Here is a 133,952-nt window from a genome sequence, read left to right as displayed (position 1 = left end):
CCCTGTCATAAGTAGGGATTTATCCCCTCGCAATTGAGTTTGGAATTAAAAAAAAGCAGGATATTGTCAAATGGTTAGAAGTGTTCTTACAAGGCAAGAGCCACATTGCGGGGGAAGTTATCGGCAGTTACAGAAGAAAAATAATTGATGCTTTCAATTCGTCCAAACAAATAGCAATGAAAGACATTTGAGACATTACTTGAACATAATGTTATATCCAAAGTAAACATTTGTGTCTAATTGAGAAGACAACTTTTTGATAGTCTTGCTCGGATAAAAGTTTGTTTTGAACGAACTTTTATTGAGGATGAGAACTTTCCCGTAATATATGCTTGCAAATTCATCAATTCATCGGATCTAGTGTTGCAATTTTTTTATTAATTTCTTTCAATGATATCACTTCTTAGTGGAACTTCCAAGCTCTAACGATGTCAATTCTTCAGCAACACAGTACTTCAAGAATATCTAAAAGTCCCTCGAAATATATGTGACGTATCCTGATCAATGATGAGCGATGAGTTTTAACGAAGTATTGTTTTGGCTTAGTCTATTTTTACGCGGATGGTCTCAAACGGTACAATAAACTAAAATGCCCTTTTATGGCCTAAAACGCGGAAGTCATATCGGGGGCAAAGTTGAAATTTTGTTGTTCCTCTGCATTTGTTCTCTTTATTTTAGGGGCGATTGAAATGTGTGGATCCCACAGAAGATTGAACAAATACCACCTTAATCTTTTCTCAATCTCTTAAAAAAAAAAACCAAACTGTGATCCATTTTGTTCCGTTAGAATTAGGGGTGAGCATAATTTCAAGGTAGAATCTAGAACTTGGAACCGGATCGATGGGAACCTATCTGATTTCAGATTTCACAGTATGCTGGGTAGGTTCCAGGTTTCAAAAAATTGAAAAACATGTTTTGACAGGAACTTGAAATGAAATTTTGTGTTTTTTTTTTCTATGTTTTCGCGTGATCTTGTGATATTCCATCCACTAGTATGAGCTTCCATTTTATGACTGAGACTTTTATTTGTTAATGTTTCGAATTATTCATGTCTAAATATAAATTGTTGTCAGTAGATTGTAGCAGCAAATAGTAGTCATTAAAGCTGATGATTCACTGTAATCATTCAATTAATAATACAAGTGAAACCTAGATAGACCTTAGAACCGACGTTGGCCAAATCCCAAGGTATGCATGGTAGGTTTTAGGTTCCAAAAAATGAGAAACCTATTTCAATGAGTAGGTTCTATGTTCTAGGTGGAACCTATACAGAACCTAGAACCGCTCACCCCTGATTAAAATGAATCAAATAACTATTTTTTATTACCTTTTTGCCTTCGTAGCCTTAACCATTTACAATATTGCCATTAAAGTTTTATTTTCTAGAAAAAAACTTAATTTGTCATTTTTTTTTGTGTTTTTGCCATCCATTATATACTTCTTAGGAGTTATCATCCATAAAGGAATTAATTACAACAGTCATAAACAAACAAAAATCGCATTGGTCTCGTCGTGTCTGATTATTACCCAAGTCACGTAACCCATAAAAGTCCCTATAGAATCAAAAGTTTTATTAGGACAGAGAAAGGGTATAAATCGTTCACTAATACCGGATAATATATTACATGACTTACAAACATACTTAATGGCGGGAAAATTTAATTGGACATGTTTTGGTTCTTGGAAAGATATAATGAATAGGCAGAATTAGTTTAAGAATTCCGAGAAAATAATGATAAATGATTTTGGGAAAAGTTTAGAAAATTGGAATGTACCACGTATAGATGGACACCATGTTTACAAGAAAAGAGAAACCTCTGAAATAGACCTGTTAAACGAGTAGGTCGAGTGAGGTTTGAGTACGGGTGATAAATGGTCTGAACCAAATCGACCCATTAACCCATTTATGACATATTTATTTGTAATGTGAATTTCTTGACCTATACCTAATCCATACCCGACTCGACCCAACTCATATTGCTCAAACACTTCCATATTTAACCAAATATAGGAAAACTTATTTCTTATAATTTTTTTGCAATACAAATCTAGTGGACAATTTTTATAATTTTTTGTAAAAATTGAATCTCTATTTGTTTCGCCGGAAATGTGACATTTTTAGAAAATGTTTTCCATGAAATTATTTTCCAAGAAAATAATAATATTTTTCAGTGTTTGGCTAAAACCTAAAAATGAACTAGAAAATTTTTATTTTATTTTTCTATTTTTTCTTCATTTTCAACCGATGACCGGCAACTGGCCACAGGCGAGGAATGAGCTCACTGGAGGCCAGTGAAGCTTGAGCCTTGCCAGCCTCGGGCGAGGCTCCACCTCACCAAATCCGGCGACATCGAGCTCGCCCGAGGCTGGTGAGCTCGTTCCAAAGGTGGTATGGTATCGGCATTCAGCAGCCAAAAAAACCATCGAGCCACTTGTTTGGTTGAGCAAAATGCATCACCTCAAGTAATTCTCCAAACACTGATTGAGTCTCTCAACTTGCCCATCTAACTGGTGTTTTATGCTGTCGATAGATGCAATCGTGTTGCCATTAGCTTGAAGGTTTCTTGCCAAACCGAACTATTAAAATATCTTGTCCCTATCACTCACCATGCTTAGGGGTAGACCATGCAACTAATAAAAGTTGTAGAGGAACAACTTGGCCACTTCTAGTGCTGTGAAAGATGAGACATGGCCATAAAAGGAGCATAGTTGGTGAGTCGATCCACCATCACAAACACAGTATTCTTCCCATCAGATTTAGGCAAGGTGAAATCCATAGTGACATGAGTCCAGGCCTGAGAAGGAATGTTCAGTGGTTTGCAAGAGTCCCCTGGGTCATGAGTGTGCTACCCCTCATTCCTTTGCCACACATTACAGGCTTTAACCTGTTTCACCACATCCTGTGTCATCCTTGGCCTATACAACAGATACTTGCCTTTGATCAGTGCCCCTCACACCAGAATGACCTCCTAATGCTGAAACATGTAAGGCAGTTAACAGCATCTAACGTACCTATATGTATTTCACTGATAGAGCACTGATGTTCATTGCACAAATACCCAAACAAAGGGAATGCCGTGAAAATTTCATTGACAGAGAAAAAACACAAGTAGAAAAGGAATGCTAATAAAACTAGGGTGGCAATTCGTGTCCGTGGGTCGTGTTCGTGTCGTCACTAAAATATTGTGACATGAAATCAACCCACCAATACAAACTTGACATAAAATATCCTCGATTTTTCATAATATTATTGACAAATTGCAATAATCCGTCAACAAAATATCATCAAATCAAATTAAAAAAACATGGTCTAGTCAATAAAATATCGTCAATTTAAAATCTTAATAGTGAAGAGCATGAAAATAATAATCTTGTAATTATTCGTATCTAAATGGATCACATACAAATTGTGTCAATATTAACCCATTAATTTAAACGGGTTATACGGACAAATTTCGTATCTGGCCGGCTGAACACGAACACGAGAAAATTATCAATCGTGCTCACATGTTGATACGAGATTGATCTGGACCGACGAACCTCAATCGAAACTCCGCAACTCGGCGTCCCGTTCGAGGTACATTATAATCTCGCGCTACAGACTGTCGATCCTAAGTAGAGCTTGTCAGATCGAGGCATAGTAACTCATTTGGCTTTTAGTGTGCAGGGTGCCAACCAAAAAGTGTGAATGATACATGCCTTTTTCCTGTGAACCTGAAATGGACCACCACCACTCCTGGTTTTTCCTCCTTAACTTCGCGGGGAAGTTCTCTCCTTGTCCTTTCCCTTCTGAATTTCCTTCGTTACCCCCTGCTTCTATTAAAGCCAGAGACATCCAACATTCCATCGCCTTGAAGTAGAAGAGACAACAACGTTCGACACAAGTACTCGGTTAGAGTGTCGGCCAAGACGAAGCATACGTGTTGTTTGCGAAAGTTGATCTTGCAGAATCAGCAGCCCAATAAAAAGAAAGAAATGGATGCCCAAAACGATGTTAACCGGGGAGAATTCACGTGGAAAATTAGCTACTTCAGTGAGCAGGATGCGAACAAGCTTTACTCTGAAGCATTCACAGTGTCTGGTTGTAAATGGTACTTCAAAATTGTTTACTTCTGTTCTCCAAGTTTTGCGGTTGTTTCTTGATGATCGCATGATCATCGTGTTGCCAAGTGATTCTTGTGTCTGTCCGATCCTTTTTGAGCAGGAGGATTCTGGTATTCCCCAAGGGGAATAACACGGACCATCTGTCGCTGTACCTCGATGTCCCCGATTCTGCGATGTTGCCCAACGGGTGGACCAGAAAAGCCAAGTTCAGCTTGAGTGTGATCGATCAAATCAATAATGGTCGCTCTATTAGAAAGGGTTTGTTCTTGAATTGGATTGATTTTTATTGGAATCTCTTCTTTTTAATGTAAGTGTATGATGGGTTTCTCTCTGATCGGTTGTGGATCTTGATTTCGAGAGATCGGTGTCTTGAAGAAGAAGAAGAACGGTCTAGATGAGCAAAGAGTAGGTCAAAAGAAGTAGAAAGAGAGATGTTGAGCTAAGGGAGAGAATATGGTTACTGTATTTTCCATTCGTTAGACCTCTCAAAGGCGGGTGAGCTTCTAACATGCCCACGCAACAATCCCGAGGTTACTGATTAAGGAATTTAACTAAGTTGAGTTTGTTAGCAACTGGTCCAGTGGATGGAGGAGTTGGGCCTCGACTGCACACCTATACGATCTAAATGTTGATCCAGATAAAGGAGAGGAGTGGCAGTTTAAGTTTGAGATAGTTACGTCTGGTGGTGTCAAAATGTTGTGCATTATCAGTTTATTGACTTATGGATGAATTTCGTGACTTAAGCCAATCATATGGAGGTGTTTGCTTCTTCTGTTGCTAATACTTCGCTTGATGCACAATACAACATTCTAGTTCTTGATGGTCTCCAATGTTTCCTCCACATTTATGCTCTGGTGTTTTAGTAAAGGAGTTTTTGAATTCGCCACCCTGTCTCCTGATTCTGCAGGGACGCAACATGTTTTCACTGCAACACAGATTGACCGGGGTTATCCGAGTTTCATTCCATTGACTGATCTTCATAATCGTACTGGGGGATACCTAGTAAACGATACTTTGGTGATTAAAGCCGAAGTTTGCATCTTAAGAGTTACTCCTCCGGTAAATATTCAGCCAGCTAGACCAACCGATGGCTTTGACTTCTATTTTACTGGTCTGGAGGAACTCATCAATGCTGCTGAGACTAATGGTGTTAATGTAGGATCAAGTTGGGGCCACCAAAAGGGTGCTTTGACGGCTAAAATTCCTAGCTTAGAAGAAGTTAGGAAGGCTAAGCAGTCTTTGAAGGAATGCCTTTCGGATCTCTTTAAATTGAATATGAAAGAGAGGCTATGGGATGCACTATCAACTTTAAGCTCAGCCAGAACTGGATTATCGTCGGAGCAACACATAGCAATTGAGAAATTTCGGGAAAATTTCAATGATTTCACTTCCGACTTCTTAACATTTGAGCAGGACAACGCTGAGTTTGAGCTGGAAAAGTTGCAAAGGGATCAATGGTTCTCTGCTATGACGAAGTGCCATGAGGCTCACATCTTTTGTAAGAAGTTGATGGGTGACCTCGTCAAGGAAGAGGAAGAACTCAAGAGAAAATTGGAGGGAGTGAAGTCCAGGAGCGACAAGCTCCTCTCAGACTGGGAGATCGTGCGGGTCAAGTCCGAAGAGGCGAAGTTGGGCTATGAAGATAAGCAGAAGAAAGTAGCTGAGGCTGAGGAAAAGAAGAGAATAGCCGAGGAAAGAATGTCTAGATCAACTACTGCTTGGTCAAATTTGAAGACTCAATTCTGTTAAAACACTAAGGTTTGAAATAGGCCATGAGGCAATTGTTCACTTAAGTATGAAAACTGTGTGTTAGCTTGACTGCTTTTGGTCAATTTTCGCAAGAACGATTGCAAGGGGCTTATGTGGTAGATCCTACATTGTGTTAGTTTAGTCAGCATGTGGGTGAAATCTATACATACTTATGTATGTCTAAATAGTCTGTTTTTGATGTCTTCATATGAATAGCATGGTCGTCGTGCTTTTTGCTCTCGGAGCTTGAAAATTCTTACGATTCTGATGCGCTTTCCTGACTATTGTTCTGTCAATGTGTGATCATCGAGTTGTTCCTTCATGTAAAACCTTCTTGATATGACTCTGTATTGGGTGCCTGGCTCTGGTGCTAAGGGTGTCCCTGTATCCACACTCTGGGAAATTTGTATGAGGAGAGTTTGCCCTGTCCTAAGTAAGGGATTTGTCTCCTTGCAATAGAGTTAGGGATTGAAAAAACAAGAAAACTCTCTAATAATCAGGAGTATCATTACAAGAAGAGAGCCACAAACAAGTGGCTCTAGTGTTGGGGAGGTTATCGGTGACTACAGAAGAAAAGCAATTGATGCTTTCAAGCCAGCAAGACCCTCGTTTTGGTTGTGCGAACTAGAACACAATGTTGTGTCCGAGTCTTCAAGCCAGCAAGACCCTCGTCCCCTCCAACTCGATCAATATCAACCACATTCAATTTCTTCTGGAAGCAGATGATTTGGCGTAGTTAGCACCTAGCAAGACCCTCGGCCCAGTCTTAGATGAAATTCTTTTGACTAAACAGATACAAGTGTTAGCTATATCTAAGTCTTGCTAATAAAAAATATACATAAATTTTCACCACCAACTGTTGAGTAGCGAACTTTGGAGTTTAGAACTACATAATCAAATGCAATCCAGTTCTCTTATCTACAACAGAATCTTATTCTATGGGGCCTTTTATCCCAGAGTTTTTGTCCAAAGTAAACTTTTGGTAATTGCTGGATGTAAACTCGAGTCATACATTCATACCCAATGTAAAATCATAATACACATAACATTGTCATTTGACAAGCGCCGTAAAATCATAGTACACATAGCATGGAAGAACTTTCCTTAACAGCCATGGCTCGGCTCTCTCTAAGAGATCAAATCCTTTATTTCATATTAAGAGGATTTAAAAGCAGGAAATAAGACTTCATAAACAATAAATAATCTATATTTAAGGTCAAATATCTTCGTGACTTCGTTTATATTTCTATACAAAGATGAAATATAAAAAAAAAGCAGAAAATTATTATTTAGCACTGGATGGATTTTTTTTGAAGGATCGAATGCGTTGTTCAAACGAAGGAGAAAGAGAAAAATGAAGAAAAGAAAGATTGTTTACGAGTTCCAAAACGATGACAGTACGAAGAAATCTTGAAAAGAACAATTTCAACCAAGTGTATCAATAAGTGAAATGAATGGAATGGTGTTCACGACACTTAATGGTTGTGCATATGCAGGGGAACGTGATGAAATCGGCCTAATGGCAAGTTTGGTTCAAGTTGTAATACCACAAAAAATTATAAACCGGTACACCGTGATCAAATGGAGGGTAAAACTAAACCGGTACACCCATCAACTGTCACATGTCATCCAATTTAGTAATTTGACGGTAAAATTTAACGGTAATTAACGGATGGTAAATTTGTGACGGTTGTACCAGTTTGGGATTTTTTGTGGTCAAAAAATTAGTTTGGGGTAAATTTGTCATAGGTATACCGGTTTGGGATAAATTTGTCACAAGTGTACCAGTTTGAGATTTTTCGTTGTATTAATCCTTATTTTTTCCCCATATTAATTCCTGTCCCGGTCAGTGCGGTCACTTTTACATTGTCTAGTACTTACAGATCGCTTCCTGTGTTGTTTTCGTCCTTGAGAAAGATAGTGTAAAACTTAGAGCCCGAAGCCCAAGTCCAAATGTCTCTACCTCAGCCCATCTCCACACCTTCAGAACCTGATTTTTATTTTTTTTTTTGGTCGGACGTTCAGAACCTGATGAAAAGGAGATTAAAACAACAGTAGCAGGAGTAGAGAGAGAGAGCAAAAAAACAAAAGAAAGAAAAACGGAGAAACCGAGGAAAAGAGAAAGAAGAAGGGAAAGGGGAGATTTCGTCGCGTTTGCTCTCCGAAAGTTCCGATAAGCCATATTAGCTCAGTTTAGTAGCACTCGGTAAGGATTTAAACCATTTATTCATTTAATCGGAAGAAATTTCATAGTTCAGCTGTAAATTCGGATTTATTTGACACATGAATTGTTGGATTCAATTTAGGAGTTATATAGCTGCAAAATCATGCACTAATGAAATTTTGGGGTGTTCGTGGATTTAGAGTTACGGTGTGATCAAAATGAATTTTCGGAACCACCGCCCTCAGCGGCTGTGCTGGCTTCGGGCTCCCCTCCCCCCACGAAGGGTAGGAGTTCAAATCCCAGTGCTGGCGTTAGGGATTCTTAAGCGTGACGTCGTGGTGGTGGGTCCTGCGCTAGCGTCACCCCGGGTTTACCTCCTCGGCTGTCGGCCGTGCGGGGGGTTCCCGGGTTACCAAAAAAAAAAAAAATGAATTTTCGAAGTTTCGCGCGATTGCTAGTACCAGTTTATGAGTTATTGTGTTTTGGCGTCGCAACTGGCCTATCTTCCACCATCTTTTGAGTCAGCAAAGTATCATTTGGCACTTCGAAAAGAGCTTTTTGTTTATAGTAAACACGCTTGAATCGGAGTTCGCTGGAATGATATGACGAGACCAAAATTCGGTGCATGAGTTGCTTGGTACAACAAACATCGCATATGAGTCGTTTTGTCGCTCGGTGAGTTTAGTTTAGTCAAGGTATTCATTTAGTTGATTTTTCATATAGTTTTCTCACTTAATTGATAAGATTTCAAATTCGTCAACTTAAGTAGCTTTTGTTGTTTGGCTTTACAACCCTAGATAAAATGGTGCTTATCTCTTCTATGAATTTTAAACTAAAGTCTTAAAAGTGGTATTGATTATGTATAATATGAGTTATGAAAGGCATTGCACCGTATAATTTTGTTAAAACGAAAAAGTGATGTTTAGAGCATATTCAATTATCTGGAATGGTGTACTCAAACTTTTCCTAAAATAGTTTTTGACTTGATTTGTGGGAAAATTATAAATAAAAAAAAAACGTCATAAACTTATTGCATTTGTGTCAATTTAGTCATATATCTTTTAATTGTGTCAATTGAGTCCTAAACATTTTGACAATTCGTCAATATAGTCCATCTGACCAATTTTTTTGGCTAAAAATAGCTGACATGGGTACTGGCCATCTTACGTAGCATGCCAGTGCTGACGTGAACAATTTTTTTTTTCTTTTCTAATTTTTTTTATGTTTTTTTTCTTTTCTTTTTTCTTTGTTTTTCTTTCTTCTTTTTTTTCCCAAATGTGGGCCGGCAAGGTCATGGTAGACCCTCGCTAGCCACAGGCAAGGTAATCGGAGAAATGGAGCAGCAAACACCCAATAATAATTATAATTATAATGATAATCCAGATGAAGGTTGGATCATCCAATTGACTCTGCATTTCAGGTCAACTGAAAAAGTGGTCTTAGCCATGTATATTGGTGTATTCTCATAATTAGTGGTTTATGATTTTGTGAGGCAATCTTTCTTATTCTGAGATGCCCACGACTCACTGAGTGCAAGAAGAGGTTGCTTTTCTCGCTGTGGCTTCTCTTCTCGTCCTCACCGAAACCCAACCCGAGTTTAACCCGCTGTAGTACCACTCTCTTTCTGTTTCAAGTCCATGCTCTTGAATCTTTCCCTGTCTAATGCAATTTCAATCGATCCTTTAAGGTTGAAGATCATGCTTTTTTTTTTGTTTCCTTCTTGACACGTTGAAAATAAGGCGTGTCTTCGTTTGGTTTTGGTGTTAAAGAGCGATGATGGCTGCGATGTTTTCATTTGAATCTTTGGGAAACATTGTGTATTCTTCATTCTAAAGACTGATGATGACTCTTTTTTCGTTTCAACTGATTGGATGGATTATGGCGAAGCTGGTGATGGGAGAGCAAAATCACACTTCATTGAAATACACATGGAAGATTACCAACTTCACTAGCTTGACTCAAAAGAAGTACTACTCCAAAGTGTTCAAACTCGGCACAACGCCTGGTAATCGTTGAATTATATACTTTCAAGCGTAACGATTGATTCTCGCCTTTTTTGTTTCCTCCACTTGTTGAACTCCAAGAATTTTTGGTTCTCTTGTATGATACGGTTGATGTGAGCAGCCAAATACTCTTCTTCCCCAAAGGGAACAAATTGTCCGTATACTTGGACGTAGCTGATTTCCCGAGGCTACCACAAGGGTGGAGCAGATATGCCCATTTCAAATTGATTCTGGTTGATCAGAACAATTATGGCAATTCTAGAATAAAGGGCACGTGGATTGCGACTCTGATTATGTCTGGTTTTTTTGGTCTGATGTTGAAATATTATACGGATGTTAATTTAGTCATAAAGTTTTTAATTTGCCAAATCAGTTGTAAACCCTTGCGTGAAATTCCTATGTAGTCCTTTCGGTTAATTTTTGCCGGAAATTACTAACGTCGTTCTATGTGGCACACTGCCACATCATCGATTTCTACGGAGATCAGCTGGAAGAATTGCATTAGAATTTTGCGCAAAGGTTTAGAATTAAATAGCAAAATTTGAAAGTTTATGATTAAATCGACATCCGTACAATAGGTTTATGATTGATTGGACAATTTTTCAATAGAGAAGCTCCTTTAATATCAGGAATATTTTGCATAGAAGGTGTGGAAGCTCTTTTTTTCTTCTAGGGTCAAACCAATAGCATTCGTTTAGTCTTCACTAGTTCTACCTATAAATCAAAGTAGCCAAAGAAACGGACATAGTTACTTGGAATGATACGACTCCTAGAAAATAGAGAGGGTAGCTTGGGACTTACCAAGACAAAATACATAGATTTGGTCCTCCTCGCTAAACTTAGATGGACCATTAGTCAAGAGTGCAAATTTTACAAACCTACGTCCATTTGCTTTTATCAACAAGTCTTCGTTGACGCATCGAGTTTTGAATCTTTTGATATCCTTGTAAACTAAGACTTCTTGAAGTTTGACCAGATTTGACCTCAAATAAAAATTTGTTTGGTCGAATGGTATAACTGGGTAGTTCTTAGCAATAGGTTTCCTATAATTCCCAATTTGCCCGTGAAGGAATACTGGGTGTCGGGATGGCACGTCTTTTATCCACAATTGTTCAATCTTGAAGGTGTCAAAATATTTGTGATTACTAATATCAAGTGACACATTCATATCGATCTTGTCATAAGCTTGTATACGCCTCGAGAATCGTATCATTCGGAGTTTTAACTAAGAAAATATCTTAACTTTTCATCACAATCGTCCGTCCAACCGATTCGTAGAAATATCCTATCCCAATACTTGTTTAATAATCAAACCACATTTTCAAAAATATCAAGTCACAAGATTCCCATGGGCACAAAATCAGGTTTATCGAATATGGGCAAGTTATGCATGGTCAAAGTGTGGTCAATTATGTTAAAGCAATAATAAACTGTGTTAGAATATTAAAATATTAAAGTACGCTAAGTTAGCAATACTCCCACAAAATCTTATTTGGCATAAGAAGCAAGCAGTTTTGAATTTAAATCTTTCCAGACTCTTATTTACCTCTGCAATTACATATGTCCACACTAGAGGGTCAAGTTAAAGTCTAGCCTACGTGTGAGAGGAAGTGTTTAATATTTAAGGGTCAATATCATAAAAAATCACAAACTAAAACACTTGTGATAAATTTACCCAAAACTAATTTGTTGATCACCAAAAATTCCAAACGGGTACACCTGTGATAAATTTATCCTCCATTAGTTTCCATTAAATTTTATTGCTAAATTGCTGAGTTGGTTGACACGTAGCAGTTGACATATGTATCAGTTTAGGGCTTTACCCCTCTATTTGTCACAGAATTACCCGTTTGTAATTTTTCGTGGTATTGATCCAATTTAACGGAGGGTAAATGTGTCACAAGTGTACCAATTTGGGGTTTTTGATAGTCAAAAAATTAATTTGGGGTAAATCTATCACAAGTGTGCCGGTTTGGGGTTTTTTGTGGTCAAAAAATTAGTTTTTGGTAAATCTATCATAGGTGTACCAGTTTAGGGTTTTTCACAATATTAACGCAATATTTAAATATTAAATCACACAATCATCTAAAAGTTTAAGTTTTTAGAATGGCAGCGATCCCACAAAATCTCACAAACTGATTCAACAATTGGCACCAGGTGTTGGAAACATTGTACGGGTCAATTGGATCAGAAATTTGACAATTTTTAGCTTGACGTTAATATTTTTTGGAAATATTTTGAAAATGAAATGTTGTTTATTGATGAAATACATATCCACCAGCATGATGTATTGTGGTTTGGATTAGATGCTTGTTATCAACCTATGTGTACATGTGTATAATCAGGTTTTGTTTGGGGCCTTAACCACAACCAATGTGATTTTCGGGATTTAATCACAATTGATATGATTTTCGGGGCTTAAGCACATCCAGTATGATTGTCAGGTCTTGTCATCTGACGAAGCATGACCATAGGGTTTTGCTTGACATGAGCAATCGAGTTTGATATAGACATTAGATTTTGTTGCATAACTTTTGATTTGTTGATTATGAGAATATACACATTATGCTTGTTATATGGGGAAACTGTGATGAATGCTATAGTTTTGATACATATATATGGATGCATATTTGATTTTAAAATTAACATTGTTGATTACTTGATTCGATGGATAGTAGGGATCGACATTGCTAAGCCGTGGTTTTGCTCACCCCTTTTACAAGCTTTGCATGTCTCGAGACATAAATAGAAGTAGGCGACTTCACACGAAGATAGTGTAATTGGGGTGGCTAAATATTTCATTATCTTATTCGTATAAAGTTTAGGGTTAATATCGCGAAAAAGCCCAAACTGGTATGCCTGTGACAATTTTATCCCAAACTAATTTTTTGACCGCCAAGAACCCCAAATTGGTACACTTGTGATAAATTTACGCTCAATTTATTTCCGATAAATTTTACTATCAAATTGCTTTGTTAAATGACACGTGGCAATTGACGGATGTACCAATTTTATATTTTACCCTCTATTTATCACAGGCATACCAGTTTATGATATTTTGTGGTATTAATTCAATTTAATGAAAACTAATGGAGGGTAAATTTGTCACAAATGTACCAGTTTAGGGTTTTTGGTGGTCAAAAAATTAGTTTGGAGTAAATTTGTCACAGATGTACTAATTTGGGATTTTTCGTGGTCAAAAAATTAGTTTGGGATAAAATTATTACAGGTATACCAGTTTGGGGTTTTTCATGGTATTAACCCTAAAGTTTATTAGACCGAGCGTTAAGAATTTCCAGTTTGGAAAAATTATGGTATTTCGGACCATAAAATTCATTTATGAAATGTTTTATTTAGTCAATATATTTGTACAATAAATTATTTTGGTTAAATGCTCCGTCCTTTATTTCATAAAGGATCCTTGAATTCAGTATGGATTTAGCGTGACACCTTAGATGTGACCAAGGTGGTGGTAAGAGTTTTGGTTTTTACATGCAAATGAAGTTTTGACCTGGTTTTTATGAAAATCCCATCAGCTTTAATACCATGTTGGTAAACACAACCGATGGAGAAATATTAAGTTTTCCCATTTGTCTTGACTTAATAAAAACAAAGGGTCCTCTTTTAATTTTTCGTAAAAAATAAATAATTATTCAAATTTCAAAAAAATTATATTTAAATTTATGTATCGATGTTTGCATATTGTGAAGAATTTTGTAAACAAGCGCCCCTTCGCATTTTTGAAAACACCCAAGTGAAGAATAATTGTTTATTTTCTATGCATCGTCTCTCTCCAGTTATGTGTTGTTGGTATATTGAAAATCGAAAATATTTCGTGGTCACTCTTTAACGAGATCCTTTAGTGAAAATTTCATGTGTCTCTCTCCTGTTATGTGTTCTGGCAAGTTTTATTCAGCTTAAAGATACTTGAATAAAGCAATCCACAAGTTTCGATCAACGATTTCATTTCAGACCTTTTAGCCTTCGAGCAGGCCAATGCCGAATCCGAGCTGGAGAGACTAAGGAAGGACGACGTTCTCTGCAAAATGAAGAGCCTCGAGACTCATATCTCACATAAGTGAATGTTGGATGACCTCGCCGAGAAAGAGGAAGCGCTCAACATGAAATTGTAGGAAGTGAAGTTTAGGAGAGAAAAGCTCATCCCGTAATTGGAAGATTTTGATGGTCGAGTAGGAGGAAGCGAAATCCAGGAACAAAGCTCATGAGGACAAAGAAGTGAAGAAGAGAATTGCCGAGGAAAGAATGTCGAGATATCGACCACTGCTTGGTCGAATCTGAAGGCTCAGTTTTGCTAAATCCTTGTTGCTGGTAACTGTGGCAATTGGTTGCTTGGCTTATGTATGCAAGTGTTCAGGCGAAACCATTGTTGAAACGGTCTTGTTTCTTGTATCCCATGTTTTCCAAACGTGGTCAGTCTATTTTTGGACCAAAAAAAACAGAGAGAGTCGGCTGGTGATGATTTTTTATGCGGATTGTGCGGTCATTAGGGTTTTCGCTCTCGGAACTTGGAAGTTTGCTCTGATAAATGTGCTTTCCTTGCTGTTGTTCCATCGATGCATGAGGATCGAGTAGTTCTGTGACTTCTGTCTCGTAGGACCTATCGCTGGTCAGTACTTTGCCTGTCTCCAAACTACCATATTCAATTTATGTTTTGGTTGTGAGTAGTGAGGATGTGCAACATCGAATCCGTATCTATGAAACGCATGTTCATCTTCTCAAACTATTTGCTGTTTTCAGAGCAAGAAGTCTTCCCCTTTCTGTTCCTGATGTTTTTGCTTGCATTTCTGGGAAGGACTTATTCCAATTACTGAAGTAAAGGCCCTGCCATGAAAGAGACTTGATCATCCGACAACGACTTCGAATTTGAACTCGTCGAAGCAGCCAAACCGCCCCGAAGCCATTCTGGAAAGTGTATGAAAATGTTCCTGCCGGTCAACTGTCATCAGGAGAGAGAGATTATGATGATAAAACATGGAATGAATTTGTTGGGTGAATTACCAAGCTATAAAAATATGTCAAGGTGTGAAACTTCACCAGACAATTTGGTTCATCAAACTATTCATGGAGTTTCGATGTCAACGATGTTACCAATTGCTTTGGAAAAACTAGGATGTGGGTCGCAATTGACGATGAATAAAACATATATTAGTGCAATTTCTAGAGAGTTCGCATCGCATATATCTAGAGCGATAATGACAAAATAAAGGCATTGCTTTCACATCAGGAATTAGAAAACCAGAAGAGGCCAACAGAAAAAGGTTTGGAAAGAAGCTTTGGGAATGTTTTCATAATGGGTTCGCGAATTCCTACCGAAGAAATAATGCATTAACTACATATTCTAATGTCTAAGACATTGAATACTAGGGTGAGTATGGTCTGGGTGGGCAGTTCCCACTATGAAACCGAGAACCGCCCACTAAGGACCGGTTTCGAAAATCGAGAACCGTCCATTGATTCCATGGATCCACCCGAGAACCGGACTGCTGGTCCGGTCCAATTCCCGGGTGGGTCCATGAAACCGGTCCCATTAAGCTTCGCGCAAATGGAGGTGACCGAAAGCGAGAGAGAGAGAGGCAATGAACGGCTGGAGGCGCGACCATGAATTGATAGGACTTGAGAATCGAGGCTATAAGTCAATGAGTGATGAGCTTAAGAGTCAAGACCATGAATGAAATATAGAGAGACGACTCAAATAAAGTGAAAGTGAGATGAAACGAACACTTAATTGATCAGCGTTAAGTTTTAGATTAAGGATTTTAGGGTTTTCATTTTTCTTAAATATTTTCATTTTTTTTTTGGTTGAAAATTTTTCTTAAAAATTAGATATGTATTGCCGGTCTTGTCCGGGTGGGCGGATAGGCAGTTCCACGCCTAGAATCGGAAATCGGACCGGTACTCACCGGTTCTAGTAAATTGGAACCAGAAACCGGACTAGTCCGACGAGAACCGCCGGTTCCAGTCCGGTCCGGTCTGGTTTCGGGCGGTCCAGGCGGTTTCCGATTCTTTTGCACACCCTTATTATTGAATACTGCCATTGATTGGCCATTTTAATGAAAAGAAAATCCATAAGAAGACTTATTCCATTACCAATATGACAAAAGCAACAAGAAATCTGTACCTTGTTTTTATCTATTTTGTTTGTTTATTTTGGCGATTATTGATGAGCTCTAGTCTAATTAGTGATTGATGGTTTTGTGAGGCAATCTTTCTTGTTCTCAGATGCCCACGACTCAATGAGTGCAAGACGAGGTTGCTTTTTTCGTTGGGGCTTCTCTTCTCTGCCTCCCCGAAACACTACCCAAGTTCAACATGTAGTTGTCCCACCACTCTCTTCTGTGTCGGAGCTCGTTCCTCGTTTCGAGGGAGAGGTTGATGTTCATTTCTTTTTTCGCTGTTTCAAGTCCCATGTTCTTGAATCTTGCCCTGTCTAAATGCAATTTCAATCGATTCTTTAACGTTGAAGATCGTGCACTTTTTGTGTTCTCTTCTTGACCCATCAGAAATGGAGCGTGTGTTTGTTTTGGTTTTGCTGTTAAAGAACGATGATATATGCGATTTTTTCATTCGAATTTTTGGGAACCATTGAGTTTTTCTTCATTCTAAAGACTGATTTTTCCAACTGATTGGATTATGGCGAAGCTGGCGATGGGAGAGCAAAATCCCACTTCATGGAAATACACATGGAAGATCACCAACTTCACTAGCTTGACTCAAAAGAAGTACTACTCTGAAGTGTTCATGCTCGGTGACAATACCTGGTAATCGTTGAATTCCGTTTTCGACGAGCGTAATGATCGAATTGTGGCTTGTTCTTGTCTTTTTTGTTTCCTAGTTGAATTTCCTAAGAATTCTGAGTTCTCTTGTATGGTATGGTTGAGCAGGCGAATACTCATCTTCCCCAAGGGGAACAATACGGAGCATCTGTCGATATACTTGGACGTTGCGGACTCCACGAGGCTACCATATGGGTGGAGCAGAAACGCCCATTTCAAATTGATTCTGGTCAATCAGAACGATTATGGCAATTCTTGTATTAAGGGTATGTTGATTGCAACTCTGAGTATGTCTGGTTCTTTCAGTCTGCTGTTGGAATCTGATTTTGAGATACGGCATTTGAGGAGGGATGAGAAACCTTCTTTATTTGCTGCTGAAGTCCTCTTTCATGTCTGGGATGAATTTAGGCACATATATGTCCCCAATTGATGGTATTCATATTGATAAAGTCTGCACTCATGATGGCAAATTTGATTCATAACCGGAGACATCCGCTTGTGCTAATATCTTACGAAATTGTGATTCATGTGCAATATATCCACCATCATTCATCAATTGAAGTATTCGATTGTGTTTGTGGTGTACACTGGCAAAGACCATAGTTGGGTTAGCTATGCAGTACTTTGTCAATTCTATCAATAAGTCTTTTTCAGAAAGAACATTGAAGGATGGTTTGACTTCACTTGTTGTGCTAAGTATGAGGGAATTAAAGTGAGAAATTAGTCCATAGGTCATGGCATATCTGTTTGTGGAGGTTCCCACTTTATAGATGCGATGAAGTTTCTTCTGTGTACATAATTTTGTGCCAATCCCAATTGAACGTGTGCTGTTACGCACTTCAAAGCATCTGAAATGACAATGTGAATACTTGGCTACCGAAGAGTAGAAGGAACGCGTGAACATTTGGACATTCAGAAGTATTGGAAGGAGTGGAGATTCACCACCTCAATACTGTTTGTGGAACAAATTGCAGGATTTTAGGTACTATATGAAATGGACACAGAAGCGTTGCCGTAATTTGGATTTTTTTCATTTCAGCAGACCAGACCGAGTTTCTGATGAAGCAAACTAAGAGAGGATGTTTAGGCCTTGTTGTTGCAATGCTTTCTAAATATATGCTTTAACTTCGTTCTTGTGGCTCTGGTGTTCCATGTTACTGACCCGAAACGCAATAATCTTTTCATCATTGAACCTAATGCAGTGAAACAGGGGATAATTTTAAATAAGGGCCGAAAGTGCCCTCATTTTTTCAAATAAGGGTCTGAAGTGGATCCTATCTCAAATAAGGGCATAAAGTGGCTATGTCTGTTTTAAATAATGGTCTGACTTTCCGAATAGTAAGAGCATTTTCATCCTATTACATTTTTTGAATTTTTTTTCCTTTTTCTGGTTTTTTCTTTTTCGCCGGTGGCTGGTTCCAACAGCCGGCCATCGGCAAAGCCCAAAAAGGGCTAGGCAAGGGTTGCCTTCGACTGGTCGAGAAGTGGCTGGCAAGAACCTTGCCTGTTGCTGACTAGGGTGGCCCTCGCCAGATCGTTGAGGGCAATCCTCGCCCAGCCCTTTTCGGGCTTCACTGTTCGCTAGCCACCGACCAGCATAGTAGAAAGAGAAAACCATAGAAAGGAAAAAGAAAAAATAATTTAAAATTAAAATTATCTTTGGACGAAAATGCCCTTGATCGGCCGGTGACCGGCGAGGTCAAACCCTTATTTGAAACTACCATGGCCACTGTAGGCCTTTATTTGAGACTGACATGCTATTTCAAGCCCTTATTTGATACAAAGTCTACTTTAGTCTCTTATTTGAGAAAATGATAGTATTTCATACCCTTATTTGGAATTTTCCCAGTGAAACATGAGATCTTTTCACCTGTTACCCCATTTTACTGAAGTCCCATCTTAACAAAATGCAGAGACGGAACATATTTTCACCTCAAGAGAGAGTGACTGGGGCTTCACATCCTTCATTCCATTGTGCCAAGTCCATGACAGCTGTTGCGGGTATTTAGTGAACAACACTTTGATGGTTGTAGCTGAGATTTTGGCCCCCCAACCCTCAGCTGAAATTACTCAGTTGGCTGAACCTCCTGCAAATGTTCCTCGGGCGACACCAACAGACACATTCGACACGTATTTCACAAATCTTGAGGAAACTATTAACGCTGCTCAGAGTTATCCTGCCAGAGGAGTGTTGAACACGAGCAATCAAGAAGGTGCTCTTTCGACTTCTGAGGCTCCAACCTTGGAAGAAGTAGAGAAGGCTAAGCTGTCTTTGAAGGAGTGCCTTTCTGATAACTTCAAGCTAAATGTAAAAGACAGATTGGCTGAAGCAATGTCGACGTTAAGCATAGCCAGAAGCGGGTTATCACTGGACCAGCAAAAATCAGTCAAAGCCTTTTGGGCCAACTTCGATGAGTTCACTTCCGACTTTTTGACCTTTGAGCAGGACAATGCCGAATTCGAGTTGCAGAAATTGCTTAAGGATCAAATGTTGGCGACAATGAAGAAGAATCACAACACTCACATCTTGTATAAGCATTTTTTGGGTGACCTGACCAAAGAGGAGGAAGAGTTCAATAAAAAACTCGACGAAGTGAAGTCCAGAAGAGAAAAGCTCATTTCGGACTGGGAGATTTTGATGGTCGATTCGGAAGAAGCGAAATCTGGGTACAAGGATCAAGAGAAGAAAGTAGTGCAGGCCGAGGAAAAGAAGAGAATAGCTGAGGAAAGAATGTCTAGATCGACCACTGCTTGGTCAAATCTGAAGACGCAATTTTGTTGAAGCTTTTTGGCTTGGATCAGAACTGGCTATGAGGACACTCTACAAATGGGTCGCATATGTAAATATAACTGTGTTTGTGTCAAATCTCTTGCTAATAAGTGCTTTTGAGTGGTGAAATCCTGTGCCTTTGAGATTCAGTCACCTTCTGATAATTTTTGTAGGAGTTACCCCATCTGCTGTGCTTTTATACACTTCGAACTTCAAATTTTCTGTATTTTTCTTTCGGTTATCTCATCAGAGTTTTGAAATTAGAATCATTTCCCTCTGGGAAGCCTATTGATGCTTCGCGTTGGTCGGCTTAATTGTCCTTAAATGATAATCTATGTCTCATTGTGACTGAAGTTGTATATCTTCACTTTGAAGTGGAGACGCAGGATGTTCTTTTATCCATTTACCTGTATCGCAGAGAGATTTCAAGAGGATGATTTTGGACATTAACACTCTCTCTAACCACAATCATTTCACACTAGTGTCCTTATGAGGCAATTCACTTATATCACTTTGGTTGGGCAAAAAAGGGAAAAAATTTTGGTGTTGGTAATTCTGTAATGTTGTTGGTAATGTTCAACAGATACGTCGATGTTATTCACTAACAATGTCATTAACTTCTGTACATCACATGAAATGGTAAGTTACCGATAATTTTAGAAATTCACCACTCAAAACAAAAGTTTAGCAATAAAAACAGTAATAACCTGTAAAAATTAATTTCTTTCTACTATAGGTCCACTTAAAAGGTAGAAAGTTATAAGCAGTATAATAACCATACCACGTTTAAGTAGAATGAAACTAATCTATTCTTTTCTATAGAAATTTACTTTTGAAAACAAAAACTTACCAGTCTGATTAGTAACTTACAATGAAATTATTGACTTTCCAATGTAAGATCAATTATAGGTGCGTGCATGATAACCATTCTGTTTTTCTGTTTTTCTATTTTTCTGTTCCCAGGAACAAGTTTGAAACAGAAATCCGCAGAGTAACGCAATTTCATTTTTCTATTTTTGGAACAAATTTCTACTACAGAAATGGGTTTGGAACATAAATTAGAAGTAAAAATTTTCTACTTTTATTTCTGAAATAGAAATGGGTTGTACACTTATTGAGATTCGTCTCATAGTTGTATAATCCACAATTTCAGACCCCCAGCCGTAAACCCGGGAAGTTCGCCTCTTCTTTTTGGAAGTTCGAGGAACCGCTTTTGGTGCCCGGTGGAATTGCAGGCGATGCCTAAGAGGTCTTCCGAAGAATCGAACCAAGCGAAGTGGGAATATGAAGGAAGGAGGCGACCCTTAGGTTTTTCCCTAGGGTATTTTAGGGGTTGTGTAAATCGGGTTGACCCATAGGGAAGTTAAGATAACCAAACCCTGAACTCTTGCTATAACGGTGATTTCGGATGCTAGTTTTTTAATTATGTCTGTAATATAATGTTTGTTTGTTTGGTGCTGTATGAAGATGTTGTTGTTTGATTGTTGTGGTGTTCTACCCCGTTGTCGTCATCTTTTTGTCCGGGGTTTTTATATCCGCTTCCGCATGTGGCTCTGATGTTTGGGTTGGATCGGCGACGTTCTTAGGACGTCGCAACTATTCGGCCGGAGTAGGGGATGTCGCGGGCTCGATGGGGTTCGGGGCATGACATCCCCGTTTTGAATTGGTATCAGAGCAAGGTTTGCTCGATATCGGTAAGGTCGAGACCTGGAGTGATAACGAGCGACGACTTCAGGGTAGCCAGTTAGGGAGCCCTTTGTAGATGCGTGTTTATGTTGTTTGTGCATGCTCTATGAGTACGCGCCTGTGATTGCTGAGTGGGTTGTTGTGGTTGTAATGATGGTTGAGACGAAGGTGCGGCGGGACTTGAGGTGAGTACGAGAATCCCGTTGAGTGCTTGGTAGTGTTGATTTGATGTTGGGTGATCGGTTTGATGGTGGTTTGTTGGTTGTTGAATGCTAGTTGTCGAGTTCTGTGCTTAGGGCTTGGACTAGTGTAGTTGGTCTAGACCTCTGATACCCGTGTGGACTTATAGCAGGAAGGAGAATAGTAGGAAGCTGATTCAATGAGCAGCGAAGGAAGAGGAGTAGGAAGGGTCCCAAGAAGGGGTGTAGGAAGAGGAACAAGAGGTAGAGGTCGTGCTCGAGCTAGAGCCGTAGAGGACATTGATATGGGTGCTAGAGTGGTAGAAAACTCGGGAGTCGATGTTGGAGTTGCAGTGGACCCCAGAGCTGATGTTAGACTTGCGGAAGATCCACGTATGGAAAGAGTCCTCAGAGTGTTAGAGAGGATTGGAAATATGATGAATAAGATATGCATGTTGGAATGTTCAGATTGTGAAGTGGTGTTTGGTGGTGTAGAAAGCGGAATAGATTTGGCTTTGTTAGTTATGTGTGATTTCGGTTTGATTGTAGGCTTGAATTGGTTAGTTAAACAGAATGCTGTAATGGATTGCAGCAGTAGGGTGATTCAGTTTAGTCTGGTTGGACACCTTAGATTTGAGATTGTAAGGAGTCGAGAAGGAATCTCGATAGTTGCGCTGTTGACAGGATTTAAGTAAGAGATTTTATTGGATGGCCAGTTTGGAAGGATTTTACGGACCGTAAGAGAATATATTGGGAATATGTATATTGGATTTTAGGGGCAAATGGGAAGGAACGGGTTTTAAGGTATAAGACGGTCCCATTGGTCAAAGATATTTGAGATTCTTACGGGACAGAAGATACCATTTGGGAGAAAAGAATAATGAGACGTCATCACCCCCACCTGTTTGGATAGCCGGTATAGTTGTAAATTTCGAGGACGAAATTTTTATTAGGGGGGAAGAATTGTAACAGTCTGAATTTTCGATCCTTTTTCCCGGGATTTAAGAAATGAATATTTTGGCCAATGCACTTATAGTGAGATCTCACCCGGGACCCGCGCATTTTCGGGATGCTAACCTTAGGGGTAAGGCCATTACGGGATTGAGTTCGCACGACCAAAGAACTCGACCTGGGTTCGATCTACAACCATATGGATTGACGAGGGAATGTTTTGAGCCAACCGAGACCGGTCTATTTGATTGATCGTGTCCGAAGGGCACTAGTGACAGACCCTCGCAATTATATGACAACCGAGGTCGTCCCGGGTAGAGTGAACTTAAACGTGATTTGACTTAGTGTCGATCACGGGTCGAGAGCGCGTAATCCCAATGAGCCACCCGTTAGCCAGAGATAAGCTAAAGTCGCGATTGTTCGATCTTAGTCATTTCTTGGAATTCGGGCCCGGGAATCGAGAATTTTGAAAGTGACAATTTTGAGCAGCCGATGACGTTTTTGGCTTGGCCAACCTTGGGGCTACCCATTTCTGCAAAAAAATGGATTTCGGTCTGGAGCCGGAAAAATTACGGTTTTGCCCCTGTGGACACCGATGTTGGATTTTGAGGTCGTTTGAGGTTATTTTTCGAGGCTAGTGTCATTTTGGGGTGGCCACATGCATTTAGAGTTGTTTCGGTCAAAAATTTGAATTTTGGCTCGGAAGTGAAAAATAATAATATTTTATTCCCACGACTTTGCAGTCGATTTTCGAGGGCTTAAGAAGCTATTTTCACGATTCCGACGCCATATTATGTTGGCCACACCCATATGGAACCCGTATGTGTGAAAATTGGAATTTCGCCCCGGGACCGGAAAAATGACCATTTTGCCCCTGGGCCCGTTTCAGTTCCGAATTTTGGGAAATTATTTGGGATTATTATTATTGGTTTTTTCAGCTGCATTATTGGGCCTTGGACAATTTTGCCCCTCAATTATTGGATTGGGTTAAACCTAGACCGTCGGATCAAAGGTAAAATGGTCAAAGTGCGTAGGATCGCGACACGTGGCACTTGGGGCTGTCATATTTGACCAGCTGACTCTCTCTCTCTCTCTCTCTCTCTCTCTCTCTCTCCTCCCAGCCCCATTCGGCCAGACCACCCACAGCAGCCCCTTCCCCACGTTTTCCTCCTCCTCCTTTCTTCCTTCATTCTCTTCCTTAGCCATTTCCTCCCATTGCTGCTGCTGCTGTTCCACCCATCCAGCCCGTTCGTCTCGCCTTTCTTAGGTAAGTGACCTCCCCAAATGTCGCCTAGGACCTCGGGTATTGTTAGGCTTGTTTAGGGCTCGGTTTATGGTGAGTTTAGTGGCTGGTTTGCTCGGTGGTGTGTGTTGGTTGATTTCCAGTTAGGTTGCTGCTGCATCGCTGGTTTTTATTATTTTTACTGTGACTTGTGTGGACCGAATTTCAGGAAGGTTTCTTCATGAAAGTTGTTCCCAACATCTTGAAGTATAACATATTTTAATTTGGAAATTTTTGGAAATCATTTGATTCCATTCGGAAGTCCATCTTTGGACCGAAATAAAACTGCCCCGATTTACTGTTCACCCGACCTTCGGGTCTGTTCGAATTTTTATAAATTTTTCCAGGCCTATTTTCAAAATACTTCCTTCACGGAAATTGTTGGGGACATTTGTGGATATAACATATAAAAATTTCAAGATTTTCCAAAATGATTTGGGTACCGAATGAGTTGTATTTTGATGGCCTGAGGGGCTGTCTGAGCGAACCGGATTTCATCTGACTTTGAGTGTTAAAACGAGGTGTTTACGGTTAGAACTGGGTTTCGAGTTCTTCACGGAAAATGTTCATTGAGATGTTTTGTACAATATATTCAAATTTCATAATTTTTGAAGTTGGTTTACTATTTATTTCAAATAGATTTCTGTCACTGCACAACTGCCCAGTTTGGACCCGGTTTAGGCGATTTTGTGACTGTTTTAGGGGCTGTTCGGGACTGATTTGAGTGACTGATTATTTGGTGGTTGCGGACTGATTAGGCGAAGAATTTTGAGGTTTAGGGAGCTTGGATTAGGGCTGTGATGTTGAGGTTTGATTGGAATTAATTTGTGCGATTAATTATTGGGATTGTGCCTTGAATGGAAATTTGTGCGTGATTGTGCGATTTGTGGTAGTTGGCTGATTTGGGATTGTGTTTCGGGTTGTGTACGTGTGGTCGTATATGTCATGTGTGTGGTCGTGAGGTGTGATGGTGTGGCAGTGCGATTGCGCAATATGTTCGCGTGCCAAGAATGTGTGATTGTGCTTTGGGATCGCGTGTTATATGTGTATGATTGTGTGGTGTGCTTGCGTGGTGAGAATGTATATTTGCGAAGTGTATGTGACTTGTGAATTGTGCGTGCAATGTGGAATTGTGTTGGGTCATGTGGTTGCTGGTCGTGCGTAAGTGTGGTTTGAGTGGAACGAGGATATGGAAATGTGGTTTGGTTGAAAAGGTCCGTCCTGAGGCGCGTACGTTACGCGGGACGATGCCGTCCCTGACAAGGTGACGATGCCCGGCCTGACGAGGTGTCGATGCCTGACGTGGTCAGAAGACCGTTGGCCTAATGCGTTTTACGCTGGCGCGGTAGAAGGAAAGTGTGTGTAGGATTCCGTCCTGAGGCGTGTACGTTTACGCGGGACGATGCCGTCCCTGACGAGGTGACGATGCCCGGCCCGACGGGGTGACGATGCCTGACGAGGTCAGAAGACCATTGGCCTGATGCGTTTTACGCGGGCGCGGTAGTGGTGGAAAAGTTGAGAATGAACGGGAATTGGCTTGAGGTGCGAGGTTTGAGAAAGTGACGCGTGGTGTGAGTTGGTGTGCGAGCGTGTTTGTATCGCGTGGTGTGATGCTCGATTATGGGGTAAAAACTGCTAGGCATGGTATGGGACGTGCCCAAGTGGGTTTTGCTCTATAATCGGGGCACACGCGCGGCTGTGATGTATTTTTGTGGCATACTGGCTGTGTGGTTGACTAACGTGCAGGGACGTGCATGAGGAATTCCAGGTAGGTTCATGTGTGATTGTTAGATTGATTGATCGTTGTGTGAGATGCGTGATCTGTCTGGCGGTACGTGAGTGCCTACGTGGGGTTTGGGGTTGTACACTTATTGAGATTCGTCTCATAGTTGTATAATCCACAATTTCAGACCCCCAGCCGTAAACCCGGGAAGTTCGCCTCTTCTTTTTGGAAGTTCGAGGAACTGCTTTTGGTGCCTGGTGGAATTGCAGGCGATGCCTAAGAGGTCTTCCGAAGGATCGAACCAAGCGAAGTGGGAATATGAAGGAAGGAGGCGACCCTTAGGTTTTTCCCTAGGGTATTTTAGGGGTTGTGTAAATCGGATTGACCTATAGGGAAGTTAAGTTAACCAGACCCTGATCTTTTTGTTATAACGGTGATTTCGGATGCTAGTTTTTTAATTATGTCCGTAATATAATGTTTGTTTGTTTGGTGCTGTATGAAGATGTTGTTGTTTGATTGTTGTGGTGTTCTACCCCGTTATCGTCATCTTTTTGTCCGGGGTTTTTATATCCGCTTCCGCATGTGGCTCTGATGTTTGGGTTGGGTCGGCGACGTTCCTGGGACGTCGCAACTATTCGACTGGAGTAGGGGATGTCGCAGGCTCGATGGGGTTCGGGGCGTGACACTTATTGTGATTCAGGTGAATACATCCACCATCATTCATCATATGATAAGAAATCCCGTTGTCTTTGTGGTGTACATTGTCAAAGACCATAGTTGGGTTAGCAATGCAACACTTTCGTCAATTCTATCAAATAAGTCTCTCTCGGAAAGAATACTGAAGGATTATTTGACTTCTCTTGATGATCTAAGTATGATTTTAGGGAATCAAAGTGATAGAAATTACTCTATGGGTCATAACACCTGTTCATGAAGATGCCGCTTTATAGATGAGATGAAGTTTCTTCTGTGTACATAATTTTGTGCCAATTCCAATCGCACGTGCACTTATATGCACTTTAAGGCATCTGAGGTGACGCTATGAATACTTGGCATCAGTAAGTTTAGGAGGAATGCGTGAACAATTGGACATTTAAAAGTAATTGGAAGGAATGGAGATTCACCATGTCAATACTGTTTGTGGGACAAATTGCAGGATTTTAGGTACTATATCGAATGAACATAGAGGTGCTGTCGTAATTTGGATTTTTTTTTGTTTCAGCAAACTGGACTGAGTTTCTGATGAAGCAAACTGAGAGAGCATGTTTAGGCCTTGTTATTGCAATGCTTTCTCGAAACATGCTTTAACTTCGTTCTGTGGTTCTGGTGTCCCGTGTTTCTGATCTGAAGCACAGTAATCTGTTCATTTATTGAACCTAATGCAGTGAAACAAGGTACCTTTTGACCTATTACCCCTTTTTACTGAAGTCCCATTTGAATAAAATGCAGAGACGGAACAGAATTTCACTGCAAGAGAGAGTGACTGGGGCTTCGAATCCTTCATTCCATTGAGTGAAGTCCGTGACAGCAATAACGGGTATCTAGTTAACAACACTTTGACGGTTGAGGCTGAGATTTTGGTCCCCCAACCGCTGGTTGAAAATACTCAGTTGGCTGAACCTCCTGCAAAAGTTCCTCAGGCAACACCAACAGATACGTTCGACACATATTTCACAATTCTTGAGGAAATTATTAACGCTGCTCAGAGTTCGCCCGCCAGAGGAGGGTCGAACGCGAGCAATCAAAAAGGTGCTCTTTTGACATCTGAGGCTCCAACCATGGAAGAAGTAGAGAGGGCTAAGCTGTCTTTGAAGGAGTGCCTTTCTGATATCTTCAAGCTAAACGTAAAAGACAGATTGGCTGAAGCAATGTCGACGTTAAGCATAGCCAAAAGCGGGTTATCACAGGACCAACAGAAGTCAATCACGGCCTTTTGGACCAACTTTGATGAGTTCACTTCCGACTTTTTGACCTTCGAGCAGGACAATGCCGAATTCGAGCTGCAGAAATTGCTGAAGGATCAAATGTTTGCGACAATGAAGAAGAATCACGAGACTCACATCTTGTATAAGCAGTTGTTGGGTGACCTGACCAAAGAGGAGGAAGAGTTCAATAAAAAACTCGAGGAAGTGAAGTCTAGGAGAGAAAAGCTCATTTCGGACTGAGAGATTTTGATGGTCGAGTCGGAAGAAGCGAAATCTGGGTACAAGGATCAAGAGAAGCAAGTAGTGCAGGCAGAGGAAAAGAAGAGAGTAGCTGAGGAAAGAATGTCTAGATCGACCACTGCTTGGTCAAATCTGAAGACGCAATTTTGTTGAAGCCTTTCGGCTTGGATCAGAACTGGGTATGAGGACACTCTACAAATGGGTCGCATATGTTAAAATAACTGTGTTCGTGTCAAATCTCTTGCTAATAAGTGCTTTTGAGTGGTGAAATCCTGTGCCTTTGAGATACAGTCACCTTCTGATAATTTTTGTACCGAGTTACCACATCTGCTGTTCTTTTATACACTAAGAACTTCAAATTTTTTGTATTTTTCTTTCGGTTATCTCATCAGAGGTTTAATTGTAAACCTATTGATGCATTGATGCTTCGTGTTGGTCCGCTTAATTGTCCTTAAATGATAACCTATGTCTCATTGTGACTGAAGTTGTATATCATCTACACTTTGAAGTTGAGACTGAGGATTTTCTTATATTTATATTTACCTGTCCTGCAGAAAGATTTCAAGTGGATGATTTTGAACATTAACACTCTTATCTCCTACCACGATCATTTCACACTCATGTCCTTATAAGGCAATTCACTTGTATCCCTTTAATTGATCAGAAAGGGAAAATATTTTGGTGTTGGTAAAAATCTTGTTAAATAGATAGTGTAAATGGCAATATGTTCGATACGTCGATGGTTATTCACATGAAATGGTAGGTTACCAATTATTTTGGAAATTTACCACTCAAAACAAAAATTTAGCAATAAAAACAGTAAATAACCGGTAAACATTAATATCTTTCTACTACAGAGGTCCACTTACAAGGTAGAAAGTTATGAGCAGAGTAATAAACTATAAAAAGTTTAAGTAGAATGAAACTAATCTTTTATATATAGAAATTTACTGTTGAAAACAAAAACTTACCGGGGTAATTAGTAACTTATAGGGGTGAGTGGTTCCCGGTCCGGTTCGGTACAACCCAAGAACCGGGAACCGGACTGGGAGGGCCGGTTCCCAGTTTCTAGGACCGAGGACCGGACCGGCTAGTCTTGAGACCGTAGACCGATTCCAATGGGACCAATATTAAATATTATTTGTGAACCGGGAAAAAATTATTTCGTTCTTTCCTTTGTAGTTCTGATTTGATCCCATAAGGCCATGGAAAAAATTGAAAAAATATATAATATATGAAAAAATTGAACAATCGATTCCAATAGGACCAATATTAAATATTTTTCATATATATATTAAATATTATATTAATGAAAAAATTAGAAAAATATGAAAAATATATATTTATCGGTTCGGTCCTGTCCAATTCCCACCCTAGAACCGGGAACCGGACCTATATTCCCGAGAACCGGACCAAACCGATTGGTCCGGTCCCGATTTGGACAGTCCATCTTACTCACCCCTAGTAACTTAGCAATTTTCAAACTCAGAGCTATTTACAAATGATCACCAACGTGAACAGAGAAGCTTCCTGTAATATCAGGAACATCTTGCATAGAAGGTCCGAAATATCTTCTAGATTAGCAATTTCTCTTCTTCTTTTTTGGGTTAAAACCACGAAAAACCCTAAACCGATATACCTGTGATAAATTTATCCCAAATCAATAATTTTTTACCATAAAAAAACTCCAAACCGGTACACCTATGACAAATTTACCCTCCATTAAATTGAACGAATACATAAAAAATCACAAACTAGTACAACTAGGACAAACGGGGGGTAAAACCCCAAAACTGGTACATTCGTCAACTGCAGTGTGTCATTTAACTAAACAATTTGACAATAAAATTTAACGGAAACTAACGGAGGGTAAATTTATCACAGGTGTACCGGTTTTGAGTTTTTAGTGGTCAAAAGATTAGTTTGGGGTAAATTTATCGTAAGTATACCGTTTGGGAATTTTCACGGTGATAACCTTTTTTTCTTCTAGGGTCAAACCATAGCATTTGGTTAGCATGACCTAGTTCTACGTATAAACCAAAGTAGCCAGAGAAATGGACATAGTTCCTTGGAACGATATCAATCCTAGAAAATGGAGAGGGTGGACTGGGACTTACCAAGACAAATTGCATAGATTTGGCCCCCCCTTCCTAAGGTTACATGGACACTTAGTCAAGAGTGCAAAACATACAAACCTTTGTCCACTTGTTTTTATCAACAATTCTTTGTTGACACATCAAGTTCTGAATCTTTTGATCCCTTTGCGACCTAAGACTTTTTTTAAGTTTGACTGAACTTGACACCAGATAAAAATTTGCTAATAGTTTGATCGAATGCTATAACTGGGCAGTTCCTATCAAGAGGTTTCTACAATTCCCAATTTGCCCGTAGACTTTTTACCATGATCATCCATCCTACCCGATTCTCAGAAATGTCGTATCAGAATACTGTTTCAATAACCAAAACTTCAGTCATAGATATATATATTTTTTTTTGGTAACCCAGGGAACCCCCGCACGGCCGACAGCCGGGGAGTAAACCCTGGGGGCGACACGTGTTAGCCACCACACACGTGCCATCGGTTAAGTCACCCTGCGGCGCCCGGGATTCGAACACTCAACCTTTTGTGAGAGGAAGAGTGCGCGCTCCAGCAGCGCCACCCAGGTGGGTGGTTCAGTCATAGATATTCATGTGCACAAAAATCAAGTTTGTCGAACATTGGACGGAAAAGTTATGCATGATCGAAGTTTGGTCAATTTTGTTTAAAGAATAATTAATTGATTCAAAGAAAGATGGCGACAGGTGGCAGCAGAGCTAGACAAGAAAATTGGATCAAACAATATATACTTTTCAGCCTCAAGTTTATATTGTCCAAAATATTTTGTAATGAAATGTTGTTTATATTGATGAAATACTTATTCACCAGCATGTTGTAATTTGGTTTGGATTAGATGCTCATTGTCAACCTATGTATTGAGACGGGGTTAATACCACGAAAAACCCCAAACTGATACATCTGTGATAAATTTATCCCAAACTAATTTTTTATCACAAAAAATCCCTAACCAATACACCTGTGACAATTTACCCCAAAATAATTTTTTGACCATTAATCCCAAATCGATATGCCTGTGACAAATTTACCCTCTGTTAATTTCAATTAAATTTTACCATTAAATTCCTGAGTTGGATGACACGTGGCAGTTGACGAGTGTACTGGTTTGGGGTTTTACCTTTCGTTTATGACAAATGTATCGGTCTGTGATTTTTTATGGTATTAATTCAATTTAACGGAAACTAACGGTGGATAAATTTGTCATAAATGTACCATTTTAAAGTTTTTTTGTGGTTTAAAAATTAGTTTTGGGTAAATTTGTCATAGATGTACCAGTTTAGGGTTTTTAATGATCAAAAAATTAAGTTGGGATAAATTTACCATAAATGTACCAGTTTATGATTTGTCATGATATTAACCCCATTGAGACATGATATACATGTGTACAGCCTCATTTTGTTTGGGGAACTAACCGCAGTCAATGTGATTTTCGAGGCTTAAGCACACCCGACGTGGTTTTTCAGACTTTGTCAACCTGCGAAGCGTCACCATAGGCTTTTGTGTGACATGGGCAATTGAGTTTGATATTCACATTACGGATTTGTTGCATAATTTTTAATCTGTTAATTATGAGCATATACACATTATGCTTGTTACTTGGGGAAAATGTGATGAATGCTTTTAGTTTTGAAGATGCATATTGGATTGTGAAGCTACATTATTGATTACTCAATTCCAAAGAAGTAGTGATTTGTCGTTGCTAAGCTGTGGTTTTGCTCACCACTTTACTACCCTTGCATGTTTCGAGACATAAAGAGTAGTAGACGACGATTGCACAAGAAGAGAGCGCGACTGGGGGTTACAATCATGAACATCACTCATATTTATTCATGTAAGTGACATCGCAACGTATAACCCACCAATCAAAAGGGTGATCGGAGGAAAAATTTCATCCTCGAAAGCATTGGAGGATAATATCGGCTGTATATGTAGCAAGCGATCCTGTTTTCACACGGAGAGTACTTGCTCGAGCCTATTCGTCTCCTTCTTGAGTTGTGTAAGTTGCGGGCGATTTTCGCCTTCAAATTTCCTTATCGAACAGGAAAAGAGAAAGAGTCGGTGTGTGACAATCTTCCATGCGAACTGTGCGGTCACGATGTTTTTCGCTCTCGAAGCTTAGAAGTTTGCTCTGATAAGATGCGCATTCATCGCCGTTGCTCCATCGATGCATGAGATTCGAGTAGTTCCGTCTTGTAAAACCTATCGCCGGTCTGTACTTTTACATGGCTCCGAACAAACATATGCTGATTTATGTGTCGGTTGTGAGTTGTGGGAATGTACTACCTTTATTCCGTGTTCGCGAAATGCATGTTTTCATCTGTTTCGAACTGTTAAATGTTTTCGGAACAAGAGCTCTTTCCTTTGTGTTCCTGATTTTCACTTTGCTCGCATTGCTGCGATGGATTGATCAATGGAATCAGAATTCCTTCTTCTTCTATGCTCCATTCGTTTCGCGAAATGTGATATTTATGAAAAATGTTTTTTAGGATAATGACACAATTTTTTTTCGGTGTTCGGCTGAATTCTGAAAAAGACGTGGAAAATATTTTCCACCGTTTGGTATGGAAAATTCAATTTGATTTTCCTCCGTGCACTACTTTTAATATTTTTTATTTTTATTTTTATTTTTAAGAAATCAATTATTTAATTATTTTTTAATTTTCTTTTCTTTTTTCTTTTTCTTTCTTATTTTTTTTGACCTTCTTGTCCAGCCGCCAACCACAGCAAAGGTCGGCAACCGACCACAGGCGAGCTCAAGCCTCGCCACAGGTTGGCACAGGTTGGTGAGGCTCAAGCTCGCCAGATTTTGACGAGCCGAGCAGAGCCAGCCTAGGGCAAGGCTCTAACTCACCAGATTCAGCGAGGTCGAGCTTGCTTGAGTCTGGCGAGCTCACTCGCCAAATTTGACGAAGCTCGAGGCCTCGCGAGCTCGCCAACCTCTTGCAAGGTCTCGAGCCTCACTGATCTGACGAGTGAGCTCACCGGCCACGAGTGACGCTTGAGCATCACCGATCTGCAAGGCTCGAGCCTCACCGCCCTCTTCGGTGAAGAAGAAAAAATAAAATTAAAAATTAAAAAATAAAAAATTAGAATTTTAAAAAAAGAAAGAAGAAAAAGATAATTAAAATAAAAATAATTAAAATGGATGATGCAAGGAGGAGGAGGGAAAGAAAATCATTTTCCACACCATCCAAGGAAAGCGTTTTCCTTGATTTGTTTATTTTTCGTGAACTAAAGGCCGGAAAATCTAGAAATATTTTCCTGGAAGTTATTTTCTACGGAACGACCGGACCCTAAGTTCCGAATTTTCATCCCCTTTACAAGCAGGAGATCCTCAATATGACTGATCCCAATAAAACGAGAAAAACTGCCGTGAAAGAGACTACATCTTGCAGAAAACGACTCCGAATTTGAACTCGTCAAAGCGGCTAAACCCCGTCGAAGTCAATCCGGAAATTGTGCGAAAATGTTCCCTTCAGTCGACCATCATTCAGGAGAGACATTTTACAGATTCGACGACCAAAAAGATGGAATGAACTTGTCGGGTGAATCGCAACTACGTCGAGGCGTGCAAACTGGCCATTTCACAAGCCAATTTGGCACACGAAAAGTATGCGTGGAATGTCAAGGTCAACGATGCTACCAAATTGCTCCGAAATAGTAAGGCGCGGGTTGCCGTCGACGATGGGTAAACTATAATCTAGTGCAATTTCTGGAGAGTTTTGCATCACATATATCTAATAAGGCATTGATTTCACATTAGGAATTGGGAAATCAGAAGAGGTCAATAGGAAAAGGTTAGGAAAGAAGCTTTGGGAATGTTTCAATAATGGGTTTACGAATTCCTACCACAAAAAAAAATAATAATAATGCATTACCTAACATTCTAATGTTCAAGACACTAAACACCGCCATTGATCGGCTAAATCCATGAAAAAAAAATCCATAAGTAGACTTATTCCATTACTAATATGACAAAAGCAACAACAAATCTTACGACTGTGATTTATAACTTTGGAATGAGTATTTTTCAATGATAATTTAAGAGCACGAACGCAAAGGCAATATCCATTGAATAATTTATAAGCAGATTAAAGCTACTTCAGCACCTAAATTTTTCGTTTGCGAAAAACTTTTCTAGTCGATTGGCAAGACTAGATCCTTGGATATGGTGGATTCGTGTAAAACTCACACGCACAGGCACGAATTGAGGTTCTGCCCCCGCGTGCGAGCTTTACTCAATAACTTAGTTTTCTAGGTCATTTTAGAGAGATTAATAATGTAGGAAAAACCATCATCATAAAAAGCCAATAAAAGGAAAGAAAATTATATAATTAAAGGTTTATTACATGACTGCGTATATTTCAAAGAAAATGATATTAGGTATGTGCTTTGATTATGCATTGGACAAATTAGCATCCCACGACACCCTTTCAATATTAAAACAATATTTATGGTTAAGTCTTAAATTACTCATCAATTAATTTCCTAAGTATGCATGCTATTCTAAAATTTGTAATATTGCCAATACACTTATTTGGTGCGGTTATTAATTAAAAATTCAAACTTTACTTTATGTGACAATTCTGATCCGAACTTTTTTTGTCTCATAAAAAATCATCAATTTTCACTTAAATCTTAAATATGGCTCGAACAATTTGAAAATTTCACATCACGGGGATTAGATTTGGGACTCAAGTTAAAGTTGATGCTTTTTATTGAGACAAAAAAATGTTCGGGCCAGGAATGTCAATCAAGGTAAAGTTAGTATTTTTTTTAATTATCCCTTGATTAAAGGCACCAATTTCGTGTGTGTGCAAAATTAATCATGACGTGTAATTCGAACGCAAGATGCAAAGTTGGATTCAAACATAATATCGACAGCGACATGCCACAGCGATATCCACAAGCAACCCATCATGACCCATTTTACTAGATCTTGTTTATTCGTTATTTCGCTTTCCTTTGTTGCTCGACGGGATTATCCACTCCGCGTGGGGCCCATTAAACACGAGCTGGAAGATGAGCTTGTGACCAATATTAAATATATATAAGGGAATGAAACTCAGTGTACGCGGAACAAATTCAATGTAGATGTCAACGGAAAGGACATCGAACTTAAAACAAAGGAAACTAACCAGAAGAACGCGAAGGGAGACGTTTCCAACGTCAATTTGACACGGCTCAAGAAACCGGAGAGATGGAGCAGCAAACAAGCAACTACCCAATAATACTAACAACAATAACACAAAATTTGATATGAAGGTTGGTACTTGGTTCCTCCAAGTTACTCTGCATTTTCTGGTCAACTGAGAAGAGTTGGATCAGCCGTGTCCATCGGTGGATTTTCGAGATCTCTGTGGCTTATGAATTGGTGAGGGGCAGTCTTTCGGTTTTTATTCTGAGATGCCCACGACTCGATGAGTGGAAGAAGAGGTGGTTGCTGCTTCTCTCGTTGCGGCTTTCCTTCTCGTCCTCCCCGAAACACAACCCAGGTTCGACCTGTTGCTGTCCCACCTCAACCTGTTGTCGTCCCGCTCTCCTCTGAGTCGGAGCTCGTTCCTTGTTTCGAGGGAGAGGTTGGTGTTCGTTTCTTCATTTTGCTCTCTGTTTCAAGTCCGCGTTCTTTGAATCTCGCCCTGTCTGATGCAATCTCAATCGATTCTTTAACGTTCTTGATCACGCTCTCTTTGTGCTCCTTTCCTGACCCATCAGAAATGGGGCGTGTGTTTGCTTGGTTTTGATGTGAAAGAACGATGATGTCTGCGAATTTTTTCGTTTGAGTTTTGTGGGAATCGTTGTCTGCTCTCGACTCTAAAGACTGATGGTGACTCTTTTTTGTTTCAATTGATTGGATCATGGGGAAGCAGCAGGCGATGGGTGAGCAAAATCCCACTTCATGGAAATACACATGGAAGATTACCAACTTCACTAGCTTGACTCAAAAGAAGTACTACTCCGAAGTGTTCACGCTTCGCGACAATGCCTGGTAATCATTGAATTCGATTTTTGGCGAGCGTAATGATCGAATTGCGGCTTGTTCATCTTTTTGTTTCCTTTACTTGTTGAATTCCCTAAAAATTATCCATTCTCTTGTATGGCACGGTTGATGTAAGCAGGCGAATACTCATTTTCCCCAAGGGGAACAATATAGACCATTTGTCGATATACTTGGACGTCGCTGATTCCGTGGAGCTACCATACGGGTGGAACAGAAGCGCCCATTTCAGAATGATTCTGGTCGATCAGAACAATTACGGCTATTCTAGGATTAAGGGTACGCTGATTGCAACTGGTTTTTTCAGTCTGCTGTTGGAATCTGATTTTGAGATATGGTGGAATGAGAAACCTTCTTTCATTTTTGCAGCTTCAGTCCTCTTTCATGTCTAGGATGAATTTAGGCGCATATATGTCCTCGCAATTGATGGTATTCGTGTTAATAAAGTTTGCACTTACAAATTTGGAGTAATGGCAAATGTGATTCATAACCTCAGAAATCTTGCTTATGCTTATTGTGATTCAGGTGAAATATATCCACCATCATTCATCGTATGTGAACTATCCCATTGTCTTCGTGGTGTACATTGTTAAAGACCATAGTTGGGTTAGCAATGCAGCACAGTCGTCAATTCTATTTATAAGTCTCTTTCCCAAAGAACATGGAAACATTATTTGACTTCTCTTGTTGAACTAAGTGTGACTTTAGGGAATCAAAGTGAGAAATTACTCGATGATCATAGCATCTGTTTATGGAGATGCCCGCTTTATAGATGAGATGAAGTTTCTTCTGTGATACATAATTTTGTGCCAATTGCAATTGCAATTGTACTTATATGCACTTTAAAGCATCTGAGGTGATGATATGAAGACTTGGCAACAGAAAGTTTAGAAGGAATGCGTGAACATTTGGACATTTAGATGTATTGGAAGGAATTCCGACCAAAAAAAAGTATTGGAAGGAATGGAGATTCACCATGTCAATACTGTTTGCGGGACAAATTGCAAGATTTTAGGTATTATATCAAATGAACAGAGAAGTGTTGTCGTAATTTGGATTTTTTTCGGTTCAGCAAACTGGACTGGGTTTCTGATGAAGCAAACTGCTAGAGCATATTTAGGCCTTGTTGTTGCAATGCTTTCTCGAAACATGCTTTTAACTTCGTTCTTGTGGTTCTGGTGTCCCATGTTTCTGATCTGAAGCGCAGTAATCTGTTCATTTATTGAACCTAATGCAGTGAAACAAGGTACCTTTAATCTGTTACCCTTTTTACTGAAGTCCCATTTGAACAAAATGCAGAGACGGAACATAATTTCAATGCAAGGGAGAGTGACTGGGGCTTCACATCCTTCATTCCATTGAGTGAAGTCCGTGACAGCTGTAACGGGTATTTAGTTAACAACACTTTGACGATTGAGGCTGAGATTTTTGGCCCCCAACCGCTGGCTGAAAATACTCAGTTGGCTGAACCTCCTGCAAATGTTCCTCAGGCAACACCAACAGATACGTTCGACGCGTATTTCACAAATCTCGAGGAAATTATTAACGCTGCTCAGAGTTCTCCCACCAGAGGAGGGTTGAACGCGAGCAATCAAAAAGGTGCTCTTTTGACTTCTGAGGCTCCAACCTTGGAAGAAGTAGAGAAGGCTAAGCTGTCTTTGAAAGAGTGCCTTTCCGATATCTTCAAGCTAAATGTAAAAGACAGATTGGCTGAAGCAATGTCAACATTATGCGTAGCCAAAAGTGGGTTATCACTGGACCAGCAAAAATCAGTCAAGGCCTTCTGGGCCAACTTTGATGAGTTCACTTCCGACTTTTTGACCTTTGAGCAGGACAATGCCGAATTCGAGCTGCAGAAATTGCTTAAGGATCAAATGTATGCGACAATGAAGAAGAATCACAACACTCACATCTTGTATAAGCAATTTTTGGGTGACCTGACCAAAGAGGAGGAAGAGCTCAACAAAAAACTTGAGGAAGTGAAGTCCAGAAGAGAAAAGCTCATTTCGGACTGGGAGATTTTGATGGTCGAGTCGGAGGAAGCGAAATCTGGGCACAAGGATCAAGAGAAGAAAGTATCAGAGGCTGAGGAAAAGAAGAGAATTGCCGAGGAAAGAATGTCTAGATCAACCACTGCTTGGTCAAATCTGAAAACGCTATTTGGTTGAAACCTTTTTGGCTTGGATCATAACTGGCTATGAGGACACTATTCAAATGGATCGCGTATGTGAATACTACTGTGTTTGTATGAATTCTCTTGCTAATAAGTGCTTTCGAGTGGTGAAAACCCGTGCCTTTGTGTTACAGTCACCTTCTGATATTTTTATAGAGTTACCACATCTGCTGTGCTCTTGTACACTTCGAATTTCACATTCTGTGTGTGTTTCTTTCTGTTATTCCATCAAAGGTTTGAAGGTAGAACCATTCCTGCTTGTAAGCCTATAGATGCTTGGCGTTGGTCTGCTTAATTTTCCGCAAAATGATAACCTGCGACTGAAGTTGTACTTCTTTCACTTTGAAGTTGAGACACAGGATGTTTTTCTGATCCATGTACATGTACCGCAGTAAGATTTCAAGAGGACGATTTTGGACACACACTCTTCTGCCACAATCATTTTACTCATGTCCTTATGATGCAGTTCACTGATATCACTTTGATTCAGAGAACAATGTTCCGTTGGGGCAAAAAGGGAACAACTTTCGGGGATGGTAATCCTGTAACGTTGTTAGTAACACACAACTGGTTCGACAGATTTGTCGATGGTTGTTTACTAACAATGTTAACAACTTACGAACATCACATGAAATAAAAATTTATCAATTTCTTATAAACTTACCGCTCAAAACAAAAGTTTAGCCGTGAGAATAGTAATTTACCGGATAAATTAAGATCTTACTACTGTAGGTCCACTTATAAGTTAGTAAGTTATAAACAGAGTTGAAAAGGTACAAAGTTCAAGTAACATTGAACTTATCTGCTTTTATAGAAAATAACCGTTGAAAACCAAAACTTACAGGTGCAATGAGTTGCTTACAGAAAAATTATTAATTTACCAATGTAAGATTATCCACAAGTTAGTAAGTTACCAACAAAGTAAGAAATTTTCCTCTTTCAAATCAATATCGAAACTTAAAACGTGAATGATAACCATTCTGTTTCTGGAATAGAATTCTAGCAACTTAGACGAGTTTTCTAAATATAAACATGCCTTTAATAATGACAAAATTTTTCTTCTCGGAACAGAAATTTATTTAATAACGACAAAATATTTCTCCCTCCTGCGCTCTTTTTCATTCATCAATGGGCGCAGCCGACCAGCAGGGGTGGCGGTGGCAGGCGATGGGAGGCGAAGGCAAACAATGAAAACAGTTTCTATTTCTCTTTTTGTTCCAGAAATGGAAAAATAGAAAATTTTTACTTTTCATTTCTGTTCCAAACCTATTTATAGACTAAAAATTTGTTCCAGAAATAGAAAAATGACATTGCGATACCAAACAGATTTCTGTTCCAAACCTGTTCCTAAGAACAGAAAAATAAAAAAATAAAGAAATAGAATGGTTATCATGCGCGCCCTTAGTATCTATAAATGAAATAAGTCAGTTACTAAAGTACGCTCATTTTACTATAGCAATTACAAACAATTTGAGGAATTTATAAAGAAAAATTCAATAGTAAATTATCAAAAATTTTTAAAAAATCATTGGAAATAGAACCTTCCCATTTAAATTAGTAAGGCACCTGGCAAATTACCAATTTTTCAAGTCAACAGTAAGTTATGAAACTAGTAAGCAATTTTCAATTAGTAATTTCATCACTTGGTTGGCACGTTGTTTTCCCAAAGGCGACTATAGGGTAGTAGGGGTGAACGGTTCCAAGTTCCGTAAAGGTTTCACCTAGAACCTGAAATCTACTCGTAGGAATAGGTTCCTCATTTTTTGGAACATAGAACCTATCCTACATACTTTGGAATCTAGAACCTTCCCTATCACAGGTTTAGAGTCGATTCGAGGGTATACTTAAGTTCCACCTGTATTATTAATTGAACAATTCTAGTAAATCATTACCTTTAATGACCATCACTTACTGCTACGATCTACCAATCATAACTTATATTAAGACACACGAAGAATATGAAATATTAACAAGTCATAAAATGAAAGCTCATACTAGTAGTTTCAAATTATACATTCATCATCTAACGCTATGAAACAACACATAATCATACGAAGACATAGATCAATAAAAAACACAAAAAACTTGTTTAAGGATTCAGGTTCCAAGTACTACCTACCTAGAACTTGAAACCTATCCGTCAAAATAAATTCTCCAATTTTTGAAACTTGGAACCTACCTTGCATACCTTGGAACCTGGAATTTACAAGTTTCCACCGATCAGGTTCTCAGGTTCCAGGTTCTACCCTGAAACCATGCTCACCCCTACGGGTAAGTTACCAAGGCTCTGTTTGATCTGTGGAAAATAAATAATTTGGAAAATATTATCCTAAAAATGATCGCTTGTATGACTCGAATAATTAGTCAATGAAAAACATTTTCATTAAAGATAACAATTTATGTCTAAATATTTTCATCGTATGAAAATATTTTTCGTTCATTTATTTTTATAGGCTATACAAGCAATCATTTTAATGAAAATGTTTTCCAAATCATTTTTCGCGAAACAAGCACGTCTTAATTCCCCATAAGTTATCAAGTTGTTTAGATATATGCTATCGATAATAAAATCTTACTACTCACAAACATAATTGCGCTTTCAAAGTATTTAAATCCCCACCAAAGTGAAATTTAAAACGTAACTACTTTTAAGGTAGTAATAGGAAGTTATCATAAGAGGTAATCGGTTCTCGGTGCGGTCCGATCCCACCCAAGAATCGGGAACCAAACTAGAAAGACCGTTCCCAGTTTCTGGAACCGAGAATTGGACCACCTAGTCCTAGGATTGGACCAGATCAGCTAGTCCGATTCCTAGGCGGTCTAATGGATCCAGTTGATTTACAAATTTTTCCCAGGCATAAGAATATAAGAGACCGTCCAATGATGATTCAGTGCTGCTTTGGCCGAGTCCTTTTTGCGGGATCACATTTCAGCATTTTCTACATCATTTGGGAATCCATGAAGCTAAAAAAGTCTTTGTTGCTGCTCTATTCCGTGCCAAACGACTCCAGTTGTGTTCTGTTTCGCAGGCTTCCAGCCATGAGGCAGCTGTCCTTGCCACAAGCCTCACCATGGCCAACCTCATCCGAGCCACCACCGTGAGATCCTCGCCATACCGAGCCGCATCCATTCCACCCAGATCCACAATCCCAGTTTCTATCAAGTTCGAATTTGGAAATTATCCTCAAATTAGGTAAGGATTATATCCAATATCGATTTGTATATTTTATTGCCCAATTTGGTTGGTATTGCTTATTTTATGGAATTTTTGCTATCTTTGGAGTGATTGTGTATATCTGCAAAATTTTAAAAATCACCCCAAGTTAGGAAAATAACAACATGTTTGGACAATAATCTGATCTCTAACTATGAGATACAATACTGGAAAATCTTTCATCTTATCCATAACTATTTAGATACAATCCTGCTTTATCTTGTTTCCAAGTTTATACGAGAAACCTTCCATTAATATCCATAACCATTTGGGTATGATCGCTAGCTTCTTTCGTTTCCAAATTTAAATAGATAAAGCAAATCTTGTCGATTGTGTGGATATTATTTGATGATGGGTGCTTATCCTTTTAATTGATTTGTTTGCCTGCAAAAGAAAAAAAACAAAAAATATCATGATGGATTTAGTTAAATTTTGTTAGATAACCTTGCATGTTTAAACTGAATTTTAGAGATAATATTAGATTAGAATCATGCTAGATTGAATTCCCTTGTTAAGTTAGGATATTCTGGATAGATTGCAAATTTAGTAGATTTTTGAAGATTAAAATTATATTCCGATTTAAATTAGTATTTAACGTAGATTACTTCCTAATTTAAGTTAGATACTATCACAATCTTGATAGTTTATTAAGGTAATTTTTAATTCCGAATTTTCATGAAAAATACCAAAAAAGACACCATCTTAGAATAAATTAGATTACCTTTCTAGAATAGATAGCATGCTTAATTTAAGTCATTTATTTATTCCGAATTTTAATTGAAATATACCAAAAACATCACTCTAGAAAGGGTTAATTTGTTTTATTTAGTTTAAAATTGCATGTTTTGATAATAGGCATTTTTAATTACGAATTTTAATAGAAAATACAAAAATATATCATATGCCCATCATCATTTAATCGGATCTCATATTATCTACATTATTGCATATACGTTGGTTTTCATAAAATCAAGAGAAAATATATATATATATATATATATATTGAGTGGAATTGCGTGCTAAATAGAAATCATATTAGGATTAATAATGTGATTTTCTAACTCACATTGTAGATGCTTACATTTTGAGGTAAGTACATTCTCCCTATCTTTCAATTTATTTCATACTTTGATTATTGGGTGGTAATTTGGGTTTGCGCACCCACATGATCACTTCACGTGTTAAGAGATAATAAAATTAATTCAGGTTGCCTACATTCATGAAAAGAAAAAGGTACCGAAAGGGTGTTAAAAGTAATCTGGCGTAATCAAGCCTCCGTACTTATAATCTCTTATTCATATTATGATTCGTAGGAATAATATCTCTCGATACTTTATTTAGATTTCTAATCAACCTATCGTAAACTGATTAATGGTGACTCATAATTGAAATTATTTACATATTAAGAACTTGAATTATAAGTTACAAATTGGTATAAGCTTGGAAGAGTGTCGAGGCTTAATAATCCATTAGCCGAATTCTTAGATGGTGCACCTTGAGATAAGGTCGCGATACCAAGCGTTACAAAATGAATAAATTTAGCTTGACAAGACCCCGTATCAGGTACCCCTTCCCTTTTTCCGTTTCCTTTCTTTCTTTTCTTCTTCTTTCTTTTCCTTTTCTTTCCCTTTGCATCTCTCTCTCCCGCTTTTCCTCTCGGATGTCCACCTTTTTCGTTTCTTTTTTTTTTAACTAAACATCTTTTTGAGTCTAAAGGTCAAAAAGCACAAATATTGCAGCTCAAAATATTCAATAAGTGTCCTTAACTTTCATTTGTGAAATTGACCCCTAAATTATGTACCTTCTTCTTTAAGTTGGACCTTTCCTCAAATTTATGGATGCAATTGGCAAGGGCCACGACCTTGTCTCACGACACACACACTCCCGATTTTGATATTATCTGAGTCAGCTAGGTTTGAATATGGTTTATCGCTTCAAGTGTAGTCCCTACTACTCCTTCGATCTTAAGGTATCATTTTTCACTTTCTCTTTTGTTAGTTTTTTATTACTATAGAAGTTAAAAAAAACAATTTTTTTTCTTTTTCTTAAGTGACCTATATAAGCACTTAACACTCTTGCATTTACTTTTCCCTCCAACTCTCTCTCTCTCTCCTCCTCCTCCTTTTTCGTTTTCTCTCTCTAGTTGCTTCTACAGTGGTTGATCACGAATTTGCAAGTCTCTGCATCCATGGCTATGATGACTCCTCCACCTTGTGATGTAATCAACCCTCTCTCCATCTCCATCTCCCTCTCTCTCTCTCTCTCTCTCTGTGCTAAATATCAGTTACTAATCTACCCGTTGATGGTCGCTGTGGTTTCTACCGCTTCTTTTCACTGTTGCTGGTTCTATGATACTGGTCATTTCGCTCTGTGGCTCGTAGAATTTGAGTTTCTTCTTCTTTTTTTGAAGGGTTTTTCTTCTTTTTTGACGCGGGTGGCCTTCTGAACTGAGCTTCAGTTGCGCGATGTCTTTGGGTTTTGATTAGATTGACCGGGTTTTGGTTGGGAGGAAGCTAACTGCTTTAGATGCTGATTGCGTTACAGCAAGAGGACGAAGATATGCTGGTTCCACATCTACTTCTCAATGTTAATGTGCTATGTGCATGCTTCAACCCCTGATTAGGACCGACAGACTACTATGATGTAGCTTTGCCTGAAAAGGACAATGGCAAGACTGTGATCCGTACCTGGAGGCCTTAACGTCAAGTTTTTCGAATCGTGTTTGACAACGAGTTTCAATTTCAAATGTTCACGTTTGATAAGTTGACGATAAAAAAAATAGCAAATATATATACCCATCTTCCTTTTCTGAAGCGCATCTTTTTAATTGAGTTGAATCGGGCACTTTCAAGCATATTTTGAACACAATTTCGAATACTAAATAGTTATCAAATGCTTGATTTGGTTGTAAAATGAGATAATGAATGGATACAGATGCTACGATGGATACTATCGTTGCTTGCATCATTTCCCATGAACTTATGTTATGCGATATACTTGAAAACATGGAATGTAGGAGACACCTAAATGTAGATTCCTTAATTTGTAGTATGATCACAACTTCATATACTTTCCGCTGGCAAATCTTCATTTTTACCCAAACAATCTAGTTGATACCGCAATCTTGGAGTTATTCCCCTTCATGTTGGGTGAAGACTGCCGAGTAGAACTCATCACTTCTCTGTAGCACATCTTTTGAGACTCCCACTTTCAGGGTTAAATTTGATGATGAACGGGTGACAAAAGAAGATACAAAGAGGGTTTTGGAAGAACAGTATGGGGGAGAGAAGGAGGTGATATATTACACTGATTATCAAATTGTTTCTTTGCCCGACTTGTGATGAACTTATATGTCTCTTATTTATTTTCTTTCAGTGGCCGCAGACCAATCCTGGTTTCAACAACTCTCCCTTCAAATCTATAAAATACTTAAATGCATACTTGCTTGTATGACGTGACAGTGACAAGGACAAAATCATTTGTCACTTTGATGAGAAGGATATTGCAGAACATTTCAGGGTAAAATACTTTCTTGATGAATGCTACTCCTATTCTCCTTTATGTGTCCATGAAGCTGGGAACGTATTGAGTTGGACTTATGTTCTTATTGTCTTTAGATGAGTTTGATGAAGGAACAAGAAGAGAAGGAGGAACAGAGAAAGTACAGAGCACAAGCCTATCTTCATACTATAATAAAGGTGTATACTCAGAAGCAGCATTGGCCTTTTGTTAATATTATATCTAAAGCAACAGCTTATTATGCTAGGTTGCGCGAGAAGAGGATCTTGTTGACCAGATTGGAAAAGATATATACTTTGATCTTGTGGACCATGAAAAAGTCCGAAGTTTTCGCATTCAGAAGCAAATGCCGTTTACTCTTTTCAAGGTATCCTTACACTTTTTTTTGGTAAGGTATCCTTACGCTTTTCATGACTGTAGCTAATGACTAATTCGAGCTTCACCCCAGTATAGTTAGGTCTTTGAGTCTCTTTCTCGTTAGTTTTTTCTGATTCAATAACATTGCCGGTTTCTACAAACCCTTGAATGCATCTATTCTGTTCCAGCTACAATTCTTCTCTAATCTAGCCTTGTTTTTCACACTTTTGTTGTCTTTACTTCTTCGACTACGTCAGTGCTGATTCAGGAATCCATCTTGACTGTCATCTGCTCTTGAAAGAATTTCTGTGTGCGATACTTTCTCTTTTTTTTGTTAATTGTGTACTTGCTTTTCATTGTATTTTTGTACTTCATCTCTTCAATTTACCATAATAAATCTTTGAATAGCTGAAAATCGTTATACTCTGGTAAATAAACCATGCTTCAAAGAGCTTTCAGAATACCTGACTTCTAACTTGGTGTCTTCTGATTTTGGTACTGGGATAGTAGCTATATTATGATATTGCTTTATGCTAATTTAAATATGGCAGTAAAAACAACAAATATTTTTGTTTAGTGCGTCAGCCATGTGAACGTTGCTGTTTCATTCCGATCCTATCTAGTAATATGTATGGTCAGATATGTTGATTTATGCATGTAACTGATTTTCTGGTAACTCGCAGGAGGAAGTTGCCAGAGAGTTCGGTGTACCTGTGCAATGTCAGCGTTTCTGGTTATGGGCAATGAGGAAAAACCATACTTACCGTCCAAATCGGCCTCTAACACCCCAAGAGGAAGCTCAATCAGTAATAACATTTTACTGCTGAATCCCATTCTCCAATTTCCATGGATTAATTTATGTGATTGGGGAGGTTCTTGTATTTCTAAGTATGTCAAAGTTTCTTGATAGAATGCAGAAAAGCCACATACATGTAAAATAAGATCGTTAAGGTCACTTTCCTTAATGGGAGTTATGAGTTCTCTCTAAACTCTCTTTTACAATATCTACTATCTACCATATAAACTTATTCCTCATGGACGTGAGGTGGAGACAGAATCAAATATTACTCCATGGCCTTTGCCTTGTTTGTGTGGAAATTGGTAGGCAGGTCCTGTCATGCACTCAAAGTCTTCAGTAGATATTTTACTTTCTTGACAACAGATTGATTAGGCCGTTAGCGATGGTGGTGTTAGTAAAACTGCTGTCATCTTTGATTTTTGTTTAATAGGCTTAGGCTCATCATAATAATGAGGACGAACTGGAGTATGTAGAATGAGTAATTGCTTCTCATGTATGTTTGATCATCTAATGATTGTGATAACCTGTGACATAGGTTGGACAGTTAAGGGAGATGCCGAACAAGGCTCACAATGCAAAATTAAAGCTGTTCTTGGAAGTTGAGCTTGGGCTGGTAATGATTTATAGTCATTGGCCATGCATATTTGTGTTTGGCAGGCGATTCTGAGGTGGCTTTGGAAGGTACCATATTTTTGTAGCTTTTGCTATGGTCTAAATGACAGTGCATGATATTGCAGGATCAGGTTCCTGTTTCACCACCTGAAAAATCTAAAGAAGATATCTTGCTATTCTTCAAACTTTACAACCCTGAGAAAGGAGAACTGCGGTAGTTTGCATTTCTGTATGTAAAATTTTCCTGTTTTCTTTGCACCTATTTTCTTCATCTTACATGAGAACATGATACCAGATATGTAGGTAGGCTCTTTGTGAAGAGTTACGGTAGACCAATTGAAATTTTGCCAAGATTAAACAAGATGGCAGGCTTCAATCAAGATGAAGAATTAGAACTATTTGAGGTTTGATCTTCCCTTCCCTTAGAGAAAGAGGAAGCCTGCATTTGAACATACTTCCTTGAGGACTAAATACTTCAATTTTATTCAAGTTGGTTCAATATTTGCGGAGAAGTTAAATTTATGTACTGTTTTCGCAAAAATTATAACAAGCAGCGTTTACTCTCCACTTTTAAAATCTAGTTTTTGTGGTAAAAGATAAAAGTCGTCATAGTTTCAACTATAGAAGGTCTGTCGCAATCCTTGGCAAAGCAAATTTAACGCCCTCATTTCATGCTGGTGTTATCCCCAGGAGATAAAGTTTGAGCCTTTTGTCATGTGTGAGCATCTTGACAAGCAGGCATCATTTCGAATGAATCAGGTATAAATTGGCTTATTGCGTCTCATTCAACCTCACTTTTAGCACATTTTCTGAGTACTCTATTTCTCTTCTCAGATTGAAGATGGGGACATCATTTGCTTTCAAAAAGCTCAAATAGACAATGAAAATGAATTTCGTTACCCAAATGTTCCTTCTTTCTTGCAGTATGTGCACAACCGCCAGGTACCGCCAGCCCTCATTTGTTTACTACAATCACTTGAGTTTTTGTGAGTTTCTTCTTTACTTGTGTATCTGGTGTCTGGAGGTGTGTTTCTTAGTCTTCAGCATGCAGTTGAACTCCTCTTTCTTTCCCGTGCTCTTTACTGAACTTTGTTTGGTCATATGACTTGCAGAAACTAATTTATTAAGATTAACACAATAACCTCAGGATTAAGAAACATCTTTCAAAGCATTCTCTCTATGCCACAACTTATAGGGACTAGTTCATTGCTTTGAGGAGTGTGTTAATGGACCTGTCAACTTATAGGAAAGAGCCATACCATCATCCATGAATTCACTTAGCATTAGATGATACTATTTGATATTTGCGAAGGCTATCCGTTGTGGAAAGGCATAAGGATGGGCAAAGGGATTTATGCATTGTTCTTCTAATTTAAAGGAAATATGACGGGTTACAAGAGAAATTCTTTGGAGAATTCTTTAGAGGAAAGGAGTACACGTTGTTCATATACAATTATAAGAGGACGTGCATGACAAAGTTTTGAGTTTAGTAAGGATACATCGATGATAAATCGAGGTTTAGCCTATAGCCTAGGATTGATCGAAGTTTTCAGCTTTAAGCTCTTATCCTTTCACTTTCAAGCTAATTGGGAATATTCAAGATGATACCCTTGGCATATGCATTTTCCTGATGATGTTTGTAGATGAAAGCTGAAATCAACCAGGAGTGAATACAAAGCTCACATTGTAGTGGGAAACGTTGGAACATAAGGATTTGTTTAAGTCAGTCCAAAAGAGTAGTATATGGACTATGGAGTAAAAATTTAATAAAGGCCAGCAGGCCAAATGTCACAATGTAGGATGGAGAAATCATGGAGTTCTTACCCACAAAAAACAAGTGGGATGGAGAAAGTAGAGGAGTGTGTTCTTGGTTTTACGCGACCATTGAATGCCACTTAAGCTTAAGTGAAATTTCTAATAAAGTTGGTAGTCAAATGCTGACACGTGCTCAAAATGAGTATAGCGGATGTAAGAATGCGTTATTGATTGTGTGGGCATTTAAGAAAAGCCATAATAAAGTTGGGGTGAATATGGCTTATTTCTGTACTTAACGCATTTGCTTTAGAAATTCAATGTGGACAAGGTGATACTGCCGTGTAAGCCATTTTATGCCTGGTTAAAATGCTTGTCGGTTGCTTGTCTTTCCATGTTGGGCATCGTGATTTATTGCCCAATTTGCAGAACTGTCATACCCATGAAAAGCCTGTTAAGATATAGAACTAAGAAGAGCCGATGATTTAACGGCACCTTACATATAAGGGACTACTAGATAATAATGAGGTGGAGGTTGAGAACGCTTGTTGCGTCATGAGTGATGTCCCCGGTGACCATTGTAGGCTAAACTATTCTTTTTACGGTGTCGATTGTACATGTAGGCTAAATTATTCTTTAATGCTCTTTTTGCGTTCCTTTCATGACCCGTAAAAAATGGGGGCGTGTGTTTGTTTGGTTGATGTTAAAGAATGATGATGTCTGCAATTTTTTCATTTGAATTTTTGGAACTGTTGTGTGTTCTTCATTGTAAAGACTGATGACAAGTCTTTTTTGTTTCAACTGATTGGATTATGGGGAAGCACGCGATGGAAGGGCAAAGTTTCACTTTATGGAAATACACATGGATGATTACCAACTTCACTAGCTTGACTCAAAGGAAGTACTACTCCGAAGTGTTCACGCTCAGCAACAATGCCTGGTAATCATTGTATTCGATTTTTGGCAAGCGCATTGATCGAAACGTGGCCTGTTCTTGTCTTTTCGTTTCCTTTAGTTGTTGATTTTCCTAAAAATTATCCGTTCTCTTGTATGGTACGGTTGATGTGAGCAGGCGAATACTCATCTTCCCCAAGGGGAACAATACAGAGCATTTGTCGATATACTTGGACGTCGCTGATTCTGAGAGGCTACCATCCGGGTGGAGCAGAAACACCCATTTCAAATTGACTCTGATTGATCAGAACATTTATGGCAATTCTAGGATTAGGGGTATGTTGATTGCGGCTCCAATTATGTCTGGTTTTTTCTGTCTGCTGTTGGAATCTAATTTTGAGATATGATATTTTGGGGGAATGAGAAACCTTATTTAATATCTGCTACTGAAGTCTTCTTTCATGTCTTGTTAGAATTTAGGCACATATATGTCCTCGCAATTGATGGTATTCGTATTAATGAAGTTTGCACTAAAAAATATGGTGCAATGGCAAATTTGAATCATAACCTGAGAAATCTTGCTTATGGTAATATCTTACAAAATTGTGATTCATGTGAAATACATCCACCATCATTCATCTTACGTGAAGTATTCCATTGTATTTGTGGTGTACATTGGCAAAGACCATTAAGCCTCTTTCAGAAAGAGTACTGAAGGATTTTTTGACTTCTCTTGTTGTACTAAGTATGACTTTAGGGAATCAAAGTGAGAGAAATACTCAATAGGCCATAGCACATTTGTCTATGGAGATGCCCACTTTATAGATGAGATTAAGTCTCTTCTGTGTATACAATTTGTGCTGATTCCAATGGCACGTCCACTTGTATGCACTTCAAAGCATCTGAGGTGACTATGAATAGTTGGCTCCGAAAGTTCAGATGGAATGCGTGAACATCTAGACAATTTAGAACTATTGGAAGGAGTGAAGATTCACCATGTCAATACTGTTTGTGGGACAAATTGCAGGTTTTTAGGTACTATATTAAATGAACATAGAAGGGTTTTCGTAATTTGGATTTTTTCCATTTCAGCTAAACCAGACCGAGTTTCTGATGAAGCAAACTGAGAGAGCATGTTTAGGCCTTGTTGTTGCAATGCTTTCTTGAAGCATGCTTTAACTTCGTTCTTGTGGTTCTGGAGTCCCATGTTTCTGATCCCAAACATAGTTATCTTTACATTCATTGAACCTAATATAGTGATCTTTAACCTGTTACCCTTTTTTACTGAAGTCCCATCTGAACAAAATGCAGAGACAGAACATAATTTCACTGCAAGAGAGAGTCTCGGGGGCTTCACATCCTTCATTCTATTGAGCGAAGTCCGTGACAGCTGTAATGGGTATTTAGTGAACGACACTTTGATGGTTGTAGCTGAGATTTTGGCCCCCCAACTCCCAGCTGAAAATACTTGGTTGGCTGAACCTCCTGCAAATATTCCTCAGGCGACACCAACAGATACATTCAATGCATATTTCTCAAATCTTGAGGAAATTATTAACGTTGCTGAGAGTTCTCCAGCTAGAGGAGGGTCGAAAGCGAGCAATCAAAAAGGTGCTCTTTCTACTTCTGAGGCTCCCACCTTGGAAGAAGTACAGAAGGCTAAGCTGTCTTTGAAGGAGTGCCTTTCCGATATCTTCAAGCAAAATATAAAAGACAGATTGGCTGAAGCAGTGTCGACGCTAAGCATAGCCAAAAGCGGGTTATCACGGCACCAGCAAAAGTCAGTCAAGGCCTTTTGGGCCAACTTTGACGAGTTCACGTCTGACTTTTTGACCTTCGAGCGGGACAATGTCGAATTCGAGTTGCAGAAGTTGCTGAAGGATCAAATGTGTGCGACAATGAAGAAGAATCATGAGACTCATATCTTGTATAAGCAGTTGTTGGGTGACCTGACGGAAGAGGAGGAAGAGCTCAACATAAAACTTGAGGAAGTGAAGTCCAGAAGAGAAAAGCTCATTTCGGACTGGGAGATTTTGATGGTCGAGTCGGAAGAAGCGAAGTCTGGGTACAAGGATCAAGAGCAAAAAGTAGCGGAGGCCGAGGAGAAGAAGAAAATAGCCGAGGAAAGAATGTCTAGATCAACCACTGCTTGGTCAAATCTGAAGACGCAGTTTGGTTGAAACCTTTTGGCTTGGATAAGAACCGGCTATGAAGACACTGTCCAAATGGATTGCTCATGTGAATAGAACTGTCTGTGTGAAATCTCTTGCTATTTAGTGGTTTTTCTTTTTTGTTGGTCGGAACTGTTAAGTGGTTTGAGTGGTGAAATCCTGTGCCATTGAGAAACAGTCACCTTCTGATGATTTTTTGTAGGAGTCACCACATCTGCTGTGCTTTTATACGCTTCGAATTTCCCATCCTGTGGTTTTCTTTCGGTTATTTCATCAGAGGTTTGTAAGCCTATTGATGCTTCTGTGGTTTTCTCTCTGAAGTTGAGACCGACGATCTTCTTTTATCCATGTACATGTACTGCAGAAAGATTTCGATACTCTCCTACCACGAGCATTTCACACTCATGTCCTTATGCAAGTCACTGATATCACTTTCATTCAGAGAATAATGTTCCGTTTGGGCAAAACGAGAACAATTTTCGGTGATGGCAATTCTGTAACGTTGTCAACAAAATTGAAGTCTTGTTAGTATTGCGTAACTGCCGCTTAGTAGGCGACGTGTTCGATAGATATGTCGAGTATTATATTAACAGTGTTGGCAACTTACGAACATTGCATGAAATGATAAGTGATTATTTTTGTAGAAATTTATCTCTCCAAACAAAATTTTAGCCGTGAAACTAAGATCTTACTACTATAGGTTGCTTATAAATAGAGTAACAAATGTACTTCAAGTAGAATGGAATTCATCTATTTTCTGTAAAAATTCACCGTTGAAAACAAAAACTTACCAGTGTAATTAGTAAGTTACATTAGAATTATTGACTTCCCAATAGAAGTTCATTTACAAGTTAGTAAGTTACCCACAACGTAAGGAATTTGTTATTTCAAAATAACATCGAACCCAAGTAACTTCAAACGAAGTAAAATGCCTGCTTTTCTATAGTAAGTTAAAAACAATCTGATGAATTTACCAACACCAAATCCCACAATAAAATACCAAACAATTTGAAAAAAAAAATCATTGGAAATAGAAACTTACCATTGAACTTAGAAAGGTACTAGACAAATTAGTAACTCACTATCTTAGTGTAGGTTCGTTTTTTGGGCAGCATGTTACTAACCAAGTAAGGAAATTACCAAAGTTTAAGTTCTAAGTCAATAGTAAATTATCAAGTTGTTTAGCATTTGCCATTGATAATATCTTCACTTGGTTAATTGGTTGCTACATTGCTCCTCCAAATGCTAGCATGTATCCGTAGGTCACTAATTCCACTAGTAAGTTTCTAGTTCCTGATATGTTATCGAGTTGTCTAGAAATTTGACATTACCGATAAGATCTTACCACTAAAGTCGGTAGCTTACATATTTACTAAATCTTAGCAGTGCAATAAGTTTACCCGGAGTGGTCCTTGCCGGCAAGCGGCTAGGTCATGGTCGACCTTGCTGGAAACTAGCGAGGGCCACGACTTCGCCTAGTTCAGGCGCCACGCACACGCGCGAGATCACGATTTCCTTATTCAACAGAAAGGTTGGGGTTTATATCTATGTCAGCTGGGACCTCAACGGTGCACCGGCGACGACGGAGGTGGAGGCGCTTCTAACAGAGCTACTCTCCCTCGAACCCAAAAGCTCGATTTTCTTCTTCCTTCTTTCCCTTTTTAAGATTTCTAATTTTTTTCCTTAAAACTTTAAGAATTATATGCTTTTCAAAATGTCTCTAATCGCCGTGTAAGGTAACACGCAAGCATTTTCAAAGATGCTTTGGTGCTTTCATTAAGAAAAAGCAAAGAAAAGAAAAAGGAAGGCGGAAACGTCAGATCAAGAAAGCACCAGGGGATTCCTGCTGCTTTTCACCCAGCCGGAGGAGAGAGCCACCGCGCAATTACAATCTTACCCTTCGCCTTCCCGCAAAACCCCCCCCCGGGAACTCCCGAGCCACGCGGTTCTCTTCGCGCGACGCTCCCTTTCTCCTTTCCCCTTCCGTCGTCCTTTCCATCTTCTCTCCCTGCGGTCGCTTCCTCTCCGCTTGGTCTATCACGATCCATGGATGTAATCGCCGCCTCCGTCTCTTTCTTTTCCGCTACCGTCGCTGGTTCTCCGGCGCTGGCCCATCCGTAGAATCTCGAGTTCCTCCTTCGTCAAGGATTCACGGGTCGTTTTCTTTTTGCTCCGCGTTGTTTGCAGTACGAGGACGAAGAGATGATGCTGGTCCCGCGTCCCGATTCGGTCGCCGAGGGCGGCGCTCGGCCGATGGAAGGTAAAGCGTTTCTGCCGCTTCGCTTCTCGTAGCGTTTTTCTGGGTTTCCCTTGTGGGCGCTGCTGCGGTTGGCGGTAGGGGGAGGGGGAATTTCGCGCGCGGATGCTGCTAGTCTAGTTGAGTAATGCGGGTGGGTTTGATTGGTTTTTTCCCGGAGTGTTTTAGGCGCGGCGCGAGCGGATGCCACCGGCGGCGCGGCGGCGGCGGAGGATCAGCCAACCGGAGGACCCTCCTCCTTCGATGAAGCTCAAGTGGAGAATCGACAACTTCGCTGGGTTGAAGGTGGGGAAGCATTATTCTGAGGTTTTTGTTGTGGGCCGCTCCAAATGGTAATTTGGCTCTGCTTATTGAAATTGTCCCGGTGCCCCCCGTGATTTTATGATTTTGAGATGATACTTTAGGGCTCCCGTTAGTTTTTTCTTTTCGCGAAAAAAATAACTTCTAGGAAAATATTTTCCGAATTTCGGCGCTTGGTTAATGGGAAATAAACTAATCAAGAAAAATATTTTTCGCTAATGGATAAAACACGGGAAAACATTTTCCATCCTCTTTCTTGACCAAACATTTTTTTCACCAAACACCTTTTCCTCTTATTTTTATTTTTTCTTTTTAAAATTTCCTTTTCTTTTTAAAAAAGAATGTTTTTAATTTTTTTTTTCGTTTTTTTTATTATATTTTTTCTTTTCTTCTTCATTGGCCAGCGACCGGCCAAAGGCGAGCTCGAGCCTCACCAGAGGCCAGCGAGGCCCAAGCTTGCCAGTCTGGAGGATCGAGCCTCGCCGGCCGTTACCATGGCCGGCGACCGGCCCATGAATAAGGAAAAAGAAAAAAAAGGAAAAGAAAAAGAAAAAGAAGAAAAGAAAAGAAAAAATAATAATACAAAATTCGATTTTTTAATAAAAGAAAAGAAAAGAATAAAAAAATATTATTAAAAGGAGTGTACGGAAGAAAATCATCCATACCAAATAGCAAGTTTCAGCCGAATACCGGAAAATATTGTCATTTTCCTTCTTGGAAAACATTTTCTAGAAATGTTATATTTTCCGCGAAACAAATAGAGCCTTAGTGGTCGATGGTATTTTGTACTAACTAGATTGCTCTCCACAGGCGGATACTTATTTTCCCAAAAGGAAACAATGTGGACCACTTATCAATATATTTAAATGTAGCAGATTCAGCAATACTGCCGTACGGATGGAGCCGATACGCCCAGTTTAGTTTGGCTGTGGTGAATCAGATCAATAACAAGTTTACAATGAGAAAGGGTACGTAACTGTCATATAGAATCATATGGTTTACCCAGCAATTACTGGTATATGAGCAAGTGGCTCTTTAATTACTTATGCTTTCTAATTTGATGATATAGTTATGTCATTACTTATGTCTTTGGCTTGTGGTTTAGTATTGGTTGGCAGAAGAATAAATAGGTAACCTGCTAGTATGTTTTGTTGCCTTATCAAAACTTTAATTCGTGGTTAGAGCAGCAGAATAAAATTCACAAATCTGGTAGTGCTCAACTTGTTTAGTCTATACCTGATCTCCCTTAGTAGGAGGAATATTAAAGTCTAACTCTCCTTACAATAAAAGGAAATCCTGCGCGGGGGGGTCGTGGAGGGAAGAGATATGAAAGAAATCCACAGATATCAGCAAGGTGGATTAAATACTCTAGAAGCAGAAGTTGCAAGTTTTTGGGCTTGGAGGGGAAGTACAAAGTTCTGTAACAAAATGGCCCTTGCTCATTGATATGAGTGAAATCCACAGAGATCAACAAGGTGGAAAAAAAAAAATACTCCAAAGGCAGAAGTTGCAAGTTTTTGGGCTTGGAGGGGAAGTACAAAGTGTCAATAATGGCGCGTGCTCATAAAAGGGCAAACCAATTGTCCTCGTCAACAGTTAACAGTTTTTTCGTAAGAAAATGGGTAGAATAAAATCAGGCAATAGAAAATTACTAATGGACCCTTTGTCATGAAAGATGGGCTTGAAGACTGAAGTTGAAAGCCATGCAGTTCAGGATGGCAGAATAGTCGTGGGGGCCTTTGTGGAAGAAAAAGTATCTAGAGTCGGTTTGTAGACTGCATTGAACCGGGATGAACTTATGTCGCGTTTTGTTGCAGCGGTAGTTTGCTTCAATTGTCGTATCGCTTGTAGAGAAAATGTTCAATACAATTAAGTGGCTTCTTAGTTACTTTGCTTCAATAAGCTATTTGTTGTATTTCAATTTTTTTTTTGGTCAAGTATTTCACTTGTTGACTGGCCACTTTCTTTCTTTGGCTTGTGATCCTGCATATCTTGGCTGAAGATATAGTTATCCTCCAATCATGGCTTTCGTTTCAATGGTGTTTGTTGAAAACCAGAACCGGATTTTTTAGTTAGCAGCAGAAGTTCGGTTATTTTTCCAGATTTTCAGGATTTTGTTTGTTAGCTTTAAGGAATTTGTTTCCTAAGTTTTAGGGTGCTGTTAATATTTTTTTGTTTCAACCAGCAGATACTAACCAGATTTATGGCTAGTATATCTGGCTTTTTGCTTCGGTAGTTAGCACAAAATAATTAGCTGGACGAGCAGCTATAAAAGGCCAGAGGCCTCATGTAATTAAGATGTCCTTCTGGAGAATAAAAACTTAGAACAATTTCTCCTAAATTTCTACATGGTATCAGAGCTCGATCTGGACCATTCTTTTTTACCATATCTCTGAGTGTTTCCACCGTGACAAAATACCCTAGAGCCACAATGGCAAGTGAGGTTGAGAGTGAAACCTCATGCCCTAAAGCTCAGAACTCTCCTTTGATTACCCAACCTATCAATGTATCCGAAGGGGGAACTTTTCTCATCACCGGTCATAAACTTACCGGTCACAACTTCAATCAATGGTCCCATTCTGTCATGATTTTCGTTTGTGGAAAAGTTAAAGAAGATTACCTAACTGGAGCTGCCGTACAACCTGAGGAGACGAGCCCAAAGGTGGAAAATAACATGGTGATGTCCTGGCTGCTAAATTCAATGACGAATGAAACATGGGAGAATTTCATGTACTACCAGACAGCGAAGGAGATTTGGGATGCTGTTCATGAAACTTATTCCAACAAAGATAACACCTCAGCTATCTTCGAGATCAAGGGCATTCTTCATGATCTAAGGCAAGGGGAATCTTCGGTCACTGATTATTTTAACCAACTCATGCGTCATTGGCAGCAACTTGACATGCTGGAAGATATGATGTCGAGTTGTCCTGAAGATAGCAAGCGGTACAAGCAGATTCAAGATCGAGAACGCATCTATAAATTTCTGTTAGGCTTGAATCAAGAGCTTGATGAGGTACGTGGACGAGTTCTGAGCATAAAGCCCCTACCTAATGTACGAGAAGTTTTTGTGGAGGTCAGGAGAGAAGAGACTCGGCGAAAGGTGATGCTTGGTTGTTCAAAAAACCAGACCAATCCAGAAAATTCTGCCTTAATAGCCCGAGGATCTCAACCATCCTACAGTCGAGGCACTCAGTCAAACAACAACAACCAGCGAAAGGGTGGTCGTCCGTGGTGTGATCATTGCAAACGGACAGGTCACACAAAAGACACATGCTGGAAACTTCATGGTCGGCCAGATGATTGGAAGCCATCAGCCTCACGTCCTACTCAAGATCGGGAGAGCAGAAGCAACATAGTCCAAACCGAAACAAATGCTTTTGAGATATCATAGTGTTCAACGAGTACAATCCATGTCAAAACGGCACTAGCGTTCGAATTGCTGATGGTTCTTGCTCAAAGGTGGCTGGTGTTGGATTAGTGGTTATTTCAAAAGATATAACACTGAATTCAGTATTATTTATTCCCAAACTCAGCTATAATCTTCTCTCCATCAGCAAGTTAACCAAAGATATAGGCTGCATTACTAAATTTTTTCCACACGTGAATTTCAGGTTTTGAACTCGGGGATGACGATTGGCAGTGCTGAGATGGATGCGGGCCTCTACCTTCTGCGAGTTAATGCCTCAGAATGGAAAAACAAGAAGATGTCATGTGTAGCATCTCGTGCTAAGGAAGAGAGTGAAGTAAGATTGTGGCACTATAGGTTAGGTCATCCAAATTTCTCGTACTTAAAAAGGTTGCTACCTTCTTTGTTCAATAAAGATTCAATAAAATTTCAATGTGAGGTGTGTCAATTATCCAAACATACTCGCAGTTCATACCCTTTGCAACCTTATAAGTCTTCTCATCCATTTCACATGATTCATCGCGATATTTGGGGACCTTCTCGTGTCAATAATATTACTAGTTCTAGGTGGTTTGTTACCTTCATTGATGATCACACAAGACTCACTTGGCTTTTTCTGATGAAAGAAAAATCAGATATTGGCCGAATTTTTCAAACCTTCAACCAAATGATCCAAACCCAATTCAGCACAAAAATCCAAGTTTTCAAAACGGATAATGGGAGAGAATACTTTCACTCACAGCTCGGGTCATGTCTAAATAGCCATGGTATCATACATATTAGCTCGTGTAGAAACTCCACAGCAAAATGGAGTGGCGGAGAGAAAAAATAGGCATCTTTTGGAAGTCGCTTGTTCTCTTATGATAGCCACCCATGTTCCTCAACATTTTTGGGGAGTAGCAGTGTTAACAGCCACATATCTCATCAATCGTATGCCTTCCCGTATTCTAGATTTCTGAACACCATTTCAGAGGCTACTTCATACCTACCCACATATTCATTTTGCCTCACATATCCTACTCAAAGTATTTGGCTGCACAGCATTTGTTCATATAAATCAGCAACATCGCAGCAAGCTAGATCCTAAGTCCCTCAAATGTGTGTTTCTAGGATACGCTCCAAATCAAAGTGGATATAAGTGTTATTGCCCACAAACAAAGCGTTTTTATACCACCATGAATGTTACTTTCTTTGAGCACCAGCCCTTTCACTCCAAAAATATCATTCAGGGGGAGAGTTGCGAGGAATATTATTTTTGGGACACTTCTCGGTCACTCGGGTCACAACAAACAAATTCTCCTTGTCTTCTGTGTCTACCCATTCCATCATCCGAAAGTCTTTCGTGTCTACCCATTCAAGATGCTACACAAGACAAAAATAAAGAGGTAATTGTCTACTCTAGGCGGAAGACTCAAAAGGAGTTGGAGGACCGTACTACATCAAGGCCGGCTCAAGAGACAGATCCGAGTTCAAGACCCACAGTCGATGAAGGTAATACTCCTGCAAACTCAGAAAATTCTGCCGTACTTGATGATCTTAATCAGCCTATTGCTCTTAGGAAGGGGAAGAGACAGTGCACTCAACATCCCATCAACAACTTTGTGTCTTACGAAAAGTTGTCTCCGAAATACAAGGCATTTGTTTCAACGTTGAGCGACATTCAAATTCCCAAGAATATCCAGGAGGCACTTGCTCAATCTGAGTGGAAAAGAGCGGTTCTTGAGGAAATTCATGTACTTGAGAAGAATAAGACTTGGGAATATACAGAATTGCCAGCTGGGAAGAAATTGGTGGGATGTAAGTGGGTCTTTACAGTTAAGCACAACGCCGATGGTAGTGTTGATCGTTTCAAGGCAAGACCGGTCGCTAAGGGATTCACACAATCATATGGAATAGACTGCGAAGAAACCTTCGCTCCGGTGGCCAAACTAAACTCCATTCGAGTGATGCTCTCTTTTGCAGCTAACTTGGACCGGCCCCTACAGCAATTAGATATAAAGAATGCCTTCTTAAACGGGGAATTGGAGGAAGAAGTATTTATGGAGGTCTCACCTGGAATTGACACTAAAGAGAGCTTCAATAAGGTGTGCAAACTCAAGAAATCCCTATACGGCCTAAAGCAATCACCTTGTGCTTGGTTCAAGAGGTTAACAAGGGTCGTTAAGAAGTTGAATTTCACTCAATGTCAAACAGATCATATAATGTTTGTCAAGAAGTCAGCTGAAGGTAGAAGAGCAATAATGATCGTATACGTTGATGATATAATCCTAACTGGTGACAATCTGGAGGAGATTGGAAAATTGAAGAATATCTTAGCACAAGAATTCGAGGTTAAAGACCTAGGTCAACTCAAATACTTCCTAGGTATGGAGGTAGCTCGGTCACGGAAAGGGATTGCAATTTCCCAACGCAAGTATACTCTTGATCTCTTGAAGGAAACCGGTATGCTTGGGTGTAAACCAGCTGACACCCCCATGGATTCTACCTATAAAACCGAGATGGAAGAAGGACCATTAACGGACAAAGGGAGGTATCAAAGATTAGTTGGCAAACTAATCTATCTCTCACATACTCGGCCAGACATTGGTTTTGCAGTAAGTATTGTTAGTAGATACATGAACCAACCAACAGAGAAGCACCTGCAGGCAGTTTTTCGAATCTTACAGTACCTGAAGAGAAGTCCTGGAAGAGGGCTTTACTTTAAGAAAACAAAGGAGAGAAACATAGAGATTTTCACGGATGCAGATTGGACTGGATCTCTCACGGACCGAAGGTCGACAATAGGGTATTGTACCTTATTGTGGGGCAACATGGTTACTTGGAGAAGCAAGAAGCAACCCGTTGTTGCTAGGAGCAGCGCTAAAGCGGAGTTTAGAACAATGTGTCAAGGAATATGTGAAGGCTTGTGGCTGAGAAGAGTCTTAAATGAACTAGGATTCACTAATACCAATACCATGTTATTATTATGTGACAACAAAACTGCTATTGAGATTGCCAAGAACTCGGTTCATCATGATAGAACATGTTAGCAGAATAATAATTTATTTTATTGATCAGAAAGTACGGTATATATACACATCAAAATCCCAAAGACCATTATAACCTTTTTTTTACCCTTTAACACTCCCCCTCAAGCTGGAGCATGGATATCAAGCATGCCCAGCTTGTTACAGATATACTCAATCCTACTTACTCAATCCTACTTCCCCCTAGAGATTTGGTGAAAATATCAGCTAGTTGTTCACCGGTCCTAACATGACTAGTAGAAATAACTCTAGTTTGAAGTTTCTCACGGACAAAGTGGCAATCAACTTCGATATGCTTGGTACGCTCATGGAAAACTGGATTTGAGGTAATATGGACAGCTGCTCGATTATCACGCCACAACTCCATTGGCGCAGGGTTTTCGAATCCAAGTTCAACTAATAATTGACGCATCCAAACTAGCTCACAGGTAGCTTGAGCCATAGCTCTGTATTCTAATTCTGCATTTGATCTAGCCACAACACTTTGCTTCTTACTCTTCCAAGATACTAGGTTTCCTCTTACAAAGGTACAATACCCCGACGTAGACCTCCTATCTATAGGAGATCCTGCCCAATCAGCATTTGAGAAGGCTTCCACCTTTCTGTGACCATGATCCTGATAAATGAGACCACGACCGGGAACTTTCTTCAAGTATCTCAAAATTTTGATTACAGCAGCCCAATGTGAGGTACGGGGAGAAGACATAAACTGACTCACAACACTCACCGGAAAAGAAACATCAGGTCGAGTGATAGTTAGATAATTTAGCTTTAAAACAAGTCTTCGATACCTCTCCGGATCATCCAACAGCTCACCATCCTTTGCCGTCAATTTAGAGCCCACTTCCATTGGTGTATCCAGTGGTTTAGCACCTAGCATACCTGTCTCTGTAAGCAAATCCAGAACATATTTTCGTTGTGAGATATAAATACCTTTCTTCGCCCGTGCTACTTCGATACCCAGAAAATATCTAAGAAGACCCAAATTCTTTGTATGAAACTGCTGTTGCAAATACCTTTTCAACTCTTTAATCCCTGTAGAATCATTTCCAGTTATGACAATATCATCCACATAAACTACAAGGAATATCCGACCAGCTCTAGAAACTCGATAAAACATAGAATAATCTCCAGTACATCTACACAACCCAAACTGGAGTACCGCCTCAGTAAACTTCCTAAACCAGGCTCTGGGAGACTGTTTCAAGCGATATAAAGATTTGTTTAAGCGACAAACATGACCAGACTCCCACTGAGCAACAAACCCTGGTGGTTGCTCTATATGCACCTCTTCCTGTAAATCTCCATGAAAAAAGGCATTCTTTACATCGAGCTGAAACAGAGGCCAACAAGCAGAAGCGGCCAAAGAAAACAAAAGACGAACAGAGGTCATCTTAGCCACCGGAGAAAAAGTATCACCATAATCAACCCCATAAACCTATGCATACCCTTTAGCAACCAGTCTAGCTTTGAGACGAGCAAGAGAACCATCAGGGTTAACCTTAACAGTATATACCCACTTATATCCAATGGCTGTTTTCCCTGCAGGCAAAGGAACAAGATCCCAAGTCTGATTTTGGTCCAGTGCTTGTAATTCCTCTTCCATAACTGCCCTCCAGCCTGGACTAGATAATGCTTCAGCAACAGTTTTAGGAATAGGATGATTATCAATGGTCATTAGACTAGCTCGACAAGAGGTAGATAAACTAGAATATGAGACAAACTGGGCAATAGGGTGTTTGGTACAACTACGAACTCCTTTGCGATGAGCAATAGGAATATCGAGATCAGTATGTGACCGACTTACCTCAGGTTGAGAAGACGAAGTAGATGAGATAGGCTGAGGTACATCTGCAGGGGGCTCCACATGCTGACGAGGATGTCTACTATAAACATACTGGACAGGTGGAGGAATAACTGGAAAGTCCGAAGTGGGTGTTGATTCCATAATAACATATGTTAAGGAATCATCATCCACTGAGGAGTCTCCATCGAATTATCAAAATAGACAGTAGACTCGAAAAAGGAAACATCTACAGTGGTGAAGTACTTACGCAAAGAAGGACAATAACAACGGTAACCTTTCTGTGTACGAGAATACCCAACAAAAATGCATTTAAGAGATCGATGATCAAGTTTGGAAAGTCCTGGACGATGGTCACGAATATAACAAACACAACCAAATATACGAGGTGGCAAATGAAACAAAGGGTCAGAAGGAAAAAGAAGAGAGTGAGGAGTGGCACCCTTAAGAACAGAGGACGGCATGCGATTGATAAGATAACATGCTGTCATAACAGCATCAGCCCAAAAGGATTTATCTACCTTCATTTCAAACATCAAACGAGTAATTTCTAACAAGTGACGGTTCTTCCTTTCGGCTACACCGTTTTGTTGTGGTGTATCCGAACAAGAAGATTGATGAAGAATGCCCCGTTGGGACATGAATTCAGAGAATGTTCTAGAAAAATACTCCTTGGCATTATCACTTCGAAGAATGCAGACAGAAGTAGAAAATTGAGTATGTACTTCATTAACAAACGCACAAAAAATAGAGAATAATTCAGAACGACTTTTCATTAGATATAGCCAAGTGGCTCTTGAATAGTCATCTACAAAAGTCACGAAGTACTTGAAACCCAACTTTGAAGCAGTAGGACATGGACCCCAAACATCAGAATGAACTAAAGAAAACGGCCGAGAAGCTTGTTTATTGACTCTTGGACTGTAACTAATACGATGCAATTTTCCAAACTGACACGACTAACACTCAAAACTAGATAAAGAATGAAACCGAGAATCAAGTTTCTTCAAACTTGCTAAAGAGGGATGTCCCAAGCGACAGTGAACTTGATGTGGAGAAACTGCTGAACAAGCGACACTGGTAGCATTATCAAACACATATAGTCCCTCTGACATATGTCCTTTACCAATCGTCTTCTTCGTCTTCAAATCCTGAAAAACACAGGAAACAGGATAGAAGGTTATAGAACAGTTATATTCTTTGGTAAGATGACCAACATACATAAGGTTAAATGGAAAATTTGGGAGGTACATGACAGAGGATAAAGATATGAAGGATGTCAGTGGAACTGTGCCTATCCCTTTTACTGTGGACAGAGAGCCATCAGCTAATGTAACACTAGATGAAGACTCGTGAAAGACAGAAAAGATACCTGAAGATCCAGTCATATGATCGGTAGCACCTAAATCAATGACCCAGGGGCGAGAGGTAGATGAAAGACATGCTGTTGCATTATCTATCTGAGCAAAAGTAGCTGTGGAAGAGGAAACTGGCTGAGAAATCTGGAATTGATTGTACCTGGCAAGTTCCTCTTCTGACATTCTAATCAGTGTTTCTCCTTCAGAAGACTGCGAAGAAACACCCAACTCTACTGCATTGGCTACATTAGCGACAGCCGAATAAGAGGGTTTTCCATGAAGCTTATAGCAAAAACGCTGAATATGTCCAGGCATACCACAATAATGACATGTTCGTGCAAGTCCGGTATTACTCCCTTTGTCACTAGAGATGCTACCGTATGACTGTGATTGGCCTCTATTGAACCCACGGCCACTACCACCACTATTAAAGCCACGGCCACTACGACCACCACCACGACCTTGACCACCACCTCGATTTCCTTGGACTGCCAAGGCAGAACTATCACCTGTGGGGGATATATCCTTAGATGACTCACGTGAAACCCTTAAGACCCGAGAAAAGGTCTCCGTTAGTGAAGGCACAGTATTTCCTCCAAGAATTTGTGAACGAACTGCATCGAACTCTGGTCCAAGTGCTCCCAAAAATCCCATAACAGCCAATTGTTCTCGTTGCTCCTGCATTGTCTTAACATCAGAGGTAATTGGCAAAAGATGATTAAACTCCTCATACATTTGTTTAAAATCAGCAAAAAATTGAGTAAGAGACCGATTCTTTCTGTCAGCTCTAAAGAAATCTTGGGAGACTTCATAGATCCTTGAGAGATTATTTTCCCCAGAATAAAGGACATTCAAGTAATCCCACAAATCCTTAACAGTAGTGGCATGTGTAACTAAGGCAGCCACATGAGATTCCATAGAATTCCACATTTGTCCAAGAATTCTGGCATCCATGGTATCCCATTTAGTATCAGCAGCAGTTCGTGCACCTGTCAAATGGTGATTTTGCTCTCTTCCGGTCAATACTATCACCACAATTCTCTTCCAATGCTGAAAGTTGGTGACCCCAGCTAATTTTTCCTCAGTCAAACGATTAGAAGATGTAGATACGACTTCAGTCAATACTCCTTTGTTCTTATTTGCCATAATCAAACACTCACACTAAACCAGGAACAAAGCTCCACAACCTATCACAACACTGATCACCAACCAAATCAAAAAACGTTCAACCTCACGTAAATCAGAAAACCAACACCAGTCGAATCAAACCATACACTTCAAAATGATCGACCAAATCCGAACCAATCAACACATCAGTTCGGCACATCAGTAGTTATACGCAACAGTACTCAGCCCCCCCTCTCTCAATCTACATGTATAGCACCACACGTAATCAGCCAATTAGCCAAACCAACATCACATCCAATCATCCAAACCAACATACACAGCAATAATCTCCCTTCCCTCAAGCATATCAGCAACCAAGTCAAACTTTAGAACACATTCACCTCTTTTTTTTTTTTTTTTTTCGATTCCACTTCAATCAGAAGCCATCAGAAGGGGTTGCTCCTCATCTAGTGATGTCAGAAGACGTCGAAGTGGGTCGCCTGGCCTGGAAACGTTCGATCGACGCCTGGAGGACTTAAATCGGCGCCGGAAATGGGGTCGTCGGGCCTGGACGACCTCAGATCTGGCTCATCGGAGCTTCGGTGGGACGCCGGGATGAGGTCGCCGGCCTTGTATGAGGTCGCCGGTCTTGGGTTCTACGGTGGATGAGGTCGCCGGCCTTGTATTCTACGGTGGTCGGTGGTGAACGACGGTAATTTTAGGGTTCAGGCTCTAATACCATGTTAGCGGAATAATAATTTATTTTATTGATCAAAAAGTACGGTATATATACACACATCAAAATCCCAAAGACCATTATACCCTTTTTTTTACCCTTTAACAGAACAAAACATGTGGAGATTGATCGACATTTCATCAAAGAAAAACTCGATGAAGGAATATTGAAGCTCTTGTATGTTCCAACCAATCATCAAACAGCGGATATATTGACTAAGGTTTTATCCAGAAATAGTTTCGAGACTCTAAGGTGCAAGCTGGGTATGCTAGACATTCATAACCCAGCTTGAGGGGGAGTGTTGAAAATCAGAACCAGATTTTTTAGTTAGCAGCAGAAGTTCGGTTAGTTTTCCAGATTTTTAGGATTTTGTTTGTTAGCTTTTAGGAATTTGTTTCCTAAGTTTTAGGGTGTTGTTAATATTTTTTTGTTTCAACCAGCAGATACTAACTAGATTTATGGCTAGTATATCTGGCTTTTTGCTTCGGTAGTTAGCACAAAATAATTAACTGGACGAGCAGCTATAAAAGGCCAGAGGCCTCATGTAATTAAGATGTCCTTCTGGAGAATAAAACTTAGAACAATTTCTCCTAAATTTCTACAGTGTTAATACCGAGAGCAACAAAATGAAAATGTATATATGTGGGTATCATTTGCCTTGTTCGGTCTACAAAAATTGATATTGAAGTGAGGAGAATATTTCTCATCTCATCTTCACCACCCGTCCCTCAACCAACCACCAGTGTGGGCATCATTTCCATTGCTTGAGAAGAATGGGAGGGGATGTAGTTCGATTATTCTCTCGATTTTCCTTAAGATTGTCTGTCTTTACCTGGGATGGGTATTTCTTGTTTGCCTTGATTTGTAGCATTTCCTTGGTCGGATTGTGAAAAGACCATCATGGAACTAGTGTGCATGATTGAATTGTAGGGCTTTCCCTAGCTATGTATCTCTTCTTTCTTGGAGATCTGCTTTCTTTCACCTGGAAAAATTAGTCATTTTGTTGAAGGCAGGCGGGCCAATATAGCTACTGCTGCATATGTAATTGTTCTGTGGCTTATATCAGGCCTGTGCTTTCTTACTTGTTCAGCTTATAAGAGGTGACCAGTCCTACAGTATCCCCCTTAGCTTTATGCTGTGCTTGTGATTATGATGTAGCATCTCCATTATGGGAATGAGATGAGTGCTATTAGGCTGCCAAGTTGTTACTTAGGGGCCATCTGCTTACTTGGTTGTACCTAGGTTACATAAGCTTCTCCAAGGTTGAAAGTTCGCCAGTATATTCCACGCCTTCAATTAGTTTGGCTCACTGCATCTAGTTATCTTGATTTAGAGATTACTCATTCTCACTCTCATTTTACTTAAGTTATTCTTATTGTCTTCGAAATAACGTATGGAAATTCTCCAGATACGCAACATCAGTTCAATGTGAGAGAGCGTGACTGGGGTTTTACATCCTTCATGCCTCTTGGTGAGCTATATGATCCTGGTAGAGGATATATGGTAAATGATACAGTTGTCGTGGAAGCTGAGGTTGCTGTGTGCAAGGTTCTGGAGTACTGGTCATGCGACTCAAGAAAGGAGACTGGTTATGTTGGACTTAAGAACCAAGGAGCCACCGGTTATATGAACTCTTTGTTGCAGACTTTGTACCATATACCATACTTTAGAATGGTCAGAACTCTTCCATTACTCCTTTGAATTTGAGTGATAACATGGTAATTTGGTAATGCATCTTGATTTTGTATATTTCAGGCTGTATACCATATGCCAACAACTGAGCATGACATGCCTTCTGGAAGCATTCCGTTGGCTCTTCAGAGTTTGTTCTATAAGCTGCAATATCATGATAGCAGTGTCACGACAAAAGAACTGACAAGATCATTTGGATGGGATACTTCTGATTCATTGATGCAACACGATGTTCAAGAACTGAATAGAGTCTTGTGTGAAAAGCTTGAGGATAAAATGAAGGTATGTGAGGTCATAGCTTAAACTTTTCATATTCAATCTTTAAGTTGTGCTTTATGGATCCAGGGAACTGTGGTTGAGGGCACAATACAGCAATTATTTGAGGGTCATCATATGAATTATATTGAGTGCATCAATGTAGACCATAAATCAACCAGAAAGGAATCTTTTTGCGGTAATGTTCATGCCAAAAGTTTGAGATTTTGTCTGGTTGTTTCCTTGTTCGCATTTTCATGATAATGTTATTATATAGTTAGAGGGTTTTAAACTCTATGTTTATATGGCAGATCTACAGCTTGATGTTAAAGGGTGTCGGGATGTTTATGCTTCTTTTGACAAATATGTAGAAGTTGAACGTCTTGAAGGTGACAACAAATACCAAGCTGAGGAACACGGTTTGCAGGTTAGTAAACATGTTCGTAGATATCCTTAGATGGATGTCTTGTATCCGGGAACTGGGCCACAAGATACTTGATATGAAATAGCTGATATTGTTTTCTTTCTCTTCTGTCGCCTATGAGATATTAAGCCAGAAGGTTGCTTCTGTTTCTACTGGCATTTCAGGGTCATAGTGGATCCTACTTATGAACTGTGGATTATATACCAATTTCAACTTTTGTCTTCTGAGATTCACTAGCGGAGACGGCTCAACTTTTTCATTGTTCTACTAAGCTAATTTTATCAGTTACTGTCAGATTAGGATTTTTTTTTTAATGCAGAGTCTATTCCCTGTGGTCACCGCTTGATTCGGTTTTTTTTAATGTTGTTTTGCTTATTTCTTCGATGTTCTTCTTTAGCATCTTTCTTGGAAAGTGGCAGATAGGCTATTGACCTGCACAGCTTTCTTGTAAATAAATGAATGGTCAACTATAAATTGAAGGATGTGGTCATTTTGTGTTTTGAATTTTTGTTCTTGTCATGTCAGGATGCAAAGAAGGGCGTTTTGTTTATTGACTTCCCCGAGTTTTGCAACTTCACCTTAAGCGGTTTGAATATGATTTTATCCAAGACACTGTGGTTAAGGTCAGTGTCCAGATATATACATGATTAATTTATTTTGGTATTTGACTGAAATAGATGGAGGCCATTATTTGAACTTTTGAATTTGGTGGAGATTATGTTGAAGAATTGTCGGTAGTTGGACCTAATCTAATCGTTCTTTTCGCACGTGTTATCCTGCGTCTAATGATTACAACTAACACTTTATGTAGGGTCAGTTAACAAGTGCCCCAAGGGCACTAGTCAAGACTACTAAAATTAGTAATAACCACATCAACACATCTTGGAAATTGAAAAGGAACATATTCCAGAAGAGGTGACATGCGTCAAATAGGAATGTTTGTGTTTCCAAAGCAAAATTAACGACCCTTAATAAGTGTTTTAGGAATTCTCTTTAACATTTTCCTTGTAAGACAAGATCCTATGTTGCTGCTTTAAAATGATTTTGGATAAGCATTAATCAGATTAATAGAAAGAATTTTTTTGCATTCTCCTTCTCCTTTTTTGTTTCTGACACTTTGTGTAAAGTTCCAATTTTTAAATGTGCTATTTAGCTAGCATCTTTGGTTCTTGTGTTGTTTTACGTTGGGATCCATTGGTGCCAGTCTTGTTCTTTCTTTTGGCTGTGAAATGGATCCATTCAGTTTCATGCTCCTAACAAATTTTGTTTCAGATAAATGATCGCTATGAATTCCCTCTTCAGCTGGACTTAGACAGATACGATGGAAAATATTTGTCACCAGATGCAGATAGGAGTGTACGCAGCCTTTATTCTCTTCACAGGTTTGACCTTTTCATCACAATTGCACAATGGCCTCTTTCTTGGCTGCCATTTCCCCCCTGCTTATTGAACTTCGCTTCATCTCTCCCACCTACCAAAAAAAAACCACAAAAAAAGAAGAAGAAAGCCACCTTCTGGAAGCATCTCTTTGATACTAAATTATAATGTTGTTTACAGTTTTTCATGGTTATACTCCATTTGAGCTCACAGCCACACACTTTATACAAGTGCGTCACTTTTGTTTGTTTAACACTGAGTTTTTTCATTTGGTTTTTATCGTACTTGTGTTTTGATTACAAAGCACTCTTCTAAGAATGTTTCTGGGTTTTCTTTTCTTTTTTATTGTTTTTGTGAAAATGACCACTTATAAGAGGTATTTTTGTTGGGGATGGGGGTTGGAGGTGAAGTAGCAGAGAAGCTTTCATGTATGGTTTTGCATGTGGCAGTGTATGCGTCTCTTGACATGCGTGAAATTTGATAATTTATATCAGTGACTGAGCTTATCCTTGACGTGTTGGGCAGTGTCTTGGTTCACGGTGGTGGTGGTGGTGTGCATGGCGGGCATTATTATGCCTTTGTCAGGCCCATGCTCTCTGATCAATGGTATGTGTTCTTTTCATCATCTTGTTCAAATAAATTACCAAGCAAAGGGCTTTGTTGCATCTTATTGTTGTTTGGAGTTTAGACAAATTGGCATGTTCTCGCGATAAAGATCATCAGACCTTTTTCTCTGCCAGAAAAATCCTACTGAATGATTCCTTTGATTTTATATGAATAACTAAGCTGAAATATGGGTTCTGTAACACCTGGAATGGGAATCACCATTGGGCAAGTTCAGTGACCTCAAGATCTCAATCATTGTTAAGTCCTTTTTAATTACTAGAATCAAGCATGAGAACAGAAGCTCCAAATGTTCAATATTTTTCACCTGCCAAACGCAATCTCAGGCATCTGCATCCAAGACTTCAATTGCCATCATTCTTTCAAATTCAAACAACCTGAAATAATGTAGGCAAGTTAGAGTCGGTGGTGTGGAAGAAATTCTTAGCTTAGTAAGGATTGGTTATCACTTCTTTTGCGGTGAAGCACTGACTGCATTATAAAGGAGTGATAATAATAAGATTCTGGTGGAATCGCAATAAACTATAATAGCAACGGCCAACAAATCAAAATCATATGTAAATTTCAATTTTAAGTCAGTCAATGGTTCAATGTTTCAATCTACTTCTCAATGTTAATGTTCTGTAAGCATGCTTCAACGCATGATTATTACCAACTTTGTCCGATTACTATGTTGTAATTTTGCCTGAAAAGGACAATCACAAGACTGGATCAATGCCCAGATGCCTTAATTTCGAGTCTTTCAAATCATATTCAATGAGTTTCAATTTCAAGCGTTCACATTTGATTAATTGGCGATAAAAAAATGACAAATATATACTCATTCTGCTTTCCTGAAGCATATCTTAATAACACAAATCAATTATGATTAGACTCTGTGTACTTTAAAGCATATTTTGAACACAATTTGAAATTCTAAAAAGTTAGTATATGCTTGATTTGGTTTCGAAATGAGATGATGAATGAATACACTTTCTGTGATGGATATTGGATATCTTATTTATAATCGCATGAACTTTTGTTATGCGATATATTTGAAAACATAAAATATAAGGGATGCTTACATATATATTCCTTTATTTGTAGTATGATCACAATATCATTTATTTCTCCGTTGGCGAATCTTCATATCCATGACTTTTTTCCCCAACCAATTATGATTTTGATCTAGTTGTCACCGCAACCTTGAAGTTAATCCGCTTCATGTAAGGTGAAGACTACAAAATAGAATTCATCATTTCTCTCACACGCACGCGCGCGCGCGCGCGCACACTATCGCACTTGCCTATATTGATTTGTGAACTTGGCTTTGTAATAAGATTGATAGTTTTACTTACCACAACCCTTTTTTCTAGTCTTTTTGCTACATTATGACATGTCCCATCTTTGACTTCTTTCCTTTTATCAATCTTCGTCTCAAGATATTGTCAAGAAATTTTTTCCTGAACTCTGACAGTAACAATGCTTTGCATGCATGTTTAGGTGATTGGTTGGTTAGTTTGGAACATTTGGTGTAATCAGTAGCACATCTTTTGAGACTCCCTCTTTCAGGTTTAAATTTGATGATGAACGGGTGACTAAAGAAGATTCAAAGTGGGCTTTGGAAGAGCAGTATGAGGGAGAGGAGGAGGTGATATGTTACACTGATTCTGAAATTGATTATCTGCCCTGACTTGTGATGAACTTACTTATTTCTTATCTGTTTTCTTTCAGTTGCCGCAGACCGATCCTGGTTTCAGCAACAGTCGCTTCAAATTCTCAAATGCGTACATGCTTGTGTATATACGTGAGAGTGACAAGGACAAACTAATATGTCACATTGATGAGAAGGATATTGCAGAACATTTGAGGGTAATTTCTTTCTTGAAGAATGCTACTCCTATTCTCCTTATGTGTCCATGTAGCTGGGGACGTTTGTGGGTTGGAGTTATGTTCTTATTGTCTTTAGATGAGGTCGAAGAAGGAAGAAGAAGAGGAGGAGGAAAAGAGAAAGATCAAAGCACAAGCCCAATTATATACTATAATAAAGGTATATACTTGTGGTGGTGTATATTCAGAAGATGCACAGGCCTTTTGTTGATATTATATTCTAAAGCAACAGCCTCTTATGCTAGGTTGCACGAGATGCGGATCTTGTTGAGCAGATTGGAAAAGATATATACTTCGATCTTGTGGACCATGATAAAGTCCGTAGTTTTCGCATGGAGAAGAAAATGCCGTTTACTCTATTCAGGGTATCTTTACACTTCTCCTAACTTTAGCTAATGACCAATTCGAGCTTCATTACTGACCTTGCAGATGCTGTTACAAATTGATGTCGTTTGCGGGTAATATGAATTTGACTTTGATATTTCCGCTGGGATGTTTTAAAACTTCTAACTGTGCTATTTTTATTTGGAGGATTTGTTTAAATTATCTGTGGGAAGTCAAAATGACACATATACACAAAATAAGTTATACATTGGCCTCGTTAAAAAAGTCGTAAATTGGACTATGTCTTAATTCATACATGAAGTCTTGTCAATAGGGCCTGCAAAGGTTGCTCAGAATTTTGCAGGCTCTAACATTGGTTTCAGATTGTTAAAGCTTCTTGTACCAAAATCACTCCATGCTCAAAATGCGAAGTTCTCCTTCTAACGGAATGGCCAGATAGCTGTTGATTTGGGTCATGGGTGCTGAGTTATCAATATACAAACAATCAGAATGGGGGGTCATGTCGGTCTTTTTTATAGCGCAGCCTTGCTATGTAGAACCAGGAGGTATGGAGCTTAAGGGGAAAGCGTGTGATACCTGTCTGGAGTCTCTTGGATGACTATATGTAGTTAGATTATGACTATGGCAACTGCATGTCAGGAGTGAGGATTGTCTCCCAATACAAGTCTAGCAGCTGAGGGGTTCCTTTTGGTGAAAGTCCTTGTGGTTGTTATTGAACTTGACAAATCTTTCTTGCTTCAGAGAAACCGTATTGATTAGGGTACCTCCTTTAAGGAGTGTGCAACCGGACCAGATTTACCCGGAAACCAGACCGGCCCACTCGAAAAACAGGTTCGGGAATCGGTTATGTAACAGCCCGAATTTAGATGTAACTCCGGGATCAATAAAACTGATATTAATTCGCATTTCATTTTAGTAAGTCTCGTCCAGAGCTGATTACTCTCGGGATACTAACCAATAGGGTAAGGCTAATTAAGAAGCAGTATGGGGACCGGGGATCCTATCGTGAAACGGACACCGATCACGAGAGACGCTGAGGGAATATTTTGGGCCAACGTGGGCCGATCGTAGGAAAGGGTAATGGATTGGGTTCGGCCAAGGCCTACGATGTACAATAGGGACGCAGGTGATTCTGCAAGACCAAAAGTACACGTGGCCAACCAGTCTTGAACTTGAACCGAACAATCGTGACCTTTGGAACTAGTGATAATTTCTCATTCTCTCAATGATCGAGACCATTACGATACGGATAGCCCTAGGTCGATACGCGAAATCCCTAAACAGCCGTTAGTGAGAGACCATGAAATTGAAAGTTTAGCGAGTTTTATTCACGGAATTGGGGCCGGATTTCGATGTCGATTTTCGAAGGCTTAAGAGACTATTTTTGGGAATCTGACGTCATATCATGCTGGCCACACACGTTTGAAGTTAGTACGAGTAAAAATTTGAATTTCGGTCCGGGGATGAAAAATTACGATTTTGCCCCTCCGGACGCCAGCGTTGCTTTTCAAGGCCAAATGAGGTTATTTTTCGAGGCCGACGCCATTTTTGGGTGACCACGCATACCAGGAGTCGTTATGGCCAAAAATTGGAATTTCGACAAAAATTGGAAAAATAATATTATTTTATTTCCGAAACTTTGGCGTGGATTTTCGAGGGCTTGCGCGATAAATTTCGCGATTCCAACACCGCATTATGTTGGCCATGCACATGGAGGGTTGGTACGGGCGAAAAATGGAACTTCGCCCCGGGACTGGAAAAATGACGGCTTTGTCCCTGGGCTATTTTTGGTTCCGAATTTTGGAGGATAATTAAGGAAATTAATTAAATTTGGACTTATCTTAATTATTGCAGCAAAAGACCAAAATGCCCTTGAGTTATTGGATAAGATTCAATATTAGCCCTTGGATGAGGGGTAAAATGGTCATTTTAGGCTAGATCTTGACACTTGGCACCTAGCACCTATTGTTTGACCAAGATAAGACTCTCACTCTTTTCTCTCACCCTCATCTGGCTAGAATAGCTCTCCCTCTCACGTTGATCACTCCCTCTCCCATTTTTTTCTCTCATTTTCTCTCTTGGTTTGGCCGGTCGCCGGAGCAAGCCGCCGGTCGCCGGAGCAAGCCGCCGGTCACCGGAGCACCGCCGGCGACTGCCGTGCCCCGCCGTCGACCACCGCAGCCCGCAGCCCCCAGCCTCAGCCTTGCCCCTGTCCGACCCTTTCTCTCTCTATTTCTCTCTTTCTTCCTCTTTCTCTCTTTCCTGTCTGGCAAATAGGGCCGCCGGAGCTTCGCTGGAGCTCGGATCGCCATTCCGTCGCCACCCGGCCGTCTAGCCGCGCTGTACGATTACGACGCCACCTCGTCGGCCACCGTCCTCCGCCCGTCCATACGGTTTCGTACATGTCCGTACGTCGCCCCGTCCATACACCTCCAGCCACCGTCCGTACCGTTCGCCGGGAACGCGGCCGCCGGTTTAACTGTTCATCAGTGATAGGCCGCCGTTTCTCGTCACCGTGGTCCAGAAATTAGGTGAGTAAGGGTGCGCATGAATACCATTCTGTGCCCGGGAGCTATTTCTGAACAGAAATGATTTTTTTTTATTCTGTGCTCGGAAACAATTTCTGAGTATTTGAAGGCGTTTGATAAACTGTCCAAAATTTCTATTCCTAGAATAGAAAAGAACAGAAATGCGTTTGGTAACTACACAAAATTTCTGTTCCCAAATAATATTTTAATAATATTTTGAATTGTTTAATTTTTTTTTTACCCATTTTCTTCATTTGCCATGGCCGGTCGCCGGCGACCGGCCATAGCCTAGGGCTGGCGAGGGCGTCACGGCCCTCGCCGCCGCCGGCGAGCGAGGGCGAGGGCGGACCCTCGCCGCTGGGCGAGGCGGCCTCGCCCGAGAGACGGCGAGGCTCGGCCTCGCCCGAGTCTGGCGAGGCCGAGCCTCGTCGACGAGACCCACGGCGAGGTCGGCCCCGTGGGTCGCGACGGCGAGGCTCGGCCTCACCGGATACGGGCGAGGCTCGGCCTCGCTCGATCCTGGGCGAGGCCGCCGCCCGAGGCCGGCGAGTCCAGCCTTCGCCCTCGCCGCGAGCGACCCTCGCCCCGCGGCGGCCGGCGAGGCTGTGATGCCTCGCCGGCCCTGGGTTGTGGCCGGTCGCGGCGGTCGGCTCGGCCAGGGAAGAACAACACAAAAATAAGAAAAGAAAAAAAAGAAAAAGAAGAAAAAAAACTGATTCTCAAAATTGTGCCGAGAAACAAGAAGCAACTTTTTTTTTACTTCTTGTTTCTCTTCAAAATTGTTTCTCGGCATATTTTTGCAAAAATGTGCCGAGGAACAAAAAGTTTACCAAACGCATTTCTGTTCCCAAACTATTTCTGGGAACAAAAGAACATAAATTTTCACTATTTGGCACGTTACCAAACGGGCCTTAAAATTCCTAAACCCGGATTATGACTGATAGTGCATTTTTCTGGACTGGATTAGGAATGCTGGTACTGGCAAAGAAAAATTAGTGTACCGACTGATAGAAATTATTATCTGGAAAAATGTAGTGGACCAATGAGAATTTAATTGGGGAGATTAATAGGGTGGAATGGTCAATTTAGGAACTGGTCGGTGAAATTGCCGGGTATGTCCGGGTTGACTGATTGTATGTAATTCGTGCTTAATTGTGATTGATTTCGTACTGCCATGTCGCTTGTCGTGTGGCTGAATTATGTGGAGTGCGATTGGCCAATGATTGGTTTGAAATTAATTGTTGATTTGTGATTCGCACGTTAGGCCACACGGTATTAATTGGATCAATTGAGCACGTGTTGTGATATTGAGTGTTTGAATTATATTGACGCTCGTGGTGCATTGCATTGCCTAACATGGACACGCATTGTGTATGCCAAGAGTGAGGCATGTGATGAAATTGTGCGAGAATGCGTGCCTGCCATGAGCATGTGATCACCTAAAATACCCTGAAGCGTTTTACGCTGGATTCCGACAATAATTGATTGTGTGATCACCTAAGGACCTTCGGGTTATGACCTTCGGGTCGATACCGTCCTCATGCACTTTGAAGCAGGACGATGCCCGGTACGTCCAGAAGACGACCATCCTCATGCACTTTGAAGCAGGCTCTGGTTCATAAGAAGATCAGTATTGCGCCTCATGCACTTTGAAGCAGGCTAGAGACACTGGGCCAGATTGGTTGCTGCGCCTCATGCACTTTGAAGCAGGCTAGACGCACCGGGCCCTGAATATTGTTGACACGAGTCGTAATAAATAATAAATCGGGCGATTGCCAGTGTGCCAATGTGGGCCAGTGGGCCGGGAAATGCACGTGACATGTCAACGACATTTTCCTGCATGAACATGCATGGACTGGCATGCGAGTGTGTGAGACTCAGTGCATGAGCATGTGATTGGCGTACGTGTGACTATGTGTGCCACGTATGTGCCGTGATTATTATATATTGAACTGTCTAACCTGCAGGGTCAGAGAATTATTTGATTGTTGTTGTGTTATTATTTTAAGTATTTGTTTCCGGTCAGGAGATTGCATGCTAGCCTAGCCTAGGTTTAAGAGTTGAACTCGCTGAGATTCGTCTCACGGTTGTGTAAACCGAACTTTTCAAACCCCTGGCCGTGAGGATGGAGAGACCACCGCCTCTTTTTGGGATGCCTCTGCAGATCCGGCAGTATACTAGTACCTACCCCTCAGGAAATGGGGAGGCTTTGGTGAGGTATCGATCAGAACTAATTGTGAACATAGGCGAGTATTTTTACCAGAAGCAGGAGTACGTGGCATGTTGCCACCGGGATGCCAATGGGAATGAGGGAGAGCCCCTCAAGACCTTTGATATCCCGGTCGATAGTGTTGGGTTGTTGCACCCAATTATAGCTGATGGTGAGGTGATAAACCCTGAGGTCACGCCCGAGTGGATGAGGCAGGAGGAAGAGATGGATGAGGAGCCCGATGTACTAGTGGAGGACCCCGAGCCTATGGATGAGGAGGAGGATGACGAACTCGAGGCCATGGAGTAGGACGTAGAGGAGGACGGAGAGGTTGCAGAGCTGGGATCAAATGAGGAGGGGTTCGAGATTTACCTGAACCCGGAATTAGAGCTGGACTCCGAGGACGAGCGAGCTCAGGCTATGGATTCGGAGGAATCGGGGGCTAGCGAGGATGCCTCTGAGGAGTTGTCAGATGATTCTACTGAGTCGTCTGATCCTGACTGGGAGCCATAGAGTCGTCCCGTGTCCTTCGCTAGTAGTGAGGGCCGCTACTTTTTGGACTGTAGCTCTCTTCCCAAGTTTTAACCTGACCTCCCTAGCCGCTTACCACTTTTTGATCAAGTGGCTACTATTCGTGTGTACCCTTTTTGTTTGTACTTGTAAATATTGTACAAATGGCTTAAATAGTAATATAAATGTGTAATTTTCTGCGATGGTGTTTAACGTATGGCTATCCTTGGTTCCTATTGAAGTTGTCTGGGTTTACTTATTTAATGCTTCCGCTTGTGCTTGATCTCTGTTTGATCGTGGGTCGACGACGCTTCCTAGGACGTCGTAGTCAAACGACCCAAGGTGGGATGCTCGCACTTCGTGGGGTACGGGGCGTGACATTCCCGTTTGATTTGGTATCAGAGCAAGGTCAGCTAGGTCCAATTGGGTCGAAGCCTGGAGTGATAAGGAGCGATGGGACCCTGGGTAGCTAGTAGGGTGACCTCGTGTGCTACATGTATCTCCTGACAGTTTGTGATTGTGTTTGAATTGTGATTGTGTGACCCGTAAGTGCAGGTGAGGCAGGACCCGAGGTGAGTGTGCGAATCCCTTGGGTGATGAGTTGGTTAGTTTTTATTAAGCCGCATGCTGATTGCTTAATTGTTGTTTGATACCTGTTTAGGACTTAGACTGGGATAGATTGGTTTAAGTCTTTAATTTCTTCGTGGAATTATAGCAGGTAGTTGTAGAACCGAGTAGCCAAGATGAGTAGCAAGGGGAGAGGTATAGGAAGAGTTCCCAGAAGGGGTGCAGGAAGAGGATCCAGAGGTGGAGGTCGTGCTCGAGTGAGAGCAGTGGACAATCTGGGAGTTAATGTGGGAGTTGCAGTAGACCCTCGAGTTGATGTTAGACCGGTGGAAGATCCACGTATGGAAGGAGTTCTACGGGTATTAGAAAGACTCGGGAATGTGCTGGATAGGCAAGCTCAAGGGCGAGATAATGTAGCTGCCCAGGCCGCTGAGACTGTAGCCGCTGCTGCGGTAAATGAAAATCAAGCCAATATGGGACAGGCTCAGCCAGCCGGGGTTAGGCAGATGCCCCAGTTAGTATAACAGTTTATGAAATTGAAGCCGCCTAAATTTCATGGTCGCGGTGACCCTGAGACTACACCAAGGTGTGTAGAAGAACTGGAGAAAACCTTCAAGGTTTTGGGGTGCATCGAGGAGGAGAAAGTGACATTGGCGGTTTACTAGCTGCAAGAGGGTGCAAATGATTGGTGGAATGCTGTGGAAGGTAGAGTGTTTCCTGTAGGAACAGGCCCGACTTGGACTGTGTTTGTGGAAAACTTTTATGAAAAATATTTCTCGGAAAATGCGCAAGAGAAGAAGTTGATGGAATTTATGCGCTTGCGTCAAGGACAAATGACTGTGGATCAGTATGAGGCCGAGTTCGCGAGATTGGCTAAGTTCGCACCAACTATGGTGGAGAATTCGAGGGATAGAGCGCGAAGATTCCAGGATGGATTGAAGCTGGATCTTCGAAGTCTGATTTTGTCCCACGATATTAAAGACTATGGGGAAATACATAGGCGAGCTCAGATTATGGAACGAGATCAGCAGGAGAGGGCAACCGCTTCAGGATTGCGGTTTGCTCAAACTAGGGATAATCGCCCTTTGGGAAAGAGGCCTATGACTGGAAATAGGCGATTTGTTCCACCAGCCATGCGGAATATCGGGAAATCGAGTCCCTAGTTGGTAGATATGGGACGTGTTTTAAGTGCGGGAGTATGGAGCATCAGATTCGTACTTGCGCGCAAATGCAACTATCAGGACCGTTCAGAGTACCGCCACCACGAGCTGGAAATCAAGCCGGACCTCCCCACTGGCTAATCAAGGGCGACCGCCAGCTCAAGGAAGGGTCTATGCCATGGCGTGGTCACAGGTACGATTTCCTTGTGTGATCATGCTGCGTATACATTGTTTGATCCGGGGGCAACCCATTCGTTTGTTTCAGAGCAATTTATTGAGTTGGTTGGTATGAAACCAGTGCTACTTGAACATGTGCTTTACGTGTCGATACCCATGAATGTAGGTTAGTTTCTTTTGGATGCCCTAACTGTAAGATAATCATTGGAGGTAAGGAAGAGAGTATCGACTTGGCAGTATTAGCCATGTTCGATTTTGATGTGATTATTGGGATGGACTGGTTAGTCCGACAGAAAGCTGTAGTGGACTGCAGTGATAGGACGATCCAATTTAATCCGGAAAGACGCCCTAGTTTTGTATTTCAGGGAAACCGAGGAGGAACCTCGATCCCTTGGATTTCTTCGCTTGAGGTGAGTAAGCTGTTGGATGAAGGGTGTGAAGGATATTTGGTGAATGTTGTGGATCCAACAGTTGTGGAACACTAAGTTGGAAGATATACCCGTAGTAAGTAATTTTCCCGAGGTGTTTTCTCAGGAATTGCCGGGTTTGCCGTCTGAGCGAGAAGTGGAGTTTGTGATTGAATTAGCGTCAGGGACGGAACCGATTTCGAAAGCGCCGTATAGGATGTCTTTATCAGAATTGAAAGAGTTAAAGGTCCAGATACAGGGACTACTGGACAAAGGCTTTATTCGCCTTAGTGCGTCTCCATGAGGAGTGCCGGTCCTGTTTGTCAAGAAGAAAGATGGAACTCTGAGATTGTGTATAGATTACCGGCAGCTGAACCAAGTGACAGTAAAGAATAAGTACCCACTGCCAAGGATTGATGATCTGTTTGATCAGTTGCAAGAAGCCTCAGTGTTTTTCAAAATAGATTTGAGGACCGGGTACCATCAGCTAAGGATCAGAAATGAGGACATTCCCAAGACTGCTTTCAGAACTAGATACGGGCATTATGAGTTTACGGTTATGCCCTTCGGATTAATGAATGCCCCAGCCGCTTTCATGGACTTGATGAATCGAGTGTTCAAGAAATTTCTGGATCAGTTTGTGATAGTTTTTATTAATGATACACTAGTGTACTCTAAGAGCCCCGAGGAACATGAGGTACACTTGACTGAAGTGCTATGGACCTTGAGAGAACATGCATTGTATGCCAAGTTTAGCAAGTGTGAGTTTTGGCTCAACAGAGTGGGATTCCTTGGACATATCGTTTCTGGGGATGGAATCTCTGTAGACCCAGCTAAGATTGAAGCAGTTACCAAGTGGCCTAGACCGACATCAGTAATGGAGATTTGAAGTTTTCTCGGATTGGTTGGCTATTACAGGCGATTCGTAGAAGGATTTTCATCGATAGACACGCCAATGACAAGGCTGCTTAAGAAGGAGGTGAAGTTTGAATGGGATGACAAGTGTGAAAGGAGTTTTCAGGAATTGAAATACTGGTTAACGACTGCCTCTGTATTGACCATTCCGTCGGGCCCAGGAGGATTCGAGATTTATAGCGATGCTTCACTAAGAAGATTGGGTTGTATGCTGATGCAGCATGGAAAAGTGGTGGCATATGCGTCGCGTCAGTTGAGGCCGCATGAGATGAATTACCCGACGCATGATTTGGAATTAGCTGCTATCGTGTTTGCACTTAAGATCTGGAGGCACTACTTGTGTGAATAGAAATTCCAGATTTATACTGATCATCAAAGCCTCAAGTACCTATTTTCACAAAAAGAGTTGAACATGAGGCAGCGCCGATGGATGGAGCTTCTAAAGGATTACGATTGCGACATTCTATATCACCCTGGGAAAGCCAATCGAGTGGCAGATGCTTTGAGTCGAAAGTCTAGTTTGGCGCATTTAATGGTCAGGGAGTGGACCTTGTTGGAAAGACTCAGGGATTCAGAGTTTAAGTTGGAGATGAGTCACGTATCAAATTTAGAGGGCGATTAGCCATACCCTATTGGTTAGTATCCCGAGAGTGATCAGCTCTGGGCGAGACTTACTAAAATGAAATGCGAATTAATATCAGTTTTATTGATCCCGGAATTACATCGAAATTCGGGCTATTACAATTATTCCCCCTTACAAAAATTTCGTCCTCGAAATTTGCAATCTATCCTTATCTACTCAAATAACTGGGGGTGTTGACGTCTCATAGTTTCTTCACTTTCCCATGTGCCACCTTCTGTTCCATGGTGCTCCTAGACAACTCTGACCATCGGGATCGTCTTGTTCCTAAGCACGCGCTCTTTTCTATCCTCGATCCTGACTGGTCTCTCCACGTACGACACTTTATCGTCCACTTCTATCTCCTCATACCTTAAGACATGAGTCGGGTCTGGTTCATACTTTCTTAATATCGACACGTGAAAAACACTGTGCACTTGGGACAAATTGAGCGGCAAGGCAAGTCGGTAAGTCATATCTCCAATCTTTTCCAAAATCTCAAATGGCCCGACATACCTGGGACTCAGTTTTCCCTTCTTGCCGAATCTAGATAATCCCTTCATAGGCGACACCTTAAGAAACACGTGATCTCCAACCTGAAACTCTAAAGGTCGTCGTCTTCGATCGGCATAACTTTTCTGGCGAATTTGCGCCGTTCTGAGTCTGTCTCGAATGACCTCAACTGCCTCAACGGTTTGCTGTATCAACTCTGGACCCGTGATACTCCGTTCACCCACTTCATTCCAACACACTGGCGTCCTGCACGCCCTACCATATAAGGCCTCAAACGGTGCCATATGAATGCTCTGCTGATAGCTATTATTATAAGCAAACTCCACCAAGTGTAACTGCTCCTCCCATTTGCCTTGGAAATCTATTACACAAGCTCTCAGCATATCCTCCAGGGTTTGAATGGTCCTTTTAGACTGGTCATCTGTCTGTGGATGGTATGCCGTACTGAACTGTAACTTCGTTCCTAAGGCCGTTTGCAAACTTTTCCAAAAGTTGGCCGTAAATCTCGGATCACGGTCCGAAGTGATCGTTACTGGTACTCCATGCAACCTCACGATCTGCCTCACATACAAGTCTGCGTATCTATCCAACTCAAAGTCCTTTCGCACAGCCAGAAAGTGCGCTGATTTAGTCAGTCTATCCACTATTACCCAGATTGAATCATGTCCTTTCTGGCTTCTTGGCAGTCCTGTCACGAAATCCATTGTAATATGTTCCCATTTCCACTCTGGAATTTCTAATGATCTCAATAATCCTTCAGGCTTACAATGCTGTGCCTTCACTTGTTGACACGTCAAACACTTAAACTACATGCCTGGCCACATCTACTTTCATCCCATTCCACCAATAGTGTTGTCTCAAATTCTGGTACATCTTCGTACTCCCCGGGTGGATACTGTAATTGCTCCTATGAGCTTCCGATAAGATTTCTTCCTTAAGTTTTACATCATCCGGCACACACAATCGCCCTCTAAATTTCAGAATTCCATCCTCAGACACTTGAAAGTCCGGTTTCTTCTTAGCTGCATCCATCTCAATTGATACGTGACTCATCTCCAACTTAAATTCTGAATCCCTGAGTCTTTCCAACAAGGTCCACTCCCTGACCATTAAATGCACCAAACTAGACTTTCGACTCAAAGCATCTACCACTCGATTGGCTTTTCCAGGGTGATACATAATGTCGCAATCATAATCCTTTAGAAGCTCCATCCATCGGCGCTGCCTCATGTTCAACTCTGTTTGCGAAAATAGGTACTTGAGGCTTTGATGATCAGTATAAATCTGGAATTTCTCTCCACACAAGTAGTGCCTCCAGATCTTAAGTGCAAACACGATAGCAGCTAATTCCAAATCATGCGTCGGGTAATTCATCTCATGCGGTCTCAACTGACGCGACGCATATGCCACCACTTTTCCATGCTGCATCAGCACACAACCCAATCCTCTTAGCGAAGCATCGCTATAAATCTCGAATCCTTCTGGGCCCGACGGAATGGTCAATATAGGGGCAGTCGTTAACCGGTGTTTCAATTCCTGAAAATTCCTTTCACACTTGTCATCCCATTCAAACTTCATCTCCTTCTTAAGCAGTCTTGTCATTGGCGTGGCTATCAATGAAAATCCTTCTACGAATCGCCTGTAATAGCCAACCAATACGAGAAAACTTCGAATCTCCGTTACTGATGTCGGTCTAGGCCACTTGGTAACTGCTTCAATCTTAGCTGGGTCTACAGAGATTTCATCCCCAGAAATGATATGTCCAAGGAATTCCACTCTGTTGAGCCAAAACTCACACTTGCTGAACTTGGCATACAATGCATGCTCTCTCAAGGTCCATAGCACTTCAGTCAAGTGTACCTCATGTTCCTCGAGGCTCTTAGAGTACACTAATATATCATCAATAAAAACTATCACAAACTGATCCAGAAATTCCTTGAACACTCTATTCATCAAGTCCATGAAAGCGGTTGGGGCATTCGTTAATCCGAAGGGCATAACCGTAAACTCATAATGCCCGTATCTAGTTCTGAAAGCAGTATTGGGAATATCCTCATTTCTGATTCTTAGCTGATGGTACCCGGTCCTCAAATCTATTTTGGAAAACACTGAGGCTCCTTGCAACTGATTAAACAGATCATCAATCCTTAGCAGTGGGTACTTATTCTTTACTGTCACTTGGTTCAGCTGCCGGTAATCTATACACAATCTCAGAGTTCCATCTTTCTTCTTGACAAACAGGACCGGCGCTCCCCATGGAGACGCACTAGGGCGAATAAAGCCTTTGTCCAGTAGTCCCTGTATCTGGACCTTTAACTCTTTCAATTCTGATAAAGACATCCTATATGGCGCTTTCGAAATCGGTTCCGTCCCTGGCGCTAATTCAATCACAAACTCCACTTCTCGCTCAGGCGGCAAACCCGGCAATTCCTGAGGAAACACCTTGGGAAAATTGCTTACTACGGGTATATCTTCCAACTTAGGTTCAACAACCGTTGGATCCACAACATTCACCAAATATCCTTCACACCCTTCATCCAACAGCTTACTCACCTCAAGCGAAGAAATCCAAGGGATCGAGGTTCCTCCTCGGTTTCCCTGAAATTCAAAACTAGGGCGTCCTTCCGGATTAAATTGGATTGTCCTATCGCTGCAATCCACTACAGCTTTCTGTCGGACTAACCAGTCCATCCCAATAATCACATCAAAATCGAACATGGCTAATACTGCCAAGTCGATATTCTCTTCCTTACCCCCAATGATTATCTTACAGCTAGGGCATCCAAAAGAAACTAACAACCTATCATTCATGGGTGTCGACACGCAAAGCATATTCTCAAGCAGCAATGGTTTCATACCAACCAACTCAATAAATTGCTCTGAAACAAACGAATGGGTTGCCCCCGGATCAAACAATGCATACGCGGCACGATCACACAAGGAAATCGTACCTGTGACTACGCCCGGCGCATTCTCAGCTCCATTGCGCGCTATGGCATAGACCCTTCCTTGAGCTGGCGGTCGCCCTTGATTAACCGGTGGGGGAGGTCCGGCTTGATTTCCAGCTCGTGGTGACGGTACTCTGAACGGTCCTGATAGTTGCATCTGCGGGCAAGTACGAATCTGATGCTCCATACTCCCGCACTTAAAACACGCCCCATATCTACCCAATTGGGGACTCGGTTTCCCGATATTCCGCCTGGCTGGTGGAACAAATCGCCTATTTCCAGTCATAGGCCTCTTTCCCAAACGGCGATTGTCCCTAGTTTGAGCAAACCGCGATCCTGAAGCGGCTGCCCTCACCTGCTGATCTCGTTCCATAATCTGAGCTCGCCTATGCATTTCCCCATAGTCTTTAATATCGTGGGACAAAATCAGACTTCGAAGATCCGGCTTCAATCCATCCCGGAATCTTCGCGCTCTATCCCTCGGATTCTCCACTATAGTTGGTGCGAGCTTAGCCAATCTCGCGAACTCGGCCTCATACTGATCCACAGTCATTTGTCCCTGACGCAAGCGCATAAATTCCATCAACTTCTTCTCTTGCGCATTTTCCGAGAAATATTTTTCATAAAAGTTTTCCACAAACACAGTCCAAGTCGGGCCCGTTCCTACAGGAAACACTCTACCTTCCACAGCATTCCACCAATCATTTGCACCCTCTTGTAGCTAGTAAACCGCCAATGTCACTTTCTCCTCCTCGGTGCACCCCAAAACCTTGAAGGTTTTCTCCAGTTCTTCTACCCACATTGGTGCAGTCTCAGGGTCATCGCGACCATGAAATTTAGGCGGCTTCAATTTCATAAACTGTTCTACTAACTGGGGCATCTGCCTAACCCCGGCTGGCTGAGCCTGTCCCATATTGGCTTGATTTTCATTTACCGCAGCAGCGGCTACAGTCTCAGCGGCCTGGGCGGCTACATTATCTCGCCCTTGAGCTTGCCTATCCAGCACATTCCCGAGTCTTTCTAATACCCGTAGAACTCCTTCCATACGTGGATCTTCCACCGGTATAACATCAACTCGAGGGTCTACTGCAGCTTCCACATTAACTCCCAGATTGTCCACTGCTCTCACTCGAGCACGACCTCCACCTCTGGATCCTCTTCCTGCACCCCTTCTAGGAACTCTTCCTATACCTCTCCCCTCGCTACTCATCTTGGCTACTCGGTTCTACAACTACCTGCTATAATTCCACGAAGGAATTAAAGACTTAAACCAATCTATCCCAGTCTAAGTCCTAGACAGGTATCAAACAACAATTAAGCAATCAGCATGCGGCTTAATAAAAACTAGCCAACTCATCACCCAAGGGATTTGCACACTCACCTCGGGTCCTGCCGCATCTGCACTTACGGGTCACATAATCACAATTCAAACACAATCACAAACTGTCAGGAGATACATGTAGCACACGAGGTCACCCTACTAGCTACCCAGGGTCCCATCGCTCCTTATCACTCCAGGCTTCGACCCAATTGGACCGAGCTGACCTTGCTCTGATACCAAATCAAACGGGGATGTCACGCCCCGTACCCCACGAAGTGCGAGCATCCCACCTTGGGTCGTTTGACTGCGACGTCCCAGGAAGTGTCGCTGACCCACGATCAAACACAGATCAAGCACAAGCGGAAGCATTAAATAAGTAAACCCAGACAACTTCAATAGGAACCAAGGATAGCCATACGTTAAACACCGTCGCAGAAAATAATTACACATTTATATTACTATTTAAAGCCATTTGTACAATATTTACAAGTATAAACAAAAAGGGTACACACGAACAGTAGCCACTTGGTCAAAAAGTGGTAAGCGGCTAGGGAGGTCAGGTTAAAACTTGGGAAGAAAGCTACAGTCCAAAAAGTAGCGGCCCTCACTACTAGCTAAGGACACGGGACGACTCTATGGCTCCCAGTCGGGATCAGACGACTCAGTAGAATCATCTGACAGCTCCTCGGAGGCATCCTCGCTAGCCCCCGATTCCTCCGAATCCATGGCCTGAGCTCGCTCGTCCTCGGAGTCCAGCTCCAATTCCGGGTCCAAGTAAATCTCGAACCCCTCCTCATCTGATCCCAGCTCTGCAACCTCTCCGTCCTCCTCTACGTTATGCTCCATGGCCTCGGGTTCGTCATCCTCCTCCTCATCCATAGGCTCGGGGTCCTCCACTAGTACATCGGGCTCCTCATCCATCTCTTCCTCCCGCCTCATCCACTCGGGCGTGACCTCAGGGTTTATCACCTCACCATTAGCTATAATTGGGTGCAACAACCCAACACTATCGACCGGGATATCAAAGTTCTTGAGGGGCTCTCCCTCATTCCCATTGGTATCCCGGTGGCAACATGCCACGTACTCCTGCTTCTGGTAAAAATACTCGCCTATGTTCACAATTAGTTATGATCGATACCTCACCAAAGCCTCCCCATTTCCTAAGGGGTAGGTACTAGTATACTGCCGGATCTGCAGAGGGATCCCAAAAAGAGGCAGTGGTCTCTCCATCCTCACGGCTGGGGGTCTGAAAAGTTTCGATTTACGCAACCGTGAGACGAATATCAGCGAGTTCAACCCCTAAATTTAGGCTAGGCTAGCATGCAATCTCCTGACTGGAAACAAATACTTAAAACAATAACACAACAACAATCAAATAATTCTCTGACCCTGCAGGTTAGACACTTCAATATATAATAATTACGGCACATACGTGGCACACATAGTCACACGTACGCCAATCACATGCTCATGCACTGAGTCTCACACACTCGCATGCCAGTCCATGCATGTTCATGCAGGCAAATGTCGTTGATATGTCACGTGCATTTCCCGGCCCACTGGCCCACACTGGCACACTGGCAATCGCCCGATTTATTATTTATTACGACTCGAGTCAACAATATTCGCGGCCCGGTGCATCTAGCCTGCTTTAAAGTGCATGAGGCGCAGCAACTAATCTGGCCCAACGTCTCTAGCCTGCTTCAAAGTGCATGAGGCGCAACACTGATTTCCTTACGAACCAGAGCCTGGTTCAAAGTGCATGAGGATGGTCGTCTTCCGGACGTACCGGGCATCGTCTTGCTTCAAAGTGCATGAGGACGGTATCGACCCGAAGGTCATGACCCGAAGGTCCTTAGGTGATCACACAACCAATTATTGTCGGAACCCAGCGTAAAACGCTTCAGGGTATTTTAGATGATCACATGCTCATGGCAGGCACGCATTCTCGCACAATTTCATCACATGCCTCACTCTTGGCATACACAATGCGTGTCCATGTTATGCAATGCACCACGAGCGCCAATATAATTCAAACACTCAATATCACAACACGTGCTCAATTGACCCAATTAATACCGTGTGGCCTAACGTGCGAATCACAAATCAACAATTAATTTCAAACCAATCATTGGCCAATCGCACTTCACATAATTCAGCCACACGACATGCGACATGGCAGTACGAAATCAATCACAATTAAGCACGAATTACATACAATCAGTCAACCCGGACATACCCGGCAATTTCACCGACCAGTTCCTAAATTGACCATTCCACCCTATTAATCTCCCCAATTAAATTCTCATTGGTCCACTACATTTTTCCGGATAATAATTTCTATCAGTCGGTGCACTAATGTTTTCTCTGCCAGTACCAGCATTCCTAATCCAGTCCAGAAAAATGCACTAACAGTCCTAATCCGGGTTTAGAAATTTTACTCAATTTCTGGAACACGGGGACGAGGAACGGTGGCTGATCACTGATGAACAGTGAAACCGGCGGCGGCGTTCCCGGCGAACGGTACGGACGGCGGCCGGCGGTGTACGGACGGCGGCCGACGGTGTACGGACGGGGCGACGTACGGACCTGTATGGAACTGTACGGACGGGCGGAGGACGGTGGCCGGCGAGGTGGCGGTGGCCGGCGGGACGGCCGTACGGACGAAGGACCGTATGAACCGTACGTCGCTACAGTACCTACCGTACGTACACTGTGCGGGGGACAGGTACCGTCGGCGTCGTACAGCGCGGCTAGACGGCCGGGTGGTGACGGAACGGCTATCCGAGCTCCGGTGAAGCTCCGGTGGCCCTATTTTCCGGACGGTAAAGAGAGAAAAAGAGGAAGAAAGAGAGAGAAATAGAGATAGAAAGGGTCGGACAGGGGCAAGGCTGAGGCTGGGGGCTGCGGTGGTCGATGGCGGGGCACGGCGGTCGGCGGCGGTGCTCCGGTGACCCGCGGCTTGCTCCGACAAAGCCAAACCAAGAGAGAAAATGAGAGAAAAAAATGGGAGAGGGAGTGATCAACGTGAGAGGGAGAGCTGTTCTGGCCAGATGAGGGTGAGAGGAGAGAGAGTGAGAGTCTTATCTTGGTCAAACAATAGGTGCTAGGTGCCAAGTGTCAAGATCTAGCCTAAAATGATCATTTTACCCCTCATCCAATGACTAATATTGAATCTTATCCAATAACTCAAGGGCATTTTGGTCTTTTGCTGCAACAATTAAGATAAGTCCAAATTTAATTAATTTCCTTAATTATCCTCCAAAATTCGGAACCAAAAATAGCCCAGGGGCAGAACCGTCATTTTTGCTGTCCCGGGGCGAAGTTTCATTTTTTGCCCGTACCAACCCTCCATGTGCGTGGCCAACATAATGCGGTGTCGGAATCGCGAAATTCATCGCGCAAGCCCTCGAAAATCCACGCCAAAGTTTCGGGAATAAAATAATATTATTTTTTCAATTTTTGTCAAAATTTCAATTTTTGGCCATAACGACTCTTGGTATGCGTGGCCACCCAAAAATGGCGTCGGCCTCGAAAAATAACCTCATTTGGCCTTGAAAAGCAACGCTGGCGTCCCGAGGGGCAAAATCGTAATTTTTCATCCCCGGACCGAAATTCCAATTTTTACTCGTACTAACTCCAAACGTGTGTGGCCAGCGTGATATGACGTCAGATTCCCAAAAATAGTCTCTTAAGCCTTCGAAAATCGACATCGAAATCCGGCCCCAATTCCGTGAACAAAACTCGCTAAACTTTCAATTTCAGGGTCTCTCACTAACGGGCGGCTGTTTAGGGATTACGCGTATCGACCTAGGGCTATCCGTATCGTAATGGTCTCGATCATTGAGAGAATGAGAAATTATCACTAGTTCCAAAGGTCACAATCGTTCGGTTCAAGTTCAGGACTGGTTGGCCACGTGTACTTTCGGTCTTGCAGAATCACCTGCGTCCCTATTGTACATCGTAGGCCTTGGCCGAACCCAATCCATTAGCCTTTCCTACGATCGGCCCACGTTGGCCCAAAATATTCCCTCAGCGTCTCTCATGATCGGTGTCCATTTCACGATAGGATCCCCGGTCCACGTACTGTTTCTTAATTAGCTATACCCTATTTGTTAGTATCCCGAGAGTGATCAGCTCTGGGCGAGACTTACTAAAATGAAATGCGAATTAATATCAGTTTTATTGATTCCGGAATTACATCGAAATTCGGGCTGTTACAAATGTGGCATGACGCGTGATTGTGGAAAATTGTGCCGTCCTGAGGCGTGTACGTTTACGCGGGACAATGCCCGGTATTACCGGAAGACTGCTAGCTTGAGGCGTGTACTTCAACGCGGGTTACGCAGTAGGTGGTAGCTGTTGAGCCTGAGGCGTGTACGTTTACGCGGGCCTGGAAGTGTTGTGGAAAGAGGTCGCAGTGTACCTGAAGCGTGTACGTTTACGCGGGTCACTGGCGAGGAATATGGAGGAGATATGATGAGAACGGAACGAGCGCATGACATGAGAATTGTGCATGCTTGTGATTGTGTTGATGTACCTGCTATGTGATGATGGTATGTGTGTGATTGTGTGTTTGGGAGATTGTCTGGATGTACGTGATAGTCTAGGTGGGGTTTAGGGGTGAACTTGCTGAGAAGTGTTCTCACGGTTGTTTCAACCGACAATTTCAAAACCCCGATAGGAACCATGAATCCTTCACCGCCGCCACCAGAACGTTTTGGAGTCCCAGTGCACACCGAGGTTGACGCTATAGAATTTCCGATGGGAGATGGGATGACCTGGATTAAGCACACTTCTATCGTGTTTATAGATGTAGGTTTGCCTCTTTGGGAAGAGCATAAGTACACTGCCTGGTTCTTCCGAGATGCTGACGGGGCTGAGTTCGGGCCTGTTAGAGGATTCGATGTTCCATTCGATTTAGTTGGGGATTGGGACCCGACTTCTATACCCCCGATTATTGGAGAGTTGACCAGTACGGAGGTTAGCGTAGCGCAGTCTGGGATGCATCCAGCACCAGCCGCTCAGGGATCTTCGGAGGCTGAGTATGAGCCCGAGCCCGAAGCATCGCAAGCTGAGGATGACCCGATGGACATAGATTTAGAACCAATCCCCGAGGAGGAACCAGACGAGGAGGAACCCGAAGAAGTGGAGCCCGAGGTAGAGCCTGAAGTCGAGTCTGAGGAGTCGGATGAGCCGGCAGGAGACCGGGAGTATATACTCCCGTTTGAGGAATATATGGATCCCAATTACGTGCCTGAGTATAATTTCTTCGATTTTCTGGCTGAGGAGTATCAGAACGCTGCTCCAGCTGAGTCGAGTGACATTGATCATCCGATTGTGATTGAGGCGGAGCCGGAGTCTTCGGAGGAGCCATCGGATCAGGGGAGTTCAAACTCCGGTGATGATGAGTCAGACTCAGAATGGACGCCTAGCAAGGGGCGTAGGGGTTAGTTCAGGGGTTCCTAGTAGGTTTTTGGAAAGTAACATTTTTGGGAATAGAAAGCCAAGTCATCGATCTTTTTGGTATATCGATGGTTTGTAATACGGTGTGCAAGTGTATGTGATGGTTGTAAATTGTGGCGGTTGTAAGTTGTGAATATTCTATAAGAATGTTAATGGAAATCGAATATGTGTATTCTCCCTGAATATTCTCCCCAGTTTAATTGTCCGGGTTAATTGTTAGTATCCGCTGTGGTTGTAAATCTCTGATGGCGATTTGAGGTCGGCGATAATCCTGGGATGTCGCATAAATCGACCAGGTAAGGGTGTCGCGTGCCCGATGGGGTTCGGGGTGTGACATGTAACTTGATTGTTCAAGTTACCATTGGGATATTTTCGTCTTGACATTTTCTTTGAATCTATTTGTCAGTTATGATAGCCTTGCCTTGAGGCTCCCATAAATGCTTTATGGAAGCATATGTTCCTTTTGACATTTGTTGGTCATCATGGTCTTGCCTTGGGGCTCCCATGGATGCTTTGTGGAAATGGAGGGTAGATCCTAATAGGTGATTTTAGGCCGTTCTTATGGTTTTGGTTAGACTTAAGTAAGAAGTATTTACCATTTATCAAGAGGCCTTTCACTGAAAGGAACCTGTCTAAGGAGAGTCAGTTTTGCTCCATTAGAGTTCTTTTGGTAGTTGATGCAGGAGCATAATTAGTTTTTTAAGTCTTTTTTCTGTTATTAAGTCTTTCATTAAGTTTTAGATTAATAAATAGTCATGTATCAGTAATGTGACCTTTAATGAACTCCAACGTTTGAGATTAGAGGTTGTTATTTTAAGTCTCTTTGTCATTAGCTTTCTTCATCCCATAAACATCACCAGTCTTTCATAAACCCTAGAATATATTGTCTCTCTTCCAGCTTCAATTCAACTCAATTTTAGCCCTCTTTTGTTTTTTCTGCTATCGTTTACTTCTCCCCCTTGTCAGAGATTTTCCAACATCGAATTGGTATCAAAGCGAAAAAGGTCCTGAGTCTTCATTAGGGTTTTTGTTCCGACACGATGGTTGGACGTGGAAGAGGTTGTGGAAGAGGCAATCAAGCGAGATGGCGATAGGTACTTTTGAAGAGTTTGATCAAGGCACTCATGAATATGCAAAAGGTACTAATGAAGAAGATGAGCAAACATATGGAGTAGATGCCGGCCAACTTAAAGTTGAAGAGGGAGTATTGTTCATGTTAAAGAATTATTTTGTTATTCCAAAACAATTTGAGAACTGTTCTGAAAATTTTGATTGGCAAGTTCTCTTGAAAGAAGAGAACATCTATCAACTTCGAGATGTGGTGGGAAAACTAAAGATGATTGGAATGAATTTACCTATCCAACACTTCAAAACTCAAGATCAAGTTTTCTCCAATCAGAGAAGAATGAAGCCATATCGGAAGAATGATATGGCTACAAAGTTTCAAGTGAAATTGGTTGGATAATACGTGTACGGAAGCTCCATGAGATTTTGGAGAGAGATGAAAAAGATTGATTCAGTGATCTCTCCTGAAGAAATTAAAGTCTCCGCATTCAAGCTTAATTCTTTCCAACCTAGGGAGAATGATGCATGAACATAATTTTATTTTAATAGTTTTAATTTTTTTTCCTTCTATAGTTAGTCTTTTTCTTTGTTGATAGGTTAGTAGGTTGTCATATAGTCATGTGACTTTTTAATTAGGTTGGACAGTTCAGATTAGATGTTGTTATCTTAGATCAAGGGTTCAGATCGTCACTCGTCTGTAAACCTAGTATAAATGGTCTTTTAAGTCTCTTTATCATTGGTTTTTTCTGATTTGATACACATAATCGGTTTCTACAAACCGTAGAATACATCTATTCTGGTCCAGCTTTAATTCTTCTCTAATCTAGTCTTGTGTTTGGCCTTTTTGTTGTCTTTTACTTCTCTGACTACATCAGTACTGATTCTGGAATCCATCTTGACCGTCATCTGCTCTGGAGAGAATCTCTGTGCGCGATACATTCTCGTTTTCTGTTTTGATTGTGCTTTTCGTTTGTAAGTTTGTACTTTGTCTCTTCAGTTTGCCATAATAAATCTTTGAATAGCTGAAAATCGTTATTAGTCTGGTTAATTAACCATGCTTTAAAGACTCAGTATACCCTGACTCCTGACTTGGTATCTTCCGATTTTGGTGCACGGATAGTAGTTATATGATGATATTCCTTCATGCTAAATTAAATTCGTCCATAAAAACGAGTAAGATTTTTGTTTAGTGTGTGAGCCATGTCGACGTTGCTATGTCATTTGGATCCTATCAAGTAATATGCATTGTTGGATATATTGATTGATGCATGTAACTGATTTTCTGGTAACTCACAGGAGGAAGTTGCCAGAGAGTTCGGTGTACCTGTGCAATGTCAGCGTTTCTGGTTATGGGCAAAGAGGCAAAACCATACTTACCGTCCAAATCGGCCTCTGACACCCCAAGAGGAAGCACAATCAGTAATAACATTTTACTGCTGAATCCCATTCTCCAATTCCATGGATTAATTTATGTGACTGGGGAGGTTCTTGTATTTCTAAGTATGTCAAAGTTTCTTGATAGAATGCAGAAAAGCCACATACATGTAAAATAAGATCGTTAAGGTCACTTTCCTTAATGGAAGTTATGAGTTTTCTCTAAACTCTCTTTTACAATAACTACTATCTACCATATAAACTTATTCCTCATGGACGTGAGGTGGAGACAGTATCAAATATTACTCCATGGCCTTTACCTTGTTTGTGTGGAAATTGGGATGCTAGGTAGGCAGGTCATGTCATGCACTCAAAGTCTTCAGTAGATATTTTACTTTCTTGACAACAGATTGATTGGGCCGTTAGTGATGGTGGTGTAAGGAAAACTGCTGTTGTCTTTGATTTTTGTTTAATAGGCTTAGGCTCATCATAAGAATGAGGACGAACTGGAGTATGTAGATTGAGTAATTGCTTCTCATGTATATTTGATAACCTTTACATAGGTTGGACAGTTAAGGGAGATATCGAACAAGGCGTACAATGCAGAATTAAAGCTGTTCTTGAAAGTTGAGCTTGGGCTGGTAACGATTTATAGTCTTTGGCCATGCATTATTTGTGTTTGGCGTGCCACTCTCAGCTGGCTTTTAAAGGTACCATATCGTTGTAGCTTTTGCTGTGGTCTTAATGACAGTGCATAATATTGCAGGATCAAGTTCCTGTTTCACCGCCCAAAAAATCAAATGAAGATATCTTACTATTCTTCAAACTTTACGACCCTGAGAAAGGGGGATTGCGGTAGTTTGCTTTTTCATATATAAAATTTTCCTGTTTCCTTTGCACCCTTCTTTGTCATCTGACATGAGAATTACTGCCATGATACCAGATATGTAGGTAGGCTCTTTGCAAAGAGTTATGGTAGACCAATTGAAATTTTGCCGAGATTAAATGAGATGGCGGGCTTCAATCCAGATGAAGAATTAGAATTATTTGAGGTTTGTTTGTTCCCTTCCCTTGGAAAAAGAGGAAGCCTGCATTTGAATATAGTTCCTTGAGGACTAAAATAGTTAAATTTCATTCAAGTTGGTTAATATTTGGAGGGAAGTCAAATTTATGAACTGTTTACTCAAAATTTATAACAAGCAGCTTCTACTCTCCACTTTTGAAATCTAGTTTTTGTGGTAAAAGATAAAAGTCGCCATGGTGTCAACTATCTAAGGTCCGTCACAATCCTTGGCAAAGTAAATTTAAGGCCCTCATTTCATGTTGGTGTTATCCTCAGGAGATACAGTTTGAGCCTTGGGTCATGTGTGAGCATCTTGACAAGAATACATCATTTCGAACAAGTCAGGTATATATTGGCTTCTGGCATCTCGTTCAAGCTCACTTTTCGCACATTTTCTTAGAATGTGTACTCTATTTCTCTTCTCAGATTGAAGATGGGGACATCATTTGCTTTCAAAAAGCTCGAATAGACAATGAAGATGAATTTCGTTATCCAGGTGTTCCTTCTTACTTGGAATATGTGCATGACCGCCAGGTACCACCAGCCCTCATTTGATTGTTACTGTCACTGAGTTTTTGTGAGCTTCTACTTTACTTGTGAATCTGGTGTCTGCAAGTGTGTTTCTAGTCTTCAGCATGCAGTTGAGCTCCTCTTTCTTTCCCACGCTCTTTGACGGACTTTGTTTTGGCCATATGACATGCAGAAACTAGTTTATTAAGATAAACACGATAGCCTCTGGCTTAAGAAACATCGTTTAAAGCATTCTCACTATGCCACAACTCACAGTGACTAGTTCATTGCTACAAGGAACGTATTAATTTTGTTAATGGATCTGTCGACATGAAGGAAAGAGCTATCCCATCATACATGAATCCATTGAAAATTAGATGATACTACTTGATATCTTGCGAAGGCTAACCCCTGGTGGAATGGCACAAGGATAGGCAAAGGCATATATGTATCATTTTCATAAAGCTGGAGGAATTATGACAGGTTACAAGGGAAATTCTATGGAGAATTCTAGAGGTGAAGGGCGCACATGTTGTTTATATACAACTATAAAAAGGACATGCATGACAATGTTGGAGTTTAGTAAGGATGCATCGAAGAGAAATCGAGGTTTTTCCTATAACCTAGGATCAATCCAAGTTTTCAGCTTTAAGTTCTTATGCTTTTACTTTCAAGCTAATTGGGAATATTCAAGATGATATCCTTGGCATATGCATTTTGCAGATGATGTTTGTAGATAAAAGCAGAAAATCAACCAGGAGTGAGTACAAAGGTCACTTTGTGGTGGGAAATATTGGAATCTGAGGAATTTCATTTAAGTCAGTCCAAAAAAGTGGTATATGGACTACGGAGTATAAGTTTAATAAAGGCAGCACGCCAAATGTCACAATGCAGGATGGAGAAATCATGGAGATCTTACCCAAAAAATACAAGTGGGATGGAGAAAGTAGAGGAATGTGTTTGTTGTTTTACGCGACCATTGAATGCCACTTAAGCTTAAATGAAATTTCTAGTAAAGTTGGTAGTCAAACACCAACACATGCTCAAAATGAGTGTAATGGATGTGAGAATGCTTCGTTGATTCTGTGGGCAATTAGGAAAAGCCATAGTCTAAACGAATCTATTTGGCGAAAAGTGGGTGCAACCTCAACCAAGGACGTTGAGTAACTCTTCTGAAGAATTCTGACATTGAACCATGCGTTTAAGTGCTCCTGTGAGAAGATGTGATTATCAGATTAAGTCCAGATTAGAAGGGGCAATCCAAAATGATGTGGAAGGAGATGACAAGGAAAGTTATAGAGTACTCAGAGAAGACTTTATGCAGAATATAGCACGATGGCATGAAAAGATTCATATATCTGACCCACATTAGAGGGATAAAGTTTAACTGTTGATGTTGTACATCTCTGCTCTTTTGGGCAGAGATAAAAATGTGTCTTCATTTTCTTTCATGTTTCTTTGCATTTCATTAATGATTAAAGTTCATTGCATTTACCCCAAAGGGCTCTTTCCCTGAGATGCTTTGAAGAAAGCTGCAAAGGACAGTGCTCTCGTTGACTTCTTATGCACTCAGTTTGTACTTTTTTTAGTAGTGTACGGGTGTTTTTCATGCAGGTACATTCATCAATGTTATAAATCTTGCATTTGGGAGAACTGCTTTGTTCTATATATCAAGTATAAACATTACAAATAGCTTCCTTACCAAAAAAAAAACATTACAAATAGCTTTAGTCCTCTATGCTTGGATTTTGATGTCTATGTTTTCTTGTGTTTCTGTCAATCTAAACTATCTATGAATTATTGTTCTGTAGATTGTTCATTTTCGATCATTGGAAATACCAAAGGAGGACAATTTTGTTCTAGAACTGTGAGTAGTGCTTACACCTTCTTGTTGTTTCTTTCTTCTTTTTTCTTCTTTTGTTTTTTTTTCAGGCCTTTGCAAGGCGTTCACTATTCATTAATTCTGCTTATGCCTTTAAGGTCCAAACTACATGATTATGATGACGTGGTGGAAAGAGTGGCTCAACAAGTTGGGCTAGATGATCCATCAAAAATTAGGCTTACATCTCACAATTGCTACTCTCAACAACCCAAGCCTCAACCAATCAAGTTTCGAGGAGTAGAGCGTCTTTCGGATATGCTAGTCCATTATAACCAGGTAGAGTTTGCATAATTATATGAGCCGTTGATCTTTTAGACCTTTGATAATTCATCTAGAGGGACTGGCTGATATTTCTCTCTATGATAGACCTCTGATATATTGTACTACGAAGTACTGGACATCCCTCTCCCAGAGTTGCAAGGTCTAAAGAACTTGAAAGTTGCGTTTCATCATGCCTCAAAGGATGAGGTGCATTTGAGTTCTCTGTCTCTCTTTCAGGCAGCTTATGTACATTAATTTCTGACTTTTGCCTCTTTATTTATTTTTTGGATGCATTTCAGGTTGTAATTCATCATGTTAGACTGCCAAAGCAGAGCACAGTTGGTGATGTTATTAATGCACTTAAGACAAAGGCAAGTTATTGATTGACATTGCCGTATGCCAGTAATCCTTTCTTTAGGATAATAATGGAGAATTCACAGGGAGATATGCATATTCTGGTTAATCTCACTCTATTTCTTTTTTGCTATTTTCGATGGAGATCTTGACCTTGACAAACAAGTACCAACGATAGCTAGTTTATTGTATTATGTAGGGAGTGGTTCATGTCAGTATACGAGTTGACAGTTCTGCGTTACATTTTGCTGTTTTAAACTAATTTCCTGTACCATTTAAGCCATCTTCTGCTAGAGGGGAATTTACTGTTCTCTTGTCCATGAAAGTTCACAACTGAGACCTTTTCAAACTTTCACCATGAGAAAAATAGAATTTCAATCTTTACTTCTATAAGGGCTTAGAAGTCGTTACTTCAAGTTCAGTGAAAGGGTTGTTCATCTTTTGAAGTACTGCAGTTCGTCTTTTGAAGTATTACACTGCAGCGGAAAGTAACACTTAAAATTTTTACACGCATAGATTAGTAGTTGTTTGATCTCTCGTCTCTGCCTTGCTTATATTTGTTTCACATCTCTCTCTCTCTCTCTCTCTCTCTCTCTCTCTCTCTCTCTCTCTCTCTCTCTCTCTCTCTCTCTCTCTCTGTGAGCAAATTTCTTTCTGAATTTACTCAATGGGAATCCCTTATTGAACAGGTAGATTTGTCTCGTCCAGATGCAGAACTTAGACTTCTTGAAGTCTTCTATCATAAGATCTATAAGGTATTTGTATTATAAGTGGATGCTTTAGTTATTTTCATGTATTCAGTTTTCATTCTCCATTGTCACTTAAACCATCGTATTTTAAATGTTTATATGTCAAACCATGGTTTGACTGTGATAATGTTTTAGATGTCGAATTCTATGTAAGCCATTCACTTGACATGCCAAATATCTGTGCAGATCTTTCCTTTCAGCGAGAAAATTGAGAATATAAATGACCAGTACTGGACATTGCGCACTGAGGAGGTGAGCATGCTATAGGACTCTCTTTTGCTCCTTCCAGTCTTTTCATCATCTTAATTTTGGTTGAATTGCTTGAGGAATGTAAAGTTGTTGGTTTGCTTCTTGCATCCTTTTTGGGCTGGCAAAGTTTTTATCAATTCAAAAACGTTTAAGCCTTATTAATTGATAATGTGAATACCTCATAGAATGGAAGATCTGTGACAGAGAACATTTTTCTTCCTTCGCTTCTAGTGGTACTTGACCAAGGAAATGTACGCCATTCAAAGAGAATGGCCTTATTAATAAGGAAGATTATATTTTCACCAATATTTCTTCTTGTCATTTCAATTGTGTACCAGCCCTTGTGTAAAGTAATTATCCAGAATGTAGCCTAAAATTCTCGTATCAAGAGCTGATCTAAAAAACAAAAATTTCTTGATAAGTGAATTTTCGGTAATCCATGGTTTCGTGACTTTGAAGAAGCATATGACAGCTGATGAGTGCTTTGCATAAGTAAACTCAGAAATTCCGACCTGATGGAAACGATTGTTTCTAGATTCAGCGGGTCCTAAACAATCGTAAAATGTGTGCTCTTCCAGTAGGTTTCATTGGCAGAACAAATAACAAGTAGATTAGGAAAGTAGGTTTGGACTTCAAACTGTAATGACATCTTGAGAAAGCATGTTACAGGGTACCGCCCAATAGCCTATTGGCTGAACTATTTGCTCTGAGCTCTTGTTTTCTTTAGCTATGGTGGGTTTTGTGGTTGCACTTCTGACCATCTTTCTCTCTCTTTTTAAGATAGCATCCTTGTTGCTTTTCTTTGGGTCTTCTTCTTTATCTTTTATTTTAATTGTAGTCAAATTTTGTTTCATGTGGTATTAATTGTTGTATTGAAATTTAAAATTCTTTTTTGCTCAGATTGCTGAAGAAGAGAAGGACCTTGGGCCGCATGATCACTTGATTCGTGTTTACCACTTCACGAAAGAAACTACTCAAAATCAGCTGGTATCGAAGATTAATTTGTTCTACAATTTTTTTTTTGGTCAAGTTTAAGTTCACTTCCCTTTATTTTCTCTCCTCATTTGGTAAGAATGTTAAGCAGGTGTCTTCGTTTTCTTTCCCCTTCTTAATGTGTGCTTTGATCAGCGAGTGCAGAACTTTGGGGAACCGTTTTTGCTGGTCATCCATGAGGGTGAAACATTAGCTGGAGTGAAAATGCGCATACAAAAAAAACTGCAAGTTCCAGATGATGCATTCTCCATGGTCTACATCTTGTCTCTATGCCTTCTTTACCACCATTATTGTGGTAGAGGTTCCTATACAGTATATAGTGTTTATGCTTACCAAACGCTGAAACAAAAATGTGAAAATGCTTAAACAGTGGAAGTTTGCATTTCTTTCATTGGGTCACCCAGAGTATCTCGAGGATTCTGAAATTTTATCAAAACGTTTTCAGGTGCATCTCTCTCTCTCTCTCTCTCACACACACCCACCCACCCACACGGGCACCACCCCCCCAACCCCACCCCCCCGCCCCTTCCCTTCCCAACCCCAACACGCACACAACACCCATGACCAATAATAGATAAGTCATGTTGTCACGAACTGAATCGGATGTCTCAACAGAGGAGTGATGTTTATGGGGAACAGTACCTTGGATTGGAGCACTCCGATGCTCCCAAGAGGTCTTATGTGGTGAATCAGGTGAATTTCTGTACTTAACATGTTTCCTTTAAAAATTCTCTGTGGATAAGGTGATATTGCTGTGTAAGCCAATTTATGCCTGGTTAAAATTCTCCTGGGTGCTTGTCTTTCCATGTTGTGCATCATGATTTATTTCCGGACTTGCAGAACCGTCACACTCATGAGAAGCCTGTTAAAACGCGCAACTAAGAAGAGCTGAGTGTTTAACGGGACCTTCCATTTAAGGGACTACTTCATGATAATGACCTTGGATTGGAGCAGTACCTTTCATCAGAGTTTGAAAATTGAATAATTCCCGCTTATAAACCTTTTGATGATTCGTGTTGGTCCGCTTAACTGTCTGCAAATGATAACCTATGTCTCCATTGTGATTGAAGTATTTCTTTTTCACTTTGAAGTTGAGATCGAGGATGTTCCTTTATCCATGTACTGCGTTAACACTCCTTATGATGCAATTCGCCGATATTACTTTACTTCAGAGAAGAATGTTCCGTTTGGGCAAAAAGGGAACAATGTTGGGTGATGTTAAATCTGTAATGTTATTTTAAATTTTGAGATCTTGTTAGTAAAATTTTGTAACTGGCATCCTGTTCGACAGATGTGTTGATGATAATATACCAACAATGTAGCAACTTACAAACATCACATGAAATGATAAGTTATCATTTTTTCTAGAAATTTATGTCAAAACAAAAATTTATCGGTGAAATTAGGAACTTATCAGTGAAACTATGATATTACTACTATAGATCCGCTTATAAGGTAGTATAAGTCACAAAGAGAGTAAGAATGTACAAACTTCAAGTAGAATGGAACTTATCTTTTTTTTTTTTTATAGAAATTTACCATAGAAAACGAAAACTTGTCGGTGTAATTAAAAACTTACAATTAAATATTAACTTACCAATATAAGATCATTTACTAGTTGGTAAGTTGCCACTAACGTAAGGAATTTGCTATATTAAAAAAATGTCGAACTTGGTATCTATCAATGACATAAGCTACTTACGAAATTAACCTTGTTTTAGTGTATTAAATAAAAAACAATTTGAGGAATTTACCAATGCCAACTTCAATAGTATTATCAAACATCTAAAATAAATCATTGGAAGTAGAATTTCTTACCGTTGTAGTAAAGTACTATTCAAATTAGTAACTAACCATACTAGTGTAGGTTCTCTTTTTGGGTAAGTTATTGATCAAGTAAGTAAATTACCAATGTCTAAATTCTAAGTCGATAGAAGATAATCAAGCTCTTAAGCAATTTGCCATTGTTAATTTCCTCACTTTGTTGATACATTGCTTCCCCAAAAGCGAGCATGTATTGGTAAGTCACTAATTCCACAAGTAAGTTACTAATTCGTGATGAGTTATCAAGTTGTTTAGAAATTTGCCATGGGTGTTAAATTTTTACCACTAAAGTTAGTAACTTTCATATTTACTAAATCTTAGCGGTGCCAATAGTAAGTTACCACTGAAATTAATAACTCACGAACATAATCGCGCTTCCAAGGTAGTTAAGTTACCACCAAAGTGAGAATTTACCATCCGACTTACAACATCAGTGTAAAAATAACTTGTGAAGCTTTCATAAATTTACTACTCAAAACTAAATATTAGCCGTGTGAATAGCAAGTCCTCACTAAACTTAAAATTTTCCAAAATAGCTCCGTTTAAGGTAGTAATAGTAAATTTTCTCCAGAGTAATTAGCTTATTATCCGACTTACGACGTCAAAATAATAGTTAACTATGAGACTTTGTATAAATTTTCGTAACTCAAAGCCAAATCTTAGCATTGTAAGGACTAAGTTATATTAATAACTTACATGATAAGGACACCACAAGTGCCATAACTTTTATACAGCACTCACTTGAGTGTCATAACTTTTTTTTCGACCACTTCAATGCCATAACTTTTGAAAACATTCATTTGAGTGCCATAACCTTCAATTGATCACTTTAGTGTCAAAATTTTTAAAAATGTTTACCCAAGTGCCGGAAATCCGACGTGGCATAGCACTTGTGGTGAATGTTTTTAAAAAGTTATGGCACTGAAGTGATCAATTAAAAAGTTATATGGCACTTAAGTGATTAAAAAAAAATTATGACACTCAAGTGAGCGCTGTATATAAGTTATGGCACTCAAGTGATCGAAAAAAAAGTTATAACACTCAAGTGAACGCCGTATAAAAGTTATGGCACTTGTGGTGTTATTTTCCTAATAACTTACTGTAATAGTTCCAGTTTTAAGGTAGTAAAAGTAAGTCTTCACCAGAGTAATTGATTTATCGTCAAACTTACGACGTCAAAGCAGGAAGTAACTCGCGTGTGTTTACTACTATCACTGAGTGTTTGTGAGTTTCTTCTTTGCTTGTGGATTTGGTGTCCGGACAGGTGTTTCTTAGTCTTCAGCATGCAGTTGAGCTCCTCTTTCCTTACTGTGCTCTTTGCTGTATTTTGTTTTGGCCATATAACATGCAGAAAAAGTAATTTATTAATAATAACACAATAACCTCAGGATTAAGAAATATCATTCAAAGCAGTCTCACTAAGCCAGAACTCATAGGGACTAGTTCATGGCTACAAGGAGATTGTGAGAATGTTGTTAATGGACCTGTCACGCGAAGGAAAGAGCCATACCATCATCCATAAATTCACTTAACTTTCCATGATACTACTTAATATTTTGCGAAGGCTAATTCCTGGTTGAAAAGCATACGAATTGGGAAAGGGATATATGCATTGTCTTCATAAATTATGAGCACATTTGACAGGTTACTAGAAAAGTATTTTGGAGGATTCTGGAGAAGAAAGGAGTACACATTTTTCATAGACATTATAAAAGGTCATGCATAACAAAGTTGTGAGTTTATTGAGGATACATCGAAGAGAAATCAAGGTTTCTCGTATAGCCTAGGATTAACCCAAGTTTTCAGCCTTAAGTCCTTATCCTTTTGCTTTCAAGCTAATTGGGAATATTCAAGATGATACCCTTGGCATATGCATTTTGCAGATGATGTTTGTAGACGAAAGCTGAAAATCAACCAGGAGTGAATGTAAAGCTCACATTGTAGTGGGAAACGTTGGAACACAAGGATTTTCGTTCAATTAAGTCCAAAAAAGTTGTATATGGACCATGGAGTATAAGATTAATATAGGCAGCAGGCCGAATGTCACAATGTAGGATGGAGAAATCATGGAGATCTTAACCACAAACACAAGTGGGATGGAGAAAGTAGAGGAGTTTGTTCTTTGTTTTACATGACCATTGAATGCTACTTAAAGGTTAAGTGATTCTAATAAAATTGGTAGTCAAACACCGACACATGCTCAAAATGAGTGTAGCGGATGTAAGAGTGTTTTATTGATTGTGTGGGCATATAAGAAAAGCCATAACGGAGTTGTGGTGAATATGGCTTTTCTCTGTACTTAACGCAAGTGCTTTAGAAATTCTGTGTGGACAAGGTGATATTGCTGTTTAAGCCATTTTATGCTTGGTTTAAATTCTTGTCAGTTGCTTGTCTTTCCATGTGGTGCATCGTGACTTATTTCCCAATTTGCAGCACCGTCACACGCATGAGAAGCCTATAAAAATATACAACTAAGAAGAAGTCAGGATCTGACAGGACCTTCCATTTAAGGGACTACTTTATAATGATGTGGAGGTTGAGAACGCTTGTGGCATCATAACTGTTGGCCCCAGTGACCATTGTAGGCCAAATTATTCTTTAGCACGGTGACAATTGTACGTGTTGGCCAAAGGATTCTTTAATGTTCAAAATCAGGCTCTTTTTGTGTTCCTTTCGTGACCCAAAACAATGGGGCGTGTGTTTGTTTGGTTTTGATTTTAAAGAATGATGATGTTTGCAATTTTTTCATTTGAATTTTTGGGAACCATTGTGTGTTCTTCATTGTAAAGACTGATGAATGAGTCTTTTTTGTTTCGACTGATTGGATAATGGGGAAGCAAGCGACGGAAGAGCAAAGTTTCAATTTGTGAAAATACACATGGAAGATTTCCAACTTCACTAGCTTGACTCAAAAGAAGTACTATTCCGAAGTGTTCATGCTCAGCGACAATGCCTGGTAATCATTGAATTCAATTTTTGGCAAGCGTAATGATCAAACCGCGGCATGTTCTTGTCTTTTTGTTTCCTTTACTTGTTGAATTTCCTAAAAACTATCCGTTCTCTTGTATGGTACGGTTGATGTGAGCAGGCGAATACTCATCTTCCCCAAGGGGAACAATACAGAGCATTTGTCCATATACTTGGACGTCGCCGATTCCGAGAGGCTACCATCCGGGTGGAGCAGAAATGCCCATTTCAAGTTGATTCTGGTCGATCAGAACAATTATGGCAATTCTAGGATTAAGGGTATGCCGATTGCGACTCAGATTTTGTCTGGTTTTTCTGTCTGCTGTTGGAATCTAATTTTGAGATATGGTACTTTAAGGGAATGAGAAACCTTATTTCATATTTGCTACTGAAGGCCTCTTTCATGTCTTGATAGAATTTAGGCACACATATATCCTCGCAATTGATGGTATTCGTATTAATAAAGTCTGCACTCATAAATTTGGGGCAATGGCAAATTTGATTCGTAATGAGAGAAATCTTGCTTATGCTAATATCTTACACAATTGTGATTGATGTGAAATACATCCACCATCATTCATCTTGTGTGAAATATTCCATTTTATATGTGGTGTACATTGGCAAAGACCCTAGTTGGGTCAGCTATGCGGATCTTTTGTCAATTCTATCAATAAGTCTCTTTCAGAAAGAATACTGAAGGATTATTTGACTTCTCTTGTTGTACTAAGTATGACTTTAGGAATTCTTCTATGTTTTGTGCCAATTCCAAACACACGTGCACTTTTATGCACTCCAAAGCATCTGAGGTGACGATATGAATACTCGGCTTCAAAAGTTTAGATGGAATGCGTGAACATCTGGACAATTTAGAAGTATTGGAAGAAGTGGAGATTCCCCATGTCATTACTGTTTGTGGGACAAATTGCAGGATTTTAGGTACCATGTCAAATGAACATAGAATTGTTTGTGTAGTTTGGATTTTTTTCATTTCAGCTAATTAGACCAAGTTTCTGATGAAGCAAACTGGGAGAGCATGTTTAGGCCTTGTTGCAATGCTTTCTCCAAACATGCTATCACTATGTTCTTGTGGTTCTGGTGTGCCATGTTTCTGATCCCAAGCATAGTAGTCTTTTCATTCGTTGAACCTAATGCAGTGAAATAAGGTGTCTTTAACCTGTTACCCCTTTTTACTGAAGTACCATCTGAACACAATGCAGGAAAAGAACATAATTTCACTGCAAGAGAGAGTGTCTGTGGCTTCACATCCTTTATTCCATTGAGCGAAGTCCGTGACAGCCGTAATGGGTATTTAGTGAACGACACTTTGATGGTTGTAGCTGAGATTTTGGCCCCCCAAAACACAGCTGAAAATACTCGGTTGGCTGAACCTCCCGCAAAGATTCCTCAGGCAACACTAACAGATACATTCAACACGTATTTCTCAAATCTTGAGGAAATCATTCACGCAGCTCAGAGTTCTCCTGCCAGGGGAGGGTCAAACGTGAGCAATCAAAAATGTGTCCTTTTGACTTCTGAGGCTCCAACCTTGGAAGAAGTAGAGAAGGCTAAGCTGTCTCTGAAGGAGTGCCTTTCCGATATCTTCAACCTAAATGTAAAGGACAAATTGGCTGAAGCAGTGTCGACGTTAAGCATAGCCAAAAGCGGGTTATCACAGGACCAGCAAAAGTCAGTCAAGGCCTTTTGGGCCAACTTCGATGAGTTCACGTCGAACTTTTTGACCTTCGAGCGGGACAATGTCGAATTAGAGTTGCAGAAGTATCTGAAGGATCAAATGTTTTGCAGGTTGAAGAAGAATCATGAGAGTCACATCTTGTATAAGGAGTTGTTTGGTGACCTAACTGAAGAGGAGGAAGAGCTCAACAAAAAACTTGAGGAAGTGAAGTCCAGAAGAGAAAAGCTCATTTCGGACTGGGAGATTTTGATGGTCGAGTCGGAAGAAGCGAAATCTGGGTACAAGGATCAAGAGAAAAAAGTAGACGAGGCCGAGGAGAAGAAGAGAATAGCCGAGGAAAGAATGTCTAGATCAACCATTGCTTGGTCAAATCTGAAGACGCTATTCGGTTGAAAACTTTTGGCTTGGGTCAGAACTGGCTATGAGGACACTGTTCAAACGGATCTCATATGTGAGTACAACTGTTTTTGTGTGAATTCTCTTGCTAGTAAGTGCTTTCGAGTGGTGAAATCCCATGGCTTTGTGATACTGTCACCTACTGATTATTTTGTACGGAGTTACCACATCTGCTGTGCTCTTATACACTTCGAATTTTACATTGTGTTTTTCTTTCTGTTATTTCGTCAGAGATTTGAAGGTAGAACCATTCTTGCGTGTAAGCCTATCGATCCTTCGCGTTGGTCCGATTAATTGTCCGCAAATGATAACCTGCGGCTTCATTGTGATTGAAGTAGTATTTCTGTCACTTTGAAGTTGAGACAGAATGTTTTTCTGATCCATGTACATGTACTGCAGAAAGATTTCAAGAGGATGATTTTGGACATTAACACACACTCTTCTACCACAATCATTTTACTCGGTGTCCTTATGATGCAATTCACTGTTATCACTTTGATTCAGAGAACAATGTTCCGTTGGGGCAAAAAGGGAACAACTTTCGGGGATGGCAATTCTGTAACGTTGTTAGTAAATTTTAAATCTTAGTAGTCAAATTGTGTGACAGGCAACCTATTTGACAGATGCGTAGATGGTTATTTACTAACAATGTTAACAACCCACGAACATCACATGAAATAAAAATTTATCAATTTCTTATAAACTTACCGCTCAAAACAAAAGTTTAGCGGTGAGAATAGTAATTTACCGGTGAAATTAAGATCTCACTACTATAGGTCCGCTTATAAGTTAGTAAGTTATAAATAGAGTTGAAGAGGTACAAAGTTCAAGTAACATTGAACTTATCTGCTTATATAGTGTTAGAGAGGAAAAGTTGATTTATTATTCAGCAAAATAACGTATTTATACAATGGTAACCCAATAAACCCTAAGAGTTCTAAAGATCACTTTGCCCTTGATACTTCTAACACTCCCCCTCAAGCTGGAGCATAGATATTAATCATGCCCAGCTTGTTACAAATATATTCTATCCTCCCGCTACCCAAAGATTTAGTAAAAATGTCTGCAAGTTGTTCACCAGTTCTAACATGACTAGGAAGAATCATTCCACTTTGCAGCTTCTCTCGAATAAAATGACAATCAACTTCAATGTGTTTTGTTCTCTCATGAAACACCGGGTTAGATGCTATATGTACTGCAGCCTTATTATCACACCATAGAGACATAGGAATTGAAACTTTCAAGCCTAACTCAGTCAACAGCTGCTGAATCCACACTAATTCACATGTTGCTTGTGCCATGGCTCTATACTCTGATTCAGCACTAGAGCGGGCAACAACACTCTGTTTCTTACTCTTCCATGACACTAGATTTCCTCCAACCAATGTACAGTAGCCAGTAGTAGATCTCCTATCATCTGGAGACCATGCCCAATCAGCATCAGAAAATCCTTCAACTCTACTATGACCATGATTTTGATAAATAATGCCTTTCCCTGGAGTCTTCTTCAAGTACCTTAAAATTCGAATTACTGCATCCCAGTGAGAAGTACGAGGAGAAGACAGAAATTGGCTGACCACACTAATTGGAAAGTCAATGTCTGGTCGAGTAACTGTGAGATAATTTAGTTTGCCTACCAATCTTCTATCTCTCAGGATTATCGAATAGCTCTCCTCCTTCGGCAACCAGTTTAACTCCTTGTTCCATGGGTGAATCAAGAGGCTTGGATCCTAACATGCCTGTCTCAATGAGTAAATCCAAGACATATTTTCGTTGTGACAGAACAATACCCTTCTGTGACTGTGCCACCTCAATTCCTAAGAAATACTTCAATTTTCCTAGGTCCTTAGTCTGAAACTGTTTCTGATGATAGATCTTTAGTTCATCTATACCAACTAAATCATCTCCCGTGATAATAATATCATCCACATAGACAATCAAGAATAATTTGCCTTTCCTTGACTGTCTATAAAAGAAAGAGTGATCATTGTCACATCTAGACAGTCCAAAAGAAAGTACAGCTTCAGAAAATCTTCCAAATCATGCCCGAGGAGACTGCTTCAAACCATACAAAGATCTTTTTAATTTGCAAACCATTCCTCCAGACTCCCCCTGAGCAACAAACGCTGGAGGTTGCTCCATATAAACTTCTTCATGTAGAGTACCGTGCAAAAAGGCATTCTTAACATCAAGCTAAAATAAAGGCCAATGATAGGTGGCAGCAAGAGATATCAAAATACGAACAGAAGTAAGCTTGGCAACAGGAGAGAAAGTATCCAGATAGTCAATCCCATACATCTGAGCATACCCTTTCGCAACAAGTCTCGCTTTTAAGCGAGCAAGAGAACCATCGGGATTAACTTTGACAGCATACACCCATCTACAACCAATAGCAGTTTTGCCTGAAGGAAGAGGTACCAAGTCCCAAGTTTGATTTACCTGTAGAGCTTTTAACTCTTCTTCCATTGCTGTCCTCCACCCAGAAATTTGTAATGCCTCAGATACAGACTTGGGAATAGGATATTGGTCAACAGTAGATAAAAATGATCGAAAAGAAGGAGACACAGAAGAGTATGAAATAAAATTTGCGATAGAATGTTGTGTACAGGCACGTGTACCTTTGCGATGAGCTATTGGAAGATCAAGATCTGACACATGAGGAGAATCGACTAATGGTGGATCTGGCACGGAAGATGACGCAGTCGTGACAAGAGGAAGGGGGGGAGTATGAACCCGAGGACACCGAGTATAAACCTATAGAGGAGGTGGTTCCTGTGTAGACGCAGGTGAAATAGCTGGAGTAGTTGACCGAATTGTAGTCACATGTAATTCTTCATCCAACTCAGACACAGAAATTGGAACATCATGATATGGAGTGGATTCGAAGAATGAGACATCAGCACTTATGAAGTATCTGTTCAGTAAGGGAGAATAACAATGATAACCCTTTTGAGTACGGAAGTAACCAAGAAACATACACTTGATAGCCTTGGGATCAAGTTTGGATACTCCAGGTCGATGATCATGAACAAAACAGACACAACCAAATACACGAGTTGGTAAGGCAAATAGTGGCTAATTTGGAAACAAAGTAGAAAATGGAATACCACCTCGTAGAACAGAGGAAGGCATGCGATTAATGAGATAGCATGCAGTCAAAACAGCATCAGACCAAAAGACTTTAGAGACTTTCATCTCAAATAACATAGATCTAGTAACTTCCAACAAATGTCTATTCTTTCTCTCAGCAACACCATTCTGCTGTGGTGTATCAGGACATGAAGATTCATGAATCATACCATGCTGTGTCATAAAATCAGAAAAAGGTGCAGAAAAGTACTCCTTAGCGTTATCAGAACGCAACACTTTAACATGCACACCAGACTGAGTAAAGATTTCAGATATAAATGCGCGAAATATAGAAAACAACTCAGAATGATTTTTCATTAGATATAACCAAGTAACTCTGGAATAGTCATCAACAAAAGTAACGAAATATCTAAAACCCAACTTGGAAGTCACATGACATGGACCCCAAACATCTGAATGAACTAACAAAAATGGAGACTCTGTTCGTTTAATGACTCGAGACGGATAACTAACACGATGTAATTTGCCAAGTTGGCATGACTCACACTCTAAACTAGAAATAGATTTAAAACTGGAATTCAATCTCTGAAGACTGTGTAGAGAAGGATGACCAAGACGACAATGGATCTTATGTAGAGAAGTAACACCAGAACATGCAAAGGAAGTTGAGTCTTCGAGCACATACAGTCCCCCTTCCTCACGTCCTTTACCAATTGTCCTCTTCGTAGCCAGATCCTGGAAGATACAAGAATCAGGATAGAATGTTACTGAACACTGAAAGGTTTTAGTTAACTTACTGACTGACATGAGATTAAAAGGAAATTGTGGAAGATAAAGCACTGAGGTCAAAGGCAATGAAGGAGTTGGATGAACTGTGCCAACTCCCTTAACATGTGTAGATGAACCATTAGCTAAAGTAACGGTGGACGATGATGGAGTAAGAGAGGAAAATATATCTGAAAGACCTGACATGTGATCAGATGCCCCTGAATCAATGACCCAAGGGTGAGAACTAGCTGAAACGCATGCGGTAGCATTACACGTGCGGACTAGAGTAGCAAGTGGAAGACGAAGTAGGTAGTGAAATCTGAGACTGGTTGTACCGTGCAAATTCCTCATCAGACATAACCACTACATTGCCTTGTGAAGGCTGTGGTAGGGACAAAGAGTCAGTGCCAGATGCAGCATTTGCAAACTGTTGTTGCTGTGTCTCGGTCTACCATGTAACTTGTAGCAAAATTTCTGAATATGGCCAGGTTTTCCACAATAATGACAAGTTCGAATAGTCCCTGAGCTCTCAGCAGTAGTTTGGGACGATCCATAAAGCTGCCTTTGTCCTTGGCCTCTTCCTATTCCTGTACTTCGACCACCACGGCCACCACGACCATTATACCCTCCACGATTTCCTTCGTCACCCCTACCTCCACCAGTTCGATATTGAGAAACAAGAGCTGAATTATCAACCACAGTTGTGGTGCTCTAAGAAGAACCATGGGATGCTCGAAGAACTCGAGCATATGTATCCCTAAGTGACGCAATAGTCTCTCCTCCAAGAATCTGAGACCTAACAGTATCATAGGCTGGAGCAAGACCTCCTAGAAAATTCATTACAGCCAACTGTTCTCTTTGGAGTCGCATTTGTTCAGCATTAGAAGAAATAGGAAGGAGAGCATTCAATTCTTCATACATTCTATTAAAATCAGCAAAGTATTGATCAATAGAACGCCCTTTGCTCTCAGATCGGTGAAATTCCTGTGATAGTTCATATATCCTAGAAATATTGTTCTGGCCAGAATACAATACATCTAAGTACTCCCACAAGTCCTTGACTGTATCAATATGAGTTACCAAGTCTACAATATTGCTCTCCATGGAGTTCAAAAGCTGACCCATAAGACGTGCATCAATAACATCCCAATTTGCATCATTAGTAGGTTTAGTTTCAGTCAAGTGCATATGCTGATTTCTACCCGTCAAAACAAACTTAACAATCTTTTTCCATTGTTGAAAATTGGTAATACCCTCAAGCTTCTTGTCAGTAATTCGAGAAGATGAAGAGGAAATTACCTCAGTCGTCACGGTATCACTCTTTCCAGAACTACCATCAATTTTACTCGGATCATCCATCCTTAACAATTTAATAATCCACAAGAGCCCCAAATAATTAACTCCAAAATCTCCAAAATTCACCTAATCAGCATCGCATAAGTTCCGAAAAATTCAGAAACATTCCACAAACACATCCATATCTCGAATAAAGCGCTACCTACATCATTACCAAGCCTAATCAACAAATAACGCCTCAAAATTCCTGCTGTGAAGCTCAGTAACCATCAAGCCGCCAAAAAAATCAAACCTGTGGATCCTAACCGAGAGACATGGGTGCTGAATCTGGCTCACTGACAATGGACGATGCCTCACTGATGCTGGACGACCTCTCTACAAGATTCCACGACGATGGACAGCACTGGATTTGGACTTGCTGGCCTCGGTGACATTGGGTGACGTCTCTACATGGGTCGCTGGGTCTTGCTAACTCTAGATCTGGCCTTGCCGGGCCTAGGTGACGTCAGGCGACGCCCTGGCAAGGCTCGCCGGCCTAGATGACGCCCCGGCAAGGCTCGCCGGGCCTGGGCAACAGGAGATCTAAAGATTCCAGTGAGAAGAGGGTTGATTGAAGGGGGTTGGTTGGTGGTCGACGGTGGATGGTTCACAGCGGCAACTGGGGGTAGACGGTGGTAAGCGGTTGTTTAGGGTTTAGAATTTTTGTTGCTCTGATACCATGTTAGAGAGGAAAAGTTGATTTATTATTCAGCAAAATAACATATTTATACAATGGTAACCCAATAAACCCTAAGAGTTCTAAAGACCACTTTACCCTTGATACTTCTAACATATAGAAAATAACCGTTGAAAACAAAAACTTACAGGTGCAATGAGTTGCTTACAGAAAAATTATTAATTTACCAATGTAAGATTATTTACAAGTTAGTAAGGCTGCGAATGAATCTCATTCTGTTTCAGAAATCAATTTCTGATCAAAAATTGATTTTTATATTTCTGTTCATAGATGAGTTTCTGAGCACAATAACGCGTTTGATAACGACGCAAAATTTCTGTTTTCGAAACAAAATTTTGTTTGATAACGGCACAAAATTTTTTTCTCTCGAGTGGCCGGCAAGTAGATGGCAGGTGGATGGCGGCGGAGGATGGCGGACGGTAGACGGTGGCAGCGAGAGGCGAGCGGCGGGGGGAGGCGGCGGCGGCGGACGAGGATGCAGCCAATGCGAAAGATGGCAGCCGGTGACGGGAGAAGGACAGCGGCGAGAGGACGGCGGCCGGCAGTGGGAGACGGTGGCCAGCGGGGGGGAGACGGGTGGCGGCGGGAGGAAGGCGGCCGACGACGGGAGCGGTGGCTGGTGGACTGTAGGCAGCGGCCCACAGCGGCCGGCGGTGGGAGGCAGGAAGAGGGCGACCGGTGGCGGGAGACGGTGGCCGGTGGACGGCAGCCGGCGGTGGGAGACAGCGAATGGCGGGCGGCAACGACAGGAGGGCAGCCGGCAGCAAGGGACGGTGGCCGATGGATGGCGGCCGATGGACAGTAGTCGGCGGCGGGAGATGTCGAATGGCGAGGGGCGGGCGGCGACAAGAAGAGGGCGGCCGACGGCGGGAGAAGGTGGCCGGTAAACGACGAGCGGCAACCCACGGCTGTCGGCGGTGGGAGACGGGCGGCAGCGGGAGGAGGGCGGCCGGCGACGGGAGACGGTGGCCAGCGGGAGGAGGTGGGCAAGAGCGGGAGGCGGGCAGTCGATGGTGAGAGACGGTGTTCGGTGGACGGCGGGTGCCGGCCCACGGTGGCCGGCGGTGGGAGGCCGGCGGCTGGCAACGAGAGACGGTGGCCAGCGGTGGAAGGCGGGTGGCAATTGGAGGCGGGCAGCGACAGGAGGAGGGCAGCCGGCAGCGGGAAACGATAACCGGTGGACGACTGGCGGTGGCCCATGGCAGCCGGCGGTGGGAGGCAAGCGATGGCTAGAGGCGGCTAGCAAGAGGAGGGTGACCGACGGCAGGAGACAGTGGTCGACGTTAGGAGGCGAGCGGTGGTAGGAGGAAGGCGGCCGACAGCGGGAGAAGGTAGCCGGTAGACGGCGGGTCGCAGCCCACAGTGGCCGGCGGCGGGAGACGGCGAATGGCGAGAGGCGGGCGGTGACGGGAGGAGGACGGCCGGCCGGCAGTGGGAGACGATGGCTGGTGGACAGTGGGCGGCGGTCCATGACGGCCGGTTAGGGGAGGCAGGCGGCGGCAGGAGGAGGGTGGCCAGCAGCGGAAGATGGGGGTGGGAGGCAGGCGGCGGTGGCAGGAGGAGAGCAGCTAGCAGCGGAAGACGGTGGTCGATGGACGACGGGCGACGGGCGGCGGCGGGAGACAATGAATGGCGGGAGGCGGCGACCGGCAAGTGGACGGGGATGGGCAGCAGGTGGGTGACCGATTAGTAGAAAGAGTGAGCGATGAGAAAAAATTTAATTTCTTATTTCTGTTCCAGAAATAGAAAATAGAAAATTTTAACTTCTGATTTTTCTTCCAAACCTATTTCTGAAACAAAAATTTATTCAAGAAATAGAAAATGAAATTGCATTACCAAACGGATTTCTGTTCCAAACATATTTCTAGAACAGAAATAGAGAAAAAGAATGGTTATCATTTGCAGCCTAAGTTACCAACAACGTAAGAAATTTATTCTTTCAAAACAATATCGAAATTTAGTGCGTAAATGATAACCATTCTGTTTCTGGAATAAATTTCTGGCAAGAAATAGATTTTTTCTATTCCCTACACGAGTTTATGAATAGAAATACGCGTTTAATAACGCCTTGATTTCTCTTCTCGGAACAAAAATTTATTTGATAACGATACAATATTTCTCCTTCCCGCGCTCTTTTTCATTCATCGACGGGCGGCAGGCGGGGGGTGGCGGCGGCATGTGGCGGGAGGCAAAGGCGAGCGATGAGAAGAGTTTCTATTTCTCTTTTTGTTCCAAAAACAGAAAAGTAGAAAATTCTTACTTCTCATTTTCGTTCCAAATTTATTTCTAGACTAAAAATTTGTTCCAAAAATAGAATAATGACATTGCATTACCAAACGGATTTTTGTTCTAAACCTGTTTCCGTGAAAAGAAAAATAGAAAAATAAAGAAATATAATGGTTATCATGTGCACTCTTAATATCTATAAATGAAATAAGTTACTATAGCAAATTACAAATAATTTGAGGAATTTACTAACACAAAATTCAATAGTAAATTATCGAACGTTTTTTCAAAAAAAAATCATTGGAAATAGAACCTTCCCATTTAAATTAGTAAGGTACCTAGCAATTTACCAAATTTTCAAGTCAATAGTAAGTTATCATACTGTTAAGCAATTTTCCATTAGTAATTTTCTCACTTGGTTGGCACGCTGCTTTCCCAAAAGCGACCGCGGGTAAGTTACTAAGGCTCCATTTGATCTACGGAAAATGAATAATTTAGAAAATATTTTCCTAAAATGATCGCTTGTATGACTTGAAATAATTAGTCAATGAAGAATATTTGCATTATAAATTACAATTTATATCTAAATATTTTTATAGACAATGAAAATATTTTTCATTCGTTCATTTTTATGAAAATGTTTTCTAAATCATATTTTTTCGAAACAAACATATCTTAATTCCCCATAAGTTATCATGTTGTTTAGAAATTTTTCTATTGGTAATAAAATCTTACTACTAAAGTTAGCAACTTACATATTTACTTAATCTTAGCTGTACAAATTGTAAATTACCACTAAAATTAATAACTCACTAACATAATTGCGTTTCAAAGTATTTAAATCCCCACCAAAGTGGAATTTAACATGTAATTACTTTTAATTTAGTAATAAAAAGTTATCACTAGAGGTGAACGATTTTCGGTCCAGTCTGATCCCACTCAAGAATCAGGAATCGGACTGGAAGGTCTGGTTTCCAATTTCTAGAACCAAGGATCGGACTTCCTTGTCTTGGAATCTGATTCCCAGACAGTCCAATAGAACCGGTTGATTTACAAATAATTCCCGTGCATAAGAACAAAATTTTAGTGCTGATTTAGTGCTGCTTTGGCAGAGATCCTTTTGGCATGATGCTTTAATATCTATAATGATTAACGAATTTCTGTTCCAAATCTATTCCCGTCCAATGATGATTTAGTGCTGCTTTGGCTGAGATCCTTTCAGCATGATCATATTTCAGCATTTTCTACGTCATTTGGGAATCCATGAAGCTAAAAAAGTCTTCGATGCACCAAATAAGCACAAAGGGAGCAAAAGTTTTGCTCTCAAATAAAAGCACAAGGAATATGCGAGATTAACAAAAGCACATAGCACGTGTGAGAAGGTAAGGGAAATAAATAAATAAATAATCATCGATCCGATTCCCCTCGAAACGGGGGACCAGACCAAAAATCACCAATTTCAATTTCATGGAACCGGGAACTAGACCGACGCTCTCGAGAACCGCCCATAACAGGCTGGTCTAATCCGGTCCGGGCGATTCCCGGTTCGGTCAATTGTGTTACTCACCCCTAATTATTACCAAAGTAATCAATTTACCGTCAAACTGGCGACGTCAAAGTAATAGTAACTTGTTAAGCTTCTTGCAAATTTACTATTCAAAACTAAATTTAAGCACTACAAATAAATAGTTAGGGATGAAATTAACAACTTACCAACATAGGTCCACCTTTAAGGTGGTAACTAATTCACGATGGTAACACTTAAAGGTCGTCAATATCAGTTTTCTACTAGGATTTTATAGTTGTAAAATTGTTATTTTGTCGGTAAGTGAAAAACGGTTAACCAATTCTACGGGTAAAGTATGCAAGCAATTCGGAATCTACTATCAAAAAATTGCATCCACTTGTAAAACACGCATGTATTTTTTAAATCTAAGTGGGTAATTCAATATGGTAAATCGATTATTATATCATAATGTTATAAATGTTGATCCTCCTAAAATCCTAAACGATGTCAGTAAGCCACTAAGAATTTATAGAAGTAAAATAGTTATTTTTTTCGTAGGTACAACCATTAACCGACACCACTGGTAATGTATGTAAGCAACTCTTAACATACTGGCAAAAAAAAAACACAGACCTGTAAATTTTAAATAAATTGATAATCTACTCGAAATGTTAAGGATGGGAAAATTGTTGTTTCACGGGTAACGTACTAACAAGTGACCAGACTAATATGTTGTCAATGACTTTTTACTTAGCAACGTTATGTTTCAAATTTACTATCCGTTTTTAAAATTTACCCTACCCAAAACAAATTGGCTTACACACCAACTCCCGCTCCTTTAGCATAGGAGGCTCCAAAAGAGTACATCTCATCTCAAGTTCATCATATTCAGCGTGACCACGAAGGAATTATATGTTAGATGTCATATTTTGTACGTCATTACATATAGGTTAGTTTTCATATAATGAAGAAAAAACCGACAAAAAAAAATACATTTAGTGGAATCTGTGCTAAATAGAAATCATATTAGGATTGATGATGTGATTTTCTAACTAACATTGCAGATGTTTACGTTATTCTGAGGTAAATATATTCTCCATATCTTGCAATTTATTTAATACTTTGATTATTTGGTGTTAATTTGATGATTTGTGTACCCATATGATCGCTTAACATTTTAGGAGATAATAAAATTAATACAAGCCGTATGCTAAAATATTTTCATGAAAAGAAAAGGTACCGAAATGGCGTTAGAGTAATTTAGCGTAATCAAATTCTCGTACTCATAATCTCTGATTTGTAGAAATAAAGTATATTTTTTGATACTTTATTTGGACTTCTAATCGACCTTTAGTGATGAATCCCGATTGAAAATAATTTTCATATTAAGAATTTGAATCATAAGTTGCGAATTAGTATAAACTTGGGAGAGCCTAAGTTAAGTCTAGACTTAATAATTTATTAGCCGAACTTATAGGTGGTGCACCCTGAGATAAGGTAGCAACGCTAACAAAATAAAATAAATATAACTTGATGAGGTTTTCATGACATGACATGTACCTCTTCTCTTTTTCCTTTTCCTTTTCTTTCCCTTTGCCTCTCTCTCTCTCTTGCTTTTCTTTTTCTCTTGGATGTCCACCTTTTTTTTTTTTTTAACTAAACAGCTTTTTGAGTCAAAAGGTCAAAAAGCACAAATATCACGGCTCAAAATATTTAAAAGTGTCCTTAACTTTCTTTTGTGGAATTGGCCCCTAAATTATGTACTTTCTTCTTTCAGTTGGACCTTTCATCAAATTTTTGGATGCAACTGACAAGGGTCGCGACCTCGGCTAGTTCGGTCGCGTCTTGCACCCGCTCACGATTTTCTTATATAACACAGGGATGAGATGTTATCTGGGTCAGCTAGGCCTGAATTTGGTGATGGATGTCAAAGCCTGAGCATGGGCGGTGACGCCTCAAGTGTTGCCATCGTTCCTTCGACCTTAAGGTACGATTTTTCTCTTTATCTTTTGTTGGTTTTTTTATTATTAAAATTTTTTTTTGGGTAAGGAATTTATTATTAAAGTTAATACCACGAAAAAATCCTAAATTGGTACACTTGTGACAAATTTACCCCAAATTAATTTTCTGATCACTAAAAACCCCACACTGGTACACCTGTGACAAATTTACCATCCGTTAATTTCCGTTAAATTAACTATAAAAATGCTTAGTTAAATGACAAGTGACAGTTTACGGATGTACCAATTTGAGATTTTAGGTGTACTAGCTTGTTATTATTTTTGTATTAATTAAATTTAATAGATGGTAAATTTATCATAAATGTACAAGTTTGAGGTTTTTGGTGGTCAAAAAATTAGTTTGAGGTAAATTTATCACAAATGTATCAATTTAAATTTTTTGATAGTCAAAAAATTAGTTTAGAGTAAATTTGTCACGGAGATATCAGTTTGGAATTTTTCATGATATTAATCTTTATTATTATAAAGCTTAAAAAAACAATTTTTCTTAATTTTTCTGGAGTGACCTATATGAACACTTAACACTCCTGCCCCTCACTTTTCCCTCCAACTCTCTCTCTCTCTCTCTCTCTCTCTCTCTCTCTCTCCTTCCTCCTCCTTTTTCGTTCTCTCTCTAGCTGCTTTTTTACCGTGGTCGATCACGACTTTGCAAGTCTCTGCATCCATGGCTATGATGACTCGTCCACCTTTGGATGTAATCAACCCTCTTTCCATCTCCATCTCCATCTCTGTGCTAAATATCAGTTACTAATCTACACGTTGATGGTCGCTGTGGTTTCTACCGCTACTTTTCACTGTTGCTGGTTCTTTGATACTGGTCATCTCGCTCTGCGACTCGTAGAATTTGAGTTTCTTCTTCTTCTTTTTTTGAAGAGTTTTTCTTCTCTTTTGACGCGGGTGGCCTTCTGAAATGAGCTTCAGTTGCGCGATTTCTTTGGGTTTTGATTATTAGTTTGATCGGGTTTTGGTTGGGAGGAAGCTAACTGCTTTAGATGCTGATTGCGTTACAGCAAGAGGACGAAGATATGCTGGTTCCATATTTGCTTCTCGATGTTGATGCGCTATATGCATGGTTCAACCCCTGATCAGGACCGACCGATTACTACATTGTAGCTTTGCCTGAAAAGGACAGTGGCAAGAGACTTTGGTCCGTACCCGGAGGCCTTAACGTCAAGTCTTTCGAATCGTATTCGACAACGAGTTTCAATTTCAAATGTTCGCGTTTGATAAATTGGCGATTAAAAAAATAGCGAATATATATACCCATCTTCCTTTCCTGAAGCGTATCTTTATGATTGATTTGAATCGTGCACTTTCGAGCATATTTTGAACACAATTTCGAATACTAAAAAGTTATCAATTGCTTGATTTGGTTGTAAAATGAGATAATGAATGAATACAGATGCTAGGATGGATATTAATCGTAGCTTGCATAGTTTCCCATGAACTTATGTTATGCAATATACTTGAAAACATGGAATGTAGGAGACACCTAAATGTAGATTCCTTAAGTTGTAGTATGATCACAACTTCATATACTGTCCACAGGCGAATCTTCATTTTTACCCAAACAATCTAGTTGTTACCGCAATCTTGGAGTTATTCCCCTTCATGTTGGGTGAAGACTACTAAGTAGAACTCATCACGTCTCAGTAGCACATCGTTTGAGACTCCCATTTTCAGGGTTAAATTTGATGATGAATGGGTGACAAAAGAATATACACAGAGGGCTTTGGAAGAACAGTATGGGGGAGAGGAGGAGGTGATATATTACACTGATTATCAAATTGATTCTTTGCCTGACTTGTGATGAACTTATATGTCTCTTATTTATTTTCTTTCAGTGGCCGCAGACCAATCCTGGTTTCAACAACTCTCCCTTCAAATCTACAAAATACTTGAATGCATACATGCTTGTATGACGTGACAGTGACAAGGACAAAATCATTTGTCACTTTGATGAGAAGGATATTGCAGAACATTTAAGGGTAAAATACTTTCTTGAATAATGCTACTCCTATTCTCCTTTATGTGTCCATGAAGCTGGGAACGTATTGAGTTGGACTTATGTTCTTATTGTCTTTAGATGAGTTTGATGAAGGAACAAGAAGAGAAGGAGGAACAGAGAAAGTACAGAGCACAAGCCTATCTTCATACTATAATAAAGGTGTATACTCAGAAGTAGCATTGGCCTTTTGTTAATATTATATCTAAAGCAACAGCTTATTATTGTAGGTTGCGCGAGAAGAGGATCTTGTTGACCAGATTGGAAAAGATATATACTTTGATCTTGTGGACCATGAAAAAGTCCGAAGTTTTCGCATTCAGAAGCAAATGCCGTTTACTCTTTTCAAGGTATCCTTACACTTTTCATGACTTTAGCTAATGACTAATTCGAGCTTCACCCCAGTATAGTTAGGTCTTTGAGTCTCTTTCTCGTTAGTTTTTTCTGATTCAATAACATTGCCGGTTTCTACAAACCCTTGAATGCATCTATTCTGTTCCGGCTACAATTCTTCTCTAATCTAGCCTTGTTTTTCGCACTTTTGTTGTCTTTACTTCTTCGACTATGTCAGTGCTGATTCAGGAATCCATCTTGACTGTCATCTGCTCTTGAAAGAATTTCTGTGTGCGATACTTTCTCTTTTTTTTGTTAATTGTGTAATTGCTTTTCATTGTATTTTTGTACTTCATATCTTCAATTTACCATAATAAATCTTTGAATAGCTGAAAATCGTTATACTCTGGTAAATAAACCATGCTTCAAAGAGCTTTCGGAATACCTGACTTCTAACTTGGTGTCTTCTGATTTTGGTACTGGGATAGTAGCTATATTATGATATTGCGTTATGCTAATTTAAATATGGCAGTAAAAACAACAAAGATTTTTGTTTAGTGTGTCAGCCATGTGGACATTGCTGTGTCATTTGGATCCTATCAAGTAATATGAATAGTCAGATATATTGATTGATGCATGTAACTGATTTTCTGGTAACTCATAGGAGGAAGTTGCCAGAGAGTTCGGTGTCCCTGTGCAATGTCAGCGTTTCTGGTTTTGGGCAAAGAGGCAAAACAATACTTACCGTCCAAATCGGCCTCTGACACCCCAGGAGGAAGCACAACCAGTAATAACATTTTACTGCCGAATCCCATTCTCCAATTCCATGGATTAATTTATGTGATTGGGGAGGTTCTTTTATTTCTAAGATCGTTAAGGTCACTTTCCTTAATGGAAGTTATGAGTTCTCTCTAAACTCTGCTTTACAATATCTACTATCTTCCATATAAACTTATTCCTCATGGACGTAAGGTCAGAAAGTATCAAATATTACTCCATGGCCTTTACCTTGTTTGTGTGGAAATTGGGATGCTAGGTAGGCAGGTCATGTCATGCACTCAAAGTCTTCAGTAGATATTTTACTTTCTTGACGACAGATTGATTAGGCCGTTAGCGATGGTGGTGTAAGGAAAACTGCTGTCATCTTTGATTTTTTTTTAATTGGCCTAGGCTCATCATAAGAATGAGGACCAACTGGAGTATATAGAATGAGTAATTGCTTCTCATGTATGTTTGATCATCTAATGATTGTGATAACCTTTGACATAGGTTGGACAGTTAAGGGAGATATCGAACAAGGCTTACAATGCGAAGTTAAAGCTGTTCTTGGAAGTTGACCTTGGACTGGTAATGATTTATAGTCATTGGCCATGCATATATGTGTTTGGCATGCGATGCTGAGGTGGCTTTGGAAGGTACCATATTTTTGTAGCTTTTGCTATGGTCTAAATGACAGTGCATGATATTGCAGGATCAGGTTCCCGTTTCACCACCCGAAAAATCTGAAGAAGATATCTTGCTATTCTTCAAACTTTACAACCCTGAGAAAGGAGAACTGCGGTAGTTTGCATTTCCGTATATAAAATTTTCCTGTTTTCTTTGCACCTTTTTTCTTCATCTTATATGAGAATTACCACCATGATACCAGATATGTAGGTAGGCTCTTTGTGAAGAGTTATGGTAGACCAATTGAAATTTTGCCAATATTAAACGAGATGGCAGGCTTCAATCAAGATGAAGAATTAGAACTATTTGAGGTTTGTTCCTTCCCTTCCCTTGGAGAAAGAGGAAGCCTGCATTTGAAAATACTTCCTTGGGGACTAAATACTTCAATTTCATACAAGTTGGTTGAATATTTGCAGAGAAGTTAAATTTATGAACTGTTTTCACAAAAATAATAACAAGCAGCTTTTACTCTCCACTTTTAAAATCTAGGTTTTGTGGTAAAAGATAAAAGTCGTCATAGTTTCAACTATATAAGGTCTGTCATAATCCTTGGCAAAGCAAATTTAATGCCCTCATTTCATGTTGGTGTTATCCCCAGGAGATAAAGTTTGAGCCTTGTGTCATGTGTTGGTATCTTGACAAGAAGACATCATTTCGAATGAGTCAGGTATAAATTGGCTTATTGCGTCTCGTTAAAGCTCATGTTTCGCACATTTTCTTCGAATGAGTACTCTATTTCTCTTCTCAGATTATAGATGGGGACATCATTTGCTTTCAAAAAGCTCGAATAGACAATGAAAATGAATTTCGTTACCCAAATGTTCCTTCTTTCTTGGAGTATGTGCATAACCGCCAGGTACCACCAGCCCTCATTTGTTTACTACAATCACTTGAGTTTTTGTGAGTTGCTTCTTTACTTGTGTATCTGGTGTCTGGAGGTGTGTTTCTTAGTCTTCAGCATGCAGTTGAACTCCTCTTTCTTTCCCGAGCTCTTTGCTGGACATTGTTTTGGCCATATGACATGCAGAAACTAATTTATTAAGATTAACACAATAACCTCAGGATTAAGAAACATCTTTCAAAGCATTCTCTCTATGCCACAACTTATAGGGACTAGTTCATTGCTATGAGGAGTGTGTTAATGGACCTGTCAACTTCTAGGAAAGAGCCATACCATCATCCATGAATTCACTTAGCATTAGATGATACTATTTGATATTTGCAAAGGCTATCCGTGGTAAAAAGGCATAAGGATGGGCAAAGGGATTTATGCATTGTTTTTATAAATTTAAAGGAAATATGATGGGTTACAAGAGAAATTCTTTGGAGAATTCTATAGAGGAAAGGAGTACACATTGTTCACATACAATTATAAGAGGACGAGCATGGCAAAGTTTTGAGTTTAGTAAGGATACATCGATGATAAATCGAGGTTTATCCTATAGCCTAGGATAGATCGAAGTTTTCAGCTTTAAGCTCTTATACTTTCACTTTCAAGCTAATTGGGAATATTCAAGATGATACCCTTGGCATATGCATTTTCCTGATGATGTTTGTAAATGAAAGCTGAAATCAACCAGGAGTGTATACAAAGCTCACATTGTAATGGGAAACGTTGGAACATAAGGATTTGTTTAAGTCAGTCCAAAAAAGTAGTATATGTACTATGGAGTACAAGTTTAATAAAGGGCAGCAGGCCAAATGTCACAATGTAGGATGGAGAAATCATGGAGTTCTTACCCACAAAAAACAAGTGGGATGGAGAAAGTAGAGGAGTGTGTTCTTGGTTTTACGCGATAGTTGAATGCCACTTAAGCTTAAGTGAAATTTCTAATAAAGTAGGTAGTCAAACACTGACACGTGCTCAAAATGAGTATAGCGGATGTAAGAATCGTTATTGATTGTGTGAGCATTTAAGAAAAGCCATAATAAAGTTGTGGTGAATATGGCTTATTTCTGTACTTAACGCATTCGCTTTGGAAATTCAATGTGGACAAGGTGATATTGCCGTGCAAGCCATTTTATGCCTGGTTAAAATTCTTGTCAGTTGCTTGTCTTTCCATGTTGGGCATCGTGATTTATTTCCCAATTTGCAGAACTGTCATACCCATGAAAAGCCTGTTAAGATATACAACTAAGAGGAGCTGAGGATTTAACGGGACCTTACATATAAGGGACTACTAGATAATAATGAGGTGGAGGTTGAGTACGCTTGCTGCATCATAAGTGATGTCCCCGGTGACCATTGCAGGCTATACTATTCTTTTTACGGTGTCGATTGTACATGTAGGCTAAATTATTCTTTAATGCTCTCTTTGTGTTCCTTTCATGACCCGTATAAAATGGGGCATTTGTTTGTTTGGTTTTGATGTTAAAGAATCGTGATGTCTGCGATTTTTTCATTTGAATTTTTGGGAACTGCTGTGCGTCCTTCATTGTAAAGACTGATGACGAGTCATTTTTGTTTCAACTGATTGAATTATGGGGAAGCGCGCAATGGAAGGGCAAAGTTTCACTTTATGGAAATACACATGGAAGATTACCAACTTCACTAGCTTGACTCAAAAGAAGTACTACTCAGAAGTGTTCACGCTCAGCAACAATGCCTGGTAATCATTGTATTTGATTTTTGGCAATCACATTGATTGAAACGTGGCCTGTTCTTGTCTTTTCGTTTCCTTTAGTTGTTGATTTTCCTAAAAATTATCCGTTCTCTTGTATGGTACGGTTGATGTGAGCAGGCGAATACTCATCTTCCCCAAGGGGAACAATACAGAGCATTTGTCGATATACTTGGACGTCCATGATTCTGAGAGGCTACCATCCGGGTTGAGCAGAAACACCCATTTCAAATTGACTCTGATTGATCAGGACAATTATGGCAATTCTAGGATTAGGGGTATGTTGATTGCGACTCTAATTATGTCTGGTTTTTTCTGTCTGCTGTTGGAATCTAATTTTGAGATGTGGTATTTTGGGGGAATGAGAAACCTTATTTCATATCTGCTGCTGAAGTCCTCTTTCATGTCTTGTTAGAATTTAGGCACATATATGTCCTCGCAATTGATGGTATTAGTATTAATGAAGTTTGCACTCATAAATATGGTGCAATGGCAAATTTGTTTCATAACCTGAGAAATCTTGCTTATGGTAATATCTTACAAAATTGTGATTCATGTGAAATACATCCACCATCATTCATCTTACATGAAGTATTCCATTGTATTTGTGGTGTACATTGGCAAAGACCATGAAGTCTCTTTCAGAAAGAATACTGAAGGATTATTTGACTTCTCTTGTTGTACTAAGTATGACTTTAGGGAATCAAAGTGAGAGAAATACTCAATAGGTCATAGCACAACTGTCTATGGAGATGCCCACTTTATAGGTGAGATTAAGTCTCTTCTGTGAATACAATTTGTGCCGATTCCAACGGCACGTCCACTTGTATGCACTTCAAAGCATCTGAGGCGACTATGAATAGTTGGCTCTGAAAGTTCAGATGGAATGCATGAACATCTGGACAATTTAGAACCATTGGAAGGAGTGAAGATTCACCATGTCAATACTGTTTGTGGGACCAATTGCAGGACTTTAGGTACTATATTAAATGAACATAAAAGGATTTTCGTAATTTGGACTTTTTCCATTTCAGCTAAACCAGACCGAGTTTCTGATGAAGCAAACTGAGAGAGCATGTTTAGGCCTTGTTGTTGCAATGCTTTCTCGAAGCATGCTTTAACTTTGTTCTTGTGGTTCTGAAGTCCCATGTTTCTGATCCCAAACATAGTAATCTTTACATATATTGAACGTAATATAGTGATATTTAATCTGTTACCCCTTTTTATTGAAGTCCCATCTGAACAAAATGCAGAGACAGAACATAATTTCACTGCAAGAGAGAGTCTCTGGGGCTTCACATCCTTCATTCTATTGAGCGAAGTCCGCGACAACTGTAATGGGTATTTAGTGAACGACACTTTGATGGTTGTAGCTGAGATTTTGGGCCCCCAAGTCCCAGCTGAAAATACTTGGTTGGCTGAACCTCATGCAAATATTCCTCGGGTGACACCAACAGATACATTCGACACATATTTCTCAAATCTTGAGGAAATTATTAACGTCGCTGAGAGTTCTCCAGCCAGAGGAGGGTCGAAAGCGAGCAATCAAAAAGGTGCTCTTTCTACTTCTGAGGCTCCCACCTTGGAAGAAGTAGAGAAGGCTAAGCTGTCTCTGAAGGAGTGCCTTTCCGATATCTTCAAGCTAAATATAAAGACAGATTGGCTGAAGCAGTGTCGACGCTAAGCATAGCCAAAAGCGGGTTATCACGGCACCAGAAAAAGTCAGTCAAGGCCTTTTGGGCCAACTTTGACGAGTTCACGTCTGACTTTTTGACCTTCGAGCGGGACAATGTCGAATTCGAGTTGCAGAAGTTGCTGAAGGATCAAATGTGTGTGACATTGAAGAAGAATCATGAGACTCACATCTTGTATAGGCAGTTGTTGGGTGACCTGACGGAAGAGGAGGATGAGCTCAACATAAAACTTGAGGAAGTGAAGTCCAGAAGAGAAAAGCTCATTTCGGACTGGGAGATTTTGATGGTCGAGTCGGAAGAAGCAAAATCTGGGTACAAGGATCAAGAGCAAAAAGTAGCGGAGGCCGAGGAGAAGAAGAGAATAGCCGAGGAAAGAATGTCAAGATCAACCACTGCTTGGTCAAATCTGAAGACGCAGTTTGGTTGAAACCTTTTGGCTTGGATCAGAACCGGCTATATGTGGACACTGTCCAAATGGATTGCTCATGTGAATAGAACTCTCTTGGTGTGAAATCTCTTGCTACTAAGTGGTGTTTTTTTTTTTTTGGTCAGAACTGTTGAGTGGTTTGAGTGGTGAAATCCTGTGCCATTGAGAAACAGTCACCTTCTGATAATTTGTTGCAGGAGTTACCACGTCTGCTGTGCTTTTATACGCTTCGAATTTCACATTCTGTGGTTCTGTTTCGGTTAATTCATCAGAGGTTTGTAAGCCTATTGATGCTTCTGTGGTTTTCTCACTGAAGTTGAGACCTAGGATCTTCTTTTATCCATGTGCATGTACTGCAGAAAGATTTCCCGGATGATTTTGGACATCCACAATCTCTCCTACCACAATTATTTCACACTCATGTCCTCCTGATGCAAGTCACTGACATCACTTTCATTCAGAGAAGGGAAAATTCGAAATAAGGATTCGAAGTGCTCTTATTTTCTCAAATGGAGGCCTGAAGTGAATCATGTGTCAAATAACGGCCCGAAGTGTCCTCATTTTCTCAAATAAGGGTTTGAAGTGACCATCTCAGTCTCAAAAAAGGGCCTCACCTCACCGGAGTCAAGGGCATTTTCGTCCTTTAATTTTTTGATTTTTTTTCGTTTTTAGTTTTTTTCCATAAAAAAAAACTCAAAAATGAACAAAAAAAGCTAAAGTTTTAAAAAAAGAAACAAGGGGGAGGCCAACCCCGCCTGTGGCCGTTGCCCCATCGTCGGTGGGGCGGCGACCACAGGCAGGGAGGACTGGCTACCAGCTTTGCCCCCCGTTTTTTTTTAACTTTTTTTTAAATCTTAAATCTAATTTAACTAAAATTTATGTTAAAATTGTTTTTGGTCGAAAATGCCCTTGGCCGGCCGGAAAATTTGGCCGGCCGACGAGCCGGTGGGGTGAGGCCTCTATTTGAAACTATTATAGCCACTTGAGATCCTTATTTGAGAACATAAATTCACTTCAGGAACTTATTTGACACAAAGTCCACTTTAGGCCCTTATTTGAAAAAAATGAGAGCACTCGGGATCCTTATTTGAAATTTTCCCAATGAGGAGGGTAGATGAGAGCACTTGGGATCCTCATCTATATATATATAGTAAGCATTAGGGCTCACTAATTATGGAGAAGACTAAACTATCCTTTCAACACTCCCCCTCAAGTTGGGGCATAAACATCAAAGATCCCCAACTTGTTACACAAAGTAATCACTCTACTGCCTTGCAATGACTTAGTGAAAAAATCAGCAAGTTGGTCTTCAGTCCGTGTGTATTGAAGTGTTATTTCCTTGTTTTGAATCTTTTCTCGCACAAAATGGCAATCCACTTCAATATGCTTTGTGCGCTCATGAAAAACTGGATTTGAAGCGATATGCATAGCAGACTGGTTATCACAACACAGAACTGAGGGAGCTGAAGATGACATACTAAGTTCGGATAATAACATCCTCAACCAAATCAACTCACTAGTGACATGAGCCATGGCCCGATATTCCGCCTTAGCACTCGATTGAGACACCACATGTTGTTTCTTACTTTTCCAACTCACAAGATTGCCTCCCAAGAATACACAATAACTAGAAGTTGATCACCTATCAAAAGGACAACCAGCCCAATCAGCATCAGAGTAGCCAATAACATCAAGGTGTCCACGATTCTTGAACAATATCCCTTTACCTGGTGCTCCCTTCAAGTATTTAACTATACATAGCATTACCTCCCAATGTGTAGTACGAGGAGTACTCATAAATTGACTAACAGCACAACCGCAAAAGAGATATCTGGTCATGTAACAGTTAAATAATTGAACTTACCCACCAGTCTCCGATACTTACTTGGATCATGAAGTAATTCACCATGTTCTGCATCAAGCTTCACATTAGGATCCATTGGAGTATTAACAGGCTTCGCTCCAAGAAAATCAACCTCACTAAGAATATCCAGTACATATTTCCGTTGTGATAATGAGATACCATCACGTGAGTAGGCCACCTCAATGCCCAAGAAATATCGCAAACAACCCATATCTTTTATGCTAAACTTTGCCTGTAAAAACTGTTTCAATTTTTTTTATGCCAACAGAATCATTACCAGTAATGATAATATCATCCACATACACAACCAGGAGAACACACCCAGCAGGGGAAGTAGAGCTAAATACAGAATGATCTACAGTACAACGTTGCAAACCAAACCGAATAATTGCATCACTGAAACGACTAAACCAAGCACAAGGAGACTGTTTCAATCCATATAATGCCTTGCGTAGATGATAAACACTGATAGACTCCCCCCAAGCAACGAACCCCGAGGGTTGCTCCATATATACCTATTCTATCAAGTCCCCATGAAGAAAGGCATTCTTAAAATCAAGTTGGTGAAGAGTCCAACCATAATGGACAGCAAGAGAGATGAAAACACGAACGGAAGGTATCTTTGCTACAGGAGAGAATGTATCATCATAATCAACTCCATATGTCTGGATGTAACCTTTGGCAACTAGACGTGCCTTCAGACGCTCAACAGTGCCATCTGGTTGAAACTTCACTGTGAAAACCCAACGGCACCCCACAACCTGTTTCCCAGCAGGTAAGGATGTAAGTTGCCATATCCCATTATCCTGTAGTGCCTGTATTTCATCCTCCATAGCCTGTCGCCAACCTGGATGAGCAAGAGCATCTGCAACAGTACTTGGCATAGACACAGCAGATAAAGAAGCAACAAACGAGGAATATCTAGGAGAAATACAATCGTAGGATAAAAACCGAGAAAGAGGGTAATGAGTATGTGTATGACAAGACAAACCACTATAGGGAGTAAACCGAGGACTGGGTTGACCAACACAAGAACGTGTACCTTTGCGCAATGCAATGGGAATGTCAGTGGTAGAATCAGGCTTAGCAGCAACTGGTGGATAAGAAGACGGGACATTGACAGGTGGAGAATCATGCATATCCAATGCAGGCGGTGACTGTACTACCTCACGTTGAACAGATTGGTGCCGTTGATAGGTCTTGTCGGCGAACTGAAAACTAGGTGATGACGTTGATGACTCAGGCATACTCGCCAAGGGAATAGGCGGTAGTGGAGCCATAGTCGAAGATGGAACATCTTTAGAAAGACCTGCTGTAGAAGAGTAATATGACTGATCCTCGAAAAAGGTTACATCTATTGAGACATACAACCGCCGACTAACTGGACCATAACACTAATACCCTTTATGAGTTTGAGAATACCCAAGAAACACACACTTGTCAGCCAGTGGATCGAGTTTATCATGACCAGGAACAAGACGATGCACAAAACAGACACACCCAAATACACAAAGTGGTAAAGTAAAAAGTGGACTTGTAGGATGGATAGTGGAGAAAGGTATGCCCCCATGAAGCATTGAGGATGGAAGGCGATTTATGAGATAGCATGCTGTAAGAACAGCATGCCCCCAGTACATTTTGGGGAGGTTCATATGAAAAAGGAGGCAACGAGCCACATCCAGAAGATGACGATTTTTTCGTTCAGCCACCCCATTCTGTTGGGGGTATAGGGACAAGAAGTCTTATGCAAAATCCCATGAGATATAAGAAATGATTGAAAATCAGAGGAAACAGCCATGTATTCTTTGGCATTATTAGAACACAAACATTTAATAGAAACATGATATTGATTGAGAATTTCAAAGTAAAACATACGGAAACAAGAAAAAACTTAAGTTCGATCTTTTATTAAATATAACCACGTCATTCGGGAATAATCATCCACGAATGTAACAAAATATTTATAATCAGACATATCACTGACATGACACGGTCCCCAAACATCAAAATGGATCAACTCAAAAGGACTTGATACACGACACTAGACACGAGAAGGAAACGACACCCAATGGTGTTTGCCAAATTGGCAAGCATCACACTGGATATGACTCATAGATTCTAAAACAGGTGAAAAATGACGAAGAATGTCAGGTGGCGGATGACCCATATGACAATGCATCTTAAATAAGTCGGAAGCAGTTTTCTTCTGAGCAGCCGCAGCAATGAGGTCTTTGTTCAGGTAGTACAGCCCATTGGACTCATGTCCGCCACCAATCATCCGTCCGGTCCTCATATCCTGAAAGACGTAACGAGTGGAAGTAAACGTTACAGAACAATTCAAATCTCTAGTAAGAGAACTAACAGAGAGCAAGTTATATAGAAAAGCTGGCAAATGGTAAACAGATGAAAGAGTAAGAGAGGGACCCAAGGTTGCCTTCCCTTGACTAGTGATATGGGATTGTGAACCATCAGCAAGTGTCACGGAACTAGGTGACATAGAAGTAATATCAGACAACAACTTAGAATTACCGGTCATATGATTGTGGCACCAGAGTCTACGACCCAGGAAGTGGGTGCATAAGAGAGTAAACAAGATGGACTACCTGAAGAAGGCTGTGCCAAAGTAGCAGTAGAAGCAGAGGAATCCACCACCTGGTTGTGACGCACTAAGAACTCGTACTCGACGCAAGTCAGCATAATGGTACTAGGTAACTCTTGTGACTCATCAGGAACCTTCTGTACTGGAGATTCTATTGCTTCGGCATGAGCAGCTCGTGGACGAAGCTCAGGATATAGGGTATAGCAATAAGGCTTAGTATGGCTAGCTCGCTGACAATGGTTGCAATAATAAGGACTTCCAGCACCCCTACCACCATCTTGACCACGACTAGGAGAAAAGACAGACCTGCCACAACCCCGAGGACCACGTCCTCGACCTCCACGGCCACCAGAAGACTGAGAGACCATAGCACTTGCTGCAGGTGCAGATGATAATGAGTCAGGCACGCATCGAAGGACCCAAGAAAAGACCTCATCTACTGATGGAAGAATACCCTAGGAGATAATCTATTGTCAGAGAGAAGAATGAGTAGAACCAAGCTCTCGGAGAAATAACACAACTCTCATATCCTATTGGCGCTTGGCCAACTCTCTAATATCATCAGTGACAGGCAAATAAGTATTGAGTTTCTCACAAAGGGTGGTGAACCTAGAATAGTAATCAGATGCAGACATATCTCCAATACGTAGGTCAAATAGCTCCTCCCACACATAACAAACACAGGTCATGTTATCACGACTCGAAAACATAAGAGCACATTTGTCCCAAATAGCTTTGGCTGATGTACACTGCATAAACTGAGGACTAATCTTGGAATCCATGGTACTCCACAACAATGTCTGAATAGTAGCATCGCTAGAGCGCCAATCATCCTCCTTTGTTTTATCCGTAGGTGGAGATGAAGTCAGATAACTCGGCTGTTTGGTGGCTAAAAGATATGTTTCGACTGCCATAGACCAATAAGGGTAATTGGCCCCATCGAGCTTAACAGAGGTCAACTTCATATTAATGAGACTAGTATTCGTGTTTCTAGAATTGCTAGCCATAACCCAATAATAATATAAAAGTGAACTTAACCGAAATTTGCACCTTGTGCACCAAATGTAATAATTACCACCAATTACTACCAAACACAATAACTCATCAAAACAAAAGCACAAATCAACATAGGGCAATAACAAATCCAATAATCAATCATCGCGAGTAAACCTCAACACCAAGCAGGGACTTTAATTTCGCAAGAAAAGAATGCCTATACAATATGCGTTGGGCAAGTAACAATATGATTCACCAAAAAATTAATAATCCCATTCTCAAATATTCCTTCTAGCCACTGAACCAATAATGCTCGTTTACACTTGCGTTCGAGCTCCCTTCACTTTCCTCTCACTCACCTTCCGTCTAGTGACTCTGAAGGTTGGCGTTGGCTTTGTGGAACCAGCAACGCTCATTGAACCAGCAACCCTCGTGGAACCAGCAACACTCGTGGACTCTGGCTTTCGTCGTGGCTTCAAACTCAAATTCGCGGCTTCAGAACTTGGTGGAACATCGCCAGATCTGAGTTCAACAAGGCCTGGCGATGCCGGACTAGAACTGGGCAATGCTGGGTGAGGTCGACAGGGCAACGTGACTCAGGACAACTCAAGGCGACGGTAACGAGGTGTCGATTTGGTGAATCGACGAATGAATTGATGCCGGAATGGTGTCGCAAGAGTCGCCGGAGTTGCGGGAGTCGTGGACGTTGCGGACGTTGCGGATGCCGGGTGTAGTTGTTGCAGGAGTCGTGGTAGCCGCAGCCGGCGTGAAATTCCAAGGCCGGCGGCAGTGACTTCTCCGGTGACAACAGTGGCCTCTGGCAGCTAGGGTAACAGTTGAAGGATTAGGGTTTTGGCTCTGATACCACGATGAAAAACATAATCATCATTAACTTAATCAAATTACATCATCTATATATATATAGTAAGCATTAGGGCTCACTAATTGTGGAGAAGACTAAACTACCCTTTCAACACATTCCTACACAGCGCTCAATGAATATAAGAACATTGACCACTACAGTTGTGCTAGAGCATTCTTCATCATTTATCATCACAGAAATTACATGCCTTTAGCTTTCATTTTTTCAGGTCAGGTGGACTTCTTGATGGGGCAGCTCATTTGGGATTTTTCGTCTTTGCTTATTTCCTGCATTTTACCTTGGACGTCTGTTGCTTAAGCTATGTATTCCCATTTCCCATAAATGTGTTGAGGGGATGATAGAACCTCGCATCTGCATCTTTATTTTGTATGACCTTCTCTGCATTCTGAAATTTATTCCTTTTCTAATATATGCTTCTCTTTGGTGTTTTGGGAAAAATGGCAAAGTGATTAGCTTTTACAGGTATTGAAAGTCCTTGATCAAAAAGAAAGTGTTTCGTTTGGTTTATCTAGGAACTGGATTTCTCAAGAAACGAGAATCAGATTATCAGAACTTTTATGCTTGTAAGATCTAACACCAAGATAGAAGTTTCTCAAGATTCTTGTTCCTCGAGTAATCAGTTTAGATATAAACCAAACGAAATCTCATTCAAAGTTCAGTAAAACAACCTAACCTCGGTATCTCATTCTCACTCAACCTATCCACTTGCCGCCTATCGCACAAGTTGACTATCTGCTCATTATTGAGGCATTTTTGGAGGTCCAACATCATCTAGGAAATGTAATTCGTTAAATTTGTAAAGCTTTATCCAAATGAATTTCCCGTGTTGATATGATTGGAATGAGATATTTTATGAAAAAGGATTGCAATAGAAGTCCCAGATTTTAAGACTCAATTGACCAAAACAAAATGCTAGGATTCAATCACCCAACGGCAAAAGCATATAAAGCTTTTATTGAACC

At 40.5% G+C, this 133,952-nt stretch overlaps 7 protein-coding genes and 2 pseudogenes across 8 annotated transcripts; 8 read left to right on the top strand and 1 right to left on the bottom strand.

Moving 5' to 3' along the window:
- The first annotated feature begins 3,784 nt into the window (after window positions 1–3,784).
- Window positions 3,785–6,106, top strand: LOC115678554 (MATH domain and coiled-coil domain-containing protein At2g01790-like). The gene is made up of 3 exons (XM_030601948.2): window positions 3,785–4,091; window positions 4,205–4,362; window positions 5,012–6,106. Exons 1-3 carry the CDS (start codon window positions 3,976–3,978, stop codon window positions 5,851–5,853), a joined length of 1,116 nt encoding a protein of 371 aa, XP_030457808.1. The 5' UTR covers window positions 3,785–3,975; the 3' UTR covers window positions 5,854–6,106.
- Window positions 6,107–16,671: 10,565 nt separating this feature from the next.
- On the top strand, window positions 16,672–19,748 carry LOC115678561 (MATH domain and coiled-coil domain-containing protein At3g58410-like). The gene is made up of 3 exons (XM_030601959.2): window positions 16,672–16,760; window positions 16,923–17,080; window positions 18,728–19,748. The coding sequence occupies exons 1-3, from the start codon at window positions 16,672–16,674 to the stop codon at window positions 19,594–19,596; spliced, it is 1,116 nt and encodes a 371-aa protein (XP_030457819.2). The 3' UTR covers window positions 19,597–19,748.
- Window positions 19,749–21,754: 2,006 nt separating this feature from the next.
- Window positions 21,755–27,746, top strand: LOC115678600 (uncharacterized). Its single transcript, XM_056315311.1, has 2 exons — window positions 21,755–21,842; window positions 26,855–27,746. The coding sequence occupies exons 1-2, from the start codon at window positions 21,755–21,757 to the stop codon at window positions 27,568–27,570; spliced, it is 804 nt and encodes a 267-aa protein (XP_056171286.1). The 3' UTR covers window positions 27,571–27,746.
- Window positions 27,747–34,879: 7,133 nt separating this feature from the next.
- LOC115678552 (protein RESTRICTED TEV MOVEMENT 3-like) lies at window positions 34,880–38,197 on the top strand. 2 transcript variants are annotated; one of them, XM_056315670.1, is made up of 4 exons: window positions 34,880–35,271; window positions 35,557–35,675; window positions 35,806–35,963; window positions 36,984–38,197. In XM_056315670.1, the coding sequence occupies exons 1-4, from the start codon at window positions 35,107–35,109 to the stop codon at window positions 37,850–37,852; spliced, it is 1,311 nt and encodes a 436-aa protein (XP_056171645.1). In that variant the 5' UTR covers window positions 34,880–35,106; the 3' UTR covers window positions 37,853–38,197. The 2 variants fall into 2 exon arrangements, with proteins under 2 accessions (XP_056171645.1, XP_030457806.2); XM_030601946.2 differs by having other exon boundaries at window positions 34,881–35,265.
- A 4,936-nt stretch (window positions 38,198–43,133) lies between these two features.
- LOC130134613 (ubiquitin C-terminal hydrolase 13-like) lies at window positions 43,134–51,550 on the top strand. The gene is made up of 14 exons (XM_056315669.1): window positions 43,134–43,289; window positions 44,286–44,364; window positions 44,447–44,590; window positions 44,689–44,769; window positions 44,838–44,957; window positions 45,631–45,753; window positions 46,282–46,359; window positions 46,484–46,572; window positions 46,654–46,762; window positions 47,049–47,117; window positions 47,193–47,300; window positions 48,932–49,050; window positions 49,183–49,340; window positions 50,316–51,550. Exons 4-14 carry the CDS (start codon window positions 44,689–44,691, stop codon window positions 51,182–51,184), a joined length of 1,923 nt encoding a protein of 640 aa, XP_056171644.1. The 5' UTR covers window positions 43,134–43,289; window positions 44,286–44,364; window positions 44,447–44,590; the 3' UTR covers window positions 51,185–51,550.
- Window positions 51,551–53,135: 1,585 nt separating this feature from the next.
- LOC115678551 (ubiquitin C-terminal hydrolase 12-like) lies at window positions 53,136–100,864 on the top strand (annotated as a pseudogene).
- A 3,387-nt stretch (window positions 100,865–104,251) lies between these two features.
- LOC115678562 (MATH domain and coiled-coil domain-containing protein At3g58410-like) lies at window positions 104,252–106,537 on the top strand. The gene is made up of 3 exons (XM_030601960.2): window positions 104,252–104,378; window positions 104,511–104,668; window positions 105,607–106,537. The coding sequence occupies exons 1-3, from the start codon at window positions 104,359–104,361 to the stop codon at window positions 106,473–106,475; spliced, it is 1,047 nt and encodes a 348-aa protein (XP_030457820.2). The 5' UTR covers window positions 104,252–104,358; the 3' UTR covers window positions 106,476–106,537.
- A 5,905-nt stretch (window positions 106,538–112,442) lies between these two features.
- Window positions 112,443–113,839, bottom strand: LOC130139079 (extensin-1-like). Its single transcript, XM_056315310.1, has 2 exons — window positions 112,787–113,839; window positions 112,443–112,457 (listed from the first exon to the last, which is right to left on the bottom strand). The coding sequence occupies exons 1-2, from the start codon at window positions 113,837–113,839 to the stop codon at window positions 112,443–112,445; spliced, it is 1,068 nt and encodes a 355-aa protein (XP_056171285.1).
- Window positions 113,840–118,713: 4,874 nt separating this feature from the next.
- LOC115667957 (ubiquitin C-terminal hydrolase 12-like) lies at window positions 118,714–126,912 on the top strand (annotated as a pseudogene).
- The last annotated feature ends 7,040 nt before the right edge of the window (window positions 126,913–133,952 follow it).

This window comes from Syzygium oleosum, unplaced genomic scaffold, assembly GCF_021117445.2.
Source record: "Syzygium oleosum isolate NSW1041296 unplaced genomic scaffold, Sole_v2.1 Sole_v2.10, whole genome shotgun sequence".
NCBI classification, from domain to species: domain Eukaryota; kingdom Viridiplantae; phylum Streptophyta; class Magnoliopsida; order Myrtales; family Myrtaceae; genus Syzygium; species Syzygium oleosum.
This window is presented reverse-complemented; position numbering and strand designations above follow the sequence as displayed.

What these genes read in the sequence shown, in the direction of transcription:
- LOC115678562 (XM_030601960.2), top strand. Translation starts at nt 104,359, where the DNA reads ATGCTCAGCGACAATGCCTG. An exon ending in ATGCTCAGCGACAATGCCTG is followed by an intron (nt 104,379 to 104,510) that starts GTAATCATTGAA and finishes TGATGTGAGCAG; the next exon opens with GCGAATACTCATCTTCCCCA. An exon ending in TGGCAATTCTAGGATTAAGG is followed by an intron (nt 104,669 to 105,606) that starts GTATGCCGATTG and finishes AACACAATGCAG; the next exon opens with GAAAAGAACATAATTTCACT.
- LOC115678552 (XM_056315670.1), top strand. Translation starts at nt 35,107, where the DNA reads ATGAGTGGAAGAAGAGGTGGTTGCTGCTTCTCTCGTTGCGGCTTTCCT. An exon ending in GTTTCGAGGGAGAGGTTGGT is followed by an intron (nt 35,272 to 35,556) that starts GTTCGTTTCTTC and finishes ATGGGGAAGCAG; the next exon opens with CAGGCGATGGGTGAGCAAAA. An exon ending in CGGCTATTCTAGGATTAAGG is followed by an intron (nt 35,964 to 36,983) that starts GTACGCTGATTG and finishes AACAAAATGCAG; the next exon opens with AGACGGAACATAATTTCAAT.
- LOC115678561 (XM_030601959.2), top strand. Translation starts at nt 16,672, where the DNA reads ATGGCGAAGCTGGCGATGGGAGAGCAAAATCCCACTTCATGGAAATAC. An exon ending in ACTAGCTTGACTCAAAAGAA is followed by an intron (nt 16,761 to 16,922) that starts GTACTACTCTGA and finishes ATGGTTGAGCAG; the next exon opens with GCGAATACTCATCTTCCCCA. An exon ending in TGGCAATTCTTGTATTAAGG is followed by an intron (nt 17,081 to 18,727) that starts GTATGTTGATTG and finishes AACAAAATGCAG; the next exon opens with AGACGGAACATATTTTCACC.
- LOC115678554 (XM_030601948.2), top strand. Translation starts at nt 3,976, where the DNA reads ATGGATGCCCAAAACGATGTTAACCGGGGAGAATTCACGTGGAAAATT. An exon ending in ACAGTGTCTGGTTGTAAATG is followed by an intron (nt 4,092 to 4,204) that starts GTACTTCAAAAT and finishes CTTTTTGAGCAG; the next exon opens with GAGGATTCTGGTATTCCCCA. An exon ending in TGGTCGCTCTATTAGAAAGG is followed by an intron (nt 4,363 to 5,011) that starts GTTTGTTCTTGA and finishes CTGATTCTGCAG; the next exon opens with GGACGCAACATGTTTTCACT.
- LOC130134613 (XM_056315669.1), top strand. Translation starts at nt 44,689, where the DNA reads ATGAGTTTGATGAAGGAACAAGAAGAGAAGGAGGAACAGAGAAAGTAC. An exon ending in TGCCGTTTACTCTTTTCAAG is followed by an intron (nt 44,958 to 45,630) that starts GTATCCTTACAC and finishes GGTAACTCGCAG; the next exon opens with GAGGAAGTTGCCAGAGAGTT. An exon ending in CATCATTTCGAATGAATCAG is followed by an intron (nt 47,118 to 47,192) that starts GTATAAATTGGC and finishes TTCTCTTCTCAG; the next exon opens with ATTGAAGATGGGGACATCAT.
- LOC115678600 (XM_056315311.1), top strand. Translation starts at nt 21,755, where the DNA reads ATGGGTGCTAGAGTGGTAGAAAACTCGGGAGTCGATGTTGGAGTTGCA. An exon ending in TAGACTTGCGGAAGATCCAC is followed by an intron (nt 21,843 to 26,854) that starts GTATGGAAAGAG and finishes AATAAAATGCAG; the next exon opens with AGACGGAACAGAATTTCACT.
- LOC130139079 (XM_056315310.1), bottom strand. Translation starts at nt 113,839, where the DNA reads ATGGACCGCCGCCCACTGTCCACCAGCCATCGTCTCCCACTGCCGGCC.